Genomic DNA, 111,772 nt, shown 5'->3' on the forward strand with positions numbered 1-111,772 from the left:
CAGTGGGGATTTATGGAGTGATGTTCCTGAGTAATTGCACTGCATATTTCAAGCCATCTCTCTGCTAAGTGAACCCCTACATGCACTGCCTCAGCTTCCTTCATAGAAAATCAGCTCACAAAGCTGCTGATTTAACCAGCACTAAATTAAAATTCAATATGAAGATCAGCTGCACAAACCTGACACACTTGCTGGAGGGGATGGCTTGGGAGGGGAGACGGAAGTGGCCTTTTGTCCATTGATGGGAGGGTAGGAGGAGGACACAGGAGATTTCCATTCTTGCTTGATGGGCGCCCCTTTGGGGAGCACAGCAGCCTGGAAACCTTGCCAGAGCTCATGAAACCTGTGTTTTCTTCTTAGGTCTGTCATGTGTCTTTAGGAAAAGTGGTGTGTTGCCTCCTTTCCAGCCCCCAAACTACCTGCCTCATCTTGGAGACCAGCTTTGGGACTTTCATCGCTTGGGATGCAGGTAACCATAGGCAGGCTGCAAACTGGGATCAAAGCAGCCTTCTCTGGGCTCAGCTGGGATGAGGGCTTATCCATGACTGCTCTCCTGTGTGTATACACTTGGAGAGATGCATGTGCCCTTCCCGTTAGCCAGCTGGGGATATGCCTGAAGCCAGGCCAGAAGCCTGGCAGGTAAACCAGGTGGTGGTGGAGCATCCCAGACCCACACATGCGAGGGGTCCGGCCCCTCACCCCCATCAGCACTCGGTTTCAGACCTGAGGAGATCCACTCCAGACATTCCCCAGGATTTTCAGGGCAATATTTGTCTGGAACAACCTGGTTCCCTCCACCTACCTATGGAACAATCCCAGAACTGCCAGATGAGAGACAGGAAACTGCTACTTATCTAATTTGATTTTATTTTACTTCTTTTTTATGTTTTGGGCTCTCAGAAATGTGTTCAGTCTGGATTTCGAGGTTACAACCTGGGTGATGCTTCCCTGCCTAAAAAAAAAAGCTGTTACCATAACAACCTGACTCTGCTTCATTACCATGGCAATTCTCAGGAATTATTGAATACTGTGTATGTTTGGTGCACTCCCTCCAGTACATCTGGTGCCAGGCTCAGGTTGGGATCCTCCCTCCCCCCTAATCTGTTTGTCTGTCTCATCTTGTTTAACTCTTTCATTGTCCTCACCCAAGACTACCAGGGCAGGGAGAAGGAGGTGGGTATCGTCTGGGACTTGCATTTTTCCCCATCGCAGGCAGGACTGTATGACCAGGGTTGTTGGGTTTTCTCAGGTGGACCAAGCCACCTCTTTATTTCTCCAATTGTAAAGTCAGTGATTACAGAGGTAGAGGATTTCTCTTTTCAGGCAGGCTGCTGAGCAGGGGGAAATGCTGTCACACTTGCCTTTCTCTACTGTTGCTGCTCCCTGTCTAGAAATAAGAAATTCTAGCTGGAACAGAGTCACGGCAAGTGGCAACTGGCCCAGAGACAGAGAGCTGTTCCTGAAGGAGGATTGTGAAGGTCCAGTGCAGGTTGCTCTTGGTGGGGGTCAAGAAGCAGTTCCCCATTAGTAGGGTAACTTGACTGACCATGTACTGCCTAAAATCATGATTGTTTCCAGAGAAGGGATGCAGACTGGACGGCCCAGTGGCTCAGACCAATGTGGCCAGTCCCACAGGATTGCATTGGTATCTTGTATTCCACTGTTAGGAGATGATTTTAAATGAGACTCAATGGCTGGTCCTCACTCTGCCACTGATGTGATGATCCACCTAAGCATGTCCCTTCTCTCCCTGTCTCTTTGCTGTACGTTATAGCCAGCAGTGTCTCTTAGTCATACTTGTACAGCTCCTGGCACCCCAGTGACATTCTGGAAGCCAATGTGCTACGAGCAACAATTTAAAAAATCAAATCAAAATAACATTAAACCAGCCTCGTTAAAAAAAACCTGCTTAAATTTTCTTGTGAGCCAGTACCCACTTGCAAGCTTAAGCTAAATGAGTAGGTGTGAGATGAAAAAAACATAGCTATTTGTGGGGAAAGGCAGCAGAAAGAGCCATTATGGTCTGCTTTTCTTACACAAGCCCTGGAGTAACCACCTCATCCTCTGGCTGCAGGACTCGTGCGTTGGGGGCAGCTCTTCCCCTGACATCTGGGGAGCATCATGATGCCCTCAGCACCCTCCTTTCCACCAGGCATGACCTGCACTGCCATCTGCTCTGTGTGAACAGGATGGGAAAGGAATCAGGGCAGTTAAGTTAAAACAGCAACAATGACTTCGCCTCAAGAGGGTCTTTAGACCCCCAAATCTCTAACCCAAGGGGTTCCCTCACCATGCCAGCCCTCTGTTGCCTTCCTTCTGGTCTCCCCTTGCTGTCTCAGTGCTGGCATCAATCCTCCAGAGATCTTCTTTTTCTCAAATAATTTCTCCTCTCAGTGAAGTAATCAGCCTTTTATGGGGAATCTAACAGGATGGGAACTTGTGTGCAAGTGTCTTAAACCCACTGGAAGCAAGACAGAAGCCCAGTAACCCCATGGAAACACATGTCATGTCGTATGGCAAATGTGGATGGTGCCCACCAACTGCTTAACTCTGCACACCCTCTTCTGTTGGTCCACATGACCTGGTGATGTAGACATAGCTCTTATGGTCAGGAAAGAGACACAGCATGACTAGAGGATGAATAAACCAATGTAAAGTTGGACTCTTGCCCCAGGGGTACATGTGGAAAGTCTTCCCTCTCCTAACTGACTCCTGAGCAAGCTCCATCTGTCTCAGCAGGTGCCCAGCTCTGCTTTCTGGGGCATTACATTGCTCCTTCACCTCATGTATACATGACCCTACTGTGGTTGACTTTTCTCCTTTGCCCTGGAAGAATCCACACCACAAAAGGGATGAAGACCCCCATGCCCCACTCCTGGTTGTGGCCTCTAAGGACACTTGGTGAGTTGGTGGCTATGTGGGATTGCAGAGCCATGTTTCCGTGCTGGGCAGCAGGGCCCCTCAACACACACACCAGCTCTCACGGCCCCTGGCAGAGCAAGGCAGTTAGGGACAGCTCAGATGATTTGACCAGCTTCTTCATTCAGGGCATTGCTGCAGGTTAGAGTTAAGGTGATTTTGATACTTTCTTTGGATTAGCAACTTTTCCTGTGCCTTGCTTGCACTGCTAACGCTGGAAGGTTTCTTCTGTCATCTCTGAATTCTCCCTTGTGCTGGGGCCATGGCTGGTAGATGGACTGGCAAGAGGGACCAAATGCCAGCTTAAAGCAGAAGCTGGATGGGAGTTTAGTGAATACAGCTGGACTGTCCTCTGATAGCACAGTGACCTGAAGATGCAGCTACACATTTAGGTCATACATGCAAGTACACTCCTAAGTGTTTGCAGAGCTGGGTCACCATATGCATTGGGGTTATTTGCATCTCACCCTGATGTCGTGACCAGGCTGTGCTCGCAGTGGGAACGGTTTGTATTCATATGCAAAGAGATCAACAGCCATAACACCCCCTTCAGCAGCAGGGGCCAAAATCCCCTTCCACGCTGCTATGTGAAGTCACTTTTACAGCTGCCAGCAGGGCAGCAAACCCTCCGAGCTGAGAAGGCTGCTCAGGTATGCAGACCTACAAGGTGCTCATGAAAATCAGAGCCCTGCCCATTCAGCCATTTCACTGGCACCAATGGGACATTTCAGAGCTTTGAATCCCAAATTCTGGTCCTGCTGCCATGTTGTCTTTGTGCTCTTAAGGCATTACAGACAACAGGTTAGTGGGAGCAACCAGTGACAGCACTGCACTAGTCCTGCTTTGCATTGGGTTTAGTCCACCAGTACCCTGTGGGAACCTTGAAGAAGGTGCTCAGCAAATATTGATTAATTACAAAATGTACTCTAATCTTGTCCCTCCTTCTGGGAGAAGCAGAGAGCTGTTCTTCTGGATTTACATCCAGGCAGATCAGATCATCAGCTCCTCCCGTATCCAGGATTGCTTTCCCGTTACAGAAATGGACCCAGCAGGAATATTGTTGGTGCAACAAAACTCGAATTATTTCCATCTTGCACCCACAGACAGAGCTGTAATTCCATCACAGAACAAAGGTCAGGAGTCCTCCTCCTCTCACATAATTTAGTTTTGACAGCTCATCAGGATCAGAGGAGCTGGAGATTTTTAACTTGGAGGCTGAAATCTTGCTTTGCAGTGCATCTTTGTGAATCTCTGCTTCAGTACTGTGCAGGTATTTAACAGAAGCCTGAAATACGTAGTTCCTGATGAATTTATTTGCTAGTGGTAACTGATACTTGCCTGTGAAAAATGTATGGTAGTTTCTGCTTTAAAGAAATATGTCTAATTAGAGTTCAAGTGGAAGGTGAGATAATTATATCTGGAACTAGGATTAAAATACCTGAACTCGACACACATAGACAAAGAAAATTAAGACAACACAAGATTCTTTTGAAATAGGTTCTTTTTTCCTGAATGTTCACCAGTTTTCAAAAAACTACAAAAACCTCAAGGTCTGTAACAATATAGCACTTGAAAAAAAAGGCTGTACAAAAACAAGCATGCTTTTGGTTTGCGGTTGGAGTGGTTTTTTTGTATTTGTCTGGGTTCTTTCCTTCCTTCAGCATAGTATGAAAGAAGAAAGTACCAGTTTATTTAATAGGATAGCTCAGAAAAATAAAGAACATGCTTTCCCGGTTACAAAACTCTACCAGAAGATGCATGCTTGAGGTCCGAAATACAAACAGACTGACACATTTTGTAGCATGCAGACTTTGTTGTACGACCCACATGGCACTTCTTTCCCCTGCCCCATGGTCAAAGATGTGGTACATGTCATGCATTTTGCTTTCCCTTTAGTTTGTTTTTTTTTTTTTTTTCTTTTTGTAGTCAGTTATTTGCCTTTTTTTTTGCCCCCCCCCTGCTTTTTAGCCCTAAATCCCAGGTAGCAGTATCCAAGGTAACAGCAGAAAAGAGTCCAGATCTGCACATTATCACTGTTTCTGCAAGTTTCATGCAAAACTTGAGCCATTTCTGCATGCAACACAATGCTGCTCATTTATTGTGCTTCATACAACTCTGGGGAGATTTCCCCATTCATCACAACAGAGTTTGTTGACTGGGAAGCGCAGGTTTGCTTTCCCACGGACACAGACATATTAAAAGACACACACCCCCTTTCCACTCCCCCCCAGCTGCCCCAAACACATGGGAATCTGCATCTTAACACCAGGTCCAGACAGTTCACTTGCCTACAAAAGCCCAGTGGCTTCAATAAAGTCCCATGATTGCAGCTCCCACATCCTTGGAAGGGCTTCGGTCCTTCACCAGAAAGTTAATCATGCTCTCCGACTTGATGAGCAAGTTGCAGCCCAAAAAGAAGATGCCGAACATCACAGTCAAGGAGAGGACACAGAGGACAGCGATCTGCACCACCCGCGTGATGTAAAGGCTCCTCTCATCAGGTGCCAGGACTGAGGAGCTGCCGTCAGTTGCCAGCACTGAGCCGGTCCCGTTGCAGCAGGCCATGAGCATCCCCAAGCCCTGGGTCCTGTTGGGGTAAGCTCCCTGCTCTAGGAGAGTCTGGTTGAAAAAGGATCCATTCATGGTCTATGCGTGATCCCAAATCTCTGGGGAAGGCAAGAGGAAAGCTTGCTGTCCCCCTGCCCACCCCTCACATGCCAGGGCTCAGCGCCACGGGCCGCTGTGCTCTGAGCCACCTCCTGGCTTTCTTCTTCTCACAACACCTCGGATGGAGAGGAAACTTCTTCAAGGCTGTGAGCAGGTGGGAGCCAATTTGTGCGGCTGAGGGATGGCTTGCTCCCAGATCCCTCCTGGCACAGGCAGTGTTAGCACAAGCCCCCAAACAAGCAAAACAAGAGAGAGTGAAAAGGCAAAGAGGGCGTGGGGGAGAGGAAGACAGCCAAAGATTGCCCCATGCTTCCTACCCTCGCTGCTGCCCTGAAGCTGCCACCCCAGAGCACAGGGCAGCAGAGAGGCGCTGCCCGTTCCCCCGCGGGCTCTCCCACGGGAGGGAGAGCTAATTCCTGCTGGCTGGGAGCTCCACAAATGCAAGTTCCAAGCTAAAGTCTTCACCGTGTTCAAAGAAAAAAACAGCAACTCCACCCCCTTCCAGCCTCCCCCCCAGGACCGCCTTCCTCCCCCTCCACGCTCACCCAGGCTGCCCACCCCTTCCCCACCCGTGTGCACTCCCCCTTTGCCCTGCCACGAGTGCCCACACCCACCCCTGTGCCATCCCCAGGAAGACGCTGACCCCTAAGGCCCTGCGGACTGGCACCTAACTCATCCTTCCTCCCAGCCCCCCCACCTGCTCCTGAAACCAGCCCGCAACGTCAGTGTTTCTCCTGAACCGTTGGCAGGTCCCTGTCCCACCCACCCCAGGCCACCGTGAGCCTCAAGTCAGTGCTGCTCTCCCCGATCCCTGGCTGCTGCTCTGTTCCACCCACTCCTTAGAGCAGCACTGGCCCAATCCAACCCAGTCCACCCCCAGCTCTGCTCAGTGATGCCTGTGCTTCCAGATGAGAGCTGGATCCATCCCCCTCTCTGCATCCTTGTCTTCCTCGGGCTGGGGGTTTCCTCCCCAGGCACCTTTGTCTCCCTCTTCCCCTGCTCCTGCTCCTTTAGCCCCTTCGAAGGGGAGCAGTGTGATGCTGCACCCTGATCTCTGCTCGATGCCCCTTCCCTGCCCTGTCCCCAGCTCTGGGTCCTACAGCAGCATCACTGCTGTGCCCAGGGCTGGAGCATCACACACCTTCTCCTTCGGGTCCCTCAGCCCCACCAAGGGAATCCCAGGGGAAGTTTCATTGTCACTCCCCTCTCCTTGTCTGCGTAAGCTCCCAAAGCGAAAGTCCAAGTCGGGGTGTCCAACCGTGTCTGGCCCTGATCCTGCCTGTCCCAGGGCTGTGCCTGTGGAACTGCCCTGTCCCGGCTTTCCTGGCTTTGCCGGTTGCTGTTTGCCTGGAAACGTGTCTGGATGGCATAGAACAGGAGATCACTCTCAAACTATGATGTGAGGTCCTTGTCCTGATTTATCTGTGTACATCGTGGCTCGCTTTCTTTGCCCGGCCCCTGAAGGGGCTTTTAATAAAGCTAAATGAGAACTGATAAATTGCACCTAAAGGCAGGAGTGTGAGGCTGGCTGGCTGAGGATGGAGGGTGGCTTGGTGGAGAGAGTGTCAATCGATTTTCCTTTTAGGTGACTGGGACCTGTGTCCCTGTTCTGCTGCTGTGACTTTAGGGGCTCAAAAACTGTTTGTTTTTTACTTGCTGCTTTTTCCTCCTTGTTTTGCATGTGGCTGAAGGGCTGCCCGGTCTGTGAGGGCAGTTTGCAGCAGAAGCGCTTGTGGGAGGGAGGTGGAAAGCCCTGATCGAACAAAAGCATCTGTTCGTGTTTAACCTGAGGGCCAGGAAAAAATCCCCACGGGAAACCATAGCATCCCCGGTGCCCAGTCCGGGTGGGAGCTCTTCTCCCCGGCTCGCTCCCAGACTGAAGGAGTTTCTGCTCCCTCTGGTGGCTCCAGCTCCAGCCGCTCCTCTCCCCGCACGCCCGAGCACGGATTCGGGCTGCTGCACCCATCACTCCTGGGTCACAGCCTGCGGTGATGGGGCAGCTGGGGCCATGGGGCGGCTCAGCTCTCAAGCACCGCTGCCTGCTTCTTGCCTTAATCCAAACAGGGACTTCAATACCCAGAGCATCCCATTATCTATTACACAGTGCCCGGAGTTAACATCATGGTGATGTTTTCAGGACAAGCAGCACCTTCTTGCAGTCGGCAGGGAAATTCAATCCAAATGCGCTGAATTAAGTTCATACCATCCTTGTCCTCAGGCAGGACAAGAGCTCAAGTAGCTGCAGGCAGATCAAAAACTTCATTTTGTGACCTTTTTCCTTCTTCAAAGTTTTTGCGCTACGCTGGAAGCAACGGCTGGAGTATCCCAGTTTATGCTGGGCAGGGAGTTTCAGGACACACAGTGTGTCCCTTTGCAGCCTGCAGCACTTGCTAGTTCAAGCAAACAGCTGCTGGGCAGGATGAGTCCCCCAGCGAAGAGGGCCTGAGAGATCCATGGCAGGTTGGATATGCGGGGCATGCAGAGCCAAGCAGAGCTCCCACATTTCTCTCTGTAGAAACTTAGAGAAATTCATTGTCCCATCCATGAAGCATCAGATATGCTCATGGGGTGGTACAGGGACAGGCTGCCGTGTGGCCAGAAAATCCTGCACAACAGGGAAAGGCCACACAGGCGGCGTTTCCAGGCAGGGAGGGAAGGACCCATGCAGGAAAAGCAGGAATTTAGATGCCCTAAAACTGGCTAATGAGGTCTGCAGTGAGAGATGGCTCCGGGATCTGGAGCAGGGCGAGATCTAGAGCCCCCCAGAAAGCAGGTTTGGGGTTTGTATTGATGTCCCAGCCAAGGTGCATCCCTTTTTGACATTGCATGAGGGCCGATGGGATTCTCCTAGTCCCCTTTACCATAATCCTCATTAACAAATCATGTGGAGGGAGTTGGATCCCAGGAGGAAAATGATCCTCCACTGAGCAGAGCCCACGCAGCCGCGGGAGGGCAGCAGCACCCCGCAGGGACGGTGGGTCTGAGTGGGGAAGCAGAGAGGCACCAAAACTTCTTTTAAAGCCAAGAAGAGTCCCCGGCTCCTGAAGCTGAGTCCCCATCTGCCTCTCACCCTCGCAAACACCATCATCTCTCGTTGAGAGCCACACGGCACTGGGGCAGATGCTGTTATCCTCATCTCTCCTGGCGTGGGGCTGTGGTTCTCATACAGCGACTTGCACATCGCCCCACAGCTTCTGGCACTGCCAGGCTGTGGCTGCAGCTCTCAGCACCCACGCGAGCTCGTTTTCTGCTGTCTGGTATTTCTGTGTTTTGGATCGTCCTGACCCAGGGTTGTGTCATTACTGTCCCCAGCCACTGTCACCTGGTGGGAGGGAGCAGCCCAGGGCTCCAGGGAAACAGCCCTTCTCTCCCTTTTGCCCCCCAACCCATATTTTGAGTGCCCGAGTTTCCCCATCTCCAAGAAGGACCTTGGTATTGCAGGGGAACAAGAAGTTTATAAAACCCCTTCGGGAGGCACCCACAAGCAGTTCCAGCATTTCAGCAGGGGCAATTCTTGTGCAGATCCAACTCCCTGTATTTGCTCAGTACAGAACCAATTTCTGAGGACACAGAGGGGAAAAAACAATACAAGTGAGAAGAAAATCAGGTCCAAATTATCTGACCCAAAGCTGAACTTCCCTGCCCTTGTGATGTCCAGGTTTATACCCAAATTGCTGGTTTCACCAGGTCCAGTTCTTGGCTGGGTCTTACTCAGCTCCCAGCTCTGTTTCAGCAGAGATAGTCCCATTTGCACCAGACCAGTGCTTCGAGGAGGGGACCTGAGAACCCACACTTTCCTATCTGTATGTATTTGTTCTATTTCCCCTTAAATCCTTGAACTCAGAGGCAGCTCAGACTGGGTGTAAAACCCAGGCTGCCTTTCATGCAAGAGTTAATAAAAGGAGGGAGTGAGCAAGATTTCGCAAGGAATTAAAAACAGGCGAAAGAGCCTATGGGAAAAAGCCTGTTACCAGCCCCAGGGCTGTAGGTCACCAGTGCCGTGTACTTGCTGCCAGAGTTTATTAGGCCCTTGTCGGAGCTGTGAGAGAAAAAAAACCATGAGGAGCTGCAGACAGAGCGGGCGGGGGCACTCCCTGACTCAAAACTGAGTGACAGCCAGTGCAGTTTCCTCCGGCCGGCCCTGCTTGCCATGTGTGTCATATACCCAGACTCATGATTCATCTCCTGGACTGCTCAAAACTCCGGCTGCCCCAGAGCTGCTCTCCATCGTTCACGGCGGGGCTGGTCCAAGCAGCCCCCCACGCTCGGGGCTTGGAGGAGAAGATGGGAAAACTCTGCGTGGCTCTCGGGATCCTTGTGCTCTGCGCTGCTGGCGGCTGGGGTAGGTTTACAACCCGTAATGCTGTTGCTTGCTTAAAGCCATGTCATTTAGTGATTATATTGCCTGTTATTTCCCAAAATCCCAGGACTTTCTGCATTCCCAGGGTCTGCGATTTCCCAGGAAAATCGCTCAGAGGGGGAGCTGGCAGCCTGAAACCTCAGCGTGGTTCCCAAATAGAAAGCACCGCTCAAGCTGGTTCAGCTTCAGCTGGGTCGAGGCCAGGAGGGTTTCTCAAAGATGTTATAGGGTCAAGACAGGGTTTGGTGCGTTATTCTCGCACTGGGTACAGCAAGTTTATATTCTCTACCTACGCAGTGTTTGGCTCCAGGTACTGGTTTGTAATGGAAGAACTGGTGTGTGACTTGGGCTCTGTCCTTAATAAACAGAAAATATGCTGGGGGAGTTTCCAGGGCAGATAGTCACTGTATCCATGTCATTTTAAGGGCATGAAGTATATTTAAGTCAGCATTGCTGTGTTGTGTTATTTTTTCTCATGCTATTTTGGTGCTTTTCTTTAAAAACTCTGATTTCTGGCATCAGGGGATCTCAGGACAAATGTAGTTTGTATTAAAAAAAAAAAAAAAATCCCATATCTGAAGCATGGAGAAGAAGGTAAAAAAGCATTATCTCCTCCCCAGGTGTGTTTCCGAGGCTCAAAGTCAATCCTGCAACTGCAAAATGGTGCGGTGTTTTCAGCTCCTGATTTGTAAATCAGTCCCATTGCTTTCAAGGCCAGACTCGAGGGGGTTTTGGGCAACATTGTTCTGTCTAAAGAATTCCAGACTTCGGTGAATTCCCAGGAACAGCCTGAGGCTCCGATCTGCTGCCTGAGCGAGTTGTCATCAGTACAGGACATAGGATAACCCCTGGAAGAGTTTGAGTTTGTAGAGCTGCAGTTTGGGGCTGTGCAGACGATTTTTCTGCTCCTCTGTGTTGGTGCCTGTAATCAGCTGAGCTCAGTTTGGGGCATCCCCTCTCCGGGAAGATGCTGGCAGACAGGGAGAGGTTCAGGGAAAAGACACAGCCCCAGGATGGCGTGGGCAGGAGATGAGCCAGAAACGCCCAAATCCTTATCGCTGAGTCAAGCAGAAAGGCCAGAGAGGATGTAAGTACGGTTTGTGTCTTTATCGAGTTTTATAAAATATCAAGTTTTCTGTGTGCACATTGTTGCACAACTTGGCAGAGGAGGAAAAAACAAAGTGTGTGGCTGTCTCATGTGGTACGTAAGAGGAGGTTACTTGGAGTGCAGATTGAGGACTGAGTAATTTTCTCCAGCCAGGGAAGGGTTATGCTCAGCCACAGACGTCTGGGGTATTTCGAGTGCATCATTTCACCTCGCTGGGGGCCACAGCGCTGCCCAGCCCCAGGCGGGTGGTTCCCATGCTGTCCTGTTTATCTCCTGTTTCCCTGTATTTCAAGTGCTAGGATTTCTTTTTTTATAAAGCTTGAGTCTTTAGGATCAGATCGTTATATAAGACCAGCTGCTTTTGTAGTAAAAAAAATGCAGCTTTTGTATTTGGGTTTATTAGTTTTTATGGCTAGAAAAACAAGCCCCAAAAATGAAGAAAAAAAAAAAAAGAAAGAACTAAAACCCACAGAATTTATTAGTTTAGGCTGTGATGGGATCTTGTTAACCTGCTCACAGCCAGGCAGCATCCTGAGCCTGGGAAGCAGTGCTGGGCACTCACAGGGCCACAACCTGAGGGGGCTCAAGCTGCAGCATCCTCTGCCCTCCTCTGCCTGTGCTTTTGCTCCTACATTGCTCCAAGGTCCCCCCTCCCCGCCTCCCTCCCGCAAAGCCCTCCCGACACTGCACCCTGCGTCCGGCCATGCAAGCAGTGCTGGAAATGCCAAAATAGAGGCATTTCCCCGCAATCAGGGGGGTGAGGCTACCAGCTTGCACTAGGAGGAGACACATGTTTGGATGGTGATAACTGCCCTGTGCTAACCACCGCTGGCGCCTGGGGGATTTTGGCCCCTTCCCACGGGAAAGGGATGGTCCTGCTCAAGCCAGCCCTGGGTTAAGTGCAACCAAGAATGGCTCCGTACTGTGCTGGAGGTTGGGGAAGGGTCCTCCATCCCCAGGCACGTGTCTCGGTCATGGAGCGATGGAGATCACGGGGACCACAGGTCTGCGTGAGTCTGGAGCAGACACCCCCAGGCTGGGGCTTCAGGCAGCCCGAGGGGGCAGGTACTGACCTGCAGGGACCCCCTGGGCAAAGCCACTGCTGCCGGAAATGGCATGGTGGCATGATATGATGGCAGACCCCAGGGCAGCCTCGAGTATGGCAGCATCCCTCCCACAGGGACCCTCCATGCTGCAGCCCCATCTAACCCCATGTGCTGCTCCCTGGCAATGGGGCTGCTGCTCTGCCTGGGCAGGACAGCCCAGCTTGTGGCCCTCATGCCAAAACCAAGAAAATTGGGTTTACATCTCTTGCATGGAGGGTGGACACCAGATCAAGGACCCCTGGGCTGTGGGGTGGCAGCAGGAGGGGAGGAGAGGAAGCCACCTGGGCCCAGAGGCTGCGCACAAGCAGGAGGTAATTTGTACCAAATGCTGGAGAGCAGATGAGCTCTCCAGCTGAAAGGGACAGTACTGGGGCTTGTTAGCGCCAGAGCTCAGGTTTTGCAGCATGAGGAGGCAAAGCAGAGGCAGCCAGGGGCTTGGCCAGCAGATACAAGCTTGGAAATCCTCCATGTCGTGTTTCAGTGCAGCCAGGTCTTGCTGAGACCAAGGTTAACACTCCACAGGGGAAACTGAGGGAGGGAGCAGCTGAGGGACTTGGCTCAAGTCACAGGGGAAACCTGTTTGAGATAGGATTTGGACCAATGTGTCTCACATCCCAGATGCTGGTGTGAGCCCTGGGTTCCGCCCCCTGGCTGGGAGCGTGGCTGGAGCACCCATGGGTGGCAGGGGCCCTTGTCAGCTCTGCACTTCCCCAGCAAACTGGATGCGAGGGCAGAGCCAGGTGACTAAACCATCCTATGGCAAGCTAAAACCCACCCCTGAGGGAACAAACCCCACTACTGGCATTAAATAGCAGTCTGGGCCAGGAGCATTGGTGGTGGTACTGGGTGCTTATAACCCTGCCCCAGCCAGGGCTGCAGCCACCATGGCCGTGAGTCAGCAGCTGGACACGGCAGCTACAGGGAGGGACATGAGAGCGGAAAGCAATTAAACTCCTGGCACGGAGCAGGCAGCTACCTGGCACCTCTCCCCCCATCGCTGACCGAGGAGCCATGGTGCTGGTCCAGGTATCAAAGCATCAGGGCTCCCCAAGGACCTGCAGTTTTGGAAGCTGTTCTCGTGTTTGGGCATGTGGCCCCAGGGTTGGCAGCTCTGAGAGTTTAATCGTGAGCACCTCGAGCCACCAGGGCCATCCCTCTCCCTGAGGGCTGCCAGGGTAATGCCTCCCCTGCCATCCCCGGAGGGCTGAGCCACTGCCAGCCACGCTGGAACTGGCTCCCAGCTGCACGGCACAGTGCAAATCCAAAGCACGTGCCACACACTGGGCTGCAGCTGCCAGCACTTGGCAAGGCAGGAGGGATTTCACATGGACACAGCAGGAACAGGCGTGAGAAGCGGGAGCCAGCACTGTTGGTGCTGCTGCTGCTTTCCGAGAGCTCTTTGCCTTCTCCCTGCTCAGCCCCAGCTATCCAGACTTATCCAGCCCAGGCAGCAATACTGCTGTTAACACATTGCTAAGTAGCCTTGGTGCAGAAAGCACCTGTCGCTCTTTTGGGCAACGCTAAATTTAAAGTCTTTCCCATCCTCACACGCTGCAGCCGGTATTTTGGTGTATGGGGAGAGCTCTGGGAGTGGATACAAGCCCAAAACTGGTGCTGAGCTGTGCAGTTGGGTTTTAGCCTTTAACTTAGTCCCCCTGCATGGGATGAGCAGGAGGTGCATGTGGCAGAGGTCTGATGGGGCACACAAGCCCTGGTGCCCTGAGGCACGTCCCCGAGCATGTCCAGCTCAGCCTGTGACATCACCCTTGTACAGACATACACATCCACGATGCTGCACACGCGGCTACTGTACACACACGGGTGTACACTCAGGCTTCCGGACGGCATGCCAGCGGACTCAAGCACACGGTGCTGTCGCCGTGGTTCCGCCAAAAGACCTGATGACATCGTTTCACCGTTTCCTCTTTCTGCTTCATGTTGCATTTCCGGCAGCTATGGAAAATGCCGCTTTTTCTGCCTGCGGCTGCCAGGGAGAGCCCTGGGCGGGGACAGGGGGACACAGGGCAAAGGGGAGACCCCAGTGCCTGCTGCTTTATGCCTGCATCCCCCAGGCTCCCCAGGCTGCAGTGTTCCCCCAACCAAGCAGGCACATGGCTGCAGTCTGCTCTGCACAGGGAATCCTAAAACTCTGCCAAGATGCTTGTGCCCCAGGAGGGAGGAAGAGCTGAGGTTGATGCCACCGCAGCCGTGCCCCCAGCCGCTCACTGCATCGGCCATTGGCAGTCGGACCCACACAGTCCTGCCTCTGCCAGAGGAGCTCCTCCTGCCCGGGCAGGCACTGGCGCTGCCCTGGGGTCCCTGCGGGCATTTTGGGGCCCTTTAATCCCCCACACGGACCTGCTGGCCTCTGACCTTCACGACTGGTGCCAGCATGCATCTCCCAAAGTCCTCACTGCCACTTCCACGGACAGAGCCCAACCTTTGCCCGGGGCATTGGTGCAAACCACTGTCAGCACGTTTCTGGACTCGTGCCCTTTCCCTCCCCTTCTTTCCCTGGTTTGAACTCGAGCCAACACCAGCCATGAGTTTAACATCTGTACAAGAAGGCACCGACCACTCTGGTCGGGGGCGGTGGGAAGAGGCGGCTGTTCCCTGGCTGCTGGCAGGGCTGCAGGTACCACACTGCGCCCCTAGGAATTCACCCCTTCCCCCTCTCTGCTGCCCCAAAATGTCTGCAGGGAGGCACAAGGGGAGATGTGTCCCCTGCCGCCAGCACTGGGGGCTTCACTCCAACACGTGTGACATTGCAGGGATGGAGGGACCCTTTAAGGAGCTGACAGGTGGGAAATGATGCTCAGTCCTGGGCAGGATGAAGCCCAGCTGATACTGGGCTGGAGAGGCGGTTCTAAAAGGGGCAAGGAGGCAGTATTTGGGACTGGAAAAGGGGTTAGAGCAGAGCTCTGGTGGGATGGGGGCTGCATCTGCTCATGAAGCTGCTGGCTGAGCACTGAGACTTCAGCACACATGTGGATTTTGGGCTCTGCAGGTTGTAACCACTCTCTGTTTTGCTGTTTCAGGGGGTAACATCTGCACCACCCGCGGGGTGAACTCCTGCAAGCAGTGTCTGGCTGTGAGCCCCCTCTGTGCCTGGTGCTCTGCAGAGGTAAGAGCTGGGGAGAGGCTGAGCAGGGCTGAATTATGTCCCGGAGCAGAACAGGGGACATGTAGGAAGGGACAAGCCTCTGGGCAGTGGGATGGGGGCTGGTCCCTGCGTTACAGCCACAAGCTTGGTCTCCATCTGTTCCCACCATGTTTAAACACATTCCTTGGCAGCATCTGGCTCTGACCACAGCTTGAGATGCATATCATGGGGCTCCAGCTGCCTGTTCCTGCCTTGCTCTGAAAATCTGTCCCTTATCTTGGGTGCATCTGTGGGAGCTACATCAAGCTGGCTGGGAAATGCTGATGTTTATGCTGGGAATTCACTTTGTCGCTCAAAAAATGTACATTTGAAAACCTAGTTTACTTTTGGTTTGATTCTTGAAAACCCATTATAAAGCTCTGGCTAAAGGAGTTTAATTGCTGGAAGGGCTGGAAAGGGAAGGGGGCCTGGTGGGAGGAATAAAAAAATACTGATTATAAGTTAGGGTTTGGGTTTAAAAGCCTTTTTTTCATTGGAAAGAGGGGGAGGGAAGACAAGGTGCCTGGTTTTTGTTACTGAGCTAAAGAGGATGTGAGAGCTGAGCTGTGGCTTTAAAATCACCTTGTTTGGGTGGGTGAGAACCTGGAAGATCTGCCACTATCCCCTCCAAAAATGCTGCCCTGGGGTTTAGTCCATGGGGTGGTAAGAGGAGGGAGTTGCCCAACAGATGGGAGAGCAGCCCCAGGGCAGAGACAAGGGGAGGTGAGGCTGGGATGGGGAGAGGTGATGAAACCTCCTTCAGGGCTTCACTAGCTGTGAGCAGTTCCCCCTCTGGCAAGGCTTTTCTTGCTTTCTGCTTCTCCATCCGTGAAACTCTGCTTCCTCTGGCTGCGGTTGTGCCTGTGGTGCCCACCGGGACTGGGAAAAGACCTGGGAAAAAGTGATCCAAGCTGGAAAACGCTATTGGATCCTGCCTGCATGGCCTGATGCTTTGGGGTCAGTGCGTATATGGAGGGAATGCCTCTGCTTGCTGTGCCCATCAGATACTGCCAGGACCTCGGTGTGCAGTGTGAATAAAGATGCTTGTGCCCTGTCTTATCTCTCACAAGGAGTGGCTGAACTTTGCAGCGTGATAAGGGACTTCGCTCCCCGCTGGCTGGGCTGGGCTGGGCTTGCTCCTTCCCAGCCACCTTCCTGGGCCAAGCTGCTGTCCTGACATTGCAGCAGGGGCTGTGGTGGGGTTGTTTTTTTTTTTTTCTCCACATCAGCAAAGGTTTCCAAAAAAGGAAATATTTCTAGTGCTGCTCAGGGCCGTGCTCACAGACAGACAGACATGACAAGCAGTGAGGGAGCCGTCCTGCTGCCAGCAACCAGCTCCCGGATAGCCAGGCTGTGCAAACTCTGCTCAGCAACTCTGCCTCCAACATTTGGACCACATTGTCTTAATTTAGCAAATGAGGGATTTTTCTGTGGGTTTGTTTAATTTCCCTGGGGTGGGGGAGGTCTCTGATACTGCCCCCCCTTTTTTTCTTAAAGGGACAGTGCCCTTATTTGTGCTCTTTCTGCTCCCACTGCAGCCCTTTCACATCTATGCTGCCCTCCCAAGGAGCCAGGGGTTATCAGTTACTCCTGCTCGGTCCTGGCTTTGGGCAGGAAAGGATTTCATTGTGATGTCTTGTGATCACTGACCCCACTAAGCACTGATGCAGAGGAAAATTGAGTTTTATTAATTTTTCAGAGACCTTGACTATTCTCACCAACAAATACATGTGCCCATCCACTGACTTTTCCTTTTGGAAAAAGTCAGCCAAGCCTTAACACTGAGGCGTGGCTCTAAAATCACTTTGGAGATTATTGTGGCAGATCGTCCAGGGTCTCACCCACCCGATATGTCACTCACTCTGGTTCTCTTGGAGGAAAGGTGGAGGCAAGACTAGACCAGGGTTTGATTTAGAGAAGTTGCTGGAAAGTTTTAGCTTAATCTGTGGAAGCATCTGTGCTTTGGGTCCTCCCAGGAGCTCGTCTGCAGGGAAGCTGATGCTGCATGTGGTTGCCTTCAAGATGAAAACGAAGATGCCCTGGGGATGTGTGAGTTCCCACAGCCTCTCTGCCCAGCACTGAGGGAGCTCAGGGACGGAGCTGGCTCTGCCAGCACCCTGCCTGACCCTGCCCTCACTTACAGGGTTTGGTGGCACCAATCAGGGGATAAAATGATCAAGTTTCCCATCCTGGAGGGAGCTTGAGCAGATGCTGAGCTGAAACCTCCTTCCTTGCAGCAGGACAGAGGTGGTCAAAGGGGAGGTGGAGCTGGGGAGCATCTCAGCCAAGGGGTGCGGGACAGCTTGTGACAGAGGAGGTGGGAACACATATCCCCCAGCCCCTGCAGCATCTCCATGATGGGGAGCCGATGCCATCAGGGCCATGCTGATGGGAAAGTGGGGTTTGCAGGGTGTGTCCCAGTGGATGAAGTCCCTGTGCTGTGAGTTTGTCACTAGCAAGCCTGGGCTGCCTCTGGGTCGCTCCTACCTGGGGCTGTGTCCAAGTCACTGAGTCCACAAGTCTACAGAGACTGGGGCGGGGGTGAGGTGGGGAATAGACTAGGGGCTGCAAGGGCCTCATAGCCAAATGACCCATTGATGGTACCATAACTTTTCCTTTGCCTTCTGCAGTAATTTTGTTGCTGGGGAGGCTCCTGTGAGTCCTGAGTCAATCATGATGTTTAGGGCTCCAGGGAAAGAGGAAGGATGCAGCCCTGGGGTTAAATAGCTTCTCCATGGAAATCTTGCAGTAGGAATGATGCTGTTAATCCCATAAGGTACTACATGTCCTTTGAGGGCCTGGGAGTCCCTCTGGATCTCCACGTATCACCCAGTGCTGCAGTTAAAAACCTGTCTGCTGAGCCTGCTTTTCACCCGCATATCTTTCCAGTGATTTCCCCGCCTGGGACAGGAATGTACATGATGATTGATGGGATCTGGAATAAACCAGGCACCTCTTCCCACAGCAGGAAGCCTCGTGGGGCACGCCTGCAGGGCAGGTGGGTGGGTGCAAGGGAGCTAATTTAGAGGGATGACTTGTCGTCTTCACTGACAGCATGCTGTCCAGGCAGTAAGGGTGGGAGCAGGAGGCCACAGGGGAAGAACACGCCTGCTGAGGTATTTTTCTGGCTGTTGCTTGGTCACTGTTTCCAGAGGGCTGTAGGCCAGCCAGGGCCTCTTGACACTGTTCGCACTTTTCCACTTGTTTGCTTAAAACACACAAATTCATTCCTGGGTTCAGGCAGCCTGAACCTGGGGGAGCTGATATCCTGGATGGGGAACCTCTCCAGTGCTGGGAGGCTGCAGTGTTGGGGTCCAGCTTCCCAGGACCAGGGAGGGAGCTGAACTAGCTGCACCGGGACTTGTGCCACCCCCCTTTGCTGCAGGGAAAGGCTGTGCCAGTCTGCTGGAGGACTTTGAATGTCAAAACATTTAGGCTGTAGGAGGGAGATGAAGAAACCCCTTGGAGGGGAGGGTGGCTGCTGCCTGGCGGGGAATGCACAGCAGCAGATCCTGGCAGTGTTGGGCTGTGAAGGAAATTCTTCCCTGTCTTCATGACAAACCGAAGTGATGGGAGCCCTTCTGAATGTGCCGTGATAAGGACAAGGAGCCGGGAGCTTTCTAGGAAAGGAGGGATGGAGCTGGAGCCCCACTGTGACTCTACACTTTGTGCTTCCCCCTGACGGGCACTTGACAGCCTCTCCTGCAGCCCTGTTGCCTTTTTGCTCTTTCGCTCCTTTTTTGGTTCTCCTTTCCCCCAGCCAGCTCCATCCGGCAGGAAGCTGGAGAGCTGGAGATAAGCCTGTACCGTTCTTGGACAGGAACCAAGCCCTGCTTCATGCAATAGGCTCACCCACAGCAGGGCTGTTCCTTGCTTGCGGTGGGCTTTCTAAGAGCATGTGTTGAGAAAATCAGGGGGAAAAGGTGGCTTGTCTTTTGCCAAAGTTTAGAAAATAATAAAAAAAGTCCCAGACTCTGCCCCTCACCCCCAGCCTGCCATGTTCACATCCCACCTCACCCTCTTCTAGCCATCCCATGTAGATGAGCTTTCCTTTTAGCTTTGCCAAAACGCAAACCAAACCAGAGGCTCCAGCTGCTAGCAGTCAGAAGGGGGTTTGGCAGGGATAAATTATCCACTGCTCCTTGCCAGGGGTTACTGAGCAACCCTGCAGGGCACAGCAGACCCAAACCTGCTCTGAGCCCCAGCAGGACTTGCTGATCCTAGATCCCTTCTGTCTGCCACCTCCCTCAAGTAGCGACAGTGTGGCCCAAAAAGCCTCTTATCCTGGTCTTGCATTAGGTATGATAAAGCAAGGGCTCTCCAGGGAAAAGAAGGCCCTCTCTCTTCTTCCTGGCATAACCCCAGGGGAGCTGGCTCCTGACCACATCCCTCTCCTGCAGGTCTTGGCACAGTCATCCCCTCGCTGTGACCTGCGCGCCAACCTCCTGCAAAACGGCTGCGGGCAGGACTACATCGAATTCCCCACCAGCACCGTGACCATCCTGGAGGACCGACCCCTCAGCAACAAGGGCTCGGGGAGCTCCACCACCACCCAGATGAGCCCCCAGAAAATACAGTTGAACCTGCGGCCGGGTAAGAGCCCCCAAACTGCTGCGGGAAGGAGAGATGCAGTGGGAAAAACCCAAAGGGCTCAAGCAATGAGGGAGCCATCGCTCTGCCTCAGTGGCTAAGGCTGTCTTATGTCCACTGAGGGCAAGACCAGGCTGGGGGCTGCACCAAACCCTCCAGGAACATCCCTGATGGGCAGCCGGGCTGTCTGCAAGCAGATTTCTGCTGTTCAGTCTCTTGGCTCAATCCTGTGGTACCCCAAGGGGCAGGATGGGGTGCAATTTCAATAATGTACGGGCTTATTTTATAAAGCCATTTAGACCTTAGCCACTGCTGCTGCACTCTGAATGCTTTGGTGGAAGTCAGCTTGTGTCTAACAAGCTGTAGAGCAGCTGGCAGGGTTGGAATGCCAACAGGTTCCTGTAATTTCCCAGGCTCATTTCAGCCAGGCAGGCTGGAGCCAATTAACTGTTATGGTCGTTTGCCAGCATCGAGGAGTTTCAAGCGATGCCAGGCAGGAGGCAAAACTAACAGACACCACTCACCTAAGGTCACAAAACCAGTTTGGGGAATGTGGAGCGAGTGGTGCCATCACCACACTCTGCCCCACACATAACCCACCCCTGGCCATCCACTCATGGATGACTCTTCCAGTCTCAGCAGGAATAATTTTGGTCCCTTGTGCTCATTAAAGCCTCGGGGACAGATATCAGTGGCTGATAGCACATGGCATGCTGTGCACATCCCTGGGCCTGGCCAAGAGGAGTCCTGACCCATCTGAATGACAGCAGTCTGAAATGTCCCCACACAATGGGGACATGTAGCTGCTAAGTGGCCCTTGCTTTATTTAAGTCTAAAGGTATTTGACAGGAGGCTGGTAGGTGTGGTGCTCTGGAGAGGAACAGAGGCAGTGTGCAGTGCCCTAAGTCCCTGTTCTTGGAAGCAGTACAAGAAAATCCCAGCTTGATACCATCTCTGCCCAACCAAGAAGGCTTGGCATGAGTCATCTGCCTTGACTCATGAATCAAGACCAAATGCTGAAGGATATAAGTAAGACAGGTCACAGCCCGTGTCCCACAGGTTCAGAGTCCTTATGGTTTTAGCTCAACAAGGAGAAACAGATGCTCTCTGAGTGCAAAGTTGGGACACCTGACTACATGGTGGTGCTCCAGCAATGCAGCTGGAGGGGGAATGGGGCTCTTTGGGCTCTCATAGATTTTGAAACTTTCTCCATCCTGAAAGTCAGAATGTGACGCAGATTTAGAAGGAAATATGAAAACAATAATAATTTAAGCTTAAGTAGAGCTTTTTTCCTCAACATCTGAGGTGTTCTGAGAAGGCTGCAGCTGTGCCCCAGCTTACATTTCAAAGAATAGCAAGAAAAAACCTTTGTCTCTTTTAAAAGGCAAAAAGAAAAGGTCAACCCAAACTGTTTTCAGCATTTTTTTTAAATGCAAAAGTCATTGAAACTGGCCTGTTCCCCAGAAGGTTCTGTCTAAGAAGGTTTTTGTTTCAATGGAAAATGTTTCACCAAAAATTTCCCAGAAGGGGTTGGGAGGAGCCAAGAGGAGAGGGAAGGAACAGGGATGGGGGAGGCCCTGGGAGATGCTCAGAGTCCTTGGGAGCTCAGAGAAGTCAGGAACAGCCATAGAGCCCCCTGATAATCCCTGTAAGACCTGCTGCCCAATTGCTGGGTGTTTCACTTACTCCATCCAGCATGTATTGGTCATGCTGTTCATGCAGGACAGCTTGGGGGTCAGGTCTGAGCAGGAGGGTCTGCTCACATCCTGGTATAATGAGAGGTTTGGAGAACAGGAGCCATAAGCCACACTTGCCATCTCCAAGGGGTGCACAGCATATTTCCTGTGCAAGCACCCTCCCCTAAGAACTTCGCCTCTTTGTGTCTGTTTAACTGTGATGTTCTCATCTCAGCAGCTTTAAACCATCTTCTTGGGTTCCTGCTGACCCCATAGGTTAACTTTCTCCTTAGTCCTGTGATAAGCCCCCTTTGCTCCTCCGAGGAGTGGATCTCTCACTCCGCTGCCCTGTCACATTACAGATGACTCCCAGATCTTTCGTGTCCAAGTGCGTCAAGTGGAAGACTACCCCGTGGATATCTACTACCTGATGGACCTGTCTAACTCCATGAAGGATGATCTGAAGAACATCCAGAACCTGGGCACCAAGCTGGCCAGTGAGATGCGCAAGCTCACCAGCAACCTACGCATCGGCTTTGGGGCCTTTGTGGACAAGCCCATTTCCCCCTACATGTATATCTCTCCTCCGCAAGCTATCACGAACCCTTGCTATGAGTAAGTCCTAGGCTGAGGGAGTCCTGTAAGGGCCAGAAGTTAATGGGACATCACTGGAATGTGGCTGGAAATCCATAGCAATGGATTTCAGCAGGGAGCTGGGTACCTGATTTTGGGCAGGGTTTAAACGCTGCTGCACCGCATGTTCTGCTGGCACAGGGAGGAGGAGCAGGTCTAAACTTTGAAGTGTCATTGTCACTGAAAAGGTGTTAAGGAAGCAAACAATTTTCCACCATTTTTCAGGAGAGATATTGAGGCTCAAAGAAAGTGAATCCTAAAAACCCCAGCAGGACAGAGGCTGCATCACTAGAACATGTGATTGATTTTTAGAAGGTCCTTCACCAGCCTCCAGCTATGTCCTTGGGCTCTTGAGGTGGTTGAGTCCTCTCAGCACATCCCAGACAGGACCATGGGATGTGGGAAGGATGGGAGCTGGAAGAGCCCTGTGAGCCTCATGCACTGACTGCTCTCCTCCTGCAGGATTGGGGAAACCTGCCTGCCCATGTTTGGCTACAAACATGTCCTGTCGCTTACGGACGAGGTGACCCGCTTCAACGAGGAGGTGCGGAAGCAGAGCGTCTCACGGAACCGTGACGCACCTGAGGGCGGCTTTGATGCCATCATCCAGGCCACCGTGTGTGAGGTAAGGGGCAAGAAGGCCTGGCTGGGGCTGAGAGAGGGTCATCAGGCTGGGCCTAGTGGGTTGGCAGGGACCACCCAAACACACCAGGACAAAGCTGTAAACTCTGTGGAGCTGCTGCAGGGCTGAGACCTGGACAGGGTGAATGTTCAACAAGGACATTTCTAGGCCAGTAGCCAAGGCAAGGGACGAGCAGGGCCCTTGCACAGTCCTGGGAGGAGAGAGGAGCAGAGCAGGTGCTTGGGGACTGCTGATGATCCCATGTCAGCCCTGTAGTAACCAGCCCAGAAGGGCCATCTTCTCCTGTGCCTGCACCTTGATTTTGCTGGAGATGGGAAGGGTTGCATCCCTCAGTCATTAACCACCTTGATTAACACTCCAGCAAATTAAAACCTGTCTTTCACCTGCACAAGCAGCCCATGCCCACTTGTCAGGATCCACAGCCCACACCCCCCCCCAGCACATCCCTGGGAGAGTGATTGCCCTCGGTTCCCTCTGCAGTGGCAGGTTGGTCCTTACAGCCAAGCCATGACCCAGGGTGGCAGTGAAGGCGGCAGCAGGGTGCTTACACGTAGGGCTGCCCTCGGCACGTGCTGCCACGCGACTGGGAGCTGCCTTTTGCTGCAGGAGAAAATCGGCTGGAGGAATGATGCTTCCCACCTGCTTGTCTTCACCACGGATGCCAAGACCCACATTGCGCTGGATGGCAGGCTGGCTGGCATCGTGCAGCCCAATGATGCCCAGTGCCACATTGACAAAGATAATTTCTACTCGGCCTCCACCACACTGGTAAACCCTGACCCATGCGTGGGGTTGGGGAGCCTGGAGCTCCTGTTGAGGGTCCCCATGGGATGGGAAAGGTGGTCCAGCTTGTAGAGCATGATGGGGACCAGGGTGGTTGGGGGTAGATGTTCCCAGGGTATAGCCTCTCCCCTTCCCCAGGACTATCCTTCTCTGGGCCTGATGACTGAGAAACTCTCGCAAAAGAACATCAACTTGATCTTTGCTGTGACGGATACAGTCGTGGGCCTCTACCAGGTAACAGCTGCTGTGCAAAGCCACCTTTATGGGGGGCTGGTGGGTTCCAAGGAGCACCCTTTGCAGCTGGCCATGGGTGGCCATACATAGACCAGCGGCCTCCTGTCCTATCAAAGCTCCTCAGGAAGCTCCCACGTGCCGAGACATGGTTTGGCCCAGCCATGGCACATTTACCTATCATGAGCAGACCATGCTTACGATATTTCTCCAGAACTACAGTGAGCTGATCCCAGGCACAACTGTGGGCACCTTGTCCAGAGACTCCAGCAACGTCCTGCAGCTCATAGTGGACTCCTATGGGGTGAGTGTACAGTGTGATGGCCCCACAACAGTTCTCTCCCTCCCAAAATAACCACTGCTTCACACTGCAAGCAGCCCACACAGATTTGGCAGCTGTCCCAGCTCTGAGCATCCTCCCTGGACCAGCTGTGAGCATCTGCCTCCACCCACACATGCAGGGACCCCGGGGAAGGGAGATCACTGTGTTCACCACCAGCCCCTTCCCATCCTTGAAGGCATTTCCCTGTGGAGAATGACGTAGTAGAGTCCTGAGAAAGACTTGCGGTGCTTGGCTCCTTTCCCATGCACATGGGAGCATCGCTGCAGTGCTCAGGAGGACCCCTCCCCGGGACTGAGCCCTGCCCAGCTTGTGCTGTCTTCTTCATCACTCCTCTCTCCTCCCCCCAGAAAATCCGCTCCAAGGTGGAGCTAGAGGTGCGTGACCTCCCCGAAGAGCTGTCCCTGGCCTTCAATGCCACCTGCCTCAACGACGAGGTCATCCCCGGGCTGAAGTCTTGCATGGGGCTCAAGATTGGGGACACGGTGAGGATCCTGTTCATGGGCTTGGTTTTTCTCCCCCTCTATGTAGCAGCGCTGCCAGCTCATCTGATGCTCTCCACCAGCACCGTCTGCTTGCCCCACCACCTCCTGGGTGACAGAGACCCTTGCAGGGCATGCTGTAAGCTCTTTGCAGTGGAGAGAGGGGTCCAGCTGGGTGGGTGCAAGAAGGAAAATGCTTTTCTGAGTCTGCTGGATGCAGACTCTGTAGTCCTCTAGCTCAGCCTGGGCTGCTGGCCATAGTGCATGGGCTTTTAGACTGATTTAGCCTGGTTACTGTGGCAGGCAGGTGCACTGCCCCAAACCGTGCTGGGACAGCTTTGAAAAGCCCAAAGAGACCTGGTGGGTCCCACTTCTGGTCTTCTTAAGCTTGGGCATGGATGAGAAGCTGAGCCCAGCCTGGAGCAGGTGCCCCAATACCATGCCAGGGGTACTGGCACCCAGACGCATCCCTCTGCCCTCCAGGTGAGCTTCAGCATTGAGGCCAAGGTACGGGGGTGCCCAAGGGAGCGGCAGAAATCCTTCACCATCAAACCTGTGGGCTTCAAGGACAGTCTGACGGTGATGGTGAACTTTGACTGTGACTGCTCCTGTGAGAGCCAAGCCGAGGCCAACAGCTCGTCCTGCAGCCGAGGCAATGGCACGCTGGAGTGCGGTGTGTGCCGCTGCAATCCTGGGCGCCTGGGCTTGCACTGCGAGTGCTCAGAGGAGGAGTACAACCCCTCACAGCAGGACAACTGCAGCCCCCGGCCGGGCCAGCCCCTCTGCAGCCAGCGTGGTGAGTGCACCTGCGGGCAGTGCGTGTGCCACAGCAGCGACTTTGGGAAGGTGACGGGCAAGTACTGCGAGTGCGACGACTTCTCCTGCGTCCGCTTCAAGGGCCAGATGTGCTCGGGTGAGTGCTGGGCTTAGAGGGGAAGCAGCTCAGGGCATTTACGCTGCCCGAACTCATGGACAAGGGAGATGCCAGCTATTTTGGGGCTTGTACTATTCATTGTCCCCACCTCTGGCTTGCTCAGCTGTGGCTCTCCCTGGACCAGCCCTGGGTCTGAAGCGATGCCGGGGGAATTATTCCCTTTTTGGCAGCTGGTATCACCTTCTGTGCCCAAGAGCCATGGCAGGGTGATGGGCTCTGAGGGTTAAAAGCAGACCTCAGTCCATGCTTAGACTCAGGAGTTCCACTGGGGTGGCTGGTGGGCCCTCAGAGAAGCATCTCTGGGGTGCGCAGAGCAGGGACCGGCTGGACCCTGCTCGAATTGCAGCCTCTGACATATCAGAGGTATTTCTCTGCAGGAGGAGACCCCGGGGTGGAGGAAGAGGGGTGAGGAGAGGCAATTTTTATCCTCCACCCAGTTCTTGAAGAGTCCCTTGGCAAAAGCATTGAGGAAGCAAATCTTCTACCCTTGCTGGCCTTACAGCATCACCTCTCCTGAATATTCATCTCTTCCATGTGCTATCAGACTCACCTGCTCCAGCCCCGGCTGCTGCTACTCTCAGTACTGGGGAGAGAGGGCCAGGTCCTTGGGTACTCTGCCCACGCCAGGGACCAGGGAAGGAGCCCCTCTCTCCAAAACACCCGTCCCAAGCCCCAAGAGTGGTTTCACATGTCCTGATGTGCCAGGGCCTCTTCCCCATTAGGAACCCCCATCTAGGGTTTCTCCCACCCATGTCTCCAGTAAGCACTGGAGGTCTGAGTGAACCCCAGTGCTCTGCCCCATCTCCTGTTTTTTGGGGGGATGTGAGAGGGGTGGCAGTGCCCGGGACGGGGGCATGAAGCTGTGGCACGTCCCCTCCAGGAGCAGAGCAGCCCGAAAGTGATTCAAGGTGGGAACAAGAGAGGGGTAGCCACCCCCTTTCCTATCCCCAGCCTCCCTCCGTGAGCCCAAGTGAGGTGGTTGCTAACACAGTGCCAAAAAAGCCACCGCTTTCCTGCTGCAATCTCAAAAAAACCCAGGAAAATGTCAGTGGCCATAGCTGATCCCACTCTGCCTGAGCCCAGCCTGGATGAGATGAAACCTGCTGGCCAGATGACACTCGATTCCTCCTCCCCACTGTCCCCAAATCGAGTTTTTTGGACCCCGCCTGCCCCCCAGCCCAACTTCATGGCTCACAGCTGCCTCTGTGCTGCTGGGATTGATCCTTTATCTTAACAGTCTGCTAATAACAGAGGTGCAAACGCTGGGATTTTCCCCCACCCTGAACAGTCAGTGCCCTCCGGAGCTGGGTGCCTGTCCCTGCTCCCACTGCCTGTTTGCACAATGGTGGGCAAAGGGTGGTGATGAAGCACTGCCCCCAGCCTGGGCAAGCTGTTAATTAACCTGATCTATCTGACCCTGCTGGCATCGACCCCGTCCCATTGAGCCACTTGTCTCCAGCCTCCCCATCTGTTTCCATGCCTTGTCACCCAGCACGGCACTATTTTCCTGTGACTCAGTCCTAGTTCCTCATCAACAGGGTTACACATTTATTTCTCATGCTAGTGCCCCTGAGGCCATGGCACGGATGGTGCCCAGCCGATCCCCCGCCAGGAGCAGCATTCCTGATGTGCCCCAGTGCACTCAGGGCTTGGGATGGGTTGGCGCACGCCAGCTCCATGGCGTTTCCACTGCTCACCAGGTCTTGTCTTTGAGCTGAAATCAAACCGCAGTCCAAATAGCTCCAGGCTTTGGCAGGACTTGAGCACGTCTGTCTGTCTGATTAAACTAGTCTCAGCGAGCGCGCAGAGCTTGTTGGGCTTTTCCCAGCAGTCAGCTTCCCCTGCCTGGTCCGGGGCTGGGAAACGAGTGGGATCTGGGGGGTTTGACCAGATGTCCTGACTCAATCTGAAATTAAAAGCCAAAGCTGGACTAGCTCAGAGACGGCTCTGATTGAGCATCTCCAGCTGCTGCTGCCAACCTGCCAGAACTGGGGCAGCTCAGCCTGGAATTTGGCAGTGTTTTCTTGTTTAGGTGGAATAAGAGGAGTGTTGGGGACACGGCAAAGGTTGAGGTTTGATGTGAGCTGCTGTGTGTCCCACCCCAAGGGTAGTGGAAAGGGGTTGTCCTGGGCGGCTGGTTTGCCTTGCCATGCCCATGGAGGTGGAGCTGCCACTCTGGGTACATGGGCATCCCATATGGGTGATTGCTAATGAGATCTATGGGGACACTTGAGGGTCCTGATGCCCTCTGGGTTGTCCCCAGGCCACGGGCAGTGCAACTGTGGAGACTGTCTGTGTGACTCAGACTGGACCGGTGACTACTGCAACTGCACCACCCGCACCGACACGTGCATGTCCAGCAACGGGCTGGTGTGCAGCGGCCATGGCTCCTGCATCTGCGGCAAATGTGACTGCACCCAGCCTGGCTCCTACGGTGACACCTGCGAGAAGTGTCCCACGTGCCCAGATGCCTGCACCATCAAAAAGTGAGAGAGGGCAGAGAGGTGGGATGGGTCATACCCCAGTGGTGCTGGCAGGAGCTCTCACCAGCTGCAGCCCGGTTGGGTTGGGATTGCAGCTATTTCTGCAGCCTGAGACCGAAAAATGTGATGGTTTCCCCAGGGAAAGCATGGAGGAGCTCACAGTACCTCCCTCTTCTTCCTCAGGGAGTGCGTGGAGTGCAAGAAGTTTGAGCGGGGAGTGCTGGTGGAGCAGCAGTCCTGCAGCCGCATGTGCCGCGACGAGATCGAGACGGTGCAGGAACTGGGTAAGACAGGAGACCCAAACACCTGCCCTAAAGTGTGGAAACGCGGTGGGGGCTGCGTACGCTCTCTGCTTTCCCTCCACGTGTGCCTCCCCTGGCTTGGGGGCCTCTGAGCCTCTCGCACTGGCAGGTGACAGGGGCAAGGACGCCGTGAACTGCACCTACAAGGATGAGGATGACTGCGTGGTGCGGTTCCAGTACTATGAGGACTCCAGCGGCAAGTCCATCCTCTACGTTATCGAGGAGCCAGGTAAGACCTGGCTGCTGTAGTCAGTCTAGGGGGGATGCGGAGCATGCTGTGCTGGGTTTATGTGCTAAATGCATGGGTTTTGAGTCCCCTGTGTACCTCCCACTCCAGTCAGGCTCCATGGTTAGGTGCTGAGAGGGCTTAAAGAGCTGCTTTGTTCCCTGCTCCGTGCCACCGGGACCATGATTTCCTGCCTCTGTCTCTCATTTCCCCACTGTGTTGCTCAGTTATTTCACCTCCTCATTGAGGCCAAGGATGGGGGCTCAACCTTCCCACTATCCTGATCCTGTTTCTGACTCCATGGGTGTGACTTTTCTCAAGAATCGGGTAAGAGCTGGGTCCCATTAGCCAGGTGGGAGGAATACTGCAGCTGTGCCCCAGGGCTGAGATACAGCAGCCCCCTGCAATGCAGAGCAGCCCCGGGGTCTCCAGCGACCTCAGGGTCTGATTTCCAGCTGAGCCGGGGGCTGTGTGGCCACAGATCCTTTGAAAGCAGGGCCATGAAGGCAGCTGCCAGCTCTCATTACAGCTGCCTGCCATTGGCAGGGCTGCAGCCCACCATCCCCAGCCCCTGCACCCAGAGGGGAGAGGCAGGTGAGGGCCAGGGTGGCTGCACAGCCCCGGGCAGTGTGCGGGAGAAGCAGGGTGGCTGCTGGGGTTCACACCGGATCTTGCCACCCTAGTCTGCCGATGCGGCATTGACGCACAGCCAGAGAGTGGAGGTGGTGCAGGGTGTCAGCCGGTCTGGTGGTTTGGGGATGAACTTCCACCAGCCCAAGGACTCGGTCTTCAGTGTCATCCCCCACCATGGATGGGACCTGTGACACCCCTGACCTGGACTGCTCCAGACTCGGATGCAGACCCCCACCCTATAGACAGGAGCTCAAGGATCTCGGCATGTGCACTGCTGTGCTCAAGGGTGGAGACTCCTGCTCCCTAACAGGGGAGGGTGAAGCCCTCCTGAGGCCAGAGGAGCTCCATGTACCCATGGCCAGGCAGCCCCAGAGCTGCTTTTAATTGCCCCAGTGGTGCCAAGCCCCCCTAACTCTGCCCTCTTCCCTCTGCCAGATTGCCCAAAAGGGCCGGACATCCTGGTGGTCCTGCTGTCAGTGATGGGTGCCATCCTACTCATCGGCCTCGCCGCCCTGCTCATCTGGAAGCTCCTCATCACCATCCACGACCGCCGGGAGTTTGCCCGTTTCGAGGAGGAGAAGGCCAGGGCCAAGTGGGACACGGTGAGGGCCAGCAGATTGGGTGTGCCAGGCAAGAGTCCATGAATCCCACAGCCCCTGGGTTGACTGGATCCAGATCCCAGTGCTCCCAGCACGAGAGCCTAGTTGCTGTCTGTGGTCCCAGGGCATGGTCCTTAGGGACCAGCTTGCCCCATCCCTCTCTGAAGCATGGCACAGTGTCACAGGCAGGACTCGGGGTGGCACTGCCAGCCTGGACACCCCTTCCCTGAACCCACTGTGGTCCCAGAGGCTGTGCACAGGCGACAGCAGATGTCCCAGATGATTTTCCCACTGCCAGCATATCCCAAGCACTTGTCACCAGCGTGACCCTCTTACTCACCGCTCACACCAGTGTTTCCATCCCGTGAGCGAGGCGGAAGGTCCCTCTTGCCACAGGGTGCTGGAAGGGCTGAGGCACCTGGAGCACAAGGAAGGGGGCTGGGATGGCACTGGTGCCTGTCCCCCACCTCTCCTCCACGTCCCCAGCGGGAAGGGATGGGGTGGCTCTTTTAGGATGTCTCTCTGCTCCTGAGTTCCTGCTGCCTTTCCTCTCCTCCATGGCAGCTTTTTCCTGCTCTCCCCCATGAAACCTCACGGGGAGCTGTTAAACTCCAGCCGTTTAAAGCTGGAGCAGCCAAAGCCTTGAGCAGAGTCATGGATCCACCACTCAATGCTGAAATGGTGCCTCCATTTCCCCAGCTGTAAAGTAAAGTGAATGCTTATGCCAAGCACAAAGCGATGATGCTCTTTTCCATTCTTCTTCCAGGGCCACAACCCTTTATACAAAGAGGCTACGTCTACCTTCACCAACATCACATACCGCGGGAACATGTAAGGATGCCACATCCAGCGCTGGCCGTGGGATCAGCCAAGGATCTGTGAGATCTTCTGGAGTCCGGTTTACAGAAAAGCTTGTGTGTGCCTGTGTGTGTGAGTGTGTCTGCGTGTAATTTAACAATCCCTTGACTGCCTCTGAGGCCCTGTTGCACGTCACCCCACTGTAACTGCAGAGACGTGCTTTCCACAGCAAACCTCCCGTCCTTACCTCTGTGGGTCGCCTCGCGGGAGCTGGCGGCCCTTCCATACACTGAATGTGGAGAAGCGGGACTTTCTCTGACTGGTGAGTCTGTGAACTGTTAGGTGCTCATTGGACCAAGACGATTTTGGGAGTGGCTGCTCGAACTAAAGGCTGAGCTGTGTTCTCCTCCATGGTCCGTGCTGATGAAGCTCTGCCTGCTCAGAGAGTCCCCTTGTGCACTGGACAGATGCGGTCCCCCTGGGTACAGGAGCCATCTCCTTGGGGGGCAGGGCAGCTATGCTTGCTGCCAGCAGGCAGGAGCCATCGCGTGGCTTTGTGGGTTGAGGACACCACTTGAGCAACCTGGCAGCCCCTTGCTTCTTGTAGCCACATGTTTCTGGCACTGCTGTGGCACAAGACAGTGAAAAGCAGCACCCCAGCATCACGATGCCCCTCCTCATTCCTTCCATATGCACTCAGTTTGCACTATGTAGCATCAGCTGTGCTGGTCCCAGATGCAGCCTGGCTCAGCTGCTGGGATGGTGCTGAGCTCCCCGTGCCCCCCTCCACCATCCCCATGCCACAGAGCACATGGATGTGCAGGCAGCAGCCTGGGCAGGGTTGTGATGCCCATTATCCCTTGAGTCCGGCCACGTCACTCTCTTTTCTGTGCTTTTTGGGCTGCGTAACTGCACCATGCTTGGTTTTCTGTTTAGCTCCGGCTTCCAGAAGAGCAGGCAGGGTTCAGGCCACGTCCTGCTGCCTGGGGCTGTGTATCACCTGTGGTTTGTCCCCTGTGGAAAAACAAAAACATGTCTCGGTAGCAGAGTTTGGCTGTGACAGTGCTGCTGCCTGGTCCATGCCCCAGCCAGAGCCTCATGCCTCTGTTCCCCTCGATTGCACCAAAAAGCAACAGAGACCTCGTGCTGTGTGTGGAGCTGCCCCCCAGAGCCCTGGCAACATGTTGGCTGAGCTGGTTGTGGTTGTGTTCCCCAGGTTCCTTGGCTGGCCTGTCCCCAGCAGCGTGGGAGCTGGGGCTGAGCCCCAGAGCCAGGGGTAGATGGGCAGCACCAGAGCGGCAGTGATTCATACCATAGAAATAAAAATAAATAAAATAAAAAATCTCAAGCTACTAATGGTGTTGGTGTCCACCCCAGCAGTCTGTGCCTAGGCCTCCTGACCTGTGGGTAGCCCCTGGCACCCCAGCATGACTCAGAGAGCTGGTCTGGGACAGGATGGGTTGAGGGATGGGGGAGCCAGTGCAAGCAGGGCTGTGGGCCCCCCATGGGGTTCTCTGCTGTGTTACTGGTGCCCTCCTGGGGGTGGGTAACACATCTGGGGGCACAAGACAGGCCAGAGCCTGCTGCAGACTGTGGTACTCCTGGCAGCCACCTCGCTTCATTGCAAGTGGGGTGAAGCCCAGCAGCCCCCCATCCTGCCCCACAGGTCCCTGTGAGCCCTTCAGTCTGCTGGAGAAGCCCCTGGAGGAGGTAGCTGGGCTGGAACCGCTGCAGGACCATCATCCCAGGGACAGCTGGGGCCTGGGCTGGGGGTGAGGGTGCTAAACTTGGGCGCAGGGTCCTGCCTGTGCCCCCAGCCTGCGCACCTGCTCAGCACCATGTTGCACAGGGCTGCGGGGACACCCAGCAGCCACCCTTCAAAGCAGCATTTTGGGATCACAGAAGGTGCTGGGAAAACTGCCTGGCTCTCTGACACCTCCACACACCCACTGGGCCATGGAGTGCCCCCAGCCCACGCAGCAGGTCCAGGTACCTGGGGTAGCACTCAGTGCCCCCAGCTGCACCAGGCTGAGTGGGTGTTAACAGCACCCAAGCAGGCCCTGGGGTTGGGTTGGGCTCAGCTGGGTTTGGACCCAGGAGGAGCATTTCAGCTGCAGGGGTGGCCAAGGGGAAGGCAAAGGGGCCCCACTCCAACATAAATCAGCAGGATAAGACCCCTGAGCTGGCTGGGGCTGCCCCAGTGCAAAGTGAGGTGGAGAGGGAGCTTGAGGCACAGGGATTTTGGAGGATCCCTCTGCCCTTGTCCAGAAGCAGCACTCAGTTTGGGCACCCACTTCATGATGCTGTGGAGCTCATGGTGGGCCCCAGGAGGGTGTCCTCATCCAGCAGGACCTCCAACTAAGCAAGGGATTGCCTCCTTGGACAGAGGGAGCCCACATTTGCCCATGTTTCAGTCTCCTCATGCTCCCCTCCCTGGGCTCAGCCAGTGTTTGATGATGTGGGTGCTCCTGGCCCCAGACCCCCTCCTCCTTCAAGGTGTTACTGAAGGAATGGCAGCCACAGGGAAAGAAGAAGAGGAAAAGCAAGTACATGAGCGACGGCCAGGATCAGCTGCAGTGGCAAGCCTCGAGGGCCAGCAGTGCCATGGAGAGCTGCCCCCAGGCATTGCAGCACAGAGCCCCCAGCCCCCCCCCCGAGGCGTCTGTCACACCCCAGGACAGGTAACGCAGGAACCACCTGGGGTTGAGCCAGTCCCACTGCTGAGTCTCCCCCCAGGGTGATCTGTGTCCCCAAGGCAGAGGGACGGGTGCTGGGCAGGGACATCTCACACATGTCTGTCTGCTCCCTTGGTAGGAAAAGCACGTCTAGCCTGCGCATGAATCTGTACAACAAGGAGGGGGAAGAGCAGGAGGAGTCTTTGCTGGAGCTGGAAGGTAACTCCTGCTCCTCCCCATCCAGTTCAACTGTGTTTGCTCGATCATGCTTCTCTGAAATCCTCTGTCCTGCCTCGGTGACTCCAGCATGCTGGAGAAACCAGAGTGAAGCCATGTGCACAATTCGGGCAGATCTCCATTTCTCATTAAGCTGTGGGATGAGACAACACCCCTGTTTAGCTAAGCTCCCTGCCCCTTGATGCCAGGGGCCATGGCTGCTTGCAGGATCAGGCTCATGACCGTAAGGACCGGCTGCTGGGAGTCTGGAGTGGCTTTTTCCCCCCCAAATCAGGGCTGTGTCGCTGTGCTGCCTGGCATAAAGGAGTGTGAGCAGCTGGAGGTACTTCCTGGGGCAAGTGCTGGAGGTGGCGGTTGCTCTCAGCTCCCTGGGAGAGTTGTAATAACTCCAACCTTGCTGAACCTGCAAATTTTGGGCTGCGTTTGAGGCTGTTGGTGTTAGGGACCACTAGATGGAGATGTCTGTACATGCTTCGTCAGATGCTTTCCACCTTGCTGTGCTGCTTTGTGATCATCTCCCACTGCAGACAGGGATCCCCAGGGAAATTCCCCCCATGGAGGTTTCCAGAGAGTGGGGACACCCTGCAATCCATCCCACAGACACAGCTCTTGCAGCAACACTTTGGGCTGGGGTTCTTTTTTAATGTTACTTTTATTCCTGAAAGCACTGAAGTGCTCCGTCTTCTTGGAACCCATTAATATATCAACTCCTTTTGTAAACTGATGTCTGTTAATAAATCCAAGAATGAGCAAAGCACTTCCTGATGCAGCTAGGAGATGATTTAAGGTGCATTCTGTTCCATTCTCAACCTAGAACTGTATTTTCCAGGTCTCTAGGAAATTTTCTGAAATGAAACACATCTCTCTATTGATTCTAGGGAAGCAGGTCAATGTTGGAGAGGTGAAGTCTCACCTACCCCCAGTGGAAATCCACTTACCAGAGCAGAATCACCAGGAGGCACTGGACGACATGGCTGTGGATGGTGAGTATATCAGCACTTTGGGATTGTTCAGGATCTGGAGCATCTGCCGGGCAGAAAGCTTAAGACTTGGGGACGAAGAGGAGAAAGAGCTGGAATAAAAAAAAAACACCAAAGTGATGAGATTTCCCAGAGCACAAAATCACAGAATAATTCAGGTTGGAAGGGACCTCAGGAGGTCTCTAGTCCAACCTCTTGCTCGAAGCTGGGTCAGCTGAGAGATCAGACTGGGTTGCTCTGGGATTTATCCATTATAGGATCTCGAGGGCAGTAAAGGAGTCAGGGTTAGTCTGGGATGAAAGAATGCTATGCTCTGGGGAAAGCTTGGACCTCCAGCCTACATCTGGCCAAAAAGGCCCTGGTCTGGGAAGCAATTTGGGGGTGAGATTCTCTAAAATCACCAAATCCTTTGTGGATATGAGAGTGCTCAGTGTTGTAAACTGCCCTTTTGGTGAGACATTTAAAGCTGCAGCCAAGAGTCTCCCTGCAAATTCTTGTATTTTGGGCTCCCCTTCCTCAAACGTATTTCCCCATTGACTAAGCTCCATCTTCCCCCATACGCCAGGAGACACAGTTCACACAGGTCCCCTTAGCCAGCGAGGAGCTGCAGGAAGCCCTAGGACACACCAGAGGTGGGAACCAATATTTCCTTCCTTGCTCTCTGCTCCTACAAGACACCTTGCAGCCAGCAACACAGCGACAGGAGCACAGGGAGGCTGCTGGGTCTCTGCAGCTCATGCTTGGCCCATGGCTGGCATGGGATATGCCGTGCACTCAGCAGAGGTTAAATTCTCTCCCTTTCTCCCTTCCCTTTAATCTTGTGTTGAATTTTTGCTTTGCATTATTTGGCACAGGGGGAGCAGTATGAACTCTATGAACAGCAAGATATAAATGCCATCCCTCAGCATATCAAAGGAGAAGGGGGCTGCGTCTAGAGCATGTTACACATGGTGCAGCATGGAGGGAGGTGATGGTTGATGAATGGCTGTGGAAAGGGAATTTAATCTCTCTTGGCCTCAGCATCCCACCCTGCCTGGGGGAAGGGAGTTTCATTGCATTATTGTGGCTACAGTCCTTTAGATCCTGAGATGGGAAGAGTAGGTGAAAGGCAAAGGAGTCTCTATTATTATTATTTACTGTTTTTTGCCAAGTCTCTCTGTGCTGCCTGCCAGCATGCAGAGGAGGTTTCCAACACTTTCTTGTTACAGACAACACAGCCACTGTGGATAATCTGAGCTCTGATCTGGCCATGGTGGAGAACTTGTCCAGATCTTCCTGGGGGCTGCTGGGATCTCTGCTCCCTTTGAGCTCTGTGAAGGTAAGACAAGTCTCAGTCATGGCTCTGACCACTCTCCTCCTCTCCAGCCCCTGGAAAAAATTACTCAGGCAGCTTCAATTCTGTTGATGCCAGAGGAATGCTCCTCTTCAAAGTCTTCTTGAAGCTGGTGGAGTTGGCAGCTCTGCGCCAGAGAACTCTGTTTCAGATTATCAGGTGAGCTGCCTTAGCTCTGCAAGACAGAGAAGGGAGGTCCCTGTTTTACTGGGACAATTGTACCTTATATAACAAAATATATAGAACACACAGGCCCCAAGACTAGGTTTCCAGAAATGTTTCATATCCAGGTAGACATCCAAAATCACCTGTATAGCTCAGCCACCTGCTCTACAAAGGTTGTAAATGCCACCATGTATCTATCATACACCTTTGCAGTTTAAATAGCCTCACGTACCCGGTCTTTCAGTCTTTCCAGATACGTGGGTGCACAGCAGCTAGTGCTGAGCAGGGCCTTGGGCTGTGTTTCACAGGACAATGACGCCCTCTTTTGTCTTCTAGTTACTACCAGCAGAAGCTTAGGGACTGCACTAGCCAAAAAGTCTGGAAGGATGGTGACTCCTCAAGAGTCGCAGAAAGAAGCTCCACAGAATTAAGAAAGAGCCAGTTTACCCTATGCCTTCCTTTGTAAGCGCTGCCCATGTCTCAGCCATGAACAAAAGGGAGGCAGCAGCTTACATGGAGCACCTCAAAGGTAAGGCTTGCACACTGTCACTCCCACTCTGTCCAAAAGGGAAGTCACTGGAGCTATGAGGGTGACAGCCTGACTGGTGCATTTCCCACAGCTTCTTCTGTTCCCTCCTGGCACGTGGCCTTCTCCGAAGGTGGAGGATCAGTGCTTCCGGTATTGAGCTCAGCAAGGCTCAGTCAGTCCTGTGTTAGCAAACCTTTCCCAAGATAATTCCCAAGAGGATCACAGAAAACGGAGCTGGAGCAGACCTTGGGAGTCCATCCAGCCCAAAACCCTCCCAGGGCAAGAACCAAATCAAAGAGTTGTAGAGGCTTCTGCTCCAGGGGATCTTAGGGGCGAAGGAATTGCTCTTCAGAGGTGTCTGTGCAAGGTGGCTGCCTTAAACACTTAAAAAGTGTCTAGCAGTGGGTGAGCTCTGGGTTACCCCAACACCTATAGGCACCTCTATGCCATGGATTGCTGCAGATTAAGCACTCAACACCGTAGCCAAGGCACTGGTGCCTTTGTGGATCTATGCCTGCTAACGTTGGGCATGCCGGATGGCAGCTCCTGTGACTCGTCATTCAGAGGAGTGAGGAATTCAGGACCGACCAAGTCCTTCCTCGGCGAGAGGAGGCAAACCAAGAGGCAGGATGTAGCTGGCTGTTGGCCACACCATCAGTGACTCTGATTCCTATTTCCCTTTGCCCTGTTCAAAGGTGGCAAGGCAGAGGAATGAGCCAACGGCTTTGAGAGCTACTTCTTCTGTGAGAGAAACCGGGCGCAGGAGTTGAGAGAGACAAGCAATGCTTCAGCTGTGTAACAGTATCGAAGGAGGTGTGGGGACAAGCTTGAAAACCCGTGCTTTGTTTAATCAGGCAGCTGCTCTCAAGCCTCCTGCTCACCGCAGAAACTGAACACAACACGTCATCTGACAACAGACAGCCCAGGCAAGACACAAGTGCAAGTAAGTGTGAAATGCAGAGAAAAGATGTTATCCTTTGTCGTATGGGGACTGCAATTGGAGCGGAATTAAGTGTGACTGGTCACTCATGTAACCTATACATTAACTGTCTGGTGAACGCTTTAACTAGACACAGGTATTAAAGAGCAGTTTTGTTGTAAGTGCAGGGAAAAATGAAAACGAAGTATAATAATAGCTTGATTGTTTATTACCATTAATCGTCAGCATGAATTGGTTATAACCTGCCAGCACCGCATCATAACATGTCACTGAGGTGCTTTTTGTCTTGTACGTATGCATGTGGCATGTGCTTCTACCAGGGCAAAGCTGTGTGATTTCCCCACCAGGGCCCTCTGCCTCCTCTTTCAACTTCCCTTCCTCCTCCCAGAAGACGCAGGCAGCCAAGCGGTACAGGCACAGCCTGGCCCTCTGCTAGCACCACAGCCTGCTAAAGCTGTGGCAGAAGATTGGCGGGGGCCAGATCGGCCTGCAGACAGGCAATGAGCGCTTCAGCTGCACCTTCTGCACCTACTCCTGGTCGTGGAACACCTGCCGGGAGCTGGCGACAGCTGCCGACCTCCGCAGACTGGACAGCCAGCTCTGCCGCAGGCGGCAGCGCGCGAGGCAGGGAACAGCAATGGAACCCAGGCAAAGGCTGTGCCTGGATGCCACCAGAAGCTGGTGAATGCTGGACAACGGCGGCGTGGGCTGGGCCTACTCCCACCCTGGTGTATGAAACGCTAAATGAAAGCCGGGAAAAGCGTTTTTATCGCCGTGGTGGCCGTTTCCCGCCCAACACGGGCGCCCCAGCCTGCCGCCGTTACCGCCATTCCTCTGGGGCGGCACTGAGAGCGTTTCCCGCCACCACCCTCACGTGACAACAGCGTCCCTCACATGACCACCACCGCCCGCCTAGTCCTCTTTCGGGTCGGACGGTGGGGGGGTGCTTCCGGTTCCGGTGGCGCTCGGCCCATCATGGCGGCGCCCAGGGAGGCACCGGAGTGGCGGCCCTTCGGGAGGCGCTTCCTCACCGACCCCGCCCGCCTCTTCCAGCACAACGCCTGGTGAGGGCGGCCGCCGCCTTTTCGCCCCGCCGGTGCCCACTGCGCATCCCTGGCCCTTTGCTGCCCACCGCGGAGAGGCCCGGGGAGCCGGCCGAGGCGCTCTGGGGCGCTGCTGCCCTGTGGTGCCTCTCCGCGCCCGGCCGCGGGGGTTGGGGTGGGATGGCCGGGGGAGGGCTCGTCCTCGCCGCCCCGGCCTCCCGGTAGTCTGCTGCGGCGCGCTGTGTAACGGGGCTCTTGGTGGCAGGGACGGGTCAGCCCTGAGCTGACCCGCTCTGCTTCATGGGGGCCCGGCTGCACACTTTGAAGCGCCCACCGGGGCGCGGAGCAGGCCGGGGGGAGCTGTGGGTGTGGGGCGGGGGCTGGCGCCCCCGGGTTGGAGTGCTGCCAGCGTGGCAGGCGGAGCGATGAGGGCTTGGAGGTGCGGGAGGGCTCTGCTCTGTGGTAATCCCCGGGGGGTCCTGAGCCTTCCTCGGCTCCTCCCGAAGCAGTCGGGATTCCTCAGGCTCCCTCGATGTTTCAGGAGAATGTGTTGCTTTGATTTGTAGGAATTGTTTAATTGCTATAGTTAATAAAGTTAAATGATCTGCTTTCAGAAATGCATAACCCTTCTCCATCTGTATACATAAGTGACTAACGTATACATTGAACAAAGATCATTTCACCCATCTGCTGCTACGTGACGCTGTAACAGTGTGAGATCGTGCTAGGTGTTAGCTTGGAACAGGAGGTCTTTGGTTAGAGAAAGCTGTTGTTTTAAGATATGTTAAGCACCCAGATTCTCAAATTTGCTGGGAACTGAAAGTATTTTGCATATTTGAAGTAAATATGTCCACTTTTGGTCTCTGGCTGCCATACCCTATTAACAATTGGGTATGTTTAATTTGTAATAAAGTAATTTGTGCATGTATCAGCTTGTAATTCATTTTGGGACTATACTATATCAAAGGTATGTTACTAAAGCATATCCTCAATAGTATTTCCTTGCAGAAACTCCTAGTAATCTAGTTTTTCACAGACGTGACATTTGTCAAGGCTTTATTTTGTAAGTTAATATCAAAGGACTAATTCCTCCTGAGTCCAGAATAGTGCTTCTTGATCCTTGTAGTCTGTTTTACATTCACTGGTTTTAATGAAGAAAGGTCAAGTGAATCACTTTAATGACTACACAACTGTGTATGCACAATTAAGTTATTAATAGGTTCTTAATGCTTTAAAGCTTCCTGCACATTTTTCTTATAATTGGATTTAATATTAATAAAACACTTTACCTTCCAAATAGCCCTACTGCCTTTTTTGTTTTAACTTGTGAAAGCAAATGTAGATTTCTAAGACAGCTAAATCAAATGGCCTATGTTGATGACCTGCTTGAGTGAACGCTCGCAAGCACCTACCTGTCCGTCACCTGTGTAGGAGGAATAAGTGCTTTTCACTGTGTGAGAATAGCAGTTCCTCTGCAAGGAGGCCCTCATAGTTTTATAGTAAGGATTTATTTTGTCTGAACTTGGCTGAGCATCAAATAGGGGGAAGGATTAGGGGACAGATTTGGCGTCTCTTGGGCTCCCTCCCAGTTACATTTTTTGTAATGCTAGAAGTGCAGTTCATTCAGAACCGGGAACCATACGTGCTGATAGCTGTTGTACTGCTGCTGAGCTAGAATTAGAGATCATGGAAGAGCTCCACAGCTGTCTATTTGGAGACCTGTCTAGACCTTTCTCTTTTCTCTCTGTCTTTGCCCCACCATTCTCAGCTGAGTAGTTCATCTTGTTTTTTACAACAGGGATAATGTGGAGTGGTCAGAAGAGCAAGAAGCCAGTGCCAGAAGTAAAGTTCAAGAGAACAGCTCACAGCTATTGCCACAAGATAAACAAGGTACTTTTGGGTACTATTGTAATGCTGAGTCTTAACTTGTTCATACAAGAGTGGCACAGTCTGGTCAGAGCTGATATGCGTCATCATTTATTCCTCCCTTCCCCCCCCCCATCTTCTGAATCATTCAAAATACATTACCTAGTGGTTGATAATGAAAAATGGAGGAGGAGGAATCTTTCTATTCTTAATTTACCTCTTTGTGACTTTTCCACCTTCTCCAGAGACTTGTCCTACTGGAACGGAAATGATCTTGGCTGGGAGGAATCCTCTTGGGTTGAGTTTCTTTGTTCATGTTGTGTACGTTCAAATACTTATTAGTGTTCCTTGTCAACAAACTTCTTTCAGTGTAGAGCAACAGCCTCATTTAGTCTTGTTTTCTCTGCTTGCTTTTGCTCTCTAAAGCTTAACTTCTATCAGGCAATCTTTTGTTTGCTTGCATGCTGTGGAGCTATCCCTAATGCAAGCTTGGTTTTTCTCTTAAGAGGGTCTAATAAAGTAGTGTCTATATTCATCTCTACCAGCTTAACAAACAGCATGGTAATAATTAAATCAAAAGCGAAAAAAAAATGATTTTATCCTGATTGAAGTGTTTATCATCAGAGAGGGATTCCAAAATTTTTGTTTCCTCAAACTAGGTTTAAAGGATATTTATACATCCAAAATGCAAAGCTTACCTAAATCTGAATCAAGCTAAAGATGCACAGCTCTATAGTCAAGTAATACAGCTAAAGCTGTTGTGAGTTGGTTAATAATGCGTCTTTCCTCCACACCTGCTAGATATCATCCAGTCCCTTAAATGATAGTGAAATGGCTTCCTGTTCTTTGGGTATGATAAGAGACGTTTTGATGATGATCTTGTTATATCCTGCTGAGTTCTAGGATGGATCTGCTCCTTTTGTTCAAATTAAATTGAGTGTGTCATCTGTAAGGCAATGTTGAACACTATTGGAGCTATTGAGACACTTCCCATATAGCTTCCAGTTGTGTTCACAATAGCAAATTTAATTATACCAAAGAGCAACCCTCCTAATTTCTTGGATTCTCAGAAGTATCCAGCAGTTTCTATTGTGATACCCATTGTGTTGGATTCATTTTCAAATCTGGTTAACATTAAAGGATGCTGTCTGTCATGCTTTGAGAACCTATATACAACTATGAAATCGTGGAGCAATTTACTGTTAGAGCAGTTTGTCAGGTCTTCATGATGTATTTCCCAGACTGAACAATGGAGGCCAGTCAGATTTTGATGGTTGCTATTCAGTGGGAAGCATGTGGAGACAATGGGATGGCTGAAACATAGGGAAGCCAGCCCAGCCAAATCTGCCTGAGGGTCTAGTGTTTTGAGAATCAGTAATGTCCAAGGAGGAGAACAAAGGCAGGCTATTGGTCATTATGGCTGTATTATTCTGTGGACTTCTTGGGGCTGTCAGAATTTGTTCTGAAGAAGGAGAGAAGTTCTGTGGGGTATGTCGAAGACGTGTCTCCTAGCTGGGAACAAAGAAAGAAGTGGAAGAGTTTCTTGGTTTCCTTTTGCGGCTCCATAATTAGCCCCCATGCAATTCAGGAGGTCCCTGATTCTCTTCCTGTCTTTTGCGAACAGTTACTTTTGTTTGCCCTTCTTCTGCAATGTGAAAGGGTGAGTATGGGCTTGGCTTTGGGGGTGTCCTTACAAAGACGAGCAGGAAAGTCAGGAGTCCTTATCAAGAAAGTCTCTGGAGGAATCCGGCTTGCACGCCGATGTCCCCATGAGCTAATACCACAAAAAGGATCTTGAAGCAAGTATTATGTGAACTTTTCTGGCATAAGTTGTGCAGGAAGTCAGGCTGAAAAATTACTATGGTCATTTTTTTGTTTTAAATCTGTTTCTTGCATGATCTTTGTCAGCTGGCCCTTGATTTCTTGCATTTATATTGTTACTGATCCTTTATTCCAGTGCTTTGAAAACACTAGGCTCTGAGGTAAATGAGCTTTAAATAAAGCTTCCACACATGTGGGTTGGAGTATAACAGCTGTTCAATAGCATCCAACAGAATTTCACAATAATTTAACACAGGAAGAGCACAATGTCTTGTTTAGTGTTATACTGTGGCAACAATGTGGGTAATCCAAAATGGCTGGGCTGGAATTTTGCCCCAGCACCTCAGGTAAGCATCCCATTACAGTCAGGCTGTCATGAGATTGTTAGGGACCCGCAGGAATCAGGACTTTATGTTTGTGTTCGGTGAAAGAGCATTTCCAGCCCCAGCAGCCTTGCATATCCCTACTAGTACATGGAAGAAGTGACAATTCAGCAAGGAGTGTGCCAGGGTATGAATCAATAACACTTCTTGCTCTGCCATTAGCAGTCATTGAGTTCTCCTATGCAAATAATAAACTGACTTGACCCTGCTTGCTTTGAGCTACAGTGAGATCATGGCACATACTTACTGCTCTAGTCTAATATCGGACATTAAAATTTCTTTCGGCTTGGGGTTTAAGGACAAAGCTTCTTAGAAGGAGAAAAATCCTTGTAGTTGAGGGAAAGAGATTATTTTTATATATAGCTCTTTGTGCTTCAGGGATAGATCCTACTAAAAATATACATATGACTGACTTCTGGTTCTTTGTTAAAGCCATTTTTGTCTATATTTGGCTGAGGCTACATATTTTTCCACATGTTCTTGGTTCATTTTACTATCTCCCTTCAGATATCTTCTAAACACTTGTATGCTGTTCAGAAAGACTAATAAATAAACTGCAGTTCAGACAATAATGCTAATCTCCAATTTTAAGGTGCCTGCTTTTTCTCTTAACCTTACTCTTAGTAGCTGTTGGAGAGAGGTTATCCATTCTCACATACAGTTGTCATCTTTCATTGTGGGAGAATCATTTGTATTCAGTAATGCACTTGTTGCTGTGCAAAGATGGCTGAGGAGTTGTGTGTTATTGAAATGCAGTTGGGGTTTCTCGCCGTAGATATTAATGCCTCTAGGTGATTACAAGCATAAGATGCTATAATTAGCTCTTATTTCCCAGGACACAGAACTCATCACATTCATGAGAATTCAGGAAGCCAGTTGGATTCGTAACTTCCCATAGAAAGAATAGTTCCCCTACAACTGTACTTGATCTGAAATCTGTGAAGGTGTGTGAAAATAATTCTGTGGGTGACTCGAATTTCATTAGAACATGGCTTTGTAAGAGTTCTTCCAGCTTTCTGTAATACTTATCTTGCTATTGGAATGTATCCACTTGGTGTGAAAATGATAATGCTTGCTGCTGAAGTTAATTCTTATCATCTTTAGTCTATCCACCTTAGCTCTCCACTGTTACTTGAATGACAGTGGTCACTTCTGTTGATTCCCCTCTTTTGTTTTAATTTCATAAATGCATGATGCTCTGACATGCACAGAACTATGGAAAACAAAGTGCTGTAGACTGGACTCTAGCAATATTTGTGTAAAATATGCTGGCCTGTAATCTTGGAGTATTGTGCAAATGCTAATTGAGCTTTCTGCTAGGCCTGGATAGTTGACTAATTTTTCTGTTTCTGCATCTGAAAAAAAGGGGTAGCATGTTGGACAGGAGCTCTCCAGCTCCAGGCAGCTGTCATAGAATTCCTTAGAAGTTGTAAGTTCTTGACACTTAGTGTCACGAGGCTCTAAATGAATTGTTCCAGTGAACTGAACAAGTTAGTGTTAGAGATGGAAGTAAAACCTGGATTTCTTCATTCCAGTCTCCTTCAAAGAGACCTTTCCTGCTGCCAGCTTCCTCTAAATCCTACCAGGAGACAGTTTCCTCTTCTCTCTCTTTTCCCTTTTTTTAGTCCTAACAAAGTGAACCATGAGGAGGCAGGCTGAGTGTTTATATGGGATGGCACAATTTAAATAAAGGTGATTTTCAATCAGTAACCTTACTTCTTAAAAGAGAGTGCTGAATAGATGTCTGCAGTGATCCCTCACTGTCTGAACCGATTAAACTCAGAGACCTTCTGATTTGACTGCTGGTGATGTTTTTGTGTGTGTTCGCAGAGGAATATGAGGTGAATGCTAAGAGATACTGGGATGAGTTTTATAAAATCCATGAAAATGGCTTCTTCAAGGACAGGCACTGGCTGTTCACTGAATTTCCTGAGCTGGCACCTAACAGGAACCCAAGTCAAAATGGGGATTCTGTGCATGAATTTAGTAACAAAGAAGAATCCAACAATGAAGGGCTGGGAAGCTGTGAAAATGGACATTGTTCATTGGAAACCATGGCAGACAATCACTTAAACCTGATAAAAACCACACCTAAGATCTGCGCAGAGGAGCTGGCTACACAGAAGTATAGTGAGCTGAATCAAAGTGATGGAGATTACCCAGGATCATCTGCATCTTACCGTATATTAGAGGTAATAGCTGTAAAACAGAGTCACACATCAAACAGTCCCTTCTATCAGTGTTAGTGTGACTAGGATGTAAAAATATATATCATTGGCAAACAGCAACTGAAGGGGATGATTGCCTTAAGTCAGTAAAATGCAAAAAACAGAGGGCAGCTTAGAACTGAATTAAATCTGTTGGGATTCTTTTTGTTCAGACTGTGAATTGGCAGAGCACAAGGACCATAAGAAGTTTCCGAGTTTAAAAGACAAACTATTACTATCAGATGTTGAAACAAACATTTAAAAGTCATCTTTTGACGAAGCTTATTCTTTTACTTCTCTGTATAAAGCTTTCCCTTGTCATTTATCTTTTGCATGTTTGTGCTGACTTTTGTTTGCCTTTGGAGGTGTGAAACAAAACAATGAAACCAAGAACATAAATATGCTGTTTGGTTTGTTCCTTATGGCCCATGTAAGAACGTGGAATCTCAGATGGATATAGGGTTTGTCCCAGCAAAGTCTGTAGGACTTCTAAATATTAGACTCCTGACAGCTGGGCCACCTCTAGTTTGTTCACTGTAGATGTAGCTGGTTTTGTTGAATGCTTCATGTTCTATGGAAGTTCCGCCCTTCCAGGGAGAGTCAATATGAAATGTCCTTTTGATTTTTTTATTTAATCTGAGGCTTTGAGACTTCCTCAGACTTTGATGTTCTTGGGTCATTGTGGCTTTCCTGTCTCACCTGAGTACTTCTAGTAGTATCTGTCACTGCAAGCCCATCAATGGTGTTTTCTGCTCAGTCTATTTTGATTTAAACATTCAGAGGCCAATTCCCCAAACCCAGTTGTGTGAACCATCTTCTCTTCAAATGGGAACAAGTAGAAGGAATAATAAGGCAGAATTATTGTAGGCCTAGTCGTAACTTGAGCAAGAGCCATGTAGTGAAGGAAACTCTGAAACAGCAGGATGTAATTATAGTAAAGCAAACTTCTTTCTCCATTGCTCTGATTTTCTATGGAAGTGAATGCAACTAATCCATGGCTTTTGCTAATACTTCAGTGATTCATACTGGTTGTTATCCTTGGGATTCCAGCAATAAGAGTTTTCAAAAGAGTAATAATATATAGCTTGTTAGTAAGATTTCTACAAAATCTGTTTTCTCACAAATGCTTGTATGTAAGCCTGCTCCTCAAGCTGAACATGTTCAGCTCTTGCAGTGAGATTTGCAAATGGTCACTGCTATGCTCAGTTGTTACTCATGAGTTGCTCTTTGTTCCACGGCTGTAGAGAGATGATTTGAAATTACCTGCATGGGACATGCTGAAGAAATTCTTTTCACTATGTGTACATCTGCTTTGTTTGTGCAGGTTGGCTGTGGTGCTGGAAATACAGTCTTCCCAATTTTACAAACCAACAAGTAAGTAGTTCTCAGTAGGTTTTTACCTGCATGGTATACCAGCCTCTGAAAAACCATTGGAAAAGTGTTGCATGTGTTCTTAGTTTAGACAATCTCAGAGAAAGGCAAATGGTACCTTTGCCATCTGCAACTTCAAAGGATTGTGTTTTGAGCTTGGAAATCTTTGGTCTTAAAATGCAACCAATGAAACATGATGCAAGTTTACATGTCTCATTCTGAATGCATTTTCATACAGGCCTCAGTGTCTCTCCTTTTCCAGAAGGAAAAGTAAGCAGTCAGTTCCATGTGAGAATAACTGAGGCATAAAGGAGCAACGTGATCCACCAGATTTTGCACAAGGCATTGTTGACAGAGATAGACTAAAGTCCGGGATTCTATGCTCTGTGCATTTGAGACACTTCTTAATTCCTGTGGAACACCTTTATATAAATGATGATAGTTTCTTTTATTTATTTCAGTGACCCAGGCCTTTTTGTTTATTGCTGTGATTTTTCTACAACAGCTGTGGATCTTGTCCAGGTAAACTCAATGGCGACTTATGAAGGTAGGAAGTACATGGTGCCAATTGCACATTAACACAAACATATCACAGCTGCCACCGGCTGTCTAGCTGTGTTGGCAGCTTTCTTTTTTTAGCTAGCCCTGATGCTGACCCTTGTACTGGCAAATCAGGAAAATGAGCCATCAAAGACTGTAGAAATGAGGGAAGCTGGAGTTCGCAAAATGTCACATTGGCAGCAGACAAGTCAGCCAGATTTTCTTTCCCCTGTGGTTGGCAGTACTTTTCTAAATCCAGTGCTCTTTTAGTTGAGTAACTGCTGAACCTTGAAAAAATTCAGGCTATTTTTTAACAGAAACTGAAGCTGGTTTTGGTTTGTGTGTGCATTACTGTCACTGCAGTTCTGGGAACGTGGTCTGATTGCTTCTGCGCAGACAGCTAAGGAGGGATACTGTTGTCTGTGGAGCAGGAGGCTGGAATTTAGTCAAAGGACAAATACTGCTAACAAATCTCAGGTCAGAACAGAACTGAGAATATATGAAGTATCGAATGTAATCAGTCACTTTGTGAGATGGGGAGCACAGTAGCAGAGGCAGTGTGCCATTTCCTTCTCTTAAGCTGACACAAGCACTGTTTATAGAGGCTATTGCAATCTGTAGCAGCAGCTTTAGAAAAATATACAACTTCTTTTGGAAGTCTAAACGTGATTTTTAAGAGAGTAGCTTTAGGCAGCCAGGTTTCATGTTTGGGGTATTGGGAGTAGTCTGCTTGTAGCTGAAATGAGTATTGATTTCAGTGACGCCGAGAGGGCCCCTGACACTCTCACTTTTGTAAAGATTTCCAGTTTAACAGTGTAAATCCATCACTTCTTACCGTTATTAGTGGAAAATCTGATCTTAAAATTGCAATAATCCCTCAATCCAGTTTTGGGTTTTTGGCAGTGCTGATTGTCTGAACGTAACAAGTCCAAAGCTCTTTTTAAATTTCCCATGTGTACTTATTTTTCACATTTCACCTCTGTTCCTTGTCTGAGCAGGGAACCTATCTCACCCCATCTGCCTTAGTCTAGTGAGGCTGAAGCAGATCTCTGGACACACCACTTTATTATGTGAAAGTTAAAATGCTCCCATGTCCAGATAATATTGAGATCAGGGTCTGCTGCTAATGGTCTAATTTCTCTCCCCTTAAATACAGAACAATGCAGAATATGATTCTTCTCGCTGCTTTGCATTTGTCCATGACCTGTGCAATGACCAAAGTCCTTTCCCAATGCCAGACGAGAGTCTTGACGTTGTTATCCTTATCTTTGTCCTCTCAGCGATTCTCCCAGAGAAGTAAGTTTTAATAATTCCTTCTGGTTGCAGAAGATAATGCGTATAGAACTGGTGTTCTTTAATAGGAAGTCCCCTCATATCAAGGAAAATTAGTTTGTTCTGTGTCTGGTCCAGTTTTCCATTAAGCCTCTGAAAATGAAATTTGCAGGTACTTTCTGTTCTAAGAAATTCTGGTACAGGATAGGTGTGATTTGAAAGTGCTAAGTGGCTATAGGTGATGTCTTTCTGCGCTCACAGTTACTCACCTGTTCTGAACCCCAGCCACACTGAGCACTCGGCACCCATTTGTGGAAAGTACGCTGCTAGATTTTACGGCTCAAAGGCTGATGAATTTCTCATATGGGAGGGGACAGGTTCAGAAGACAGTTAAGAAAAGTGCTGTGATCTTAGCCTGACAGTGTGTTACAACCTATACTAGTCTCTCTTTCTTGTTCCCTTCCGTTTTATTTCACATCATTTTTCAAGTTCACTTATTACTTGTTTTACAGAAACCAGTAGAGATACTTTTATAATTAATAAGAGAGAGCAGTTAATCCCTGCTGTGGCAGGCTAAGTTATTGTTGTAGGAAAAAAAAGCAGAATCGAGGACTGTCAGAAATAAGACAGCCAAATAAAATCAACCCACCTACATCTGAGAGAGCTCAGAAAAGTGCTAGCTTTTGGTAGCTCTTCATATGAAGTTGAAACATATATAAAACTTTATACCTTCTTTTTGGAAAGTAGCTTAAGAAAACAAGCATCATTTTGCAGAACGATGAATACTTCTGTTTTGTTCTTTCCTCAGGATGCAATGCATCGTTAACAGACTGAGTCGCCTTCTGAAACCAGGAGGAATGATTTTGTTACGAGATTATGGCCGTTACGATCTGGCCCAGCTTCGGTTTAAGAAAGGTATTTTCTTTTCCCCTGGGGAGTCTTGCCAGATCACTAGTAGATGATGCTTCTCTGGAGTACTGTCTACCCTGTTTAGGAAGCAGCTCATTAATTCCCCTTAAGCACAGCATGTGCTGAGAGAAGTGCCTCTTGTCTTTATGTGCAGCTGGATGGCAGTTGTTGATTTTTAAATGATAGCTGGTAACTGTTTAAATCTTTCTTGCCCTTAGGTCAATGTCTGTCTGATAACTTCTATGTGAGAGGTGATGGCACCAGAGTCTACTTCTTTACACAAGGTGGGAGGCTAGAAAACATCCCTCTGACTCTCCTCACCTCTTTTTGTCCCTGTGCCCTCAAATTTTGCCACTAGCTCTTTCCAACCTGTCTTTCTTGGAGCAGTGTGAAATGTTAAGTGTCTCCCAATTGCACGGGTACCTGGGCTTGTCACTTGCTGATGCGACTATGGCATGGTGAATTCCTTTGTGGAAAAACCTGTTAGAGAAAGGCTAGTGTGTTTGGTACACTGGGAGGGGTAGGATTGGAGGAGCTCTCCTTGAATCTTATTGCCTGCAGAGGATGGAGTGAGATGGACACCACTTGAAGGAACTTCTCTTAACTTTACTGTTCTCCTACAAGGAATAAGAAGGGCATGGTTCAGCATAGAGCTGAGGCAGCCTCTCCAGTTCTGCTGCTTCTTGGTGTTCAGCAGGGGTTGTATTCTCCTTGCTTATCACCAATTGCACCTCCAGTCACTTCCACCGCAGGCCCTCTGCCTGGTCAGTTTTAGAGCAGTGGCACAACTACAACAAACTATTCCCTTCCCTGCTGCACAAGTCTTGTTTGTCACAACAAAATTAATGTTTAATGTGTGTTTGGCAAACGCTTCACAATGGCAAGCATCCGATAAAAGAGCACAAGCTAGGACCTGTTAGCCCTTTTCTACAGAAACTCCACACAAATCATGTGCTCCCAGGCTGCAGTTGAACAACCTCTCTGCTGCTCAGCAGGACTCGGTCTGGCTTTGCCCACAGCCAGTGTGCTGGGGCACTATGATACTTATTTGCTTGATCAGGAATACCTGCCCGTGTAAGTGTTGCAGCCTCGAGGGCTCTTAGTGCTTTGATTGGGCCCCAACAGGCTGTGGTTTTTTAAGGATTTTTTTTTCCCAAACTTAAACTTAATGAATCTCATTCCCCTCCAGCCTATATAGCACAGATCTTATTGCCACCATTTAACAGCATAGGTCTGATTCCATTCTTGGCTCTTGCAGACTCTGAAATTCCTCTGGAGAGAGGGAGGAGGGGGAAGGAATGGATCTGTCCCTACTCGCCAGAAGATGCTCCCTTAATTGGCGATGCCCATGTCTGAAACTGCTGCTGTTTTTCTCTTTGTCAAGTCTCTGTAATTCTAGTTGTCCTCAGAATAATTCTCTCCTTCCTTGGTAGAAGGTAAACTCAAGAGAAACTAGAGAAACTATGGTCTTAATCCCCCCATAGTACAGTAATAAAGTCCTGTCTGTTCTTTACATTTCCCTGCCAGAGTGAGACCGTGAGTTTCCTTTGGCCCATCTTTCAACATAGTTTAGCCCTCAGTGTGAGCAGGTATCAGTTAAATGAAAGCTATGGCATCCTCAATCTCCTTCTCTCTGCTTCCAGATGAATTAGAAGATCTCTTCACAACAGCTGGGCTGGAAAAAGTCCAGAATCTGGTTGATCGGCGATTGCAAGTGAACCGTGGGAAACAAATGACAATGTATCGAGTATGGATCCAGTGCAAATACCGCAAGCCTGCCGCCCCTCAGCTGTGAGAAAACAGGGCACGCTTTTTACGTTGGAGCCTCTTCATGGCCATGTGCAGTGTCTCCTCCTGGTGAGATGTGGTTTTACGGAGTTCAGAGCGCACACAGGACCTCAGTGCCTTTTACAGTGCCTAGCATCACTTCAAGTGAGTTTCGCTAAGGCTGAATGCTCTAAGAGGAGACCAAGCAGTAATTCAGATGTCTTGCTACTGGTCTGAGTTTTTAAAATTATTCATGGTTTTAACAACTTAAGAAATGGTCATGCTGTCTTACAGCAGCTGAGCAAGTTGAGTAGTGAGTCACTCTTACTCTGGATTTCCACATGAAACAGAAGAGCTTCGACCTTACCTCTGTGTAGCGTACTCTCTGTCTTGGGAACAAAATCCATACAAAGCGTAAATCTGCTCCTCTCTGCAACTGATCATTATGCCTAATATGAATCCCTTAGCCAACTTATCTCATGCAGCTCTCTTAGTCATTCAGGTTTGTGCAAATCCACAAGTTAAAGGGGGGCAGGAACTGAGAGCATGCTAGTTTCTCTGTGCCAGCTTCCCCATGGATACCTCATGGTGTGCAGATAACCTGTGGAGAAAGCAGATTATGCTGCCTTGCCCTCACTGTCCACAAGGATGTTCATTTCGGGAGCTAGCACACTATAGCTCATGTGCTATAAATTCATATCAGCCAGGGTTTAGGTTTTCAAAGATTTGGGGCTGATGCCAGTTTTAGGGCACCTCCAGAGTGCAGAGTATCACAAGCAGCTCACAGGACCAGGGTTTACGCAGAATTACCTGTTTTTTCTGCGTGAACAGTGAGAAACTGTTCTTGCTGGCTGCAGCCCCCGGGTCACAAACTGCACTGGCCTGTCATGGTGGTGTGCTAAACCCAAGTAGACAAGACACCTATCTTTGATAAGAAATCTGAAGAATGTCTACCACTTTTGTTTAATTTCTTAGAGGAAGCCAACATTGTGGCTTTCTGAAGGTATTTCCCCGCCTTTGACAGCAAATATCTTTTATCTCAGCTTGTTTTCTTTTGTTATTTTTAGGGTGTGGTGCAACAGGTATTAGAATAAATTTTGTGGTAATGCTTTTCAATGCTGGTTTGATTAATATAAATCAGGTTTCTACAGAAACACATGCTTCTGCACACCTGGTTTGAAGGATTTGGGCCACTGTTAGGTAACTACAGGTTTTTTTCCTCTTCTGTTATCATGAGTCTCACTAGTGCCTGCTCTCGTCTCTCAAGAAGGAAAAGCCTTGGCTGATATCTCCTACCTTGTTTTAGTTCATGAAGCAACAAGGTCTATTGTGTGTGCACCGCTGGCTGAAGAGGAATTCATGCTACACAAAGCATGTATTTTTTGTTAGTTAGACGCTTGTATTTGTAGTTTACAGTTGCGTAAGAATAACTGTCAGCTATAGAGACACGTAGGTTATGAAATAACAGCTGTCTTGAAACAGAGGAGAAAGGGTAAAAAAATGAGGAAATGTCATTGCTGTCTTTGATGAGTCTGCAGGAGTCCTGAAGAGTCAAACAGGGAGCACCCTTATTTGTAAAGCCTTGGAAGGGTCTGTAGCAATACTCTCTGTTGGGCATGTGGCAGCATGATCAGTTTATAACTTCCACATTGCTGTCACCCTGCAGGTATTAGTATGTCTGCTACCTGGAGGCTTCTGGGTCAGGACATTTCAGCCCTTCCTGTGGAAAGGTGACCCAGCAAATCCATTCACACCACAAAGGCAGGCTGCACTGCTGAGGTGGGAATGGAGATGCACCATTGCTTTTCATATATATCTAGCTCTTTTAAATAATGTTGAAAGGGAATCAAATAACTGGGAAGAGAATTCTTGTGCAATTTGTTGTACTGTATTTTCTAAAGGGCTAAGAGACTTTCCAGCATCTGCAAATGAAATAGGAGGAGATAAGGCTTCTTTCTTTCTAAGCACATTTGGCTTCTGCTGGGCACAAGCCTGACCTGACCCAGAATCTGTGCAGTTGCTGCTGTTTTCGTGCTAAACCTACAAAGTTTGGTTCCCTGGCAAGGTTGGTACCTCAGGCAAGGTCTAGGCAAAACACAGCTCAAGGCCTCTGGGAGCTGAGCAAGCTCATGTCTCCTCATCTTATTCAGGCAAAGAGTGAGGCTTAGTAAAAGAAGTCGTGTGAGTGTTTGATGTGATGTGACTCGTGTAACCGGCTCTGTCGCTTTCAGTGAAAGACCTCCCATGTGTTATTGGTGCCTTAGGCAATTCCCTGGAGTCCTTTCCCTCTTGGTCCCCTGAGGGAGACCTCCTCCTGGGATAGCTTTATCTCCCTGGAAGAAAAATTATTGACTGGGGTAAGCAAGCAGTGTAATTAATGTGAATTAAAGTAATTTGAAAAATGCCTTATTAATCATCTAAAGGCTTGTAAGCAGTGCAGGAAAATATGTTTTTAATTATAAACATGATTTATTTAAAGTTGATGGACTCCCTTTTAAATTTAAACTCCTGAATGGGAGAAGATGAAGGCTAATAATTTATTTGTTTCTACTTTCAAGGCTACATCCCAGTCGCCTGCCTGGTTTTGACTTGGGCTTCATGCAAAAACTTGCATCCCTGTGAGCCTTCAGCCATTGAAGTGGCTCTTTGCCTTTCTTAATGCTCTTCATTCTGCTGGAGTATTTAAGCAATTGCTCAACATGAACCATGCTGGGCAGACATGCTTTTGTTTCCAGTCCTGTTGGTGGTGTTCAGAAAGCAACAAGTTAATGGCCTTGAATTGAGCCAGGCCTCCTACAGACAGATACTGTCTGAGCTTCCTTCATTAATCTCCGCCAGCTCCTGTTTTCTGTGAAGCTGCTTTTCTCCTGCAACTCCAGGCCTTGCCTCCCACACAGCTCTGCTCAGGTACCTTGGGCCTGACTTGCAGCAGCTTCTGCCATTCCCACTTTGGGTCTGCTGAGCAGGCTGGGTTGCACAATGGCTTTCTAGCATGTTCAAAGGAAATCTCCGAATTGACTTTTACTGTATTGAAAAGCCAGGTTAAGTGCTTTTATTTTTTTTTCGCCCCCCCCCTCCCCCCTTCTTCCTTTTTAGCAGTGTCACATTAGCTTTAAAGCCATTCTGAGCGTATCTGCTCTGGTTTTGTTCCCAGCATTCCAGTCTTGTGGTCTGTGGCTGACAGGCAATGCCAATGTAGCTTGTCGAACCTCCCAAGCAGAAGAGATGATTTCATAGCTCTTCAGAGGCGCTGCCCCTGCAATTCTGGAGCCAGACATTGTTACACTTCAGAAAGTCTGGTACTGGCTCTTGCCAGAGGATGGCGGATTTCCTTGGAGGTTCATAGATTGTTTTGGCTGGAAGGGAACTTTATCATCACCTATTCTGACCCTTTGCATAACCCTTTCACGTAGGGATTATGGCATCAAACCTGTGACTTGGACTGAGCCAGAACCAGTCCTTCGGAAAGGCTTTCGATCCAGCCGTGATGCTGAGGGCTCCAGTGAATGGCAGAGAACCCTTTGTCTCCCCAGGTACATTGTTCCTCTCACGGCATCCTGATTTCGCAGATCGGCTGGAAACTGGGAGGCAGGAAGGGAACAGGGGAAGTAAGGAGAACAAGAGGCTGGGGAGTATTTCTGATACCGTCACTTCAAAAATAAATAAATTGTAAATTCCACTGAAAATGGGAGCTTTTTCAGGATCTTCCTGACAGCACAGCAAAATGAGAAATGGCAGTCATCCTTAGTGATTTTTGTTGTTACAACAGTAATCATCAAATGCTTCTGACCAGAAGCCTGTGAGACCAGACACAATTGTCTTCTCTCCCAGATACTTCAGCTCCACCTTCTCAGAATATGTCACCGCCATTTCCAATTCTGTAGTTAGTTGTAGAGCTCCAGGATAGATGAGATCTGATTATCTTCAATAAAACAGAGGTGTGAGCAGAAAGAACCCCCATGTATGCATGCCAGTGGCTTTTGGCATTGCATTGTAACTAAAGCAGAAAGAGCTTCCTGTTGTTGTTGGCGCTGGGATGAGCCCCAGCTGGTCCCCAGTTGGATTCCCTACAGGAATCACAGACCCAAACTGAACTTAACTGTTTTTCCTGAGCACAAATGAAAGATGCACAGGTTTCAGTGCCTAGAAGTGAGGGCAAAGATGAGGATGAGGTCGCAGGGATCAACTTCTTAAGGTATTTGGGGAATGTCCTTCCATCTCTGTAAAGACAGATGGAGGGAAACTGAGTCATGCAGTCTTTTTCATTCTCTGGATCAGTCAACTGGATCTGATTTGTCAGTCAGTCTAGTGCCACCACTTTTGGTTTGGTGCCATGTTTGGAAAACCAGTCCAGAAGAGAAGACACATGCTCAGGATCACTTTTGCTATTGTAGTTATTCATTTGCCTTGACGGGGGTGTGTGCTTGGCACATGTCTTTTTGTACAATGTCCATAGGATTCTAACAGTGTCGTCATATATGTTTTCAGGGCAAGATAGAAATTACTAGAAAAGCAAGGAGGAGGGAGGAATTTTTTGGAGGACTCTCCTGCAAAGCGAGGTGCTCTAGAGGGAAAGGAATTGTCAGCTCTGTGCTTAATCAGCAAAGCTCTGGAGTTTGTGCTTAGCTCTTGCTGAAGGCAGTAAGTTCTGTGTGTAAGTGCCTTGCTGAATGGGAGCTTGTATTGCCGAGAAAGTGGGACACAGCGCAGGAAATTACCTATGTAGGCAACAGTGAGTGCTAATCTGAACTAAATAGGATACAGCTACCTTTGTTATGGAGAGCACAAGCCAGACCTGGCAACTTGTCTGGAACACAGGCAGGGAGAAGCAATTGAATCTTAGCCATGTGTGCCTCTGCTTTTACCTCCTGCACAAAGGCTGTATGGTATGACAGGAGGTGTCATGCCAATGAAGGCTTTTACTCTTGAAAATACGGTCTTTGACCTACAGTTGGATGAGTGGGAACTGGCTGTGGTTGGAAAGCATTGGTGACAAAGATGACTAGCAAGTCTAACGTGTCAGCACCTCCCTGGAGCTCCCAGCCTGTTGGTCCATGGCTGTTTCCAGGAAGGAAGAACATCCTGGTGAGGTTTGGACCCTGCTGTCTAACCTGTACTTCCTGGTATTGAATAACCCCAGAGTCTTCACTGCAAGCACCAACACAGTGTGTGAACAGCAACTTGATTTTGGGGTTGGGTGCGAGCATGACTCCTGTATTCAGGTTGTTTTAATGTTTTGTAGTCCAAAGGACCCTTGTAGCTCTTGATTTTCATGTTATTTGGGGGTTGGGGAGTTCTGGGAGATTGCGGCCAATCCTTTGGCCTATGAAACTTTCTTTCAGCTCACGTGAAGTAGGAAGTTGCTGTTTGCAGTCCCAGATTGCAGAGGCCAGGCTTACACCTCTGTGGTGTGCATGGGGAACATCGGGGGATCTGCTCTACAGCTGTGAGTGGAGAGGTACCCTGCCGCCCTTCTCCAGGGGCACTGGATGTGGCTTTCCTCATTTAGAGAGAAAATTGGCTGATCTTCCTTCAGACTACTTCTTCATCCATGGGACCAAGCACGAGGTGTGGTGCTGGGTCCCCCTCATTTGGGGAGCACCACCTAGGCAGGTACACAACGCTAGTCTTTAATTACACAGCTGCACGTTTTTTTCCACATTCAGTGCCAAGGGTGGATGTGAAGAGGTCAATCAAGGTTGCATGGAAAACTAAATCTGGCTTTTCTTCAACTTCAAGTGACTTCTTTCCTACTGAGACAAGCCTTGTTATGAAGGTTGGTATGTATTTACAATCATTCACACAGCGGCTGAATATACTTACAGAAATATGCATGCGGTAACTCTAGCTTTACAATAGGAAGTTGATTTAATTTTCCTCTTACACAAATCTCAGAGCAGTTTGTTTAATTGAGGCTTTCAAAAGCCCTGTAAGGTAGGGTGTTATTATGCCCGTTTTATGCAGGAGGAAGAGAAGCAGGGGGCAAATCCTGCCAAGAATAATACCCTCTTGTATTCTAGGAAGCTGGTAGTGAGTGAGGACAGGGAAGGATTTGCTGCCACATAAAGGAGAAATCACATCGTTTCAGGTGTGTGCAGAAGAAAAAACAGTGGGCTTTGGTTCCTCTCGGCAGGGCTGTGGTGGTTGCACAGGTCCACGTTCCCACGTGCAGCGGGCTGCCTCCTTCGGCAGGCAGGACACGCGCTCCCTTGGATCAGGGCACTGCTCTGAGGTTGTGCTTGGTTTGCTGCATGTGTGGAGGTTGAGTGACCTGGATGCTTTCCTACTGGGTTTGGGTATCAAAGCCTCCCTAATGGGATACCTGAAGGTGTAGACAGAGGGAGGGGCAGGAAAAACCTCCGAGATAAACTCCATTGTGTGGGAGGGTGGAGGCTCTCCGAATGGCCTCAGGAAGGAGTCAGGCAATGGCATGTTATCTTTGAGTAGCTGAGATACCAACTTTCTCCCTCTAATGAAAATGAGGAGAGATCCTTTTAATGTTCCTAGTGAGGGAAAGGCTGTGCCGGGAGCCCTACCCTTACTAGGTGCTCAATCCACAGGAGGGTGAGACGTTTTGAATGCTCCTTCACTTGCGACTCATCCCTCCTTAGGTACAACAGAATCTGCTCTGCAGACAAGGATTGGCCTCTTCTGGATGTGATGCCTAGAGGTGAGATCATCCCCCAGTGCTAAAACCTTAAGAAACTTGTTGAGTGCTGAACACTTTTGTTGGTTTGGTTTTTTGTTTTCTCAATGGCTGTAAAATTTTCAGATTTGAGATCACTGATGTCAGCTTTTACATTCTAAAGGTTCAGGCTATTTGATGGTTTTCTCAAGTCCCCCGGCTCCTGGAGTCCTGCTATCAGTGAGGAATCTCAGCTCTTTTTTGTGTACATGTTACATTATGTCAATACATTTTTAGATCTCATGGCAGTATAGAGATGCTAGGAAAAATGTAGTTAGAGTATTTCACAAGCCTGGAAAGCAGAGGCAAAGGAAAGTCACCAAAAATACATTAAAAAGATCAGGATCTTGACTTCTGGTATTTTATCTTTTCAAAATTCAAGACAAAGAACTTGTTACATGCTATGTTAAAATATCTATAAAATCTTACCAAATTTTGATCAAATCTAACATGGCTTAACAGCGAAGCTGTGATGCAAAGGCAGGGGTTTGCCCTTATTTTGCTAAGCATGCCGTGCTGGCTAGAGGGGAGCTCTCAGAGACTGCTCAAGTCAAATTCAGTGACAAAGAAAATGGCTGCGGCAGCTGAGTAGCTTTTCAAAACATGATACAAGTGCAATGTGCCAAGGATATTGCTTACATCCAAGGAGACCAATGCAAGAAGATGAGAGCTGCCATGAGTAATAGGAAGCATTAACACTGGCTGATGGCAGACCTGGAGAGCAGGATGCTGTACGGGAGGAATCTGGCAGAGATCAATGGTGTAGGAGGGCTGGCTTGCCCCCATGAATGAGATAATATTTGGTCAGCCATGAATGTGCTGCGTTGCTCTTAACCATCCCGTCACCAGCTCTCAAACCAGCTCCTCTAAAAGGACCAGAGCTCAGGGGCTCTTATGAAGTTAATGAAAAAGGGGGAAAACAGAATAGTTTTCGTGTGTCACTCAAGTGTGGGCTGGAAGGAGGAGTTTTCCTGCATGAGAATTCCTGGAGATCCAAATATTGTCTTCTCTTGCTGGGCCAGAAAGTCAAACATACTGAAACTGTTCACAAGCTGAAATACTATGGGGAAAATCAAGTTGAGATTGACAGAATTTTGGCTTCCTAACCTTAAGCACTGTTGTAGTTTTGATGCTTTGCAGGCTTTTAGAATTAGTATCTTAAAAGTTGACATTGGAATTTTTAATTTAATCCAAAATTTTCCTATACAAAATGATTAAATATTTACATATTCCAGACACTTTGAATTAGAAAACCTTTCCCTGTAAAAACAGAAAGTCACAAACTGACCTTTTCTTGCCAGAAGCACATTCTAATAACCTGGCTTTTCCTGTTTAGAAAACAGAATTTAAAAAAAACCCAACAGTCCACCACTCTCTGCTGTCCAAACCTGGGGGGATTAGCTCCCACGGGAGATAACACTGTAACAAAGAGTCCAAGTGTGCTCTGTCTTATCACCAATAAATATATTTTTATCTTAGAGACTGTTGCAGTTCCAGGGAACCTGGTCTCAGATGCACTGGCTGACACAGCATGGTGAGAGGTGAAGTACCAGGCTGGGACAGGTGGTGCATCCCTGCCTAATGTGGTGTCCTGATAAGAGTATAGGAGGAAAACCTCTGAGATCGCTGACTTACAGGCTCTGTCTGCACTGGGAAATCTATCTGGTAACTTACGTCCTACTGAGGCTATGGATGAACTTGTCTAAAATCCCCTTGTATCTACCTGGCACTCAGCAGACAGCAAGCGGTACCCTTAAAGGCTACTCCAAAATTTCTGCCTATAGCCAGAAATACCATTGCAACTTGTTGATTCCTTACCCCTCTGTGCCACAGAAAGATGAGCTGCCATATTCTGTGTGAGCTGCTATTTTGGCATCTTGGAAAGGAAACTGCAGCTTGGAGTGTTGCTCTCCTCTTTGGAGGATGAAGGCAGAGAGGATGGTATTTGAGTTTGCAGCAGAGGAGTAGGAAAGGATGCAACTGTATGGCTAACAAAGGCTAGGAGGGTTTGTAAGCATTCACAGCTTGCTGAAAATCCAGGAGCAGAGCTGAGCCAGCGGAGCCCTTGGACAGCAAGCCACAAGGGCTGTCTTCCCAAAGCTCCCCTAAAACATACTGAAGGGGACGTGCTCCATCCCTGAAATCGCAAGTGAGAAGAGAAACCCCAACCATTTTGCCGAGCATAGAGGAACATGGGGCAGGGAGAGGGGCAAGTCACAAGAGGAGGGATGGTGCAATCTCAGCTTATTTGATTTGTTATCAGAAGTCACCAGCCGCTGCTCCAGCTTGACCCTGGTAGAGCGCAGGACTGCAGCCATGGGTCCTACGTCAAGCCTGTAACTTGGCGGTATATTGCAGGATGTCTTTTAGAAAACATTCCTGTCTGCAGTAAATTCTCCAGGAGGCTGTTACCTCCCTGGCCATCTGGTCCTGCCAGAGGAAAGAAGAGCAGGGTTGTTGATCTGTCTGAGTTGTGAAAACCATAATGAGCAAAACACCATTAGGAAATGACAGCCCCATGATCTTTTCTGGTAGCCTACATGAAAAGATGGATGGCAACGCGATCCCTGCCAATGCGTGGAAGAGGCAGAAGAGCCTCAGCAGGCTCCCTCCAAAAAGCAGGAGAAAAATTAGATCAAAGTGACCCCCATCACCCCTAAAGATGGGGGGACGGTGCCATGGATTCAGTGTTACGGCATCTGATTCCTGTCTGGTGCCCTGAGAGGGTGAACTGCTCCATCTAAAGTTGGAGGTGTTTCTAGGGGTGGTGGGTGGGGTCCAGAAGAGTCCAGGGGTATGGGAAGTTGGTCCCTTTATTCGGTGTAATGGCTCCCAGATCTTCTCCCTCCACCCCAAATCAAACAGAAATGCACAAATGAAACTTGCACCTTCCCAAACAATGTTAACTTAAAATGGTACTAATTAGCACTCCCCTAAATGGCAGTGATTAGTTTACCAGCTGATGGAATATTTACTCTAGATTTTTTTTTAAACCCAACACAACACAAACACAAAACACTATTTATTTATTTATTTATTTATTTATTTATTTATTTATTTATTTATTTATTTAACAAATTCCTGCTGCTGGTTGTGCTGAAAATGTGACTCACGCAGCGGGAGCTGAAACTGGAGTGGCTCTTCTACCGAAAAAACAGATTAAAGCACAGGAAACACAGCTTGCAAGAACAGGCAGGCACTTCGAAAGCCATTTGCAACACCAAGTTAACAAATAACGCCGGCCTTGAAGTATGATAAATTAACAATTTTAAAATAATACAACTTTCCCCTGTCGCCTTGCGAGAGCAGATTTTCTGTGATGCTCCGCCAGCTCTTCTCCACATCATCGCTTTTGCTAAACTGGTAAGTTCCAGTTTGGTCATAAATTGCTCGATGTCAGACGTGCAGTAAAACGGAGGTGACGGGCATCCCTCGCCTGTCCCTGCCCTGGTGTTTTGGAAGGCGAATCCTTTATAGAGCTCCGGAAACCTCCGCTCCCATCGCTAATCCGCGCCTGCCTCCCCTTGGACAGGCCTGGCCACTTCCTTTCCCAACAAACCTCCTTTTTTCCCCCCCTCTTCCCTGCTTGTTTGCTTTTCAGAAAGCTGATTCAGCCTTAAAGCCAAGCGGGTTGCAACGCCCGGCAGCGGCGTTTTGCATTCTGCCCCCACTGCCTGGGAGAAAGGCGAATAAACTGCGATGTAATCACTCGTTTGCAGCCAAGATGAGCCCTTATTATTTTTTTTTTTTCCTTTTTTTTTCTTGCACAGTCTAGCCTTAGAAAGGCGAGGGGGAACAACATTTAACAGGGAGCTGCTTGGGCACCTGGGGTTGCGTTTCACAGACGGTATCCATATTTGATCAGCCCTGAATGAGGGGGCAAGTGGTGTCGGGGGCCAGGCTCCCTTCCTGGGGGGATTTGCAGGGGTCCCCACAGTGAGGGGGTGGGCAGGGATGGTGTGTTAGGGGGGTGCTGGGGTGCCCTTGCATCCTCCCTTGGGGGCATGAGGGTGGTTTTGGGAGCAAGGTGCTCCTGGCTGTGGATGGTGGAGACTGGAGAAGGGGTGAAGAAATGGAGGGGGTACATGTGTGTGCATGGACACCCTGCCTGCACCCCCTCTCTGGGGACACCCGGGTGGAGGGCAGGTCAACCTCTGCTCCCCTGAGGGGGAAATGCCCCCAGGCCTGCCCTGACCCCCCCTTCTGCTTACAGCTCCCCATGCCTGCCCTGATCCCCAGACCTATCTGCACCCCAAGGCTGCATCTGACTCCACCTTGTGCCTGCTGCCCCCCCCCCCCCGGCCCCTGTGGGCCATCCTAGCCCTCTGCTGCCCCCCAGGCCTATGTGGCCCCCCGCGGGCCTGCCCTGACCCCCAGGGCCTACTGACCCCTCCCCGTACCTGCTGCCCCCCCAACCCCGGCCCCTCCCTCCGCCCCTCAGAGCAGGCCCCGCCCCTCCCTAGGCCCCGCCCATCGCTGACCTGCCCCCCCACACTGACCTGCCCTCCCCGCCCCTCCCCCGCCCTCTCGCCGCCGTGCAAATCTCGCGAGACGCCGCGCGCTTTCACTAGTGTGTGTGCACCAATCGATCCGGGCCGGGCCGGGCCGGGCCCAGCGCCGCGGGGAGGGGGCGAGCACCGGCCCCGGCACCTGCCCGCGCCCCGCCGCGCCGCGCCCCCGGCAAGCCAAGGGGTCCCCGCAGCCCCGTGCCCCTCCACTCGCTCTCCCCACCTGCCCGGGCGCCGCCGCCCGCCGAGCCCTCCCTCGGGCCTTTGTCCTGCCGCGAGGCCTTGCGGCTGCCGCCGGCCTCCGCGCACCCCGGCCGCGTGAGGTTTCTTACGCGAGGCCGGGGATCCGCGGCCTATCCATCCCTTCTCGCTCCTCCACACCCGCCCCGTCTCCTTCCCCGCCCCGGAGCGGCGAGGGGCGAGCCCCCACCTTCACCCCCCCCCCTCCACCCCCACCGCTGCCGCCGCCCCCCTCCCCTCCGCCCTTCTCCCCCGCGTGGAGCCCGGGTGCCCGCAGCGGCGGCGGCGCCTGGCTCACGAGAGGCCGCGGAGCCGCCCCTGGCCTCCCCCTCCCGCCCGTGCCGCTGTTGCCGCCGCCGCAGCAGGTTCCCTCCCTCCCTCCTCCTCCTCCTCTTCCTCCTGCTCCTGCCCCCGGCGGCGGCGAGATCCGAGCGGTGCCCGGGGAGCGCTCGGCCCGGGCAGGAGGGGAGAGGAGCGGCGGCAGCGCCAGGTGAGAGAGCCCGGGGGCGGCGGGGGAAGAGCGGGGACCCCCCTCGCCTCCCTCCCCGGCGCCGGGCCTGAGGCCGCCCTGGGGGCGGCGGGGCCGGGGGTGGTGGTGGTGGTGGGGGGAGAAGCCGGGCAGCGACCCCGGGCCGCGGTGGAGGTGAGGGGCGGAGGCTGTTAAACGCTCCCCACCGCTGGCTGCGGCGGGGCCGGGCCGGGGTCACGGCGGAAGGGCCCGAGGCCTGTGCCCCGAGGCGGCGGGAGCGAGGCCTGGGCCGCGGGTGGCCGCCTCGCCGGGGCACGGCGTAGCGCAGGCCCCGCGGGCTCGCAGCGCGGCCCGGCCCGGTAAGAGCGAGGCGAGGGGGGTCGGCCCAGCCCGGCCTGGGGGAGCGCGGAGGCCCCGGCCCGGCGGGGGAGGTGAAGGGGTGGGCACGGCCTGTGAATCCCCGGCCTGGGAGTTGAGGTGGTGCTGCCTGGGGTGCCGGGGAGGAGGAAGAGGCAGGCCGAGGCGGTGCAGCAGCTGGCAGCGGGGCAAGGCTGCTCACTCTCCGGCTTATTTTCAAACGCGTGCCTCTGTTTCCCGAGTGGGGAGGGAGGATGGGAGAGAGGTGCTGAAAATCGCCCCGCAAAGGAGGCGGGGAGGGCAGGGAGGGAATGCCATCCCCTGCTGGGAGGGATGGAACGGGGCGGGGGGGGGGGATCCAGGGCAGGCCCCGGGAGGGAGCTCGGCCCTGTGGTTGTGGTAGGGGAAAAGGGTCGGGAACTTGTGGCAGTCCCTTCCCTAGAGCAGCATCCCGGCGTGGGGATGCAATTCCCTCCCGGATGGTCACCCTGTGTCCCGTAATGGGGGAGAGACCTGGGAGTACTCTTAACATCTTTTCGTTCATGGCCTGTCTGTCATTTTCCTTGGTGCACAGATTTCCTGTTTTGAAAACTAGGCTCATAGCTTTGTTGGGGTTTTAAAGCCCGTAGTAGAAATAAGATTCTCTAATAACTGCATTTAGTATCCCATTAGTTTTTGCGGCTTGTTACTGATTTGGGAAAGCAATTGTAAATGCCCCTGGATGGATTCACTTTGCCCCCTGTAACTTAGATCTGCAGCGTTTGGAGGAAACGGCAGGGACAAAATGGACAGTTAATAAAAGGAACAATTGTATACCGCCTATTCTAGAGGGCACTTGCTGCCCTTCAAGAACTTTCCTCATCGCATATGCTCTTTATACAGCAAATCTTTATCTTCCGTCTCTTTTTTTTTTTTTTTTTTTTTCCCTACCTTAGTCCAGAAAATGAAACTGGAACAGACATTTCTGGAAATGAACTTGATTGGTGCAGTTGGAAAGATGTGATTCACAGTTATAATGAACATTGAAATTTGTCCCATTTTTTCACAGTTCAGTATTCGAATTGTATATTTCCTGATTTTTAATGTGTTTACACAACTATGCTGTTTGTTTGGTTTGGTTTTGTTTGTTTTAACCCTTCAAATAATGGCATCTGTTGTGTTGGATTGCCAAGAGGTACCTCAGATACATCCAGTATATAGAGGCAGCTGTTACGCTAGAGGTATATGATGCTTTACTCTATGAAGTAAAAGGTTTAAACAAGCGTTATTTTCATCTTATAATCCCTTTCTGTGCGTGGAAGAACCTAAGCTGTTGTCAGTGAAATCTAGAGTTTGGGGAGATCTAGTATTTCCAGGATTGGCCAAAAATAAATTATGGGGTAAAGAATGTTGCTTTTTTTTCTCCTAGTCGTGCAGCATGAATGAAAAGCTCTGAAGCTTTTAGTCGTAACACTCTGGTCCCATGTTTTCCTTTTAATAAAGCATCCAGTGGGAGAATGTGACATAATTGGTTTCTTGGATTTAGAGATCTTGAAATGGCTGGTACAACAGATAGAAGAGGAAACGCTCCAGCAGGGTTATGGTTTAAATACAGTAATATGGTGGCAGAGTCATGTTATTCTTGCGTTTGTCTTGCGAGAAAATGCTTTCTACATGGTTATGCTGCAGAACAGGCACTTTTGAGTCTCGTCAGTGGCACAGAATGTTAAATCTCTCTCCTTTCCCTGCATTGCATAATCTGAGTGTTGTTCTCCCATAGCAGCAGAAATGATGGAAGAATTGCATAGCCTGGACCCACGAAGGCAGGAACTACTGGAGGCCAGGTTCACTGGAGTTGGGGTTGCTAAGGTGAGTATAAGTACCTTTAGTAACAGACATGACTGCTTATCCATCCTGTGCTGCACTTTGTTTTTTTTTTTAATTTCTAAATTGATAATTTTGCTTTGCTGGCAGAATATTTTGTATTGATAGTTGTGTTTTGACCGCTAATTTGCGTGAAGTATGTTTCAGAGGAATGAAAATGGGATCACTATGAGCAGATGTTTTGCTATACAGAAGATTTTGGCTTCTGATTACGTTCTTAGGAGTTGCTCCATCTTAAGGCAGCTTGTACACCCCAAAAAAACCCATGACAACTTTGTCTTGGAAGTGGGGAACTCATCTGTCTCGTCTCTTCTCCAAGTATGCATTTGAGAACTGAATTTGGCCGCTCGTTAGGTACAGTTTCAAGTTTACTGTGTTTGATACGACGTATAACCAGACTTAATATATTCAGGAATTTGTGCAGTTCTTTGTGGGTGCAGCGTGCTAAAATTGTGTACTCGGTCGCATAGAACACACACAAAAAGTACTTGAAGGTAAGCTCTCCTATACCTGTGATCCACAACCTGCTAGTAAAATCCCATCTTTGTCCTCGTGTGCAACTTCATAACTGTTCAGTAGCTGCCTTTCTTGAGTAAGGCAATTAAATAATAACATTGTGTAGTTGCTTGATATACTAGCATTAAGCTCTTAGTTCTCCAGATGTTGTTGGTAGTGTTAATTGATAGTCTCTCTGAGCAATGAAGTGGTGGCAGAACTCATCTTAAACTAGGTCAGTGATAAGGAGTTTACTTTTGAGGAAGATACTGAGTTTTGGGCAACATCAAGGTAGATGGTAAAACAACATATTGCTAGATAATTTTCAGAAACCTCTTGGAATTATTTAGGGAAGAAACTCTGTAGATGCTGTATTTCTTAGAAAAATTCAAAGCAAATCAGAACTTGAAAAAGGGTATCGTTTGAGTTCACACTTTTCTTTCTGATCTGTACTTCAGTCAGGACTCAAACAAGGCTAAGTCTTGGAAGGGAGCATGAGTAAAATGTTCAGCTGTAAGGTAGTGAGCGTAGTAAGGAAGATTAATGCTAGAAGTTGTTCAGGGGTAATAATTTCAGTTACTTCAGTAAGAGTGTGGGGGTTTTTTGATCTTTACCCCACTTTTTTAATCTTAAGGCTTTTACTAGCATAAAAGTTTATGCTACATAATGTATTTATGATCTTGAAAGACTCGTTTTATACAACACTGCAACTTTTAATGTATTTTTTCATCTGTTTCTTACCTCTTCCTCCCATGTGTGTCACTTTAACATCTTTCGCTACACCAATACAGACAAAGCCAAACAACTTTCTAGAATAGCTAAGACTTAGAAGCATAGACACTGTCATTGCTTTAAAACAGTGCCAACATACTCAATGTTCACAAAGAATGTTAGGAACTACTATTTTTAAAGGAATAACCTTTAAAAGATACCGGAAAGCAAATCTTAATTATGTTTTCAATATGTTTGGAGCAGAAAGTACATGCCCTTTCTCTGTAGGGTGAATATTGAAAAGTCATTTTTGTTTCTAAAGCATATCAAAGTAAAAAAGCCTCGTTTCTTGGAGGCTTCACTTTGAACAAAGCTCTTCTGTTACTGAGTTTTATTTTTACCTGTTGTTATGCAGTATAGTGTTTTACTTTGTATTAGTCAGTAAACTGTTAAAGTGCATTACACTTATTTCAAACAATATATATTTATTTACCTGCATACTTGCTAATTTGCAATAGATCAGCCAACCATTGATATGAATTAGCATGACTCTAGTATGTTGCAGCAAATCTCGGTTGCAATATTAATCTCAGATACTACATTCCCTCCCAGGTTGGTGCTTCAAATTCCCTCCCTACCCCCCCAAGTCTCCGTCCGTCATGCTCCGCACTGGCATTGGTAGGTCATTGTCTTAAAGGGAATATATTGGGAAAGCTGTGATACAATTTGTATGATTCAACTAAGATTTTTAGCTCTCTCCAATTAAATGTTGAAGGAAGGCTACATAGGGTAAGTTAGTGCCATCTAGTGGGACTGGGACTGGCACATCCTCCTGGGATAGAAGGTATTCTGTTGCTGTTTATTGCATAAAAGGAAGAAATGTCATCTTAGATGTGCTCCTATTGGGTGAAGGCAGCAGGCAGTTGTAACTGAGCTTCCTGCCTTCCACTGACTTGGTGTATCACTTAGTGTGTTTGGTTAGGTTTCTTTAATGTTTAAAAATACAGGGTATATTTTGGACCTGTGTAAAACTAACGTACTAGTTTACATCCTTAATACAACTGCAGCTTTAAAGCCCACTTTCCCTGCATGTTTGCAAGTAAAGAACAACTATATGTGTTTCTGAGAATGAATAAGACTGTGCTGATCTAGAATAAATTTTTAGGCTTGAAACTAGAAAAAAGCTTCTAGTCATCAGAATAATGGGATTCTGGAAGAGCTTTCCAGTAACAGTAGTAGAGGACAGAAATCCTAAACTGTTTTGGAAACAGCTGTGTGCTGTCACCTCCTATGGTAGCTGAAGGTACAACCCAATGACTGAGGTCATTTGCAGTCCCAGATGCCTCAAAATTCTGTTGCAAGTCTGTGATGAATTATCTCACTTAGTAGCTGGAGAATATATTTCTCTAGAAGCTTGGAGTTAATACATGGAATCAAATCTACGAGCAAGGAATGTTTCTAGGCAACTGTTATACTCCTGTGGTTCATCCAGGTCACTAGATCGCTTCAAAAAGCCAGTGATGCTTTAGATGTCTATTCTTGCCATATGGTAAAGTGCCATTCTTCCCCAAATTTGCAAAGCAAGTCCTTGAATTAACACGTGACTATCTGACACCTACCAGTATTCGTGCTTATTTAGCTCCCGTTTATGTTTACTTGCTAGGGGAAATCTAAGTGTATTCACTTGAGGCATTATTCTGACTAGTAATCTCAGACATCTTCCTTGGGTCAGTAGGTACAGAAAACAAAATGTAGTTTGTTTCTCTAGATAACATTGTTTAGCTTGATCTGTTCTCATCTTGTGTTTCCCTTCCCCCTGTCTGGGTGCTGCCTTTAAGATATCAGGCGGGTTAACTCCAAAGGATTTGTGTCATTTCCACAGACTTCTCCTGGACAAGAATTGGAATAGGTAATTGTGATAGGTGAATCTGTATTTGCACACAGCTTGTCTCGGGCTTAACCGGGGTGGATCATCACAGCAGCATGCATATCTTCTACAAGTTTGGTCTTTAAAAGATCTTTGAACTAAGTTGTATGTGCTACTTGATTATAGCTAAACTTAAAAGGCTGAAGTGTTTCTAGAAAGAGTAACCTTCTCCATCGTGCTGTAGGAATCTTGTCGATCAAATGACTGTGCTAGAACTGAAGAAGTATTGGTCTTGGTGGTAGCTGCTGCTCCCTTTTCTCCCTCCTTGAGGTATTTTAAAGAGGGAAATGAAAATAACCTGAAGAGTGTCACTTACATTGCAGAACATCTGCCTCCAAAAAGAGAATTGCTCATAAAAAAGAACAGCATTTACTTGTATTATTTTGGGTTTTACCCTTTCTCTGTCACTCTAGCAGTCTTGATCAGTTCAGTAACTACCAGTTATGTGGTCTACTTAGCGACGTTTTTAGCAGCAAAGTTACGAAGTTGAGAATTAACGCATGAGAATAATCACGTCTTCCTTGGAGGGAAGCAGTGCTGCCCAGTGATGGTCCTTAACAGGTGTCACATGCTACCAGATCTAGTTAATAACATTTTTGAAACTTAGAATTGAATTATCAGTTACCACAGACAGTGTCAGGACTTCATGCCAGATACTTGAAAATTGTTTGGATGCTTCTGTGTGCAACATTACTGAATTCAAATGTGTTGTCTGGCCACTAGAGCCCAGAAATAGTTGTCAGATCTCAGTTCTATTTCTGCCCCTGAACTGAGGGTTAGGGTGAGTTGCATGACCCTTCTGTCCAGTTTGCCATGAGTAAAATAAAAATACCATTTTTTCATCCTGAGAGAACTCCTGAGGCATAACGGAAGCCAAAAAATCCTATTGCAAATCTGCTTACCCATCAGATATAGCGGATGTTACCTGTGAACATCTGATAGATTAACTTCTCATGGCAAAAAGACATAGGTGACTCAGGGATTTCATTATTGGCTATAATACTGAGCTTTTCTAAAAGCATAATTCAGAAGCAGGCTGTAATTCTCATATTTATGTGATTCTTGAAATAAGATAAGAATATGTTAATCAAACCTGGCTTATACAGTAGCACTGGACCAGAGTAACTGGAAAGCCATTCAACCATTTCACTTTGGTGTAAGCCTGTGCAGAGTCAGCACTAACTTAGTGGAACTAAGGATTGACTTTTTCCCTTTGAAATCTCTTGATTTGCTACAGAACTTGGGAGAATTAGGGTTATGTTGGCTTGAGGCAGTGAAGCATGTCTCCGCCATTGAGCTGGCAAGAGAATTTTGCAATGCATGTTGCTGTAAGTCCACGTTGGAGACTCTGGCTAGGCAGCTTGAATTCCTAGAGCTTTCTTTCTATACGAGAGAGTTGGAGAGCACAAAATGAAGAGTGCCCAACAGAAGACTTGCGGACAGGCCTGAGGGATCATTTTTGGGAGCTTGGAGAGGCTGAGGAAATGAACAAGTCATGCGAGGCAGTAGATGGGCTCTAAGAGGAGATAGGTAAGGGCAGTCTGAGTCAGGCTGGCTTTGTTATGGAAGATCCGATGGGAGCTATTATCAGGCTAAGTTGTTTCTATTGAAACGGCAGCCATTGTGCCTCATTTGTGGCCTTTCCAGGGCTCTTGCAAAGGGAGAAATGACTAACCAGCTCGTGTGAGTGGACAGATTTTAAATTCTTGCCTTTGAGTAGGAGTCTTGAAAGTGCCTGCTACTGTTGCATCCACTTCTCAACATGGAGGTTTTGTTGTGTATAGGTAGGTCACGGACTTAGAAGCAGCAGTTGATAGGTGAATCACAAGGGAAAAGAGCATGCCAGCTTATCTCAGAAAGAAATTCCTTGTGGAGGAGGAAGTGTGTGCTGTTCTTGTGCTTGTCATTTGGGTAAACACTATAGAAACTATTAGCTTATTTCAGATGACCCACGTATTTTGAATTTTTGCTGAGCCCCATCACCGATTCTCTTGACAGAGTACAGTGGATGAGTGGGTTGTAAGTGATATCAGAGAAGTGCCGTGTTACCCCAAAGTAGGCTATGCTAGAAAAGCTAGATGCCAGTGCAGATGACTTCTTCAGGAACAAAATTGATAAGCCCTTCCTGTGAAAACTATTGCATGTTTATTATTCCCTGCTACTACTTCCCCAGCAGTATTCTGATGTTAGTATTCTTTGTCATTGCGTAGTTGTTTTTTTCCAAAATTCAGGTTTGTTCCTTTAATTCCTTTTATGTCATGACCACTTATAATGGCATGCTGAATTAAGTACTGAACATTTATCCAATGTCAGTTGCCGAGTTAAATATAAACAGTCAGGAATGATAAAACATAAATTTGAAGGTTTCTTTATACACACACTCGCTGACTGTTAGTTGAGTGGAAGATGCTTAGATGTATAGTTTCTCATATCCATTGTCTAAACCTGTTGGCTATAAGCAGTTGATAACATGAGGTAATGTGTGAAACTAGATATCTAGCTGGCTGATCAGGAAAACTTGCTTTTTCTTTCTTTTGCATAACTACGTGAGAAGAGGTGCAGCTGAGGACTAGGTCATGTTCCTTAAACATCCTAGGTATTGCATCTTTATTGCTTCGAGTACAGCATGTTCTAATGAACAATTTGTGTTTCCATAGCTGGAATACCTTAAAACAAGACTTTTTTGCCAACTTTGACATGAACAAGATGCTTCAGTTCCTTGCCTGTAAAACAGGCCTAATCCTTTACTGTAAGAGGAGTGTCAGTGGAAGGCCAGCTAGAAGATCATCAAGAGAGAGGAAAGCTCATGCAGTGGAAGTGGGTCAAAACTTGCCTACAAGGAATTAATTCTGCATTTGTTCACAATATCAATACACATGACAGTGAACTTGCTCAATACTTAACAGACATCTGACAAGCTGTTCTTTTCTGGTTCCATAACTGAGTAGTTAGTTCCTTTTTACCCTTTCTACTGCTGCGTTGGGTTCAATTTTACAATTTTGTCAGTATAGTTTCTAGAGGAAGTTTTAAAGTAAAGGGAAAGTAGGTTTTTTGCTCTTCAAGAATCTGTGATCAGAACTGAACTGTTCTTTTGTTGATGCAAAAAATGGGTTTGATTCCAACTGCTAGAGCTGTAAATTTCCTGTGCAGAACAGTCGGTACAGGTAGTTGTGGTGCTAGAAGTAAGAAGAACATTGTGAATTTTGTATTAGGCATTTTTCAAGCTGCTTGCATTCCAGAACTTTACATTTGGATGCAAACTGAGTGGATTTTTTGTTCTGGAGATGATAAACTTGTATTTCTGAAAAAGTCTTAGTATCATTTCTAACTATCAATGGCCTCACCAGTTTATTTCTCCAGGTTACCCTGGAAGACACGTCATTGCTGAAACATTGACCCTTCGTAAGCCACTGACATACCCTTTCAACCACAGTGTTCCTGAAAAGCTCAAATGTGGCATTTTGGGAGCAGCTGTTCCTGTCATTTGTTATCCATGGGCAAAATGGAGGCAGCGAGTTTTAAGCAAATGTGGAAACAACTTTCACTTTCATCTTCATCATGTCAGAACCCCAACCTGTCCATCTGAGACCAGTAAATGCTAATTTGTAGATGCTCCTGCACCTAATAAAGCTTGCACAGGAAGTTGATGTCTTGGATGTGCTGCTGGGGTTTGAGTTCATGAGAGGAAGTGAAGGATTTTAGAGGACAGCATTTGTGCAGTTTATAAACAAGCTTTTTACATGGATGAAAAGATCAACTTTCTGTTGCCACTTGCCATAAGATATTACTTTTTTTTTTTTTTATCAATAAAGCCTTCATATGGATGTGGCTAAGGTTAGTGTTGGCACTTCTGTTAAGTCCTGTTGGCCAAGGAATAAATCCCTGGAATAACCAAGAGTTGTACCTATAAGATTTCTGAGCCATCATGTTGGGTGGTGGGGAGCTTGCTTCTTTGTTTAAAAAGCAGCTATTGCTGAAGAGAAGAGGTAAAAATATCTTTCTGGTCTTGAACTATTTGTGTGATGAGTTCAAGGGGTAATGGTGTGACTGAAAGAGTATAAATCTGCAATTTTTCTTAAAGTAATTTGCTTTTAAAAAGGAATTCTAAATGTGTAGCTTCTTGAGCTATTCAAGTGGTGGGGGGTGTGTGTGTGTTTGTTTGTTTTGTTGAAGCAACTAAGCGTGTCCTTTTAGGAGAAACAAATTTAGTAGTTAACACTCACAGTGTAATACAGAAGGTAAACAGAACTTTTACTTTCTGTGGATGCCTGCTTGGAAATTGGGGTTAGTAATAGCTAAGTTGTGTCACAAATTTAATTTGATGGTGGTGGTCGTCTTGTAAATGGGGGAGGGAGAACTGCTCTCCTCAAAAATAGTCTACTGTGGGATTTCTCTGTGGTGTTAAGGCTTCTCCCACACCCCTCCCATAAGTCTTCAGCTCAAGTATATAATGAGAAGTGGCTTTGCCTTGAGGAAAGATTGATTGGTAGGAAGCAGTTACTGCAAAAATAAGAATGCTAAAATAGATTAAATCTTTGGGAAAAGATGCTTACAAGTTATTAATGGAAAGGTGGTTTATCATGCCATTCTTCCTGTTAATACATTCCATCGGTAATTGTGAATCTTGTTTTTATATCTTAGTCAAATTCGTCTAGATTTCTTACGTTAGATCTGTGGGAGGATGCTTTCGTGTCAGAGCACTAGGCTAAAACACAGTGACTTTGCATGATTCACTTTTCTTTCCTTTTAAAACCAGTTTTGATATAGTTTTTTAGAAAGTAATTTTCAAAAATGCTTGGATACGTAAAAATGCAGATGTGTATCCAGTAGAGCCTGCAAAGATGCAGGCAGACTCTTGTGGGTACTTGGACACTATTTCAGTAAATATATTCCAGTCTCTTGAATTTGTGCTTTAGCCTGGTAGGAACAACTGCTCTGTTGGCAGGTCAGCCATGGGTCCATAAAATAGCCTAGTGAGAGAGATTGTCTTATGGGTACCAGTTGTACTGCTGTTAAGACAACTTTCACTTGTTCGCTTTCTTAGTGTTAAAAAAGCATAAAAAATATGCATTTAAAGAAAAATCAGTGGTACTGCCAGCATCTGATAACAGTAATAGCTGCCTTGCTAGATGGAAGATGCCTCTAAATTCTTAGCCCAGGATCAAGCAGATGCTTGCCTGAAGAACTGAGCTTGGAACTACTGCTGCTCAACAAATCATAAGTTTTGTTTCTCAAGCCAGTTGTCTTAGACTTTTATGAATACTGCCGTAGCTGTCTTGTGAATGTGGTTAAATAGGGCGGTTAGGATATAAGTTGATACAGAAGTATCATTGCAAAGGCTGGATCACTATACTAGAAAAGACTGTCCAACTAGCAGTCCAACTTCTGCCTTGCTCCAAACGACTTCTGAAGCTGTTTAGTGCCCCATCATGTGTCTGGGTATTTGACCCGGGTTGCTGCTGTATCCATGTGACTTAGAGCAGTGTAGTTAGCCTGGAGATGCAATGTTTGATAGGACGTATCTGCCTTGTATGGAAATTGTTTCTAACAGTCTTTACTTGTTTTTCACTAGGGTCCATTAAATAGCGAGTCTTCCAACCAGAGCTTGTGCAGCGTGGGTTCGCTGAGTGATAAAGAATTGGAGGTAAGCAGGCAGAAATCCTCATGGTAATCGGGTTTAAGGTGGACATGATTGAACTCAAAACATAGAAGGAATGGTGTGAGAGTAAGTGACAGTGTTCTTTGTTTGGGGTGTGAAAGGGACTAGTGGAAGTATTTAGCCTAGCTCTCAACCCTACAGTCTTTGGACCGTGCTGTGAAACAGTCCTCCTTGAAGCTTCCCACCGTAGCAGGCAGATTTTACCCAACCCCAAAACCACAGCATTTGTAAAGCTCAGCTTATTACATTGTTTTCAGCTGCATTGTGTGATTTGTTTGCTGGTTTTGGATACAGTTTTGGCCAAATAAAAAGCCAGAGAACATTAATGGACAAGTTTGCCTTACCTATCAAATATGTGAATTTGCAGAAGTCTGTACAAAGCAGAGCATTTTTATGAATGGTTCTGTGGAAGTGTGGGGAGGTGAAAATTGATGCTTTGTCCCTGTTTAATCTCACTGCTTTAGGATTAACTATTTCAAAACACTTGCTAAAGCAGCAAAATTAATTGTAGAGTTACATTTTTACTTTAAAATTCCATGTTAATAAAGCAAAATCTCAAATTTAAATGCATTTTCTTAATGCATTTAAAGAACTTCCCACATGGTTATCAGGTAAGTTTTGGATCATATTTCCCTCTATTATATGGCAGTACTGATATGAGGTGTCTGGTGAAGCTGAGTCTTTCGAGAACACAATATCTTAAACTCCATAAAAGTAAATGTAGTTAATAATGGAAATCTGAGTATTCATTCTTATTTTACTTGTTTTTTTTTTTATGAACTTCTGTGGAGTGATTTAAATTGACCAAGCTGACATAATCAGCTATTTCAGTCTGTAACAGATAATGTTGTATGTAATTTTTGTTATGTAAGTAAGTACTTGAATGGAATAACAACTTAAACTGAATCTCATTAATATGCTTACAGTTCTGTGGAGGCTGTAATGGAGCCTGTGGTGTTACAGTCACCCCAATGCTGTTACTGAGTTGCTCTTCACTATGCAGTGAGGAGGCTAAGTCATTGACTTTTACACATACAGGAGCTGGTACACCAAATCTCTAGATAGTTACAGAGTTTTCAGTCCCCCCATTCTAAAAAGTACTTTGCAGACACAATACCCACCTGTGTCTTAACATCCCTTCCATGCTCTTACCAAAACAATAACATGTCGGTGACTGGCCAGCTGGTAACATGGGACTGTAGATGTCCAGCATCCACTGGGGACACAGCCAGGTTTAGATTCTGGCTGTGTTAGCTTTATCCTTTTTATCCTATTAAAGGAGGTAGATTGATTTCTGTGCTTACTGTGTGCAAGTCTTTTGGCAGAGATCTTTAAACAGGGTACTTTGGACTTTGATTTCCAAAGAGCATGAAACTTAGGTTTACCACAAACTTTCTGGCCATGGCTTTCCCTCCCCCAGAGTTGCGTTTTGCACACTGTGGTTTTCTTCCTGCCACCAGGCTATAGTTTAGTGGTGGCTGCAGTGATTGTAAAGCATATAGCTCAGAAATTATTTGGGACCCTTTGGGATAAGAAATGTTTTTAAAATGACGTTGGTGATGGAAATGATGAGATAGCTTGCTTTCCAGCAACCTCAGTCAGCTGCTTCTAGCGCAGTGTTTCCTAATGTTTTCAGCAGGTTTGGCCACGTAAGTGACCCTGGTGATGGGGAAAGCACCATGACGGGGTCTCCTCCATTCTCACGTGTCTAGGCTTGCTACCCTTGTACAGACATATAGGCATGACACTTCTGGAGTCTTCAAGCCTCCCACCTGTGCTCTATACTGTGCCTGTGCATAAATATATCGCTGTCCACTGAGAAGCTGCCCCTCAGGTCTCTGGTTGCTCACAGAAATGGCAGATGCAACCAACCCTTGACTTTAATGAGAGAGAAGTCCAGATGAATTGCTGCATCTGTGGCAGCTTTCTCCTGTCTGCTGTCTTGGGGAGCTCTGCCTTATTTTGTGTAATGCTGCAGTTGTGCACCAGTAGACAGGATAGTTCTTGTAGCCATCTGCAAAGAGCTTTGGGAAGAAGCATTAGCTGCAAGCAAGATGAATTGTCCTGGTAGACTGTAAGTAGCCACTGGACTGCAAATTTGGATGTCTGTACTCAATCCTCTTGTCATTACTCCTCTTGTACCAGTACTGTGATCACCATGAAATGGTTTATACAGGTTTTTCTAAGTGTTTGAACTTGTTCTGCTAACTGTGTGAAGTAACTGGGCAGTAGATGCTGACTTGCTACAGCTGAAATAAAAAACAAAAAAAATTAACCTCATTCCTAACTGTGTTCTCTCCCTTCTGCAGTGCATATTATCAGAAGGGAGTAGCTATTTGAGAGCAGTTGTTTCTTTTAAGTACCAGCAGTAAAAACAAATGCACCAGAGAAGTGAAATGGCCACTGGGGATATGGAGCAGATTATTGTGTTTTAGTATTTTCTTTAAATCTTGGAATAACTGCAGAAATGTTAATTTTGAAGTATTGTTTAACAGACTCCTGAGAAAAAACAGAATGACCAGCGGAACAGAAAAAGGAAAGCAGAAGCGTATGAGACCAGTCAAGGTAATTCATTCTCCTGACCCTGCTGCAGGATTTCTGAACAGTTGGTAATTTGTGCACGTTTTGCACAGTCAGTGTCCTAGGAAACTAATGGCTTTTCTCAAGGGTGTGTCAGGCAGCTTGTTATAAACTACTCCATGATGGTGCAGCTCTCTTCTGGGAGCCTTGTTATCCTCATTGGTAGGAAAATACTTGTCTTGAGCTTATTCGCAGAAACGGTTGCATTTTTATGGGACAGACTGCCCAAAGGCTTAATATGGCTTCTCTGAAGTGTTGTTTTGGTCCTGCGTCACTATGTATACAGCAGCCAGACTTCAAAATACAGGCTGTACTCTCTTCCTTGCTTCTTGAGACGTATGCCTGCCTTGTTAGAGTAAGTTCTTACCACAACAAATAGAGAACAAACTGTGCTCAAGTATAGAGCAGGCAGTGGTGTCTTAGAGTACTAAGAAAAACCCATTGTGTTCAAGTCCAAGTTCAGATTTTCTAGCAAATGGGCATGGGGGCAGATTTCTACTTCTTTTATTCTTCAACAAGAAAGTAACAAGGATTGTGTTGACAACTGCTTTGATAATATTATAATAAGAGAAAAGGGCTAAGTTTTAATGAGCTGGTATTAAGCCACCACTAATTATCTCTCTAACTCTTATAGGAATGCTTGTGAGAGATCTAATACGCAGTAATTTACCTGAAGGCTGAGGAGTAAAAGTACCCTTTGCTCTGTCCTTATCTTGAAGGAAATTTTGGAGAACCTATGCAATGTTCAATAATGTTTAGTGTTTTCTAACTACTTTAGCAAGTGCAAATGCTGTTTGATTGGATTTGACATGTTTGGAATTAAGAGTTAATTGAATTGTCAACTGTAAACCCTCACAACAACAGCACAAGAGCTGTAACCGTGGGGCAGTCTTTTGTTGTGCAGAAGCTTTTGTTGTGATACGTGCTGTACCTTTCTACAGGGTGTCAAGATATAGGAGCAGTTTTTTAGAATGGCATCATGACTTCTGTTCTTAAAAATATCAGCTCTTATTTTCATCCTTTGTTTTCCTTTTTTAGGAAAAGGCACTCCTAGAGGACATAAAATTAGTGATTATTTTGAGGTAAGCATCTTTACATTGAGAAATCTGCTTGAAATCACAGTAGGCAAAATCTGTAGATGGAAGTCTGTAATGTGACTTCTGTTACTGATTCATCATTGAAGTCACTGATTGATGATGTTAACCTGATATGCTCAAATCTGATTAGGTAGAGGATATGAGATTTTGGAAGTTGGTTTTTAAATTAACATTTCCTTGAACAGTTGATAAAGCATTTTTTAAAAGAGCAGCCACATAAGTACAGGTTCGAGGTTGAACCTGGATCTCAGATGAGGATATCTCTGAGTATGCAAACCTATTTTGATACAGGTCCAGTGCTGCCAAAGAAGCTACCTGCAAAGTCCCACTGATTTGAGTAGGAAGTTGTTTACAGTGTTCCCTCTTTAGAAAAGCTTGCCATGGGAGGCTGGCACCGCACAGGAGACGGAGACTTCTCCCCACAACAGTGATGAACATTCTAAAAGTCAATATTATTTTTTTTTTATTGCATAGTTTCTGAAGTTTTCTAGGTCTGCACAATAAGGAGCTCTAGCTTTTCTCTTAAGTTTGTTCTTTATTTTACTGAGTAACTTGGAGTCAGAAATTAAGTGCTTATTAGTGCTTACTTCTTTCCTGGCTAAAGTTTTTTGTAAGTGTGGTGCACTGTGTGGTGCAGGAACATACGAATTTCTGTACCGACTAGACCAGTAGCCCAGCTGCTTACGTATCCTGTCTTTAACAGTGACTGCACAGATGCTTCAGTGAAAGTGTACATTTCTTACACTTCTGTGGAGCACAGTTAGACATGTCTCCTCACAGGGAATGGGCTTCCTAACTTTATACAGTAAATAAATGATCTATATCCAAGTGTGCAGGTTTATATCTTTTTGTGTTAAAAAGAAAAACGTACTCGGTGCAAATGTGAATGTTTGTCTGAAGTTCTTACTTTTGCTGTTCTTTTTGAAAACAGTGCATGAAATTTTAAGGTTTTCCTCTTTGTTTATACTCAGTTTGTTTAAATGAGTCCCTAGAGCCTACACGGCTTCATTTTTGAGATTAATGTGTTTCTTCTGTGTTTGTTAAATTTGCTTAAATATAGTATCTCTGTGGAATTAGTGATGATCAAATCTGTTGCTTTGGCCAGTTTGCTGGGGGAAGTGGCCCAGGAACCAGTCCCGGTAGAAGCGTGCCGCCTGTCGCCAGATCATCACCACAACATTCCTTATCCAACCCCTTGCCGGTAAGCATTCTCCCTTGGGACAGAGCTGGTGGCATGGCGTTGATTAGGTTGGTGGCTGTGCTTCAGACAGGTAATAAAAGGCTCTGAACAGGAAATAAGGGTGTTTTGGTGAGTGATTTGCCTTATTCTCTATTCAGTTGGGTTTTTTGTTTTGTTTTGGGTTTTTTGTTTCTTTTTTGTTTTTTTAATCTGAAACGGGGTTCTGGCAGCAAAGCCAGTTGTCTAGGCCCCTGTAACAGTGGCTAGTCCAGTTGTAACTGATATGAATATCTGAGCTCAAAGTGTGCAAGATGAATGTTTTTAGCATGCTGTGTGGTTACAGGTAGATCACTGTCCTGAATAAAAGGTGGAACTGACATATTAGTTATCTTGTATTCCGTTGCAGCTCGTGAACTTCTCCATAGAGTTGGGAGTATGTTGTATGTTTGTATAGCACTAGTACAATGATATTCCAATCTTGATTGGACCCTTTGGGTATACTGGAAAACATGCATGCCATAATGATATTGGGAAGGTCTTTTACTTCTGTTAACATGCATGTGACTTGTAAGGAGCGTTAGCAAAAACTTGCAAAGAAATGTGTATATATGCATATCTGTTGCTATTTTTTTGTTACATAATTCTATTTTGCTGTGGCAGCATTTCTGCGAGATCTGAATGTGAAGAAATAACCAGTATTTTTAAGCCATTTTAGCACAGAGCAGCTAAAGAAATTTCTTTCAACTAGCAAAGCAATATTCAGAGGTTCTGGTGTCTGATCTCTAGTTTTAACATTGCCTAGGCCCCTCTTTAAAAATCTTAAGCATTTTTTGAGTGTCACAAAAGTACAGAGCATTGTGGGAAAAGTTAGTATTCCGAAAACCAAATGCAAAGTCTTTATTCTGCAGAGACCTTTGCACAGTTCATGAATGTGTACTGAACTAAATCGCAACACTGAATGCTCTGCTCAGAATTCAATATATGTGGCTAGATTTGGGAAGCTTTGTAATGCTGCTTTAAGGGAGAGCTTCAGATAATGCTTCTAGATATTTTTAATGTCTATAAAAATTAAAATATATCTTGTTAATTGAATGTCCCTTCATCTTATCTTATATTAATTTACTAATACACCTCTTTAAAGAGAAGTTAATGAGAGAAATACCATCTCTGAATGTTGCAGATGTGTGATGTATTAGGTACAGTTCTTTATTCCAGCAGATGAGATACCCAGCAGGTGTTTATAATGGGACAAGTTGATTCTTCCTTTGGTTTTCTTCTATGCTTGTATGTATTGAGTAGGTAAAAGTTTGAACGGAGTATTTCTCATGTGGTGAAGAGTGATGTTACAGTTAGTTTCAGCTAGGCCAGTTTGTCTGTCTCCTTACGCAGGTGCTCTTTTGTGTTTCTTATCTTCTGTTCTTTACTCTTGCGGCTAAACCTGTAATGTTAGCTTATTCATAACAAATTATTGTGTGTGTTTGCAAGATCGGTCCTCTTCTTGCAAACTGAATATCAATAGTTTGAGCTAAGCCCAAAAAATGGGGGGATGAGTGAAAATTGGAGAAGATGGAGTATCTTACCCATTACAGATGTCAGTATGGTCTAGGAAGAGAGCACAGTGTTAAAATGTCTTTCACAATGAGACAAACCTCCGAGTTAATCTATACTGTACTGGAAATTTTCTGCAATCAGAACTTGTGGAGAAGTTGTAATGGCTTCAGGATGTTACTTCTTGTCTTCAAATCTCTTGACTGCTTTGAATTGCCTTGCTTCTCCTTTGATCAGAAGAATGATCTGCAGGTCTTCAGACTCTTGCAAGGTCGCTCTCACGTACAAGCATTCTTTTGGGGAAGAAAGCACACTCTTGACATTTGTAATGTTAGCCAGAAAATATGCTTCAGGTTACAATTCAGGTTTTTAAGAAAAACTGAAGCCTGATCTGACTCTTTACTTTCTATGTGGTGTATGCCTGGCCCAGAGTTACAGCTTGGAAGGACTTAGATGATTATTACCCAGACTGCCAAGTTTTAGCAGTGATGGGCTGGCTTTTAAAGTGAGGGCAATGAGATTCTGAGTGCTGTAATCAGTGTAGCTCAGATGATTCTTATTCTTATTGAACCCAATTCCTGTATCACAGTTGGAAAATGAGTCTACTGCAGGAGAAAGGAGCTGGCCTTTAAGAGATGCAATGCATCTCTTTAAGATTTTGGAATTGCATTAGTACTTTGCTTATCTTGCCGGAGATTGGTCCCAGCTATAATGACAGAAATGAGGTTACTGTGAAGTCTGGGTCCTAGACATGGTTAGGTTGCTGACATTTAGCAGTTCCGACTCAGTTTACTTCACCAGAATAACGAATGTATAATGACATTGGCTGTTTTAAAATGGGTCCTTAAAAAACATCAAGTAGTATAATTTTGAATGCATTGACCAAAGTCACAATGCACGAAGATTTTTTTGCATCTACAACCTATTTTGCCCCACTGGCTCTGAAACACATGTGTTTCCAAAGGAAGGGTGTGTGTTTACCGATAAGGAATTCTGTCCTGTGTGTTCATTTGTTACTTTTTTTTTTTTTCTAATTGTCAACTGCATCTACTTTTTGATGTCTGCATTGGAACAATCACTCCAGGAGTCCTCTTTGAGTTACCAGATCCTCAACATGCTGCCTGCCCATTCCTGAGCTGCTGCTTCGCTGACAACAGTTTTGGCAGAGTCAGAGAATTGCTTTTTTTTAAAAAAAAAAAAAAAAAAAAAAGTTCATTGTATTTTTTTTGACTGTGTTACAGCGGCGAGTGGAGCAGCCGCTGTATGGGGTAGACGGCAGCACAGCAAAGGAACCGCAGGAGGAACACTCTGCTCTGCCAACGCTGATGTCGGTGATGCTGGCGAAACAGCGGCTAGAGAATGAGCAGCTGGCACAGAGGGGAGGTGGCCTCTGTTTTACTTTTGTCTCGGTGAGCAGCTCTGAAAAGATTTGAATCCCAAGGGATGTTTCTAGTTAAGGGATGGGGAATTTGAAGCTTTTCTGCTCAAAGACAGTCGTTCAAGTGCAGCCTGGTTTATTGATGACCAAGTCTACCATCTTCTGGTAAGTTCATCTTCCTTGTGAAGAGTTCTAGGTCCCAGGCTTTGCTTGTTTAATAAAATGACATGAGTTTTAAGTTAATGACTTACGTAGATCAGAATAATAGCATCTGAGAGGCTAATCTGATAGATGCAAAAAAGCAAGAGAATGAAGTATAGTCTTGCTGTGAGAAGTGTTTGTTTTGGCCTTGCTTAATCTCAACTGACATGAATTTATATTAGGCTTTTAAAAGCTTTGTGTTTTTAGCAGGTTGGGCCAGGCTTCTTGAAATAAACTGACTCGCTTGTTTTAATGAACTAAATCTTTAGAGCATTCTTAAACCTTAACATGAAAGTATGGTACCCAGGCCAGGCTGCATCTCCCATGTAAAGATAAGTGTATCTGCATGGGCACTAGTGATCATGCTGAGGAGCATATAACAATACACTAACTTTCTTTTGCAGGCCCAGCAAGGCAGCCCATCTTCTACCGGATCAGGGAACACTGAGCATTCCTGCACTTCCCAAAAACAGATTTCCATCCAGCACAAACAGTCACAGGTATAGCTCACTAGATGATATATCTCTTGGATATGAGATTGAAGCTTGATGCAGCTTGTCTTCCACACCAAAGGATGCCACTTGTAGTAGACATGTTTCCAGTGAAAAGAGCCAGAAGTCCCAACTCAGTTTGTAACTATTGATTGAAGTGAATCACTTTGTTCCTTATCCTGTAAAGGATGCTTTTCAGTTGCTGCTACTGGAGATTGCCTTATCTGTTACTGAGGTTTTTCTGTGTCAGTACTGTGGGCAGTTCTTCAGCTGTGTACAAATGTGCTCAGGAGATGAACACCTTTGCTCTGTCTGTTTCAGTTCTGTTGTATCCTGAATGTTCTTCCTTTCTTTGTAAGTGAAGACGTGAAGGAAACCTGAGCAATAGTTATGAATGCCCTCTATTCAGGCGCTGGGTCATGGGTGTGTCCACACTGCTTACAGTACAAATATCCACAGTCTAGCTGGAAGTTCTTTGGCCTCTGCAGAGTGCACCCATGGCATAGTTTGTCCTGTCAAGGTGGAATGTGATGTGTTCCTGACAGTGCTTCTCAGCAACTTCACTGTCTTGGAGTCAACAAGAGGAATAGCTCTTCTGACTGCACTGCTGTCTTTTTGGTGCCTTTTAAATTGTTAAGATTCTTCTTGTGGCTTTATGGCAAGATTTACTTTCAGCTGTGTCATCTTCCTCTGTTGCTTATAGGGATGTTCAGCTTTATCTGCAATGCACCTTGCTTATTTTTTCTCCAGGCCTGCTTTTAATCTTCTTTGATTTTCATCACTGATTTCTCTGTGACTGACCCTTCCCTTGAGTGATTTTGAAACAATCAGTTTTGTGTCAATCATTTTCTCACATCAGTCTGTGTCAGAGATGATTTTATTGCTGAGGGAAGTTCATTCTCCATTTCCCCAGCATGTGGTACAAGTTCTTTGTGCATGAAGAACAGCAGTTCTGCCTCTGGGGATACTTAACTAGCTTAAGTCTCTGAGCTCTGTTGTGTCACTAGGGTCACATTTGTTGTCTGTATTGTTAAAATGCTGGTCTGTGAAGATACCGGTTTCTTGCTAGTGCATGGAGAATTCTTCTACGAGAGTGATGCCATAACTTGAGAACCTGCCAGAGATAACTTTCAGATTTCAATCTTTGCTGTCCCAACACCAATGCTTAAAATAGCAGTCCCTCCTGGAGTGAGCAAGGTGTTTTTATTCTCTCCTGCGCTTAACATGCCTGCAGGGTCCATCTTCCTTGAAAAGGGTGACATGTTATCTGAGCGTGCTTTCTGCCAATGTTCAGCTTCATGGTATTCTCCAGAGGTCTACATGTAGCATACGCTTAAGGCAAAGAATCCAGGAAGATGCTTGACTGCATGATGAGGACATGTATACATTCTTGTTTTTCCTTCCAGACCTGTTTGGAGTTGATAGGGTTAAAAAAAAAAAAAAAGCCTGTTCAGTGACTTCCAGTTTGAGTCATTTCTGGCAATGACAAAAGGAAGTCAGCATGAGCATGATTTTCTTAGCATTTTCAGTCAGTGCTGGGGCCCTCCAAGTGTTTTGAGGCAAGGTTAGTTGTGATGAAGTCACATGTAAGAGCATGCATCCTGAAGCATGACTTCATCTGACACAGTGCAAGTATGTCTGTGCATTTGGCAAATGACATAAGTCACTTACTAAAGAAACTTTCTGCTGCTTCGCTGAGTGGATGCAGCCTAGGTTTTCAACAGACAGCCTTCTCATTGCCTTCAGTGACAAAAACTTTAGTCGCACAAGCTTCCTGCAGGCTGTCAGGAAGTATAAACCAAGTTAAGGCAGAAGTGCGGTGATCTGCCCAGGCCTTCTCTTTGTCTTTTGGGATTTAGGCTCATCTTGCTTGATGTGCAATGCTGGCAGGTGTTCTTTTTGATCTATCCTATGCTGGGCATATGTAGAGAAGCAACAGTTTGCCAAGTTTGTCTGTTACTTCATGGTGTTAGCTTCCAGGCAAGCCTGAAATTTGGAGAACAGTTATATAACAACTCCACAGGTAAGTCTCTGCTAACTCTTCTCAGAACCAGGATAGTTGCTTGCTAGCCATAAATGTGAAATCTGTTTATGCAGTCATGGAGCATGTGTTGACGTGGGTTATTTTTACATGTTGTATTCATGTACATACTGACTTCTTCCCCTTTTCTTCCCCACCCACTAATCAGAGTACTGAGTCTGAAATATGCCATGTTCTCTAGCAATAAGAATGTCTTTTGTCTTCTGTTCCTGGGTATAACTCTCACTTCATTGCTGAAGGTATTTGAGATAGGTTGTAACCCATAAAACTTTCCAAATAGGTTTCACTCAAGAACTGTAAAGCACCTGTCCCTAGTGGGCACTAATACATCAGTTTGTCAGAAACAAAGACTTGTGCCTAATAGTCTTGCTGTCAGTCTGTTATAATATTTTAAAATTAAGACCTGTGTTTTCTGTCAAGGCCACTTTAGAACCCACAGGTATTGTCTTTTGTCTAGCAGGTGGTTGTCTGTGCCTGTAAATGATCTCATAAATTTGATATTCCAGCTGACGGTTTGGGATTTGGTGTTTTTTTTTTCTTAAGCCCTTTTCCTGTACAAGCTATGTTGCACTGCAGGAAAGGACAGTGAATGTCAGAGACCAACAAGGAGTGGGCAGAACTCAACTATAAAAACAAAACTGGTAGGACACGGCGGTAGCCTGTATGTGTTACCAGTTTGTGTTCTCCAGTGCAGCTTTGTGCTAGCTGACTGAACCTCCTATGCTGGAGCAGCCCACCATGTAATAAGAAAATGAAGAATGGAGAAAGTTTCTTCCCCACACTGCTAGGATGCAGGGGATCAGTTCCTTCTTCTTAGACCTAACTGTTCAGATCAGAGAAGGTTACACTGTGATGTTACGTGCTGACTATCTGAAATATGTGTTTTTCGTAAATGTGGTTTATGGTGATTTTTCCCTACAGTCTGACCTCACAATGGAAAAAATATCTGCACTAGAAAACAGTAAGAACTCTGACTTGGAGAAGAAGGAGGGGAGGATAGATGACTTACTAAGAGTAAGTATTTAAAGTGGGACAACTCTTCTAAAAGTTACTATTTAAAGACACCTAGAATGCATGTGCCAGCTAGGCTGCAGAGCAGGATTTTGTACACCATTTGTAGAACCAGCACGCACAGTGTAAAACAAATCCATTCATCCCTTACTTGCAAGATAATTGTCGAGCTTGTAGATACTTTGTTTGGGCCTGCTTGAATCCACAAGCAGCGTAGCAGTGACTGTAAGGTGCAGAGTTATTGTAGCTAAGCACTAGCTCAGGTGTTTGTGTCCTCAGCAGTGTTGTTGGCCTTTCTTTGATCTGTTGCACAGTTCTTTTGTATTTTGCTACCTAACCTAACATGTTTCTTTTCAGAATTATTCCCCTCTTCTAAGTACTGAGGAACTGACTCCATGTTTTGTTTAGCAGCATGTTCAGTAGCCTTTCAGTAGGCTGGGAAGTTGTATTCTGAAATGCTCATTCATGAGAGTCAGTAATATATAGAGATGGGAAGAACATTTTTTGTTCTTGTTTCTGCTGCTTCACTGAGTGGATGCAGCCTAGGTTTTCAACAGACAGCCTTCTCATTGCCTTCAGTGACAAAAACTTTTGTCTCACATGCTTCCTGCAGGCTGTCAGGAAGTATAAAAAGAGTAAAGCTTCTCTTAATCCATTAGTATTCTTCAGTTAAAGATAAATATAAATAAAATAAATACTAGAATAATAATAATAAATAAAATAATAATAATAATAAATAATAAAATAAATAAAAAAATAAATACCTTTAAATCAAGGATCTTGTCTTAATGGAGGAGTTGTAATTGATTAGCTTTCATCAGCTGGAGAGGCATCTTTTGTGAAGTGTTGAAAAGGATTAGAAAAAACATTAAAGGGAGAAGAGGGAAGGCTCCCTGTGTTTGTGTGTGTCTGGTCTCAGCACCTAAAAGGGCTAAGACAAGCTCATAGAGACATACACAGAGGCACATGTGGGTTTGTGGAAAATAGTCCCTGAAGCAGGAAATAGATTTTTTTTTTTTTTTTTTTTTTTTTTAAAAACCATCCATTGTTTAATCAGAAGCCAGACTGTTGGTTGGAACTTTTTATCAATGAAAATGGTTACACATAAAATCCTGCTGTATGCTGTGGTGGTGTTAAAAACAGCTGTTACTGGGAGCAGTCTATTTAGTGCGGCTGATGGATAGTAACTTGAACAAGAATTTAATTGAAAGTGCAAAGGGAGTTACCCCATCCTTTTCCTCTGCCAGTATTGTGGCTAAAGAGCAAGGATAGTCCCGGGATGACTAAGCTATTTTGAGACTTGGTAGCTGTGGCAAGGTCTTAAATATTTAAAAAAATAAAAATTAAAAAATTCCTTGTGCTTGTATTTAGTCTCTTTGTACCTTAGTTCCTTATATGTAAACCAGGATGATAGCACTTCCCTGTTCTAGAGGTGTATTAAGATTTGAGTGGGTTAAAAATTGAAGAGCTTGGCTTGGATGTTTTGATAAGAGGAACCTAGTCTTTTTTTCTTATCCTGCTGTTTGCTTATTTTAGTCTGATGCCTAGAGCTAGCTGGAGAAACTTCTTCCTAGGTAATGCTTAGTTTGGCTCTGTGAGTGGTTTAAAGTCAAAAGCTTTTCTTCTCTGTTCACTTGTAGGCCAACTGCGATTTGAGACGGCAGATAGATGAACAGCAAAAGATGCTGGAGAAGTACAAGGAGCGGTTGAATAGATGTGTAACGATGAGCAAGAAGCTTCTTATAGAAAAGGTGAGCAGGGGACTTTCCACATCTCTACAGTCACAGTTCATGTCCTTGAAAACTTCTTTGTCTTCTTTTGAGCAGTGAAAACCTGCTCGTATTGCTATAGTGATAAGACAACTGGAATTCTGTCTTGAATTATTTCTCTGCAAATAGAAATGTAATCCTAAGACTGAAATGGTTCAGAATGTTTTGATTTGGTTACTTTTCACAGTTTCAAAGAGTGATCTCCCTTACTTAAGTGAAATAGTCTGACCCCTAAATGCAGCAGGCATTACTTGATTTGGAAACTCGTACACCTGAAAACCAACATTGTCCAGCTCTGGCAATACAAGAGCAGTATCCCATTGTTCAGTGAAATTGCCAGATATGCTCTGTGATATGGGCAAGTGATTTAGACCTTTCCTTCTTTCAAATGGCAAAGTTGGAGGTCGTTGCTTTGTATAACACTCAAAACAATGCATTAAAGACACTGGGGAAAGTGCCAGGCTGCTGTTTACCAGCATCCAGCCTGCTTCAGTGTTAAAAGATTTCCAGATTTCCTGATGGTTAAACAGTGCGGAGGTTTGATTGCTCTTTCACCTATTAGCCAATTACATCTATTGTTTGTGGGCACTGGATGGGCAGAACATGCAGTCTATTTGAGGTGATTTTGTCACAGAGCTGATTGTTCTTGGCTGAATGGGCCTCCCCTTTCTGGGAGGATTTGTAACTCTGGGCTAGGTGTTATGTAGTCCCAGCATTCAGATATGTGGTATATAGCTCCAGTGAGGAGCTTCGCTGGTTCACCTTTAATCCTAACTGACTGAAACTTTGCTGGTCTCATCTCAGGCCTTGGAAATTTCCTCTCACTTACCAGGCACGCTCTGTGACAGACACCACCACCAGTTTTTATGCATGTTGGTGACCTGAGATTGTGTCACTTCTGGGAGTGGTGCGAGTCTAGCATTGAGCTGGCTGATCACTGTATCTTAGTCTTAACAGTGAGTCAAGGTGTATTTTATTCATCTCCTGTTTGAGTGAATAAGGGCCTGATCAGAGCCGTGTCTGGAGTCTAGCTAAGTTACTGATACAAAAGGGTAGTTTTAATCCTACTGCTAGACTGATTTCAGCTGAAGATAGAATGGGTGAGCTGCCCAAGCAGTAATGGGGAATGAAAGGTGAGACTGAAATGTCAGAAAGGAGGCAGGCAAACAAATGCCTGTCAGACCAGTGTGAAGCACCACCAATAATTTGGTCAATGATTTTCAGCTGGATTTCAGATGAACAGTACTGAAACAATGAAAAGCAGTAAATTGGTAGTGATTTAAAGCACAGCATAGCTCTTAGCTGCTGATTTATGGCTTATATTTTAACATGTGTTTTGTTTTCAGTCAAAACAGGAGAAGATGGCATGCAGAGATAAGAGCATGCAGGATCGATTGAGGCTAGGTCACTTCACTACGGTGCGGCACGGGGCGTCTTTCACCGAGCAGTGGACAGATGGCTATGCCTTCCAGAACCTCATCAAGTGAGGACAAGCAGAGTTGTCTTTAACTTCAGTGGCAGAGACAGAAAAACTAAGCAGCTGTGTGTGATGTCTTGCATGTCAAAATGTGAGAATGGTGTGACTGATGCATGAAAGGATCAGATAGAAACTCAGCTACTGACAATGGGGAACGTTTTCGCATTGAAATGAGAAATATGTTTGTGCTTAAACCTCCAGAGACTTGAAACTGGAATCAAATTGTTTGAGTTGACCTCTGGGTTGGAAAGCAGTAGGCTGCCTTGTTGGGTATTCTCAGTGCACCTACCTGGCTGTGCAGTGCTTAGGGTGGAGAGGTGGACCAAATTCCCACATGTATCTTGAGTCAATCAATTTGATTTGCATAGTTGCATGTATTAGTCAAGGAAGGCTAATTAGCTCCTTTTCTTTTTTAAAGTAGAAAGTAGAGAAGCTTAAAAGAGAAAATCCATACTATTTAACTTTTTTTGCCTCCTGGTAACAGTGATCAAAGGGGCTGCAGAAACCTGGAAATGAAGATCAGAGACCCTTTTATGCAGGATGTTAATGGAAATATCCAATAAATTCCCACCTGGCCTAAACCTTTAAGTAGGACTTGGCAAATTAATTGCATTAGAGAGAGCTATGTGTGATCCTTTAAAATCATATCGCTTCTCTGTAGTCTGATAGGGAGGTGCAGCTCTTGTTAGGCACGGATTAAGGACTTTATAATTCCTCCTCAGTTTGTGCTGTAAGGCATGGAAGAAATACTTCTGGAATATTTAACTGCAGTCTCGGTCTCTTTTAAAAAGTGAATTAAGTATGTAAATGTTCAAGTCATTTAGACTTGAAATTTCAAGAGTGCTTTTATTACTGTAAAATGTTTTAAGATAGTGTTTTTATCTTGGAGGAGGGACTGGTTTTTTTAGTGAAATTAGGAACGGTGTTTGTTATATTTTGGAGAACTAAGGATAGTTAAACTGTACCCTTGAAGTATAAGGGTACTTTTTCAGACAGTGCCAGACTTCAGGAATAGTTTTAACAGGAAAGTCTGAGATTTAGAACAGAGCCTTCTAGGAAAAAGCGTGTGGAAAGTTAGTGACTTACCAATGGGTCCCTGGGTTTTCTGTGAGGTTAGCAACTCCTTGTTTTTGGATATCCTCTGCATGAATAAAACCTTTCACTTACTGAAAGGTTCCTATGGGCCAGGAAAAGAATCCCCTTTTATGTAAAAATACCTTTAAAAAATCTGAGTTGTAATGTTTGGCGCATCCTCCTTTTCTGTACAAAAATATTTTGTTACTAATCTTAAAAGTACAACTGATTTGAAATTCGTTGCTCCGATCTGTTAAGAGCAGATGCTGAAGACAACCGAGTACATTCCAGTAGTTATCTGCTTCATGTTTTTTCTACTCTCTTCTTCCCAGGCAACAGGAAAGGATAAATTCCCAGCGGGAAGAAATAGAAAGACAAAGAAAAATGTTAGCAAAACGGAAGCCACCTGCAATGGGACAGACCCCTCCAGCAAGCAATGAGCAGAAGCAGCGCAAGAACAAGACCAATGGAGCAGAAAATGAAACGTAGGTTATGTGGCCTTCTTGGTGCATTGCACAGCTGCATGCTTTGATTAAAGCACAAAATATCTACTGGGAAATGGAATCTTGCCCTTGCCTCTAGGCTTTGCTCCATGCACAAATGAATATTGTGGAATTAGCCTGGCATTCAGCAACATCTGGCTGCAGTTCTAAATAGTTTTCATTGGAGTAAAACAAGGATCATTGCCGAGTCCAGACTTTGTATGAACTTAACTTTTTTTGAATGCAGTAACTTTTTCAGTATTTCTGTTGCATCAAGTTTGAAAAGTGGTGTCTTTAAGTGTTGCAACTTCAGAATTGATTTTGGTATCGCTGTATGATACATGGTGCTTTTTTTTTTTTTTTTAAGGAAGAAAAAAATTGTGCATATTTAGAAGCCTTTATTTCCATGTACTTTCTGGTGAGGCTTTTCAAACAATTAATTTGGTATACTGAAGAAAAAAGATGCTCTCTTTAAAGAGTGCATTAAGCATTGACGTGTATCTCCGAAGCAGTCCTTTGCAGATACCCAAGTCAGGGAATGGAAAGGTGATTGAAGTGCTACTCTTTCTTCTTACAGATTTCTCTCCCCCCCCCCCCCCCCCCTTTTGAAGTTACTGATGCTGTAAGAGTCCTGATATTCTTAGAGAGGAAAGCTGCGTCTCACAAGAAATTTGAGACGTTATTTTTTGGGAAGTTTTTGTGAGTTGGAAATACGTTAAGTCAGAGACTTTCTGCTACCTTCTACCAGTTTTCTTTACAATCTTCATTTTATTCCTGTTGACTAATACCGTAACTCTGTGACACTTTTCTTTTTGCACTATTAAATCTCCTGGGCATGACTTGACCTCAAAGTTCCTGGAGCCCTTTGAATTCTTGGTCTTGATCTTGCGCATGTGAAGCAAAAGCTCCCACTGCCTTTTGCAGTCACAGCAGAGGTGGCACATGACTGGGTGAATTGTGGTATTTAGGGTGCTCTCAGCAACCAGGGCAGAGCCCCCAAATAGGATGCTGGTGCCTGCTGATCTGGTGTATTGTATTGGAGGGCACTGTGTGCTTTCTGCAAATAAGTAGCTTGAATAGAGACATTTACCCCTTGTTCTGGCCAAGTGAACTTAAAATCTATTAACTAAAAGTTTTAAAGACCTCCTTTTGCATTGCAGCATTTGAGTTTGGAGAAGTAAATTGAATGTCTGTGCATGGATATTTTGAAGCCTTTCTGTTCATTGCTTTCACTTCTAAGGGACAAGATGACGCTTTCACTGTTTCTGTAGGGATGTTTTTCCCCAGCAGACTGGCGCAGCTGTAGCGTGGCTTGTTCTGCAGACGTGGCAGCACAGGTCTTGATGTGCCTGGAAATCATGATAATGTCTGGGATACCTAGTGAGCGTCTGCTTCTGTTGTGAGCGTGCCTTGACATAATCTAGCTTTTATTGGGTTTGCTAGTAAGCCTTTTTGTGCTACCAGGTCTTTTTCTCTGTGTTTCTTGCTGGTTTATCATTCTTTGCTGATATATTTCAGGGTTTTATCTTTGTGGTTTAGAAGAGCTTCTTGTGGTGTTCTTGATAACAACTGCTTGCCAGTGTATGGATGTGGTTCATGTGGAGTGTTTTTAGCTTATGAAAACATTGTTTTTGCAAGTCAGCTGAAGCAACTGTACTGACTGACTACTTGTTTAATCATTAGTCATCCTGTAAATGCATTTGTTGGACCGATGTGCATCAGGTAGGAAATTTTCTGATTTTTGGAGGGAGGTTTTTTTTCTTGTGGAATTCTTACAGAGGCTGTCTTTTAGGCAAGTTGAATATAAAAGTTTCTGAAAGTTGAATAAGAAGCGGACAGCCAAATTCCTTCATTTGAGTTTTGGTCCCTCTTTGGTTCTTCGTTGTTGCTGTGTCTTAAAAAGGAAAGGAAGGTCCCATGATGCAAATTTAAACGTGTGCTCTCCTGAAACTAGTTTCTAGCCTGTGAATAAGAAAAAGATTTTCATTCAGAAAGGCTAATCTGCTGGGGCTTTTTGAGGTTTGTTAGGGCAGCTTGGGCAACCTTAGAGTCTTCAGCTGCACTAGAAGTACTGTATTTCAAGCATGTTTCTGTGAAACAGGGCAGTGTTTGTCTTAGAGTCTCCTTGATTTTTGTAATGCTTGCTGCTAACAGGCAGCAATTTTGGGTAATGTTAGCCTGGTGGTACTCATTACATCTGTTGCTTAATGAATAGACTGTTGGTGTTTAGCCCTGTATTTCATTTGTGCACAAGAATATGTGGAAAGCTTGTTGCTGGTTTGTTCAGTTGTCTTTTTATTCCTTATACAGCAACACCAACCGAAGACCTAAACTTTTAGGGCAGTCTTTTAGATTAGCTGAATCTGATTAAAATTCAGGCTGTTGGGGGGAGGGTGGGAGGTGTGTGAATTGGCATCCTTTCATATGAAATGAGACAACATGTAAGCATTTATGGTACTGGCTGTGTTTTGTATGTATCTTTTAATTTGTAATAAGCAGTTCCTTATGGTCGAGATTCTTTCAAAGGGAACTTGACTTGTGAGTTTTGCATTGAATTTATCAGCTAACAACTGCTTTAGCACTTATTTCAACTATGTGGACCCTCTGCATTATCAACAGTGGAGAGAAGCTGGGGCATTTCAAGATGAGCACTTAGTCAGCTGAATACTACCTCCTCTCAATTTACTGTACAGCGAGGCAAGATCCCACGGCCCTGCACAGACATAGGACTCGGTCCCCTCTTGAAACTAGTTGTGGTATTGATGCTGTGGAGACCTCATACACTAACCTTTGTACTAAGTACTATGCAGAGCATAACTGCTGCAACAGGAATCCTGGGATACGCTTTGAACTCAATTTAGGTTCAAAAAAGATATTTATATGCTGTCAGGTGTGTATCTTGTTTACAAAGTAAACAGATGCAGTTGATAGGGGCTTCATAACTTTATGTTCCTATGTGTGATACTTTTACCAAGCTCCTTGTTGGTAGTAGTGAGAAAATTAATATAATGATTCATTTTTCTAACCTTAAAGATCTCAGCACATTGCTGCATTTCACAAGTGATGGGATCTGTCATTATTTTAGTGTAAGGTTGTGATTTGCCTCTCTCCTACATGGCACATGTTGGCTATAAAAGACATTGAAAACACTATAAAACTTTTTTTGACCAGCCACCTGGGATAGAAACTTTGCACATCATTTACCATCAATAAAATGGAGATTATTCCCCTTATCCCATTGCTTCTCCTGACTACACATGAGGTCAAAGATATGGTAAGGTGAAGTAGATTTCCCAAGGTTTCCCTGGAAGCCACTTTGCAAAGCCTGAAACAGGAAGAAGTTCTGAATCCCAGGTCATTGCTGTTTGTAGTGGCTCTGTGGCCAGGTGTACTGCTAGTCCCAGAGTGAATAGCTGGGTTGAATTATCCAGCTTTTATTATAAAGAAAGTATTGAAAATGAGTCGGTAAAGTAAACTTTAAATGGAAAAATAAGATGTGGAGTATTTGTGCTTCAGTGTTCCATATTTAGATTATGGTTTAGCTTTCTTTGTTAAAAGTCAGTCACTAGCCTAAATAGGTGTTATTAGGGACTTGGATTTGAAATTAATATGTGCTTTATCAAGGTTTAAGCTTTTGGGTTCCTTTAGATTGATTACGGAAAAAAAAAAATAGATTGCAAAGTTTACATAAAAAAATTTCCTGCCAGCTGTTGCCATGCTCTGTGTAGTTGTCACTTCCACTAGAGATGTGTATTCTGCAGACTGCTCACTTTATCATATGTGTTGAAACCTAATGCATTGGACCTGTCTCTTCTGTGCAGGTTAACATTAGCAGAATACCACGAACAGGAAGAAATCTTCAAACTCCGACTAGGTCATCTTAAAAAGGTAAGAGTTAACTGCAGAAAAGGCTTTTAGGTAGGTTTTTGATTCAGTGTTCTATGAACAATAGCATGTCTCTGTAGAGGTCACCACCGTTTGTTTAATAATTGAGAGGTTTTTGTTGTGTGAAAGGGAGGATTTTGTAATAATTTTTTCCAAGGCAGTGGTATTCAGGAAAGATGTTCTTTGCTTCAATAAATACGTTTCTGTGTCCTTACAGTTACAATTTCTTGCACTATGACCTGCCTAGCATTGGGCTCTGTGCGTGTCTAATATGGGGGGACATAAAGGAATGGACCAAGGGAAGAAAATTATAAGAACACAACAAAAACTGCAACCATCATTGACTTTCCCATTTGTTTGCAATATCGAGTAACCAGCATTATCAGTAACAGCCTAATAAAGTCTCTTGGGCTTTTGGAAACTAGTAGTGTTTAGGTAGTTGCAATGTACATTTGTTTTCAAATACATTGGCTTCAGTAGGAACTGTACCTGCAAGTGAGGTTATAATTAGATAAGCTGTTGGTTACCTTTCAAGTGATTGCAATAACCTATAAATAAGGTTTCTGGGACACTTTGACAGATGAAGTACTGAAAAAACAAATAGATGTCTTCTATCATTTCCTGGTTAGCTGTAATCTCTGCTAAGGCCAAAGAGTTTTCTTTCCCATATGAAACAAAGAGGAAGCGTGCAAATGCATTGCTGGAGTCCCCTTTCTTTTCTCAGGTGGTGCCTGAGCTCTACACTTAGGTTTTCCTGTAACCTTGACACACAAGTTAAATGCAAGACCTCATTAATGCTACTGTACTCCTTGTTATTTTCAGTAGCAAGGGAAAGTTAATGCACACATGGAATCTGCTGGCACTCTGCCCATTGTGTTTTATTGACCTGTGAGCAAAGATGAGTGATATGGGCAGGAGTATGCTAAAGGCATGCTTGCTCTACAAGCTTCTGCATTGCTAGAGTGGATTAATTGCAGGTCCATCTGTGCTGGCATGTAGTGTGCTACCGTAGAACAGAGGAAGCCATTTGGAAATGGACCTTAATGGAAAATGAAGTAATGTTCTCGGATCGTGGCATTGTCTGAAGCTGTGCTTATCCTTCTCCACTTTTGGAAACTGGCTCATTCTTTGTGCCTAAAAATAGAACAAGTTGAGAAGGGAAGGAACAGAGTCACAAGACAAATGGGTAACTATGTCCCTTGAGTCATATATAGCAAATAATACTGCTCAAGGCACATGTTTTTGAGGTTTGCAACCCTGTCCACAGTAGTGTGAATTCTAGTGTTTGAGGGCACGAGAACTTCCAACTCTATAAACAGTATATCAGAACTTCCACATGGCACTAAGTTACACTCTGACCTGTTCTACCACTTACCACTAATAGGACCACATCTTGTTCTTTCACATTCTCCATCCTCTCCGGATGCTGCTCCATCCCCATGTGGCACACATGACATCCCTGTTCCTTACTTCTGAGGGCTGCCCTCTTGTCCCAGCAGAGGCTGAGTTCCTACAAAAATAGCTGCATAGCACTTAATCAGGGAAGGAGCAGGACCAGAGCTACAATGCTTCTTAATTACAGAAAATGTTAAAAACAAGAAGGCATAAAGATATGTCTGCTCCTGTTTATGCATAGGTGTAAACAAAACTGCCCAGTCAGTTTTCATTCCTGTCACCTTCCACCTGACTCTTAATTGACTGTGACCATCTCTCTAACCTCCCAAACAAGTTATTTACCAATAACTTCTTCCCAAGTGGAAGTACATTTGTGTTTCCATAAATCAGGCGGAAATGCTAACTGCACTATCTTACACAGTGTTGTGTTTTCCTTTTGTTTTTTCCTTGTGCAGGAAGAAGCGGAGATTCAGGCAGAGTTGGAACGGCTAGAGAGGGTTAGAAATCTACATATCAGGGAATTGAAAAGGATACACAATGAAGATAATTCACAGTAAGCACATGGGATTCAGGGACAAGAACATATAACAATTTTTTATTTGTCCCCTTCATAATGGGAAACAATCTTTTTTAAATTGGCATAGTGATATTACCTGAAGTTCATGTAAGACAAAGGCTTCCAAGTGCATCAAGGTAACATTATATAGACTTTCATCAGTGCAAAGTGATCAAATAGTATCAAATCTGTCAGTTGTTAACACAGTCTTAATGTTTTTCTGTCCTAATATAAAAATGTTGGTTTTAAGCTGTGGAGTAGCTGTAGTTTATTGTGCACTGGATTGCATTATTTCTGTCAGTGTTCTTAAACTGTATCTTTCTCGCCAGATTTAAAGACCACCCAACGCTAAACGATAGATATTTGTTGCTACATCTTCTGGGTAGAGGCGGCTTCAGTGAAGTATATAAGGTAAATTTGAAGTGGCAATCTGTGGTGTAATCTGAATCTGCAACGAAATATTGCAGGAAGCAGAATTTTTACACTTGTTTTCTCAGTGGTGTGTGTGGTTGTGGAGGGAAGAAGGGAGGACAAAGCATTTGTTGCATCTGGCTTGCATTAGACAGAAAGCTTGAGATTTTTACGTTCTGCCCTTGTCCTCAGAGGTCAGATTTCCTGCAAACGTGTGTTTCAAAAAAATGTTGCACCAAGTCTGCAAGTTTTGTCAGGACAGAGAAGCAAACCACTTGTTTCTTCAAGTGCTACACACAAATATCTTAAGTAGTGAAGTTTTATTGAGTATGGCATAGCAAGTCTGAACGTCGCTAAATAAGAGAAAATAGCTCCAATAATAAGAACAAAGCCTTTATTTCCTCAGGGTAGAAGGCTTTTTTCTTGTGTCTTCATTTTACGCTCTGAAATAGCAGACTCCGTGTGTGTGTGCGCGTGCGTGCGCGCAGTCTTGGGACTTCCTTGGAACTGAGAATTACTTGTGTGTCAGCACTCTTGCATTGCCAAGACCTGTGATACTTTGGTGCTTGCTATTTGACTATTATGCTTAGAGCTTTTTCAGTTCTAAATATTCCCTATCTGTACCCAGTAGTTGTTAATTCATGTTAAATTTGACTAGAATGAAAATAACTATGCCAATGCAAATATTGGAAACTTCACAGTGATTTATTATTTTGATGCAGTACAACAATAGATATCTAAACCAGGGGGGCTAGACTGTTCAGGTAATGAAAAAAGAGTGTGATCTGCATGTAAGTACTCTGAATTTCTCTTTGGTGGCTTTGCTGACTAAGTAGAAAGCCTTGGCTCCGCAGATGAAAGCAAGAGGGTATGAATGCTTCCTACCTGACTGTGCTTAAGAGTTGTAAATATGTTATTAAAACAAAGAAATGCTTAGCCCTTTTTCTCCAGGGTCTTGGACGATCTATTAAGCGTTAGAAGTTAAGTATACAACTTTTGAGATGGACACAATTTATCCTTGTCTGCTTACAGTAAGATTTTGCCTCATCCTATAAATTATTAGCTGTTGCTGCTCTCAGACAAGGGAAAAGATTTCTGCATTTCTCCAAGAGCACACAATTCCAATGGCCTGTTCTTTAAAGACTACCTAAATAGCAAGAAACTGGAGGGAAAAATACACCACAAGATTCACCACAGTTCTGCCATTGAATTATCCAGCTTCTAAATAAGCTGAAACATTTAGCTCCAAGATGGAGAGCTGAGCTACCAGCATGAAACAAAGTGTTAAAAATCCTCTGTATGTTTTGTTGGGGTTTTTTTGGGTTTTTGTTTTGTTTTTCTTTTTAACTGGGTGTAGAAAATGGATTAGGTGGCTTGGGGGAATAATGGTAGGGTTTTTCACAGTGTGATTAACTGACTATATTTTGGTAATTTGGCCTTTCTGATCCCATTGTAGCTCTGGTGGTAAAATGTCAGAATAAATGCGGCATTAGTTAGCTCCCATAAGGAAGGTCAGATCAAAGCACAGAATATTCAATTGTTTTCAGAGTTACTTGGTTTCATTAGTGAAACTAATTACATCAAAATGTGGGTTTGCTCTTCACTCAGTATGTTGTAATGCTGATTTCCTGGGTGGGGATATTGGTTTGTTAGAGCTTGTCTGCTTTGGCAGTATTAACTTGAAGTTGTGATTCCTACTGATTTTCAGCTCTTCTCTCTGCAGGCATTTGATTTAACAGAACAGAGATATGTAGCTGTGAAAATACACCAGTTAAATAAAAACTGGAGAGATGAGAAGAAAGAAAACTATCACAAGTAAGTAAGGCTGTCAAGCAGACAGCTATGTTTCCAAACTCCTCCTGTATTTGGTTATCCAGTGCTTGTGAACAGGCTGCCATTTTTTTCGTGTGTTTTGCTGCATTTCAAAAGCCACTCTCTGTCCCAGTAGCTACTTGCAAAAGTTATGGTCAGATTAGAAATGTTTTAAATGTGTGTGCACACACAGACACAGTTTTGTGTAAGCATTACAGCACAAGGTTTTAAAGCACCAGTGGTGCTCTATGAAGAAAGCATTAAAGTGGCTTCTCCTCTCTGAAATATCTAAGCTCTGCTCTTGTGGGAAACAGTTGTTCATGCCCATCTTCCAGGTACACACCTGCATTGTGTTCCCTGAAAGCCTTCCCCTTCCCTTTGTTTCCTAGAGTACTTAATCCTTTCACAGATGATTAGGACTATACTATGTCATTGCCTAGAAGGGACGTACAGGAAGCCTTTTGGTGTTGGTAACACTTGTTCCCTAATGCCATGGATTAGATAAGCTCTGTAGAATGGCAGCCAAGCCTTCTCGACAGAGCTTCAAAGATAAACCTGTGACCTTAATTCCCCAACAAGTCACTGGGACAAACTAAGCTGAATTTGAAGCCTGAAAGTTGGGCTGTTGAGCATCATGGAATTTTTCTAGAACTTGCTGACTTTTGTATTCAGCTGTTTTGGATCCCTTAATGATTTATTATGAGGTTATTCTATTTTGGCAAGAGTACCATTAATCAAGATGAGTTATTTTGTAGTATTGCCAGTGTTTGAGATGCACTCACATTCTGTGGTTCTCAAGAACTGTTCTGTGCAGTTCCTTGTTTGCTTGCCTTTTCTTAAGCTGTCTGAGTAACATGTATGGATTTGATTGAAGTTGGACTGCTGTGCGCTATGACTGGGTTCACTATCTGCAGAACTTAGAATTAAGTCACTTGTATGACTAATGCTCAGACTTTCCTATTTTCAGACATGCATGCAGAGAGTACAGAATTCACAAAGAACTGGATCATCCTCGAATAGTTAAGCTATATGACTACTTTTCGCTGGATACTGACTCGTAAGTTATGTTGCTGTGTCCTTTGACTTGGTTTTACCCATTCACTACAAAGCATCTGGTCTCTTAAAACTTTCCAGGAGAGTCCAGAGAATGCCCACACCAATGTTACAAACTGTACTGCAGAGATATCTGAGGCAGTTTCAACTTGTATTAGTTTTCTAGAGATGCTAGCTCACAAACCAGTATGCCGTATTGTAGTGCTTTACTAGTAAATCCTGCTCTTTGTTGGCCTGGGCAAATGCCCCAGCTGATCTAGCTTTCTGCTTCTCAATCTAGCACTTAATGGGGGATCTCTGACCTTTGTACTATTGAGCACTGAGGACTGCGCTCCTGGTAGCTTATTTCTAGAAAGGGATTAATAGGCTGGAGGACTCTTAATTTAATAAATTGACCAAATAGGTGAATCTTACAGGCAAGCAATAACAAAATGTTCTGGTTTCTATCAGGTGCCTTAATTACAACAACTGCTGTTTTGCCTTCAGGTTTTGTACAGTGTTAGAATACTGTGAGGGAAATGATCTGGACTTCTACCTGAAACAGCACAAGTTAATGTCGGAGAAAGAGGCGCGATCCATTATCATGCAGATTGTGAATGCTTTAAAATACTTAAATGAAATCAAACCTCCCATCATACACTATGACCTTAAACCAGGTATGCTGTGCTGCTAGCTGACGTGCTTAAGGATGCTAACTAAAGGTAATGGGTTATAAGTAACATGGGAAAGTTTAGTGTGGTCAGACATCAAAAAGGAGACAGGGCTGTCTGGGAAAACTAACTTGCAACAAGAAAAAAACTAAAATGCATAGAACATGCTGTGAAAAGGGTATTGTCTCCCAGAATGGCAACATAAAACAAGGAAGTAACATTCCAGAAAAAGTAGCCTCCTTGTTCAGAACGAGCCCTTGAACCACCAAGTGTCTGTGTTTGGTTTCTTAATGTCCTGCTTGTATTCTGCTGTTGAGAGCTTCTGTTATTGCTTCATAAAGGTCCCCATAATTACTACTGTGTTTCATGTTCCCATTCTTCTGGCTTATTCTTTCTGTAATTATCTGCCTGAAAATTTGGTGGCAGAAGGTAACTTGGAAGTCTTTGTGAGCTGCCACGCGATATGAAAAAACAAAGGTGAGGACACACAGTCAAACTGTGTTTGCTCAGGTCTGCCTTTGAATTCAGTAACATCTGCCATGTAGAAGGTCCTCTCCAAATGTTGTTGCAGATTTCCCTTTACCATTGGGCAGAGTCACAAGGGGAAAAATGGAAGTGCTCTTTTTTGAGGTGATGCATGTTGGCTACATAGCTTTTTTTTCCTAGTCCAGTAAAATTCAGCCACCTCTTTGGGCAGTTATCCCTGGCTTGTCTCCCTATACTGGTGGCATTTCATCAGTATTGTGTAACTGGTATGTGATGTGGTTTATTGCATCAGCATGAGGAATCTGTACAGGAGGTGGTGCTGTTGCACTAGTTCTAGTGACCCTGTTTCTTCCGCCAGCTGCCGACTGTTCTCATGTTGTCTGAGCATGCTGCAGAGCTCTGCCTACAGTTGACTAAAGCTGTGATTCAGCCACTGCCATCACACACGATTCTGCTGCTTTATTGTAGGCTTTGAGAAAAACAGTGATGATCTGACTTCTTGATCCTTGATGGATTTGTAAAAGACTCTTGCCTAAGCAGTAATTGTCCTTTTTGAGCTTAGAAAGCCACTGGGGAGCACTGCCAGGAAGGAGAGAGTTTCTGGCTTGTTGGGAGGCCAGGGCAAGTCAGGACTTCTGGGCAGAATGAGTCATAATTGTGTATGTGTATTTCTCTCCTTGATCCTCCTTTTTGACCTGCCCTTCCAACGGGACCTTTGGGAGGGGTCAAAATAGCATGGACATCAAGCTCATTTGGCTAAGAGGGCTCAGAATCTGGAGGCTCCAAGTAATGTCGGGCCACTGGGTCATTCAAGGATGGGCAGATCAGTTCTAGCACTTGGTGGGAGCTGAGTTGTCTCTGCAGCTCAGGGTATTGAGTGTTACAACATCTACCCCAGGCTGCTGCAGCTCACTGTGTAGTTTCCTTGTCTTCTTGTGCAGGGTGCCAGAGTTCAATGCAAATTTATTCTTGTTTTTTCCCTGCTAGATGCGTATGTAAGGGGCTGTTTCCTTTCTCTGTCTAGGTAACATTCTTCTAGTCAATGGTACTGCATGTGGAGAGATAAAAATCACAGATTTTGGACTTTCCAAAATCATGGATGATGACAGCTACAACTCTGTTGATGGCATGGAACTGACATCACAGGGCGCTGGTACTTACTGGTAAGCATTGCCTGGGGAACTTGCAAATTACAGATCAAGAACAGTTTATAAACAGCTTTGGATCTATGTCAGCTCTGTATGTGCTGCCATTGTTTGTGACAGCTTGAGATACTGGAGGTTTGAGACCCTGGAAACTGCTCTTGTCACACAGCTCCTTTTGAGGCTGGCAGCTTTTTACTTTTCAGTGGGTTAGTGTTTATACATTTGAAAACCATCCTTTATCCAAAGGGCCTGGTGAAAAACTGCATATGCTGCGTGCTGCTGAGATAGCGAGCTCTGGAGTGGAGCTTTGCTGCTTTTTCACAGTCCATAATGGCACTGTCAAACAGTTTAAGCAAGGAAGAGGAGAATACCATGCCTATTTGGAAATTCAGGTACATCAGGGAGATGGAGAGAGTATGCCACTGAAATGAGGAGGTGAAAATCCATAGTTCGCTCTTACAAAAGATGTAAATCTCGCAGTGCTGTCTAGCCAGAGCTTTGCTTTCAAGTGTCATGTGAAAGATGTTTTCAGCAATACTTTATTCTCAGTGCCAAGTGTTGTCAGTACATCACCTGTGGCTGAGAGCAAGACCTATGGTGAGTGCCACTGAATGTGGTGAAAAGACACCGACTGTGCTGACTAGCTCAGACCATGAGTGTCTGGAGAGTCCTTGGGATCACTGTTCCCAGAAGGGGTATGCATTGGTGATCTTGGCCCAAAGATGCACAGGAATGAAATTGGGTCCCTTGAGTCCCAAGCCAATATCTGATCACAGAAGCTTGTTCCTTCCTTTCTAAAGGAAAATGATTGAAAGTATTTGTAGATGCTGCTCGTAACCTGTTGTCACTTCCTTCTAATCAGGTATTTGCCACCAGAATGTTTTGTGGTTGGGAAAGAACCTCCAAAGATTTCAAATAAAGTTGATGTCTGGTCAGTGGGAGTCATCTTCTATCAGTGTCTCTATGGCAGAAAGGTAAGAAGTTATTTAACTCCTTTCTTAGTGGTGATTCCCAAGCCTTTTGGGAGGTAGCCCTGGCTTCTGCTTCCTTCTCCTTCCCAGGCTTAGAAGGTGCTTCTGCCTTGTCTCCTTGTCATCAGTTCCAAGGCAGAGCCCATGCTAATGAAGTGGGGAGAATTTACTAGGTTGCGTTTTGCTCTACATGGCGCTTCCTTCAGAAGCAATGTTCTGCAGAACGTCTCTTTCCACTGGGCGTGTTCCCACTGAGGCCGTTATGAGCAGGACAAGTGTATCGTTCAGGGCTGGGCACCTGAGGTTCTTGGTCTGGCATTGTTTTGTGATACTTTCAATGTGCTAAATCTTTGTTGAGCCTGATACTGCTTGATGGCTGCAAGTGTTTTAGAAAAAAAAGTAGGTACAAAGATCCACTCAAGAAGTTTTTAGGATGGGTTCTGGAAGAGAAGAGTCTGTATTAGGAAAAGATGATTTGTCCTGAGAAAAGGTAATTTGTTTTATGACAACAGGAGGAATAGATTGGAGCAGGAAAAGGATTCCATCAGCTCTTGTTTTCACAAGTCCTTGGTAACCAAGTGTTGTGAAAGCCTGGGCTGACAAACATGCTGTGTTGCTTAGCGTTGTCAGTCAGACAAATGGTGGAACCAGCCCAGCAAAGATTGAAGTGGGTGAATCTCCTGTCGGCTTAGATAGATGAAGGCCCTCTTGCACATGCTGAAGCTGACCTACGAGGTGTGGAAGCCAGTGGAGATCCCTCCTGAGCCAGAGACACCCCAGACACACTCCAGCTTGGTCCCTTTTGTTCAGTTTAAGTGTGGGAGAATGTGTCGTGCTCATCTAGCTGGAATCTGCAGCACCTTCACAGCATTCATGGGCTTCTTGCCTGGAAAAATGCTGATGTCAGGTGATGATAAACAGTAGCATTATGTGTTTTTTAAGGCCTGTCACTAGCCTTTAACAACTGTCTTCCTTTTTTTTTTTTTTTTTTTTTTTTGTAGCCCTTTGGTCACAACCAGTCACAACAAGATATTCTCCAGGAGAACACAATTCTGAAAGCTACTGAGGTGCAGTTCCCTCCAAAGCCAGTAGTCACGCCAGAAGCAAAGGTAAACCTTCTTGCAGCGAGTTTGATCACACTGTGTATGTCAGTCGGCGATCGGCACTGGTAGTTCTGTCCTCTTGGTTTCCCTAAAATCAGCAGGAGTTCTGTGTTTAATGCTTGCCTCCTATAGAGTGCTCAGTGGCTTTGTGTTGTTGTAGTTGTCAGGCTGAGGATTGAACAGAGTGCAGTGTGTGCCTCTGCCTGTGCTTTCTGCTGATAAAAGATGAGCTTCTGGTGTAGGAGCTGGCCTGTCTCTGTGGTCACTGGGGAAGGAATTTCAGTGCTGGGGTTGTCAGATTGGCCCTGCTCTTGAAGAGTTATCTGTCAAAGAAAGCTTCCTGTTTCTGTCCGTCTACTAATTCTTGTTTTGCCTTTGGGGTATCTGCAGGCATTTATCAGACGTTGTTTGGCCTACCGAAAGGAGGATCGGATAGATGTCCAGCAGCTGGCCTGTGACCCATACTTGCTGCCTCACATCCGCAAATCTGTATCCACAAGCAGCCCAGCTGGAGCTGCAATTGCATCAACCTCTGGATCATCCAATAACAGCTCTTCAAACTGAGACAGAGTAATAAGCCAAAAACTGCTTGAGAAACCGGCAAAAAGACTTTCAGAAACAGCTTTGGAATAGAGGAATCCATAAGGGTCTCAAGAAACCTGTACCAGGTGCTTTTTTTCTCTTGCTTTTTTCCATCCATAGAGCATGACAACATCAACTCTCATCAAGAAAACCTTCGGCATCTAGGCCAAGCCATGTGGATAGGAGATGGCTTGAGGTTTATCCAGTAAATGACCACAAAAGGGTGGCTGCTCTGAGCAAGGAGGGGAAACTCAAGAAAAATACAAAAAGACATGGTTCCATGTACTGTGAACTTCTGAACATGCAGCCTTGGGGAATCCAGGACGCCGTGTGTGCTTCATATGAAGAATGTGGACTTTGGAAAAAGACTGGGCTAGTCCAGTGTTGATATTTAAACATTGTTCTTTTTTCTTTTAATAAAGTTTAGGTAACATCTCCTGAAAAGCTCGAAGCACCAAGGTTCAGCTGGGGATGGTATATGACTCTTTGCCCTTTGGAGGGGAAAAAAGTTGATCCTGCCTGTTCATGGCACTAGAGTTAGTGTTTTACCCCTAATTAATTTCAGTTTTTTTAAAAATAACAATTTTTTGGAAGAAAACAGTTTTCTGGTCTCAAAGTGAAACCCGTATTAGCAGGTTCATGGCAGTGTCCATTCTGCAGATGGTGCAGCTTTCTGCTCTCTTGGGGTGGCCTCTTATGAATGATTCTTCTTCTCAGGAGGGCGGTGGAGCCCATAGGAGAACAGGCCTGCGTAGATCTCCTGTGATCAGAGTGGATCACAGCTCAGACTGCCACAAGGTTTTTGGCTGCTGCTTCATAGCTCTCACAACGGTTGCACCTTTTTAATTTATTTGCAGTGCTGTTCTTTTTGAAAACACATTCTGACAAGTTCACGATGTGCTCTCTACTCTCTTGAGCATGATATCTGTTGACTGTTGAAAAGGCAGGCAGCGAACAGGAAAGAATCAGAGCACAGCTCAGTTGATCACAGGTGTGATCTGTGCTCACGCAGTACTGTACATATCTTGTTCATGTTATAAAAATCCAAAGCTGAAGACTTGTCTGCTCTTCTCAGTTAGGTGACTTGGCAGCAAAGCTTCCTCTCTTCCTTAACGCTTTCCTTTTAAAACTTGCTGACTTTCCTAACTTGCTGCCATTGTTGCATCCGATTTCAAATGAGAGGGAATGAGATAATGTTCTTGAAAGGAGCAAACACCCTAATTATTATTTTTGTCTCCCTTCTGTAATCTGCCTGGAAGAGTCTTACACCTTCAGCTGGAGTCTGCCTGCTGTGAAACGCAAGCCTCTTGTTCCCACTCTGCCCCCTTTTCCCTCCACGTTGAAGGAAAACTGAAAACACACACAAAAAGCACAGCACTTGAACATGTGGCAGCCAGGTTGGAGTGCTCCGAACATGTGGCAGGAGTTCATAGCCAGAAATATTTAAAGATGCAGTGTTCAAGAGCAAGGTTTGTCTCGGGAGGGAGCTGAGTGGTGCACTACTGCAATTCAGGGTGTTGTTTAAAAAGCAGATTACCCTGTGCACACTTCCTAATCCCATACCCAGACCACCATGGTGCGGACTGTCCTCTGTGTGGCACCTCTGGGATTGTACCCACCACTCCAGCAGTGTGTGGGCTGTTTGGGGCGCTCAGTACCCAAATGGCATTATCATGGCAAACAATGTTCTCTGTCACACACTTTCAGAGAGAACTACCATTTGTCTGCCTTATTGTAAGCCATCATCTGCAAATATTATGCTTAAAACTGATCAGGAACTTTTAGTTAACTGAAAGATGGAGGAGTCTGTTGAAGTTAAGCAATAGACCTCAGAAGTGGAGAACTCTGCTGCTTTGGTTTTTATTACTATTTTTGTAGTGACTCTTGGGCTTTTAATTAGATGTATTCACTTGCAACTGCATTAAGGTGGTCTCTAAACTGTAGTGTTTTAAACAAAGTAAAGAAATACTGCATCTTTAAATCCTTAGCCATAATTTCTTAGCCCTTTCCATCCATGCTGCTCTATTTTAGAAGTTAACTGTTTAGCAAGCAGCACTTCGACATGTCTGTTCAGCCTCTGTCAGGCGAAGTCAGGGTTGATGCTTCATCCCGTTTGATGATTTGGTGTCTGTCCATATTGGTGAGAATTCTAAAAGGGTTTTTTCTATCCCAGTCCCCTTGTTTCTTGGACATACAGTGTGTGCTATCTCTGTGGGTGTGATTAGTTTTGTGTCAGATGCATTTATTCCTGCTGTGCAACACCCATCCAGGGGCCTGGGGACAGTGTTGGCCTTTCCCGGGGCTGACAGCAGTGAAGAACCCTAGTAGAATTCTGGCTGCGACACCTTCCTTGTTAATATGGGTTTCACTTTCAATAACAGACCCTATTGCCACACTGTTCATTTACTTAAAGAAAAGTGTATGAAGAATTTGTAACTTAAACCAGGCCAGACTGTTTTGGCTCTACCCAACAGATGAGACATGGATATTAAAATAAGTTTTAAGAAACTTATTTGCTTGGCTCTTACTGTTTTGCTCTTTGTAGCATTGGCATGAGCTCTCTTATGGTGGCTGCATGGAGGTGACATGGGACAAGATGAGGAAGAATGGAGGAAGGTTGCATTCAATAGCCCAGAGCAGTGAGATCTCTGCATCGGAGGGGGGAATCGCTCCCTGTGCAGGCTATTGCTGAAAATTACTGAGTCTTGTGTAATTACTGGCGTTGATCTTATGCTGGAATATCGAGACAGACATCTGAGGTGGGTTTGTCCCTCATTTCCAATACAGTAGTAGCTGCCTTAAGAAGCTATATATGTTCAGGACACACAAAACACCTTTTTTGTGTCTGTTGATGAAAATTTGGGTTTAACTCCCCTGCCCTGGCTGGTTGTGCCACTGCCTGCTAGCCACTCCCCAGCCCATGGGCACCTGAGGCTTGTATCTTGGTCACCCAGAATAACCATGTTGAGCAGTGAAGAGAAACTCAGCTCCTTTCATTTCTTATGGCTGAGTCTTGTCAGCTTTAAAAAAACAGACAGCAGAAAATGAAAAAGGACCTTGGCAGCTGAAGATGTCGAGTCTGCTTCTATCTGGACTAATAACTGGGGAGTGCCAGTTCACACGCCCAGCTCCTCTGCTAGCATCTCCTAACCTCTGTGCCAGGCACCCCTGCCATGAAGCGGGGTGGTACCTGCCTGCAAGAGCCTGGTTCCTCTGGAGGAAGAGTTGCTGGGGATCAGGGTTTCTCTGCAAACCTGACGTCACCCTTGCTGCACTTTAACTTCAAGTCAGCTTTCAGCTGAGTGCGAGTGAAACCAAACACCGAGAGCAGCTCGGCTCCCTCCCTGCTGCTGCAATTGATTATTTTTCAGCCTCCGGTGCCAGTTTTGATGATGCGACACACATTTGGGCAGGGGGAGGTGGCGGCAGTGTTTCAGCAGCGAATGCACAAGCATCCTGCGGTGGCGACAGCGGTCAGGTCTCCGGGCCAGGTACCCACCACGCGTGCGTGACATGCCCAGGAGCAGGGATGTATATGGGATTACATGCTCAGCTTGACGCCAGTGGGAATGAGACTTACTGAGGGGCTGCCACACTGGATGCTTTGCCTCCTACGTTAGTGGTTAGGAGTCGTGCTATGAAATGAGCTTCCTTCTGCCAAATGGCCAGTCCCAGTTTATTTTGTGACCTGGCAAACCCCTGACACAAGGTCTGCTATCACTGCCAGTGTCTCCCTGGGGTTTGTTGCCAGAGGATGTTATTTGCTGGGTGCTACACAAGCCTGGCTCAAGCAGCCTTGACTTAAACCTTCCCACTCCCAGCATGGAGGAGAAGAGATTTGCAGCACATGGAAGCAAGACCCAGTGCAGCCCTGGCTCCCACCCAGCCTGGAGGTGCCTTTTCTACCAAACGCTGATGAATCTTTGCACTGAGCCCCTGAATTTCCACCGCTGCACGTGGCTGTGTCCACGGCCTCTGCTTTGCCCTGGCCCCGGTGCTGCCCTTGGGGGCAGCCGGGCGCCCCATGGCCATCGCTCTGGGTGGGAGTGAGAGGCCAAGCAAACACGGAGCCGCTTGGCCTCCCCTCACCACGTTCACACCTAGGAACAGGCGTTTTGGCCACAAAGACGCTGTTGTCTGTGCCAGGCGGGGGATCGGGAGCTGGGACCTGGGCTGAGACACACTCTTATTTCATGCATTAACTGTGTGGGGGTGCGAAGGATGGGAAAAGCCGCTGGCATGTGCTGTCTGGTAAGGAGCTATGTGCTGCTGCCAGTGCTATACGCTCCTCTATGCTCCTCTTTGCTCCCAGCCCTGTGTCTTGCTGTGGGATGGGTTGCTGCAGCTTTTCTTTTCCCTCTGTCTTTCGGCTGCAGCTTGGCGTTTCTGTTGCTCCGTTGCTCTTCGTTTCCAAATGCCAGCCGGCTGCTGGGTCAGCACAGGGGAGGCTCGGCACTTCAAGCTGATCCAGTAAAGGCTAAAAATAGAGGTTAGCCACCACCTGCCCCGCTAGTGTGGGATAAGCCTCGCCAGCCCGCAGGCAGCCCTGGCCTGGAGCTGCTCTCCCATCTGCTGTTACTTGGGCTGCAGGAACAGGGCAGAGGGGTGCAATGGTCCAGCTGGAGCTAAAAAGGCATGGGATGGACGGAGCTAAAAATGCAGGGATGCTGTGGGGAGCAGCAAGATGAAGACGGGGAGACTCGGCCTCACATGCAGGCCACATCCCCTCCCATCCCCGCTCGAGCAGCCATGAGGAATGCAGGTGGTGGGTTTATAAGGTGCTTGGCTGTTTTGCATTCATGGGAAGAAAAAAAAAACAGAGCTCTGCTCAGCCCTGTCCTCTCTTAACCGAAGCCACGGGCTGCATGGGAGCCACGAGCACATGCTGGACAGGGTCTGCGGGACACAGGCTGGCATGTCTGCAACCTCCTCGCTCTTGGCCTGGCTCAGCTTTGCATCAAGATCAGGGCTCAAAACCTGCTTTGTTCAGCATTGCCTCATCCCGGCTCCTGCTAATCCTGAAAATCCACCCGCTCGCACCCAAACCCAGGAGACTGGCCAGGATTGATGCCAAAACCTCTCCAGGCTAAAGGGACTGAAAGGAGATGGTGAGGGATGGAGGTGTCTGTGACTATGAGGTAAGGCAGTGGTGGAGGTGAAAATGAAGCATTTAGGGCCGACTACGTGGCCGCTGGACCACGCTGCTCCTGCTGGAAAGGGCTGCCTGCGGGACAGGGTGGGAGCTCTGCTCCCCGGCCCCATCCCTGCTTCCAGTGGGAGGAAGATGCCGTTCGGGATGTGCTGTCCTCCAACGCTCTCCAGCTGCCTTCTCTCCCCGCTCTATGACCTGGCTCTGCTAATTTGCTCTTAAGTCATGCAGAGAAAGTGTTTTTTCTAAAAGGCAAATTTCTTGCAAATGGCTGGAATTCCTCTCTGCCCCTTTTCAGGAGCCCTGGGGAGGCCGGGGAGGAAAGAGAGGCAGCGGGCTCAGAGGGCAGCGCTGCTCCCCGAACAGCCCCTGGCCTTGTCTCGCCCCCATGGCGGAAGGGCAGGGATCTCAGCGCTGGCCCTCCCAGGGCTGGAGCGCCCTGAAATTCCTCGTGGCAGCTTTGAGCGAGCACATCTGGTTTTAATAAATTATTTGCAGCTTGAACTTGCCTGACTTTTAAGGGCTGCAGAAGAGAGAGCGGTAAAGAGCCCTGAGAGCTGCAGCACAGGGCACCCACAAAGGGACCACTTTTGCAGTGCTGGGAGCCCACAGGGTTGGGATGGGGGCCTGGGGCTGACCCTGGAGGGTCCCCAGCAGCTGGCAAAGCTCTGTCTGCTCCTTGCAAGAGCTGAGAGGACAGTTGGTTTGGAGGCAGGGAAACAGCCCTTCTTTTTGGCCAGGATCCTTCTACCCGCAGCTGGGTGTCGAGCAAAGCTGGGGCTGATCTTAAATATTGTGTTTCTGCACTCAGGCAAGGAGCACGGGGAGTAAACTGCAGTGCAGGCGAGGGTGCCTCACTGACATCGCCCCGCTCAGTGGAGCCCCGGCCACCAGCACTGAGACCCCCCTCCCAGTGCTAAACCCATCCGCGCTTGAGAAAACCAAACCCCTGGGAGGATCAGCATTACCTGGGCACCCAATGGCCACCAACACACCTGGGGCTGTGGAGGAGCTGGGCCCCCATATGGTGTCCTCGGGCTCAGCCTTGGAGGGAAGGGTGCAAATGCAAATGCGCTTTGGGGATGAGTCCCCTGTTGTACTCCCGTGCGGGTTCCCCACCGTGCTGGGGGATGCGTCAAGCCCCATGTCCCAGCAAGGAGCCTGCTGACCACCCTTCGCTGCCTATGTTGCAAAGCCTGGCAGCGGGCTTCAGGGGGAAGCCCTCTCCATCACTGGGACTGGGACTGCCCTGGCTGTCCCCCGCCTGTCTCCGACGGGCAGAGCGCAACGTGGCCTTCCCCTGCTGCTGGCGCGGGGGAGAGAGGAGCCAGCAGACACTGAGACGGCCTCTTCCCTAAGCAGTGACCTCAGCGCAGCAGCGCCTGCCAGGTGGGTGTTGATCTTGGCCCAGCTGGTCCTGTTCAGGGGCCAGGATGAGGCCGAGGCGGCATGGACGGAGGGCTGAGCTCGCGGCGGAGCCTGGCAGGTGCTGCCGGTCCCTGGAGTGCGGGCGGTCCCCAGCTGCAATTGCCACAGAGAAGCAAAGTCCATGGTACCGGCAGCCCCTTGACAGCTACTGCCTGCAGGCAGGATTTTGCTCTCCAGCATTGCTCTCCAGGAGCCCCTCAGTCCTGCAGAGAGCCATGGGAAGGCAGAGACACCCTTGGAAGAGCACAGTCAAGCAGGACATGCAGCCTTCCTGGTTGGATGCAGTACCCCTGTGTCCTCCCCGGGCTCTAAAATAGACCGTTTGGACCTGCCAGTCCTCAGAGGTGGCTGATGGGTTTGTGCAGAGGATCTGCCCTCAAGCCTTATGCTATGGATGCTGCTTTCGTGGTCCACAGGTCCCCAAATCCTGTCCTTTAACGCCTCTGGCATGAGCAAACACCAAACGTGCCCCGTATCAGCCCCAAACTCAATAACTCACAGGGTGCCTTGCTGCCATTGAGCACCCCAGCTTCAAATTTGGGTTTTTCTTTCCCATCCTGAATGTCTGAGTCCCACAGCTCGTTAGCAACGTTTATTTTCCAACCTGTGGGAAGCTGAGCATCCCCGATTGACCCGTTTTCTGCCGTGCTCCCCACCACAGCAGACCTGCAGCCAAAGGTGGGTGAGTGGCATGGATCCATCTCCGGAAATGTTTCCTAAATCCTTCTGCAGGGTGACTTTCACTTGAGCTGATGCAGTTTCACCCTGTCCCACTGCAGCCCCTCCACTGTGACCATCCCTGTACAGTATGTTGCTTTGGCCAAAAAATAGCATTTATTTTGCCAACTAGGGGACAGATACAGATGCTCCAACTGCGGGAACTGGCTGCAGACGCTGAATGTCCGAAGCGCTGGGTAAGCCCGGGATGAGCCCATCGCTCCCATCCCTCGGCCAGTGCAAGAAGCTGTCCTGAAAGCGTGGCCAGCGGCGCAGTCAGTTGTCCCCTGCACGTGGCCGCATCCTCATCTGGCAGCAACGCGTTAGGGCCAGAGAGGTCAGACAACTTGGAAACCTCCCAGGGGAAGAGAAAAAGGCATTTCCTCCCGATGCGCTCTGACGAGTGGCAACTCAACTGGTACTGAATTGGATTACGAGGACAGTAGGTGAGGAGCTTTGGCCCACGCTGGAGAAATTACTAGGAAGTGCTAAT

The 111,772-nt window shown here is 47.2% G+C and overlaps 5 protein-coding genes across 29 annotated transcripts; 4 read left to right on the forward strand and 1 right to left on the reverse strand.

Moving 5' to 3' along the window:
* Positions 1–4,402: 4,402 nt before the first annotated feature.
* Positions 4,403–6,094, reverse strand: RPRML (reprimo like). Its single transcript, XM_009461938.2, has one exon. It carries the CDS (start codon positions 5,560–5,562, stop codon positions 5,227–5,229), a length of 336 nt encoding a protein of 111 aa, XP_009460213.1. The 5' UTR covers positions 5,563–6,094; the 3' UTR covers positions 4,403–5,226.
* Positions 6,095–9,578: 3,484 nt separating this feature from the next.
* On the forward strand, positions 9,579–32,007 carry ITGB3 (integrin subunit beta 3). Its single transcript, XM_009461937.2, has 15 exons — positions 9,579–9,928; positions 15,199–15,284; positions 19,703–19,895; positions 21,931–22,183; positions 22,664–22,826; positions 23,451–23,612; positions 23,766–23,861; positions 24,073–24,162; positions 24,549–24,683; positions 25,164–25,593; positions 27,878–28,100; positions 28,281–28,381; positions 28,509–28,628; positions 29,694–29,860; positions 30,624–32,007. Exons 1-15 carry the CDS (start codon positions 9,760–9,762, stop codon positions 30,690–30,692), a joined length of 2,457 nt encoding a protein of 818 aa, XP_009460212.2. The 5' UTR covers positions 9,579–9,759; the 3' UTR covers positions 30,693–32,007.
* A 604-nt stretch (positions 32,008–32,611) lies between these two features.
* On the forward strand, positions 32,612–37,509 carry LOC148054224 (uncharacterized). Its single transcript, XM_087770597.1, has 7 exons — positions 32,612–32,644; positions 33,134–33,336; positions 33,470–33,549; positions 34,446–34,550; positions 35,756–35,865; positions 36,382–36,574; positions 37,270–37,509. The coding sequence occupies exons 1-6, from the start codon at positions 32,612–32,614 to the stop codon at positions 36,400–36,402; spliced, it is 552 nt and encodes a 183-aa protein (XP_087626723.1). The 3' UTR covers positions 36,403–36,574; positions 37,270–37,509.
* An 824-nt stretch (positions 37,510–38,333) lies between these two features.
* On the forward strand, positions 38,334–61,266 carry METTL2A (methyltransferase 2A, tRNA N3-cytidine). Of its 3 annotated transcripts, XM_087770632.1 has the most exons (14): positions 38,360–38,578; positions 40,356–40,447; positions 44,458–44,819; positions 46,159–46,208; positions 46,667–46,727; positions 47,902–48,041; positions 48,826–48,932; positions 49,145–49,210; positions 50,570–50,858; positions 52,925–53,600; positions 54,107–56,261; positions 56,360–56,781; positions 57,305–57,363; positions 57,503–61,266. In XM_087770632.1, the coding sequence occupies exons 1-9, from the start codon at positions 38,409–38,411 to the stop codon at positions 50,719–50,721; spliced, it is 1,200 nt and encodes a 399-aa protein (XP_087626758.1). In that variant the 5' UTR covers positions 38,360–38,408; the 3' UTR covers positions 50,722–50,858; positions 52,925–53,600; positions 54,107–56,261; positions 56,360–56,781; positions 57,305–57,363; positions 57,503–61,266. The 3 variants fall into 3 exon arrangements, with proteins under 3 accessions (XP_087626756.1, XP_087626755.1, XP_087626758.1); XM_087770630.1 differs by lacking the exons at positions 52,925–53,600; positions 54,107–56,261 and adding an exon at positions 47,109–47,222 and having other exon boundaries at positions 38,334–38,578; positions 50,570–50,783; XM_087770629.1 differs by lacking the exons at positions 52,925–53,600; positions 54,107–56,261; positions 56,360–56,781; positions 57,305–57,363; positions 57,503–61,266 and adding an exon at positions 47,109–47,222 and having other exon boundaries at positions 38,349–38,578; positions 50,570–51,809.
* Positions 61,267–61,970: 704 nt separating this feature from the next.
* On the forward strand, positions 61,971–106,497 carry TLK2 (tousled like kinase 2). Of its 23 annotated transcripts, none has more exons than XM_087770603.1 (23): positions 61,971–62,616; positions 64,712–64,800; positions 66,634–66,699; positions 73,521–73,592; positions 76,103–76,172; positions 77,226–77,269; positions 78,345–78,485; positions 81,254–81,421; positions 81,996–82,091; positions 85,045–85,137; positions 86,775–86,885; positions 88,250–88,386; positions 89,787–89,939; positions 93,758–93,824; positions 95,672–95,769; positions 96,102–96,183; positions 97,907–97,998; positions 98,963–99,052; positions 99,535–99,704; positions 101,209–101,347; positions 102,192–102,303; positions 103,302–103,409; positions 103,794–106,497. In XM_087770603.1, exons 2-23 carry the CDS (start codon positions 64,720–64,722, stop codon positions 103,965–103,967), a joined length of 2,364 nt encoding a protein of 787 aa, XP_087626729.1. In that variant the 5' UTR covers positions 61,971–62,616; positions 64,712–64,719; the 3' UTR covers positions 103,968–106,497. The 23 variants fall into 23 exon arrangements, with proteins under 23 accessions (XP_087626729.1, XP_087626732.1, XP_087626731.1 ...); XM_087770606.1 differs by having other exon boundaries at positions 78,390–78,485; XM_087770605.1 differs by having other exon boundaries at positions 64,715–64,800.
* Positions 106,498–111,772: the final 5,275 nt, after the last annotated feature.

Source organism: Nipponia nippon, unplaced genomic scaffold (genome assembly GCF_047370975.1).
Source record: "Nipponia nippon isolate SJK-2023a ecotype South Korea unplaced genomic scaffold, ASM4737097v1 scaffold_32, whole genome shotgun sequence".
NCBI classification, from domain to species: Eukaryota; Metazoa; Chordata; class Aves; order Pelecaniformes; family Threskiornithidae; genus Nipponia; species Nipponia nippon.

Excerpts from the sequence above, each read along its gene's own strand:
- ITGB3 (XM_009461937.2), top strand. The coding sequence starts at position 9,760 with ATGATTCATCTCCTGGACTGCTCAAAACTCCGGCTGCCCCAGAGCTGC. Across the intron at positions 24,684-25,163 it reads GGCTCAAGATTGGGGACACG|GTGAGCTTCAGCATTGAGGC; the intron begins GTGAGGATCCTG and ends TCTGCCCTCCAG. Across the intron at positions 28,629-29,693 it reads CTACGTTATCGAGGAGCCAG|ATTGCCCAAAAGGGCCGGAC; the intron begins GTAAGACCTGGC and ends TCCCTCTGCCAG.
- TLK2 (XM_087770603.1), top strand. The coding sequence starts at position 64,720 with ATGATGGAAGAATTGCATAGCCTGGACCCACGAAGGCAGGAACTACTG. Across the intron at positions 77,270-78,344 it reads AAATTAGTGATTATTTTGAG|TATCTCTGTGGAATTAGTGA; the intron begins GTAAGCATCTTT and ends GCTTAAATATAG. Across the intron at positions 85,138-86,774 it reads GGATAGATGACTTACTAAGA|GCCAACTGCGATTTGAGACG; the intron begins GTAAGTATTTAA and ends GTTCACTTGTAG.
- METTL2A (XM_087770630.1), top strand. The coding sequence starts at position 38,409 with ATGACCACCACCGCCCGCCTAGTCCTCTTTCGGGTCGGACGGTGGGGG. Across the intron at positions 38,579-40,355 it reads CTCTTCCAGCACAACGCCTG|GGATAATGTGGAGTGGTCAG; the intron begins GTGAGGGCGGCC and ends TTTTTACAACAG. Across the intron at positions 48,933-49,144 it reads CCAGCTTCGGTTTAAGAAAG|GTCAATGTCTGTCTGATAAC; the intron begins GTATTTTCTTTT and ends TCTTGCCCTTAG.
- LOC148054224 (XM_087770597.1), top strand. The coding sequence starts at position 32,612 with ATGGAGTGCCCCCAGCCCACGCAGCAGGTCCAG. Across the intron at positions 32,645-33,133 it reads AGCCCACGCAGCAGGTCCAG|ACCCCCTCCTCCTTCAAGGT; the intron begins GTACCTGGGGTA and ends TCCTGGCCCCAG. Across the intron at positions 33,550-34,445 it reads GTCTTTGCTGGAGCTGGAAG|GGAAGCAGGTCAATGTTGGA; the intron begins GTAACTCCTGCT and ends TATTGATTCTAG.
- RPRML (XM_009461938.2), bottom strand. The coding sequence starts at position 5,562 with ATGAATGGATCCTTTTTCAACCAGACTCTCCTAGAGCAGGGAGCTTAC.